The sequence below is a fragment of the Adiantum capillus-veneris genome, chromosome 13 (genome assembly GCF_014529385.1).
Source record: "Adiantum capillus-veneris isolate H3 chromosome 13, ASM1452938v2, whole genome shotgun sequence".
NCBI classification, from domain to species: domain Eukaryota; kingdom Viridiplantae; phylum Streptophyta; class Polypodiopsida; order Polypodiales; family Pteridaceae; genus Adiantum; species Adiantum capillus-veneris.
Window position 1 is genome coordinate 156958170 of NC_140943.1, and position 144179 is coordinate 157102348.

General features: G+C 44.4%; 2 protein-coding genes across 2 annotated transcripts; one reads left to right on the top strand and one right to left on the bottom strand.

Annotated features, from left to right (window-relative positions):
• Positions 1 to 37274: 37274 nt before the first annotated feature.
• LOC147445150 (MUS308 and mammalian DNA polymerase-like protein) lies at positions 37275 to 94904 on the bottom strand. Its single transcript, XM_086527607.1, has 24 exons — positions 94756 to 94904; positions 93813 to 94249; positions 92436 to 93726; positions 92279 to 92343; positions 92094 to 92199; positions 70200 to 70400; positions 69941 to 70123; positions 69701 to 69862; positions 69375 to 69614; positions 69073 to 69285; positions 68232 to 68582; positions 41596 to 41748; positions 41263 to 41499; positions 40917 to 41135; positions 40698 to 40815; positions 39688 to 40625; positions 39403 to 39600; positions 39009 to 39268; positions 38721 to 38937; positions 38454 to 38567; positions 38026 to 38378; positions 37849 to 37957; positions 37534 to 37677; positions 37275 to 37448 (listed from the first exon to the last, which is right to left on the bottom strand). The coding sequence occupies exons 1-24, from the start codon at positions 94786 to 94788 to the stop codon at positions 37275 to 37277; spliced, it is 6516 nt and encodes a 2171-aa protein (XP_086383733.1). The 5' UTR covers positions 94789 to 94904.
• Positions 94905 to 121017: 26113 nt separating this feature from the next.
• LOC147445151 (tagatose-6-phosphate ketose/aldose isomerase, putative (Mog1/PsbP/DUF1795-like photosystem II reaction center PsbP family protein)) lies at positions 121018 to 140489 on the top strand. The gene is made up of 7 exons (XM_086527608.1): positions 121018 to 121391; positions 139042 to 139118; positions 139195 to 139255; positions 139354 to 139411; positions 139533 to 139590; positions 139739 to 139811; positions 139919 to 140489. Exons 1-7 carry the CDS (start codon positions 121077 to 121079, stop codon positions 140009 to 140011), a joined length of 735 nt encoding a protein of 244 aa, XP_086383734.1. The 5' UTR covers positions 121018 to 121076; the 3' UTR covers positions 140012 to 140489.
• Positions 140490 to 144179: the final 3690 nt, after the last annotated feature.

The following is a 144179-nucleotide window of genomic DNA, read 5'->3' on the forward strand; positions in this document are numbered from 1 at the left end:
GGGTAGGGAATGGCAAAACCCCGCATGACTCATCAGTTCCTAAATGGAATCTGACTTTTGCTCTAAACAGTGATCTCGGATCTTTGTAGGAAGACCCAAGGTAAACCGCTCAATCTGTTCTTTGAACGAGATCTTCTTAAATGAAGAGACGGGTAGAAAAGAGCTCCAGAATCTCTCGCAACATGCGTCCAATGTATCCTTCTTGGTCATCCGAAGATGGTTCCAAGCAGATCGTATGTCGCATTCATACTCTCGAGTCAGCCAAGAAGAAATAAAAAGCCTTTCGAATTTCAGACATTTAACTGGCACCGTCTTGTTTAATAGAAGCCTGGACCACCAAGTTTCAACATTTCCCTTAAAGTAAGAGGTAGCCCTCTGAATCTTGGAGTGCTCTGAGTAACGCCCTCCAGAGAAGCTATATCAAACTGTTGTATGAAAGACAAAGCCTTCGAAGCATCTCTATAACCAGAAAACGTGTCAAATTTAATTGATGGCCCACCTCCTTAAACTCTCGGACTTTCTTGCTTTTATCTTCCAGAAAGTCATACTGGTTGGCTTTATAAAAATTCTTCTTCTTTGCATAAAAGTTGTTGTCATCAGAGTCCAAACTATCCGAAGACGAGTCCTCTATAGAACTGTCAACAACTAGGCGAGATTTAGACTTCTTTGCCTTTTTCTTTCCCTTTTCGAAGCTTTGCTTTTGGCTTTGCTTCTTGCCCTTTCTGCCTACTTCGCTCGAGTCAGAGGAGCTAGAAGAACTCGAAGAAGAAGAAGAAGAACAAGAAGAACTGGGTACTCCTTTAAATCGAACACGCTTCTTCTGCTTTCTTGCCGACGCAAATGTAGACTGACGACCCAAATAACCCGGGAAGTCAATTCCTTTCTTCTGCTCTTTGTCGTGCTTTTCAGCTTTGTTCATGGCATCAAAAAGCTAAGCAATTCGTGCATCAACAACCTCTTCTAATTCTTGCTCTATATACATCCTTCGAGTAGGAGGTTTCTTCAGTGCCGGATTGAGGGGTGGTTCTGTGGTCTGCTGCCACTGTGAATGCACCTCGTCGAAGGAGGTCTGGCTCAAAAATTTTGCAAATTTCGGGTCCTTCGCAAAATTTAGCATCATCTTTGTTGCATCAGCGATCAATCGTCAACGCTCCATCTTTTCGAGCTCTGCCTGAGTACACCGAGATGGACCGTACTCCTCGTGTAAATCTCGTCGTGATCTCTTCCCGCATCTCCGGATGCAGAGGAAGTCAACTAATCTCTGCTTGAAGCCATAGCTGCAGCGTAAAAAGGATCGGATTTCCCGTAGAAGAGAAATCGGCCGTGCTCTGATACCACTGTAACAGACTTGGACACTCCAAGTCTAGATTCTACCACAACACCACAAGAATTCACTTCAAAACAATTCACAGTTCGCAATTGATTCGACACTGGCCCGGCGGAGTTCTCTGACTCTACGTCCAGATGCTTTGAGAAGTGAGCTGATACAATGAAGCTCTCTGACAGCCGAGGCATCATATACATATACATCAGTATCCGGGACGACTCCTATGTCGCGCCAGTATGGTATGGAAAATAGTGGGTAGGGGTGGGTGAAAGCTGATACAAAGGGAAGACAAAGGGTGAGCTGATACAATGGAGCTCTCTGACAATCGAGGCATCATATACATATACATCAGTATACGGGACGACTCCTATGTCGTGCCAGTATGGTATGGATCCTCTCTCGCAGTCTGCGTCGATATCGAGAGGGCCCTCTCATCCGTGGGCAACAAGACCGCCCCAACTCTATTGCCCGGTCAAGCAGTATGCCTCTGGTACCTCTGGTGTTGTTATGCTATGGGGGCTGCTCAAACTCCTCTATCTGTGACTGAAAGAAATCTGTGACCTTCCACTGGCGATGGATCTCTCTTATTGCGCCCCTCTATCAAATCAAAGCCTTGCAGAAAAGAACAAAAATTGAAAATAGAGAGCGCAAAATTCAGAAATTTACAAGGAATTTACAGAAAATTTGAAAATTGTAGAATTTACAAAAATTACAAAATTGGCAGTTGCAAAAAGCGGAACTTTGTTCTAATTTCCAAAAACTGCAAGAAATGCAAATGTATGCCATGTATGCTTAATGTGGGAGAACATGTATGCATAATGTGGTGCATGTAGGTTGGTCACCTACTACAATCGCAAATTTTCTCTCGTTTTTTGGCGGCAACCAAGCATGAGGAAACAGAATGATAAGACCGACCCCTTAGAGCATGCACTTCAAAAGTGCAAAGAAAAAAAGACCGAAAGCATTAACAAAATCAACCGCAACTTATTGGGCACAATAAAAATGCTCGACAACCGCGTGTTGGCCAAAGAAAGCAAGATAACTCCACTGAGAGATCGTGTGACGGCCCAAGACGAAGAGATTGTGTCGCTCAAGAGGAAGCTAGCTAAGGCACGATCACACTGTGCCATGTGTGACGGCTTGCCTGATACTTAGGGCCTGTTCCTAAATTGGCTTTATCTTACGAAAAAATAATTCTAAATGAAGTATTGGATTTATATTTGAGAGGGTTTTCTCGCTTGGAACACCAAGGAAAAAATAATTCTAAATGAATTATTGGAATTTTAAGTGAGAGGGTTTTTCTCATTGGAGACATCCGAGTACAGAGTATTCCTAGTGCGTCATTCAAAGTAATGACGGGAGCACTAAGAACGGGAATATCTGTAAGGCCACCAGGAACGGGTACTTCTGATGCGTCACATCGAATGGGTGACAGGGAGCATCGGAAAGAAGTATCCGACCATCCGGGAACGGACATCTCTGATGCATCATAGGATGGGTGCCATAGAGCATCGTGAAGGAGATTGTACCGTAAGTTCGGTAAGAAAGGACTAGGTGATGGGTATTCTTGATGCGTCACAAGGTGGGTGACGGGTGCATCGAAAAGGGAATATCCATAGGCAGGAGGAAATTCCGAACTGTGTTAGAATTGTGCACAAGGAAAAGCAAGCACTTGAATGAAGATGGGTTTAGAGGAAACTTTGAGGAAAAAAAGATGCTTTTTTGAGAAAGCAGGATTGCCTTTCGGGAAAGCAAATGCTTTTCTGCGAGGAAGTCTATGTCTGCATTGCAACTGTGCATGTGATTACATCCAGGGACGCCTGGGAAGTGCTGTGAAAGCACTGTTTTTAACTTATAAGGTTTTATTGAGCTTTTGGGTAGATTCGGACTATTTTTAAAATCATCGGCCGCCTACTTAATAAGTGGGCAGCCATCTGATAAATAAGGCAACAGATCAACCAGTGTTTTCTCTCTCTCTCTTTCTAGCAGAACAACGACAAAAAAAGAAACAAACAAAAACAAAAAAAAAAAAAAACGACCGCGATCTCTACGCGAGCAGCTATTCGTGCCCGTGGCTAGGAGCTATAAAAGCACAAATGCCCTCACTCAGAGGGGAGGATCAATTTTTGCAAGAAGGAGATGCTGCTGCAAAGTTCACCCGAAAAGAAGACGTTTGCCAATGATGCCCATTACTGTCCCAAGTGTACCCGATGTCGCCAAGACCCAGTGCGCGAGTTCCCTCGCAAAGAAGTGCCTAAGGAGCGTGTTTCCATCACGACAAGCTGCTGTTTTTCTCTGTTTTCAGCCCATAAACGTCGTAGACGGGGCTGATTTACGAGAAAGAACCCAAGAACACACCTCTTTTGTGTGTAGGATTGGAAGAGAGGATTTTCTATGAAGAGATCTCTTCCGGTGAATTGGTTTTGAGAACCTAGTTGCGTTTCGAGCGTCGAGACTTTGAAGGTAACCATTTTCATGTTATGATCTCTAAGTATTTGTTTGCAGGTGTACTTCCTCTTCGTGAGGGAGTAGGAGCAGAGGAAGGCATGAGCCTCTGCAGGATAAAAGCGCTCTGAGGAACTAGAGCCAGATCAGCCCAAGGGTTTCGTACTCGAGTTTGGGAAGTAGATCCACGGATCGGAGAGAGGTAGTCTCTCAAGTTTGTGATCCGGAAGTTTGGTTTCCCAAGTAAGAACTTCATGTCCGAGAAAGCAGAGTTGTTCTACGGGAAGAGGACTCTGGAAACAGAGTTGGAAAAGAGAGTTGCAGGGATGTCATGCCCTTAGTCTGGAAGGTGAGATCCAGAGGCGAGAACCTTGGTTCTCAAGGATTTGGAATAAGGAACGGAAGTTCCTTGCAATAGGGTTTTGCCCTAGGAATTGGAAGCTGAGGCTTCCGGGAACCATCAAGTCTTATTCTAGAATGAACGTGGTAATACGTTCAGTTCAAGTGCTTGTATAGACTTCTCCTCAGTAATAAAGATACTATTGCGGGGGGAGACCAACACATCTTCTGGTCCCCAGTACTGTGTCGATCTTCTCACTCTCTATCTCTCTGGTTATCTATTTCTCTCTATATCCTCTGACTTCAGTAATAAGTGATAAATCCTATTTATCCAAATGTATTTTATATTGTTATGCGCTCCCGTTTGTGACAGAGGTATCAGAGCATGGTCTCCTCTCTTTCTCTGTAAAGGAGGACGATTCTGGAAAGATACAAGAAGAAGCCATGACAAGCAAGGAGAGAAGTAAGCAAGCGGAACCCTAAGCCCTGCAGGAAAAGCTTGCAGAGTTGGGAAAATTTTTCTCTCTGGAAGAAGTCGACACAAGACTTGGGATTCTCTGTGAAGGCGACAAGACCGTGATGCTCAAGAACCTAGACAATCCAAGGAGCGGAATGCTCAAGATCCTTCAGAAATCCATGAACATCAATCCAGAACCATAGCCAAGAAATCCCATCATTTCGAGAAGGATAGGAAGAAGGTGTCTAGACCTAGGAACACTCCAGTCAAGTTTGATACTTTTGACGCAAGGGAAGATGTTCTGAAAGCTACAGCTTTCATTCGACAGTTTGAAGTTGCCTTTGCAAATGGCAATTTCTTAAAAGCGTAGAAGGTGAGGCATGTGACCAAACACCTCAAGGGGAATTGCAAGTACTTGGTGGTATACCAAAGCTTTGCAAGGAATTCAGAACAAGACTTAGATTCAATTCAAGGCTGAGTTTTTGGACAAATTTTTTTCCTCTACGCTTTGAGGAAGGATCCAAAGAAGATTGGGATCGGTTTGCCCGTAGGAGCACGAGCGAGTCATGGATTATGTAAATGAGTATTTGTTGACTCTTGCCAAGGTAGCTCCATTCTTGATCCTCTCTGAGGAAGGAAAAATGAAGAAATTTAACGAAGGACTTTTGCCCGAATTTTGTAAACCCATCTGCAAGATATTTTGCAGCAGATGATGGAGTCAGCAATAAAAGCTGAAATTGTACACCTTAGTGTACATAGAATACAATCCCCGCAGTGGGACGAGAACCATTGAACACAGAAACAACAAATTTTTGTTACCTCTCCTCAAAGCATACGTTGTTATCCGGAGAAAGTTTGGAGTGAGGTAGTTCAATCTAACTCCCAAGTTTTTTGAATAGAAGACCCTCAAACTTTAAGTGAGAGGGCAGGTCTTTGATCAAAGTTAAATCTTTGAGGAATTCATAAACTGTGTATTGCTTTTATGCACGAGATATGCATGTGTCTAACCAGAACAATCACTCTCGAGTGGTTATGAGAGTAGAATTGAGTTGAAACATTGCTTTATGCAATGGATTGGCCTGCTCAAATATCCGGAAGGTCAACTATTGATCTCGTATCATAAAAGCAGAACTGCGTATTGCTTTTATGCACGAGATATGCATGTGTTTAACCAGAACAATCACTCTCGAGTGTTTATGAGAGTAGAATTGAGTTGAAACATTGCTTTATGTGATGGATTGGTCTGCTCAAATATCCGGAAGGTCAACTATTGATCTTGTATCCGGTAGTTCGCCAACAAATTACCTGCCATTGCAGGTAGGACGGCAGAATGTCACGTGACACATCCCAACCCTATGTGTCCGTGGACAAGCTACACCACAGCAGGGTTCAATCCATTTAGTCAAGTCTAGATTAGCAGTGATCTGGCACTTTTGTGAGTCTATTCGTAGACCGTGCATGCCCAGTCACTTAGCATAGATACATATCCTCCGGTTGCACACAACATGATCATCGGAATTCCCATCAGAATCCATTAGCATCAGTTAGGGGAATTTTCCAGTGCATATAGCCTATTTCCCTATTTATTGGGATTTTCATTTATTATTTTTAAGTGACTTTCCAACAAAAGTAGGTAGGGTAATTTTGCTAAGTTAATATATAAGCAAGCGAAAGTTCAAACTTTCTGGCAGAAGAGGCAACAGGAGCTTCCCGCTCAAAAGGCAACTTCTCAGCAGTACCCCCCCCCCAACATGACCCCCCATCACCATACCTCCCACTCCTCTTGGCGTTTTTGTCCAGAATCAGCCATCGCCAAATCAGCCCATTACCGGGCATTTTTCTCCCCTTCCAGCATACCTCAGCCCAGCGTTTTTCATTGCAGAATCGCCATATCTTCAACAGCGTTTTCCTTCACAAAAACGCTAGCAGACTTCAGCCCCTTTCAGCGTTTTCTGTAGCAGTCACTAACGCTAGGGAAGGCCAGCAAAATCTAAGCATATTGCTAGCGTTTTTGCAGCAGGTCAGCGTTTTTGTTTCCAGCCTTCATCGACAGCACATCCACGCAGTTTTCAGCCTATGCACAGTAGAAGATTAGCCCCCAAGTTGGCTGCAGATGCTCCCCCATTTTCAACCATAAAAACGCAGCCAAAAGTCATTTTCAGCCACCGAATCAGTCCCCAAATTCAGCGATTAGAAGCCTACAGATTTCAGCCATCAAGTTGTCGTCGTCGGCATAGTCCCATTGCATACGCATTGTACAACCTTTGTGCAATCAAGTAGACGACTCTCGTCGACGAGAGTGGGGCCTTCGGAGGAGGGTTTTACAACCTCTCGGTGTCGTATCTCTTCTCTCTCCTTCTCTCAGTCTCATTCACTTGCACGCACAATCCACTCACTTTGTTCGTGACCACAGCACTCTCCATAAGACGGAAAGCTCTCTCTTTCCCTAAGAACTAAAAGGAACCTTGAGCAATAAAGATCACTAATCTTGAGAAAATACAACATTCATTCCGCTGCACCTTACACAGAAAGGAAGGAACCATTTCGAGATTTCAACCAAGAAAAGAATTCACTAAGCTTGAGTACCTTATGAACCAACAACCCCTACCCGGTCAGGGACGACATGTAGTGCTTTTCGCACAAGTGAATGAACACTCTCTTTACGAGGGAAGGAACAAGTGACGACTACAATCTGTGCTCGAGGAATCCAAGGATTGAAATCCGAGTTTATTTAATGAGCGGGTTTTGCTCTAAGATCGAGCCAAGGGAATCGTCAGGTTGAGCGTCTTCGCTCTAAGGATCTTACGAAGGGAAGGTAATTTCCCAGGTTCACCGAAACTCTAACACGGCTTAAGAATTATGTACACCTTTGAGTACATGGATAACACACGAAGATGCAGACCTATGCCAAGGAACTGGTTATACTCTCTTGAGCGCCTTTTTGCGCGCAAGGATATTCCAACACGAGAATCTCTATTTGAGATATGTTAGGTAGAAGGAATTTGAGTTTCTCTATGAGAAGAGGTTTTCTGATGGTCGTTGATCATTAAATACGCTATGTGCTTTTACCATTACAATAGCAACTTTTGGTTGCGGTATACGTTGCTCCATGAGCAGGTCAAGTAGCATTTACACACTGCTGGAATAAATTCGAACTATTATGTTCGCAAGAATGTAGTTCGCCAACCGTTTCAAAATGGTAAGAACTACATATGGGAGAACATCCCTGATAATCAAAGAGAGTTCACTCTATTCTGAACCGGGTTTGAACGTACGTTCAGAAAATGCTATGGCTAGAATCCTATCTGCCTGAGATTTTGCAAGGCGTCATTGATGCTCGCAAGGTGAATCGTTTTTTATGATTCTGTAAGGAAGAGACTCTAATGGGCGTCTGGAAAACACTGCTGGTGAGAATAACTGGGAAGGGGAAAAAAAAATTGGAAGAAAGTGCCGCCGTACACAAGGAATCTTCGGATTGGACCCGTCCGCCTACGTTGAGCGACGGCCCGACACAAGAACCTTCTTTAAGGTGATCGCAAATTGTGAAAGAAAGACGTCGAGCTTAATGCTCTATGACTTGGGCATTCCCTATGTGGGAGGACACGAGGTTTAATACCCTCTGGACTAACAACGCAGGATTATGCGCAAGGACAAATACCTAGATTGATTTCTAGGAAAATTACTCTTCTCGAATTTGAGAAGTCGGAATCAAGTTAACAGAGTCTCAGATAAGGAAACTTTGGATCATAACAATTGGTCTACCCAAAGCAAAGGCCCGGAATAAGAACTTACTTTGGTAAGATGACACACTTTGTCTGCCGCAGGAAGATTCACATGAGCTTAATGCTCTCAACATGCCCTATGCGGAAGGACACAAGAGGTTTAATATCCTCAGGACTAATAGTGCAAGGTTATGCGCAAGGACATAGACCTAGATTGATTTCTAGGAGGATTATTCTATTGAGAAGGTGGAATTGAGTTAACAGATTCTCGGATGAGGAAACTTCCAATCTGTTGGAAAGACGCGAATGACGAGTTCTTACATGGCTCGTAACTTTAATGAAAGGTGAAGGATATCCTCGAGGTACTAGAGGAAAGACATAAACAGTAAGGAAAGTATTGAATTATTGAATTTTTGAAATTTTGTTTAATTTACTTTAAGTTCTCTTTTGAGAAAGGACTGGCTCAACTCACGATTGAGCAAGATTTGGAATCTTTCCGGTTTCTCCCCGGCAGTTCAATTGGACCTCTACACTTGAGGACAATTGTTTATAAGTGAGAGGGATGTTGCTAAATTGGCTTTATCTTAAGGAAAAATAATTATAACTGAATTATGGATTTATAAGTGAGAGCGTTTTCTCGCTTGGAACACCATTGGAATTTTAAGTGAGGGTTTTTCTCACTGGAGACATCCGAGTACAGAGTATTCCTAGTGCGTCATTCAAAGTAATGACAGGAGCACTGAGAACGGGAATATATGTAAGGCCACTAGGAACGGGTACTTCTGATGCGTCACATCGGATGTGTCACGTGACACATCCCAACCCTATGTGTCCGTGGACAACCTACACCATAGCAGGGTTCAGTAAGTTCAGTCAACTTTAGATTAGCAGTGATCTGGCACTTTTGTGAGTCTATTCGTAGACCGTGCATGCCCAATCACTTAGCATAGATGCATATCCTCCGGTTGCACACAGCATGATCATCGGAATTCCCATCAGAATCCATTAGCATCAGTTAGGGGAATTTTCCAGTGCATTTAGCCTATTTCCTATTTATTGAGATTTTCACTTATTATTTTTAAGTGACTTACCAACAAAAGTAGGTAGGGCAATTTTGCTAAGTTTCTATATAAGCAAACCAAAGTTAGCACTAAATGGCAGAAGAGGCAGCAGGAGCACCTTGCTCAACAGGCAACTTCTCAGCAAGACCAACCCCCGCGACTACTCCGGCGTTTTCTCCACAAAAGAGCTAGCGTTTTTGCATCAGATCAGCCTTGGCGATTTGTGCACAGCAGATCAGCCCCGGCGTCATCACGACACAGCAAATCAGCCTAGCGTTTTTGCATTTGCAGAACCCCGGCGACAGAAGGACCAATTTCAGCCCCTGGCGTTTTTGGATTTCAGCAGCAAATTAAGACCGGCATTATTCACCTAAAGTGTAGCAGATTCAGCCCGTAAAGACCATCAGTTTTCAGCCAAGAAAACGCAGACAAAACAGTCATTTTCAACCACCGAAACAGTCCCGAAATTCAGCGATTAGAAGATCTCAGATTTCAACCATCCTTGTCATCGTCGTCGTCATCGTCGTCCTCATCGTCATCAGCCGTCGTCGTCGTCGTCGTCGTCGTCATCACCGTCGTCGTCATCGGCATAGACCAAGTTGCATAGTCCATTGCATACGCATTGCACACTTGTGCAATCAAAGTAGACCACTCTCGCCGACGAGAGTGGGGCCTTCGGAGGAGGGTTTTACAACCTCTCGGTGTCGTATCTCTTCTCTCTCCTTCTCTCAGTCTCATTCACTTGCACGCACAATCCACTCACTTTGTTCGTGATCATAGCACTCTCCATAAGACCGAAGACTCTCTTCTTCCCTAAGAACTAAAAGGAACCTTGAGCAATAAAGATCACAAATCTTGAGAAAATACAACATTCATTCCGCTGCACCTAACAGGATGGGTGACAGGGAGCATCGGAAAGAAGTATCCGACCATTCGGGAATGGACATCTCTGATGCATCATAGGATGGGTGACATAGAGCATCGTGAAGGAGATTGTAACGTAAGTTCAGTAGGAAAGGACTAGGTGATGGGTATTCTCGATGCGTCCAAGGTGGGTGACGAGTGCATCGGAAAGGGAATATCCATAGTCAAGAGGAAATTCCAAACTATGTTAGAATTGTGCACAAGGAAAAGCAAGCACTTGAATGAAGATGGGTTCAGACAAAACTTTGAGGAAAAATAGATGCTTTTTGAGAAAGCAGGATTGCCTTTCGGGAAAGCAGATACTTTTCAGCAAGGAACTCTATGTCTGCATTGCAACTGTGCATGTGATTGCATCTAGGGATGCCTGGGAAGTGTTGTGAAAGCATTGTTTTTAACTTATAAAGTTTTATTGAGTTTTGAGTAGATTCAGACTATTTTTAAAATCGTCGGCTACCCACTTATTAAGTGGGCAGCAAACTCATAAATAAGGCAACAGATCAGCCAACGTTTTCTCTCTCTCTTTTTCTAGCAAAACAACGACAAACAAAAACCAAAAAAAAAAAGGCCGCGATCTCTACGCGAGCAGCTATTCGTGCCCGTGGCTAGAAGCTATAAAAGCATCACATGCCCTCACTCAGAGGGGAGGATCAGTTTTTGCAAGAAGGAGATGTTGCTGAGACGTTTGCCAATGAAGCCCAGGACTGTCCCAAGTGTACCCGATGTCGCCAAGGCCCAGTGCGCGAGTTCCCTCGCAAAGAAGTGCCTAAGGAGCGTGTTTCCATCGCGGCAAGCTGCTGTTTTTCTCTGTTTTCAGGCCATAAATGTTGTAGGCGGGGCTGATTTACGAGAAAGAACCCAAGAACACACCTATTCTGTGTGTAGGATTGGAAGAGAGGATTTTCTATGTAGAGATCTCTTCCGGTGAATTGCTTTCGAGAACCGAGTTGCGTTTCGAGCGTCGAGACTTTGAAGGTAACGATTTTCATGTTATGATCTCTAAGTATTTGTTTGCAGGTGTACTTCCTCTTCGTGAGGGAGTAGGAGCAGAGGAAGGCATGAGCCTCTGCAGGATAAAAGCGCTCTGAGGAAGTAGAGCCAGATCAGCCGAAGGGTTTCGTACCCGAGTTTGGGAAGTAGATCCACAGATCGGAGAGAGGTAGCAGCACAGACTAGACGGACCAGAGCCCATGCAGCATTGGGTAGATTGGAGAGGATGTGTTTACATGTTCAGTTTCAGGAGCCTCGCACAAAGCTCTGGCTCTTTGACACTTTGGTGGCTTCTGTATTGCTCTATGGAGCTGAGATTTGGGGACCTTCATTGGACCATCACGAGAGGACAGGTCGCACTGATGGATGGGGGAACAAGGAGAAGCCACTAGTCTCTATGATCTCACGGCTCATTAGAGCCGAGGCTTCAGTACCACGTGCCATTATCCGGGCAGAGCTAGCTGCCCGCCCACTAGTGGTTGAGGCGCTCACCAGATCTCTCTCCTTCATACACCGCATGTGGGGTTTCCCAAAGACAAATATGCCCGCCTTGCACTTGAGTCCTCTCGACAGTTACCCATGCAGGGAGATACAGCATGCTGGGTATGGGGAGATGACATCATGGTTTCAGGCGCATGGGTTCAACATAGACAGATTGCCCCTCTTCCAGTACTCACTAGATGCACCCTCTTTGACTCCTACACAGTCCAAGATCACCATGCTCATCCGCCAAGACCTGACTCAGCTAGACACTAGGAGGACACGGATATAGCCAGCACAGGGGCTGGGCACAAAGATGGCTTTCTATAGAGAGCATCTTCTCCAGCTTACGATGGACAGTTTTGTGACGAGGCCCAGATACATGGACACCCACTTGTCTCATGGGATACGGTGTGATATTGGCCCCAGATACGCACATCTTCACACTAGCTGCGGATCAAGACTGGGAGATACAGCGGAGTACCAACACAGGCCAGTACATGCCCCCTATGTGACATGGAGCCTAAGACAGAGTTGCACTACACATGCCACTGACCCGTCTACTACGAGAAACGAGGCCGCTTCCACTGCTTGTTTAGAGAGGGCTTCGGGCCACTCTCCAGAGTCATGAGGTATGAGGATCAGAGATGCCTGGAGAGTCATGAGGTATGAGGATCAAAGATGCCTGGGTTTGTTTCTGCTCGAGCTGCGCAAACACAGAGAGAGCCTGATGAGAGGAGAGGCCAACCAGTCTCAGAGACACATCACAGACTTCTTTAGAGCAGACACTGGACACCAAGAGGAGCTACTACCACAGGAGAGCTCGTCGCCTCACACCAGAGGCACACTAATCGACAGAGCGACTGAGCTAGGGAGATCCAGACGCCCACGACTACGGAGGACTACACAACATCGACGGAGGCTGCATCAGAGGATTCGGGTCACTTTGGCCCGTCATGCACAACGCTATTGACCATGGAGGAGATTGATGAGACCCGCCAGCAACCGATGCTGGATCTTTTGTGATTTAGCTATCCCACCTAGCTGCTTAGCTCACACCTAGCAGTTTAGGATTCCAAAGTATTTTATTTTTCAATTTTTTTAACTCGGACTTTGTATCGGATCCACCACATTGTAACTTTCTGGTCTCATAGGTCACTTTGGCCTTTTGAAGACGTTAATATAACATTTCATCTCATCTCTCTCTATCTCTCTCTTTCTCTCTCTCTCTCTCTCTCTCTCTCTCTCTCTCTCTCTCAAGTGTGGTCGACTGGTTATGCCATTTCCCTCTTGAATAACAGGTCTTGAGTTCAACTCCTCATCGGCTAGATCTTTAAGGTCTCTTGGGATAGTTTCCTACGACGTTAAAACTCTCTTCTTCTTCTTCTTCTCTCTCTCAACACACACACACAACCCATCCCCCAAGAGCCTATAAATCCACACACTCCCCATAGGTACACACACATCCACATAATATACATAGAACACTTCTTCAACCATAACTCCAACATTTAGTATCGGAACAAACTTCGGCTTCCCGACAACGTCTCCAACACCTTCTGCTTCACCATCTCCAATTGCAATCGTTCTTGGTGAACGGTCGCAGGTCAACAAATACTTTGGGAGCCATCAAAGAGCTTGGTGTCGTGAGAATTTTAATTCAGGCTCACTTTGGCCTCCGTCTCCACTACCAGCACTGCGCAAGCAATTTAGTGCTTTTGTGAAGATTTTTTAGAGGTTTCTCTTCTGCAAAGGCGCTTATCAGTCTTCTACATGTTATGCTATATAGCACAAGTAAGTTCTTTGCAATTGTCCCCTCATACCAGCAGCTTTCTCTTTGGGTGCAATCAATAGCCATAGTTGACTACACTGATGTTCTTCCCATGTCTGTTCCTAATAACAAATTAGATGGAACCGTACACATTGTGGGCATATATGATGCGTCACGTATTGGTTGCAAAGGGATTGTGGAATATTGTGCAGGGAACTGAAGTATGTCCTATTGTGCTTGCTGTCACGAGAACGTGGCAGATGTTAACCATGTCACGAGGACATGGCAACTGCTAACCTTAGTTGATGGTTTCCTTTCAATGATTTTTGTTTTATTTTTGAGACCCTCTTTTTGAAGTAGCAAACGGTCGGGACATTGTATGGCCAATGTGAACGGTAGTTTCACCCGCAGACGAGAAGTGGTCGGCACTGGGATTCGTATAGTAAGAGTATGTCTAGGCTCATAGCAAGATCATGTAGGTCCCCCCGTCGCACTTAGCAAGTTGGTGAATACTAGGAGTGAATTTAATAAAGGCATAAAGTTAAGGTGGGACTATCAACAGAAAGTATCCGACAGTTGGACCACATTGCACTTTTGGGTGCGGTCCCAATGAGGATAGATGGCCAGATGACTAGTGGGAGCCCAACGGAATCATTTCCTAAAATTTAGGAAACTGCTATTTTGGGCCGTGAAATGTGTTCGCATCATTACCTCCGGTATGACTAGGGAAACATTTAACAACTCTGCTGCGAAGTCAACTGGGCAACCAGTTGGGAGATTTTTAAGCGGCAAACCCGAAACGGGAAAATGCTTGTAAATGCATCAAGTGGCAGATTTTCATGGACTCGCCTCTTACAGAAAAATGGGTGCTGAATTTTATGTTGGGAGAGGCCTCATTTTGGTTTTTGTCACACGTTAAGAGCTATTGAGTGCTTTCTTTCACTCTCATGTACAGTGTGGTGCTAGGAGTGATGCGCTGCACGCTACACACTGCTCTCTCTCTCCGCTACATGCAGTTATGTGATGCCCCACAAGAGGGCTCTTCATTTGACTGACGTACAGTTGTGTGGGTTCATGCTTTTGTGATGAGGCAAGAGACTCCTTAAGCAGGAACAGGGGTAGCTAGCTGCTACTCCAAAGCAGGCACCAGTGAGGGTCATAACCTCACCATACAGGTGCAAATTCAGCGCTGTGTATGCGCAGAAAATTGACTGTTTTTCAGCCATACGGATGCCAGAACCCTTGGGAATCGTGCCCCACTTACAGAGGACAGCTACGGGACTGTTGTGGGGCTGAAAACAGAGCCAAAACCAGTAAATACAGCGAGCTGAATTTACTGTTCTTGGGCTGGAATCAGAGGGTATACGCCAGTGGAAGTGAGTTCTAGCAGGGAAATTGGTTTCGCGCAAGTTTTGGGGCTGTTATGCTGCCGAAATTTGGCCAAATCAAGTAGTATCTAGAGGGATACAAGTGAAGGACTCCAAGGACTCTACTTTGTAATTTACCCTCTCAAAGAATAAAGAAATACCGAAAGGGACGCCAATTTTGGGGCCTACAAGTTGTCAGCGTTTGCTCGGGACAAAGGGTTTCCAAGCAATGAAAAAGGGGGAGCAAAAGAAAAATTCAGCGAAGAAGCCCTTTGCGAAATCAGCTCCTGAAGCGTCACAGGGGTCGAAAAAGGCCACCAAAGACAAGGATTCAGCCCGGACTTCTGGGGCGCGGGCAAAGAAACAGAAAAGGAAGCCTTTTGTGCACAAGTCACTCGAAGAAAAGAAGGTCCTAATGGCTGAGAACAAATGCTTTATATGCGAGCACCCTGGTCACTTTTCTATCAATTGTCCACAAAGGAAAAGGCCAGCTGACTCAGAGGATAAAGAAGACTAGAAAGGCAAGAAGCCAAAACCCACGGCAGGTTTAGTGCCAGACATGGTGGGTGACAGGCCCGGCACAGATGCCAGTGAGTTATGCAGGGCATGGGGTAAAGTTAGGGATCAGACGGCACTCATCTTCTTTGATCCAGGTGTCAAAGCCAACTTTATCTCACCAGAATTAGCTATGAAGCTGGGCATCAGAGATAAAGAGGTGGGGTACACAGCACAGACAGGGTTGGCATGTCCTGGCCACTAAGAGTGTGTTATTCCCATTATTGGAAAGCTGTGTCTGCATATTCAGTCGTATGTGGACACAGAACAGTTCTACATCATGCCGCTGGAAGGATGTGATGCCTTGTTGGGGATCACGTGGATGTTCCAAGTGCATGGAGTCTTTGATGCCTACAACAAAAAGATCACTGTACAGCATAGGGACAAAACTCACAACTTGGATGTAAAGCTAGCAGGAGAGTCAGTCCCTATTGTATCTGCTTCTGCTATCACTTCTGTAATAAAGAATCATCTTTCTGTGTACTTGATTTTTTGCACATGATGTCTCAGATAGTGATCAGTCAAATTTATCTGTGTTAGATAAAGAAAAATCAGCATTTTTGCAAAAGTTTAGTGACTGTTTTTTTGATTCATTACCGTCGCAATTGCCGCCATAGAGACCTGAGGACCATCGGATAAATTTTGGTGCCAGGGTGTAGCCCACCAAATAGACCTCCCTACAGGGTTAGCGCGGCACAGCAGAAAGAGATTATGGGCTAGGTTGAGGAGTTATTAGAGAAGGGGCTGATTCAGCCTAGTTCTTCACCCTTTTGCTCTCCAGTGCTCCTAGTGCAGAAGAAGGATGGCTCATGGCGCATGTGTATTGATTACCGTGCGTTGAATAAGAATACCATCAAGAATAGGTTTCTTATTCCTAGAATTGATAATATTCTCGATCGTTTAGAGGGTGCTGCAATTTTCAGCAAGATAGACCTTAAGAGTGCGTACCATCAAATTCGTATAAGGCCAGAGGATGTGCACAAGACTGCGTTTAGAACGACATTTTGTCTTTATGAGTTTCTAGTGATGCCGTTTGGGCTAACAAATGCTCCTGCCACATTCAACAAAATGATGGACCGGATTTTCCGCTTGCATCAACAATTTGTTGGGACGTTCTTCGATGACATGATAGTCTATTCGAAGAATGAAGAGGAGCATAGGCGTCACTTGACCATTGTGTTCGAAGAGCTACGCAGTCACAGGCTACTTGTCAATCCTAAGAAAAGTGAATTCTTCTTGGAAGAGATCCACTTTCTTGGCCACATAGTCTCAAAGGATGGTGTCAGAATGGATCCCGCAAAGGTCGAAGCTATTAAGACATGGCCAGACTTGAAGATTGTCCACGATGTCAGAAGCTTCTTTGGATTGTGTTCCTACTATAGAAGGTTTATCAGGAATTTTGCAGAGATAGCATCGCCTCTTCACGCTTTGCAAAAGAAAGAGGTCACTTTCAGATGGGCCCAAAAAGAGATTTCAGCTTTTAGTCTCTTTTAGGGTTTCGTCACTATTTCTTAGTGTTTTTTAGGGTTTCGAAACTGTTTTTTGCCATTTTTTACGGTTTTGCCACCTTTTTTGCTGGTTTTTAGGGTTTCAAATATGTGTTTTGCTGTTTTGGCCTAAAACTTAAAAGCCAGGCTATGTACGACAGAGCCCGGAAAACACGGAACCCTGCTGACGTGGCAGTGTACGGCCAATGCAGAAAACACGGGCTGGCAGTGTACGGCCAATGCAGAAAACACGGGCAGGTTGTTGATGTGGCACTTGTATAGACAACTCCCAAAACACGTAGGCTAGCTGCAAGGCTATCTTTTGGGGATTTTGCTTTCCAAGATGTATGCTTTTGAGGCCAAGGACCTTTATATACGGTCTTAGCGGGGACTCACTCTGGCATTCCAGTTATTGAAGCATAGAAAAAGCCCTCCCAACTATTATACCTTTGTGAAGCAATAAAGAAAATAGTACCGAAAGGAGCGCCAGACTTAAGGACCATTGCATTGGGAAGTGGAACTCCACTGCTTCGTGTCAACACTCTCTCTCTCTCTCTCTCTCTCTCTCTCTCTCTCTCTCTCTCTCTCTCTCTCTCTCTCTCTCTCTCTTGCCCTGCTGCTGCCTGCGCGCTGTTACACGCAGTCCCCCCTCAGCGCCGCTCTGCCGCCTCGCACCCCCTGCCCCACGCGCTACCCCCCCGCTCCCCCTCTCTATCGCGATAGGCCCCCCCGCCCCCCCTCTCTCTATCACGCTTCCCTACTCGTCTAAACTCTTTACCTTTTACATTTTTATTTTTTTTTACATTTTAACTCTATCGCCCCCCTTTTTAACTCTATCGCCTAAACTCTTTACTTTTGCATTTTCGGCATTGTAACTCTATCGCCTCTCCCCCCCCCCCCCCCCCCCCCGGCTTTCCCTTTTTAGTGCTGCTCTCTCTCTCTCTCTCTCTCTCTCTCTCTCTCTCTCTCTCTCTCTCTCTCTCTCTCTCTCTCTCTCTCTCTCTCTCTCTCTCTCTCTCTCTCTCTCTCTCTCTCTCTCTCTCTCTCTCTCTCTCTCTCTCTCTCTCTCTGTGCACTGGCTACCAGCACACCATGGCCACATGAATGACACTGTGAACCTGCAAATTTCCAGAAGCGGCCTCTCTGTCAGGTCCTCACCTACGCGCACCATGGGACCCAAACCAATACGGCAAACAACCCCCCTCGAAACCGGACATCATGGAAGGGAATACGCCACCATGCTCATTACGAGACATATGGGGACTCATCTCCTCGATGCACACCACCATCATGAAGAAGAGCGATGAAATCAAAGACCTAGCTCTAAAAAACCAAGAATTGGAACACAAGCTCCAAATGCAAGACCTACGAGTCCACCACCAAGAGGAGAAGATGCAGGAGCTCCAGGGTGCTCTTGATAAGCACGCAGCTACAATGCAAGACATGCTAGCCACACATGATGAAAAGATTGCGCAAATGAATGTATCTGAAAATGTGGGCTCTTGGAAAGATGCATTGATAAACACACCAATGCCTCAGACTTCCTCAATGAACAGAGACATGTATGCTAATGAGGATGACAAAGAATACACCGAACAAGAGAAAAGAAAAATGAACATCGTGATACAGGGCATCCCCGAATCCGACAACGAGAAGAACATTACCTTGAACACCAACATCACGGAAATGATCTCCGCTAACTTTGGACTGCATGATGTGGTGGTATATGGTGCACATCGAGTAGGCAAGAAGAAACCAGAAGCAAATCGGGCAATCATATGCACACTTCTGGATGCCCGCAAGACGGCTATTATCCTCGAAAACGCCCACATCTACTTAAAGGATAGCGCACTATACATCAGTGAAGATAGAACCCCGAACCAACAAAAGACCAAACGTGAAGCATACAAAGCTCGCATGAAAAAAAAAAAAAACAGCCCAAGCGGACACGAAAGGGGAAGCAAAAGAGGAAACAAAATGACAATGGGAGACCCATGGGTTCACGGAACTACACGTGACAAGTTGGAATTGCAGAGGCTTCCCGTGGCATAAAGGAGAAGGATTAACGGAAGTCCTACCACAAGCTGACATTCTCTTTTTATTGGAAACATGGGAACACGATGCATGTAGAATACCACACATTGAAGGATATGTCACACACTCCCTACGGATGCCATGTACAAAAATGAGGGGACAAGGAGTCGTCGTAGTGATATACCGAGAGGAACTCAGAAAAATGATCACAATTTGCAAGACAGATGCTCATAACCGGTACATATGGATCAAGTTTGACACAAAACCTAAACCTATGTTCATTGCCGGGTGCTACATCCCCCATAGAGAGTCACCGTTCTATGGTGCCTTCAATGTAGAGAAGAATTACCCTTTCCAAGATCTATATGCCGATATCCATGCCTATGCACAAGAAGGGATGATTATGCTTATTGGGGACATGAATGCTTGCATAGCACATGCGCAAATGCAAATGGTGGATCTCATGACACCTCCAATGCTTGAACATAAGGAGATACTAGATCCCACATGGGAGAGATGTTCGAAAGATCTCATTACAAACCCGCAAGGTATTGCATTGCTCAGTATGATGACATCCTTACAACTAATCGCCGTCAATGGAACAAGTTTGAAAAATCGGGAGAATGCACATGCTACACGGCCAACAAAGGCATGAGTGTTATTGATTATGTATTGATTGCATATGAGACATCCCATATTGTAAGTAATTTTACAATTGGGAAGAGGTCACCCAATTCGGACCACACCCCAATCCATGTATGGCTACAAGTTCCCACTCAAAAAGCACAAAAACAGCCCCATGCCCGATCATGGACATACAAAATGCAAGTGGACAAGAAAAGAATGTATGTAGAACATTTAGACAAAGCACTTGCTCATGTACCCATGCCATCACACATTGAACAAACATGGCCAATTTTCAAACAAGCTCTATGTGACGCCGTGGAACAAACAATGGGAAAAACGCATCGACGAGGAAATCATGTTAAAGGGCTACCGCATAACCCATGGTTTGATGAAGAGTGCAAGTATGCCAAAAAACAATTGCGGACACTGTCAACGACGAACACAGAATGGGAAACTCTATCAAAAGACTACACAAATCTCAAGAGGCGGAAAAGAAGAAACTATGAGCTACGCACGGAGACACAAGCCATAGCCAACTTCAAGAAACTTCAACTTCTTTTCCGCCTCTCTCTCTCTCAAGCCGAGTTGTAGCAGTTTCTCATGTGTGTTGCTATTGATTTCTCGCTTGAAGCGTCTAAGCTTGTTACATTGCTCGCATCTGTCGGTGCATGATCGTGTCGATGTCCTCCATTTGAGAAAGAGAGAAATGAAATGAAATGAAGTGTTATATTAACGTCTTCAAAAGGCCAAAATAACCTATGAGACCAATGAGAGAGAGAGAGAGAGAGAGAGAGAGAGAGAGATAAATTGAAATGTTATATTAACCTCTTCAAAAGGCCAAATGACCTATGAGACAAGAGCGTTACAATGTGGTGGATCTGATACAAAGTCAGAGTAACAAAATGACAAAATGACAAAATAAAAATACTATGGAAACCTAAACTGGTAGGTATGAACTAAGCAGCTAGCTGGGATAGCTAAATCACAAGTCACAAGAGATCCAGCATCGATCGCTGGCGGATCTCATCAATCTCCTCCATGGTAAGCAGTATGACCCGACGTAGTGCATGTCGGGCCAAAGTGATCCAAATCCTCTGATGTAGCCTTCGTCGATGCTGTGTAGTCCTCCGTAGTCGTGGGCGTCTGGATCTCCCCAGCTCAGTCGCTCGGTCGATCAGTGTGCCTTTGGTGTAAGGCGACAAGCTCTGCTGTGGTAGTAGCTCCTCCGGGTGTCCAGTGTCTGCTCTAAAGAAGTCTGTGATGTGTCTCTGAGACTGGCTGGCCCCTCCTCTCATCAGGCTCTCTCTGTGTTTGCGCAGCTCGAGCAGAAACAAACCCAGGCATCTCTGATCCTCGTACCTCATGACTCTGGAGAGTGGTCCAAAGCCCTCTCTGAACAAGCAGTGGAAGCGGTCTCGTTTCTTGTAGTAGACGGGACAGTGGCATGTGTAGTGCAACTCTGTCTCAAGCTCCATGTCACACAGGGGTCATGTACTGGCCTATGTTGGTACTCCGCTGTATCTCCCAGTCTCGATCCGTAGCTAGTGTGAAGATGTGCATATCTGGGGCCAATAGCACACTGTATCCCATGACACAAGTGGGTGTCCATGTATCTGGGCCTCGTCACAAAACCGTCCGTCGTAACCTGGAGAAGATGCTCTCTGTTGAAAGCCATCTTCGTGCCCAGCTCTTGTGCTGGCTATATCCATGTCCTCCTAGCTGAGTCAGGTCTTGGCGGATGAACCTGGTGATCTCGGACTGTGAGAGAGAGAGAGAGAGAGAGAGAGAGATTTTTTAACGTCTAGGAAGGCCCAAGTCAGCCTATGAGACAAATCAAGTATACATGTGGGTATGTCTTCCATCTATAAGCCTATGAGACAAAACAATTTAAACTGATACAAAGTAAAGAGAAAACCTTGGTGTATGATGGGACCTATGGCTGGGGGATGGAGCTCTAGTACTAGCGATGTGTGCATGTCTATATGTTCAAGTTAGTACAACCATGTACATGCGTCAAGCTAGCTAGCTCCATCATGTGCTAATAGGGGGGTTGTAGAATGCGGTACATGGGAGGATCGGGAGCAAGGGCTGCTCAGATGAATAGAGCTGGGTGAGCCATCATCTGGGCTCGTCTCTCCTCGGCAACTCGACGTTCGCAGGTCTAGATCTCCTTGATCTGTCTGTGGTGGAGTCGTGGGGCCGGCATCGGGTGACACACGGACGTCGTCTCAAACTGCTGGAGAGCCACTCCTCTCAGTGGATCCGGGAGTTTGGGAGGTGTGGTCCTCTGGAAAAAATTTGTAAGCTGTGACTGTCTCCCTGCCACCTGTGTCTCTGTATGTGGCTGCAAAAGAGTATCTCTAGCACGTAGTGCTTCAATTGTCTTCTTTGATCTCGAGAGTGCATGATCTGGCGAAGGATAGGCTACCCTCTGAATAATGGCTCGTATCTGCCTCTAATATCATCATAAGCTCTACATCCGCAAACAAAATGCTCCTCGCTCTCCACCACCTCTCTGCATACTCGACAGATTCTCTCCTCCCTAGTAATGTCATGAGCTCGCCCCACCTCTATCTCTAGCCTGTGTGATGACACTTTGAGCTAACCAATTGCCACCAGTGAGCTGTGTGGCATGTAGGTGTCCATATATCGTGGTCGCTGTATGAAACCGTTGTCTGATATATAGCCACCATAGATCTTGTCGGAGCATTGTGTCTCTCTCGCTATGTGAGAGATGAACATGGGTGAGTCGGAGTCATATTGAAACGATGGCAAGCTCTCAAGATCAAGGCTACGTGCTCCGAACCATGCTCTGACCTAAGTGTACCAAGCTTTGTCATATCCAAACTCTGCTATCTATTTGGCCGCCTCGAATGCTCGGCGCATGAGAGTGTCAGCTAGGAGCTCTCTCACTCTCTCGATAAAGTAGATCGTCTGAAAAGAGTGCTTTCACTACCATGGGGGGGTAGCAAGCTCTGCCTTGATGATGTCATGGGGCACTATGTGCTTGCCTCGAAACAAGCGAGAGATCATATGTACATGTGGTCTCTCGACTTGTGCCCATTGGCTATCTGTCAACATGGGTGCCCACATTGTTGTTGCATAGATTAGGCCTGGGGTGACTAATGTGTCGAAAAGCCACCTCTATGTGCGGGGCTCCTGAAAGTGTGCTTGATGACATCTCCGCTCTAACATGGCCAAAGTTGCATATCCACGGGTGAGTCTGTCAATGGCAACCTGAGCCATGGAGAAGGGGCAGTGTCTACTAGTGAAGGTGACTCCTAGATAGACATAGGAGATGACCACCTTGACTGTACCTCTTGCTGCTGTAAATGTGGCTGCTCGTTGGACTAACTTGGAGGTGTGGAAGATCCTAACCTTGGTCTTCCCAAGGTTCACGCCAGTCCATTGTGTGTAAAAAACTCATCCAAGACACTCAAAGAGACAGATGGCTCTGTAGACGCTCTCGTGACTCTGAAATCAAAACAATGTCATTAGCACATAGCATAATGTGGATTGGAGTACCTGCTAGGTCAGCTCCTGCCCCTCCCGCTCATAAGATGTAGTCGGGGATCTCGTCGATCTAGAAGCCAAAGAGGGTTGGGGAGAGGGGGCATGCTTGCTTAACACCAATGGTGCTAACAATGAACTTTGACAGGCCCCCTGGACAACTGACTCTCCTAGTCACTCTCTCATAGAGAGCATAACCATTAGTATTATTACTCAGTAGCTCAAGTGGCAGATTCAGGTCCAAAACCCTTCAAGGATGGTGGTGGTACGGTTAAATTTTTCACCTTCTCAAGCATCCAAGATTCCCACAACGCTCTCAAGTTCTTACAACAGTAACGTAAATTTTACAAAAGAGTCCAAGTTGCTGCGAGTCACCTCTTTTCTCAAAGATAGTGCTTGACATGGTGGGTTGCCCTTACCAAGAAACCGGACAGTCCGAAGACTTGGCATGACTTCAAGCTCGCTTTCTACTCAAGCTTCCTTGATGAGACATTTGAAGTAGACATAATTGCAACACGGTCTGGCCTCATGCTGTACCCCTCGTACACTTCCAATTTACAACTAAAGATTGTTGAGCGCGCGGCGGTATGTGCAAGTGAAAGAGCACGCGAGGAAGTGCAGTGTGTGTGCAGAGAGGGGTGGCGAAAGCCAGCAGGAGAGGAAGCGCTAGCAGAACGAAGAGGGAGAGAGAGAGGGCTCACGTTTTTGGGGAAAACACAATAAGTGAGTTTTGGATTTTCCCACTTTTATTATAAGTGACCTTTAAAAAATGTGTCCAGGTTCATATTGAACTTGGACAAAGTATAAAAATGTACAAAAAGGAGTTATTTAGCATAGTAAGAGGGAATGGCCGTTTTCAGGTCTCCGTTCCCCGTTCCCAATCCAAGTTTCCGTTCCGAATCCCCGTTCCGTGTTTCAAACGTGAGTACTCGTAACAGGGAATGGCATTTTGTTCCGCGTTCCTCTTCCGCGTTCCCGTCCCGGTTTCCCGTTCCTGGTAACTATGTTATTTAGACCTTTAACCCAACAACCTCCCACTTAAAGGCATAAATGACGCCTTTAAGTTAACCAACTCCCACCAGCTGTATGCAATGCTCATGTTGAGCCTTAGCAAGACTCTTGGTGAGAACATCTGCACGGTTATCCTGTGTATGGATCTTAGTCAAGCTGACTAGACCATCCTCCAATACCTGTCGTATGAAGTGGTATCGCACATCAATGTGCTTTATCCGTGCATGAAACATGGCATTCTTGGCCAAATAGACAGCACTTTGGCTATCACATCCCAAGACACGAGTACTAGCAAGCATACCAAGCTCTCTGACAAGTCTACCCAACCATATGGCCTCTTTAGAAGCCTCAGTGGCATCCTGAGGCTCTTTTTCAACATCAATAGGTGGCAAGAGAGGCTGAAATTTGACCGATTTCTTGTCAATTTCAGAAGATGTAGCATTTTTCAGCAATTTAGCTTCATTGAACACTACATCTCGGCTGCGTACTACCCTCTTAAACTGAGGCAATCATATCCTGTAGCCCATTACACCCTCTTCCCCATAACCTAGGAAGAGTCCTTGGATGGACTTGGCATCTAGCTTTGTCCTCAAGTCATTACGAACATGGACAAAAGCCTCGCAGCCAAACACTCTCAAATGATCATAAGAGGCAGGTTTGCCAGACCAAACCTCCTCTGGAATGTCATTTTTTAGCGTACTGTTAGGAGAGCGATTGCATACATGAACTGCAGTTTTCAAAGCCTCTCCCCAAAACCCATGAGGGAGATTAGCCGTGGACAACATGCAACGCACTCTCTCACATAAAGTACGGTTATACCTCTCAGCCACACCATTAGAAGATGGATTATAAGGGGCTGTCAACTCCCTTTTAATCCCATATTCTTCGCAATAACGTTGAAATTCAGCAAACGTGTACTCCCCCCCATTGTCAGATCTCAGACATTTAAGCTTACTACCCTTTTGCGTGCTCACAAAAGCATGAAACCTCTTAAATGCATTAAATGTCTCACTCTTATTCTTTAACAAATATGCCCAGCCTTTCCTAGTGCAATCATCTATGAATGTAACAAAGAATGATGCACCACCAAAAGACTTAACAGGCATTGAACATACATCGGAGTGAATTAAATCAAGAGCATTAGCTTTGCGCGAGACACCATAATAATAAGAAGACTTCTTTTGTTTACCATACAAACAGTCATTACAAAAATCTAACTTGGTGCCCTTTACATCAACCCTCTTCAAAGAGGAGAGCACATCAAGTCCCTTCTGGCTCATATGGCCAAGTCTTTTGTGCCACAACTCCAAATGAGAAGCAACTTCAGCCACTGCAAGAAACTTGCCAGGAAAAGCTTTGCCATGTAAATAGTACAATGTACCACTCTTGCATCCCTTGACAATGAGCATTGATCCCTTAAGCAACTTCCATGAACCCCCAGCAAAAATGGTTGTATAACCCTGTGCATCCATCTGGCCAACAGACAATAAACTCTTCTTGATGCCTAGTACATACCTTACATCTTTAAGCATAAACTCTTGGCCATTGTTTAATGCCAAGAGCACAGTGCCCATTCCTTCAATGTCACAAGCATGGTTATCCCCAAGGTAAACCTTGCCATACTTGCCTGCATGATAAGAAGCAAAACACTCCACAGATGGAGTCACATGAAATGAGGCACCCGAGTCTACTATCCAAGATTGTGTAAGGCCATCATTTGCACTTAGCAATGCATCAATGACATCTCTACGTGAGATAAGCATGTCTTCTGCATTTGCTACGACAAAATCTGAGGGACATGAAGCTGCAACCAAGATCTCCTCACTGTCGGATAACTCTATGATAACCACACTAGAGGATACATTGACAGTCTCCGAATCCTTGGAGAAGGTACCTGCTGATTTTTCCCCTTTCTTATCCTCTGTCTTCTTCTTCTCCTGTGATTCCTTCTTTCTTTCCTGCTCTTTCTTGAAATACCTGCAATCTGGCTTCTTATGGCCTTTTCTGCCACACTGGTAACAAGTCACATCCTTATCCCTAGACTTGCTTTTGCTCCTATTTTGAGTCTTGGTACCTGTATTTTGCTTCTGACTTCTGCCTCTCGCATTGTAAGCAGAACTGCCTCCTTCCCCACCACTAGACTTGCGTCTAACTTCCTCATTTAAGATGGAGCCTCGCACTCCATCATATGTGAGGTTGGGGCTATTACTCAAAGAAACCACAAGCGTTTCCCAAGAGTCTGGCAAAGTCATCAACAAAAATATGACTTTCAACTTGTCATCAAAAGGTTGAAGCCCAGTATCCTGTAGCTAACTCATAACACTCGTGAAAGCACTTAAGTGCTCAGAAGCCGACTTGGCTTCGTCAACATCATGTTCACCAGTTTGCGCATCAAATGCACCTGATTCACAGGGGTGGCATTCTCATAAGTGGCCTTCAACTTATGCCAAATTGCATGTGCAATGTCCAAGCCCTTTATGTCCACCAGAATGTCATCGGTCACAGCCATTTTGATATAGGCCTTTGCTCTCTTGTTGAGCTTGGCCCAATCCTCATCTGGCATATCCTCAAGCTTTACAGCCAAAAGGGCGTCCTCACAATCCTTGAGGAACAAAATCCCCTGCATCCTGTCCTACCATAGGTCGAAACCTGTACCGTCAAGTCGCTTGATTTCCATCAAGCTCTTGGCATCAGACGACGAGGAAGTAGAGGCCATTTGCACGAATAAAAATGCAGCAGAAAGTGTCTACATAAAATCTGAAAATTTCTAGTGATCACAATGTACCGCACGTTGCATACAATGTGCTGAAAATTTCAGCAATTAACAAGTATCTCCAATGCGTACTTGCATAAACCCACAAAAAGCGTACATAAACCTCAATTTGTGTACATAAAAACAGTCCAATTTTGGCGCGTCAATTTGCATCAAATGGACCTGTTTTGAGTGGAAAAAGCAAGGGGCATTCACGGGAATCGATTTAGAACACCTATGTTTTGCTGTTTTGACCTGTAATTTTTTGGTTTTTACCTGTTTTGACCTAATTTCAGCCTGTTTTAGGCTGTTTTGGGAACCCTAATCACCCTAGGTGACACCGGAAGCAAGGGGCTTCGCGATGAAATCGGAAATTTGACGCGAGAGAAGCCTTTTGCCTGCTGTCCAACCACCTGCGCAAAGCTTCTGAAACCCTAATCTGGCTCTGATACCAATTGTTGAGCGCGCGGCGATATGTGCAAGTGAAAGAGCACACGAGGAAGTGCAGTGTGTGTGCAGAGAGGGGTGGCGAAAGCCAGCAGGAGAGGAAGCGCTAGCAGAACGAAGAGGGAGAGAGAGAGGGCTCACGTTTTTGGGGAAAACACAATAGGTGAGTTTTGGATTTTCCCACTTTTATTATAAGTGACCTTTAAAAAATGTGTCCAGGTTCATAATATGAACCTGGACAAAGTATAAAAATATACAAAAAGGGGGTTATTTAGGCCTTTAACCCAACAAAGATTTTGGGACCCCTATTTGTCAGTTTCCATCTTTCGAGATATTACTTTTGCAGAATAGATTGAGAAGTACACTTTGGGTCTACCTTTTCCACTATGAGATTAGTGCATAGGAAATCCAATCCTCGATCCTCCACCCTAGATACCCAACAACCGCAAACAAGTACAGTTGCCAACACACTATTCGACAATTGACTCCTGAAGGAATGACATGATACCGATCAAAAGGAAGGTGTTACAAACGTGGCCTTCACGGCCATATTGTCCGAAAATCCCAAATAACAAAAGATAATCCACGTATGTTCCTATTGTCGATGCATCCAATGAACCATGTAACTATGGAAAAAGTTAAAGATCAAGATGCCCTCATCCTGTTTGATTGAGGCTTCATGCAAAATTTTATCTCACCAGAATTGACTGCAAGATTAAGTATAGAGGAATATGCCAAGGAGACACAAATTGAAGCACAAATGGCTAGTGGAACCTACACATCATCGACACCATTGATCGGATCACTTCAACTACAAGTTTAAACATTTATAGATCCAGTTGATGTCACGAGGACGTGGCAACTGCTAACCTGAGTTGTTGGTTTCTTTCCGATGATTTTTATTTAATTTTTGGGACCCCCTTTTTGAAGTCACAAATGGCCGGACATTGTGTGGCTTGTGTGAAACGGCCGATGGCCGAGAGTTTCACCCGTACACAGAAAGGCCTTGTCGCCACGAGATGGTTGGGACAATCGGCACTGGAATCCGAGCAAAAAAAGGGGTGTCTAGGCTCTGTTCAAAGTCATTTAGGCCCCCTCGCTACACTTTATAAGTCAGTGGGTACTAGGAATTAACTCAAAAGAGGCAAAGTGGACACTTGGCGGCATGTGAACCATTTTGTAAGCCACATCAGCTGGGGGCGCCCATTTTAAGAGAAAAGGCTGATTTGGGGCTGCCTCTTCTTCATCAAGTGACTACAGAGTGTGGGTGAGTAGTGGGTGCAGGTTTCACAACTTTAATAGAAAGCTTGCCTTCTCCCTTGTCTTATGTAGCGCGATGATTCCGCTCTCGTGCGTCTCTCCTCCCCCCCCTTTGAATACAGAAACGTGATGCCCGCTCGAGGGCTTTTCATCTGTATGTACAATTGTGTGGGTTCATGCGTCGATTGCCGAGGCAAGAGCCTCTTGCACAGGAACTGGATTAGCTAGTTGCTAGTCCCCCGCAGGCACATGTGAATTTGGAGAGATTTCACGCGAGAAATCACGTCCATTTCAAAGGGCAAGTAGCTCTACAAGTGCCGGAGCTCAAGGGCTTGCTATGGATGCGACCGACCCACGAAACAGAGCCCAAAACAGGGAGTTACAGCCTGCTTTGTAAATTTACACGTTTAGGGTTTTTGCCCTAATAGATCCCTAATACCCCCGGGAGGTTCGGGAAAGCGAGGGGATCGTTGTACATGCAATCTTGTGCATTTTCGGGGCAGAAAACAGAGAATTGAGCGTGCTGCAGATTCTTGCCAGGTTTGGGAAAGTGTCCGTATGCGCCGGGAAAGTCATCCAATGCGTGGGGATTTTGACTATGAAGTTTCCTAGTATGGTTATGCTGCCGAAATCGGGCTAGAACAGGTCTTTGTCAATCCGGATTATGAGGCACAGCTCGTAGGAAATCGCGGGTTCTATTCCCTCTTTGAATACAATAAAGAAATACCGAAAGGGGCGCCAGTCTTTGGGGCCAATAGGTTGTCGGCGTTGGCTTGGTAGCGCTCTAGCTTCCAAGCCGTGTGTGTTTGAAGTGTTAATTCCTGCAACAGTTTTTTATTTGCAAAGTTTCTTTGTGTCCTAAAGTCTAAAGTAAAGTTCCAGGCAGAAGCCAAAGTCTACCAACCTACGGGCCGGTTTCAATTGACTTCTACACTATGTATTTGAGAGGATGTGATGTTCTATAGGGCATGCCTTGGTTCTACAAGTATCATGCCCGTTTTGACGCAAGAGAACGAACCATCCAATTTAAGCACAAGCACGAAGAGTTGGTGTTGAACTTCGGCCACTCAAGAAGCGACGGCAGACTATGAAAAGAATCAAAGGAAATAACTATGAATAAAGATTGATGATGAACTGTGAATTCTTTTGTACGAATTTATGATTAATAAAGATTATGGTTATGATTATGATTAAGATTATGATCTTGGGTGTGTGCACGCACCACAAGTACCTTTAATATGCATTGGCTAAGTTCTTGGGTGTGTGATCGACATCCAAGCTAGATCCAATGACCTTTTATAGGCATTGACTAAGCACCCAAGATGTGTGCAGCTAGTTTCTATGTGTGCATGGCCATTATGACACAAGAATGCATGACTGAATAATTAATTATGAGATTTTAGGTTGCATGAATGTTAGAGGGGTGAACCTTTTTGTATCCTGCAATCGAGGACGTTTGCTTTGATTTAAGAAGGCGGCATGTGATGGGTTCTAGGGTTAGGGTTAACTATGTTGAGGTCATAGACACATTGAATCAATGCGTTCGTTTGGCCCGTCCCAGACTCACTTCCCCTAGAAAGGTGGTCCATGCCAATTTCTTGGTCAAAGTCGGAATCCTCTATGCTGTGATCAGTTTTCTCTAGAAAGTAGTTGCATCTAAACGTTATCAGCGTGATGGACCTTCCGGTCTAACACTAACTTATCTAAGTTTTGCATGACTGGCCAAGGGGCCTAAAACCTAGCAGGTGAGAAAGAAACTAAACTTTGGCCAACTTATAAAGCTTCGCCGAGGTGCCTAAAACTAGGCGCGCACACACACGCACGAAGAACCGCGTTAAAAAAAGTGATGGCGTGGCAGACTGTACGGACTTCTCCGTGATTTGCACTAACATGCCACATGGCAGCTGTACAGATTTCCGACAAATTGCGTTGGCTGTATTGGGCAGATTTTAGTGCCAGCTTTTGGTGCAGATGCTTTTGCCCAAAGGCCACTCCTCAAGGACATCTGTACATAGAGTCTCGGAGAGAGTCTGACACTCGAGAGTTGTAATTTATGAGCAATAATAGTAAAGAAATACCAAAAGGGGCGCCAGTCTTTTGGGCCACTATGTCTTGGCTTAGAACTACTCCGAGCCGTTTCGTCTCTCTTTGAGTTATTCAAGTGTTTTGAAGTATTAAAGTATTGTCAAGTGTGAAGTTTGTAGTTGACTCTGTGTTTCCGCCCAATCCCTCGCCAGAAGGGATTACAAGATCCATGTTGCTGAAACGATGATGTCATCTGTGCATACCAACAAGATGTGTCTCCCTGTGAGGCAAGTTGTCAAGAAGACTCCATAGCTGGTCGAGCATATTTATTTTTGGGGACATCCCAGATACTGTGTATAAAAGAGATGGGTATGGTAAGTGCATCTATGACCAACAGGGGAGCAACAAGCTTTGCACAAATAATCTTGTGCGGTATAGAGGCCTTGACCTTAATCATTCGGAAAATCATTGAGACCAGAGGCCTCTCCATACATCTCCATTCATTAGTACTGCCAGCTCGGCTATGATGGCCTACTGATGATCCCTATATCTGCACCCTATAAAGCATAGCTGAAGTAATCAATATCGCAAATAGCTAGAGCGAATCTGCAAACACATCCTCTCCATGCTCCCCAAAGCTACATATGCTCTCGTCAGTCTGATCTCTGATCCTTTCCTCTAGGAGAACTTTGGACCAATGAAGACCACTCCCGTGTGTGTGTGTGTGTGTGTGTGTGTGTGTGTGTGTACACACACACAAAAAGGTACAATTGGTGAATCTGATACCATGTCTGAGTACGGAAATTACAAAGTTACAAAGAACTAGCACTAAAACACTAAGGAGAAAGGAAATAGGGGGGGGGGGGGGGGGGGGGTGGGTTCAGATGAAATCTCTTATCGGTCGCTGTCGGATCTCATCGACCTCCTCCATGGTCAATACTCTGGTTGGCGTCTTGCATGTCGAGCTAGATTGATCTGTATCTTCTGTTGCAACCTTCGTCGGTAGTGGGAGACCCCCCGAGGTCATGGACATCTGGATCTGCCAAGCTCCGTGGCTCGATCAAGCAGTGTACCTCTACTATGAGTAGGCTCTGAGATCTGTTGTAATGACTGCTCCGTTGGCTCTCCTCTGGCTGGTGTAAAGAAATCTGTGATTCGTCTCTGAGACTGTCTTTCCTCTAATGTCCTCAGCAAGCTCTCCCTAAGTCTGCGTTGCTCTAGCAGGAACAATCCGAGACACCTCTAATCCTTGTATCTCATGACTCTAGAAAAAGGTCCGAACCCTTCTCTGAACAGGCAGTGGAAGCAGCCGCATATCTCATAGTATGCCGGGCAGTGACATGTGTAGTGCAGCTCTGTCTCTGGCTCTAAGTTACATAGGTGACATATCCTAGCTCCTGCCGGCACCCCTCGAAATCGGCCAGTCTCGATTTGGAGCTGATGTGAGGATGTGCGTATCTGTCCAATAGCCCATCTTATCCCATGAGAAAAGTGTGTGTCCATGTATGCAGGCCTAGTCACAAAGCCGTCCTCCGTGAGTTGGAGAAGATGCTCTCTGTAGAAGGCCATCTCCGTGCCTAACTCCTGTGTCGGCTGTATCCATGTGCTCCTGGTATTTAGCTGAATCAAATCCTGACGTATGAGTCTGGTGATCTCTGTCCGTGTGAGAGACAGGGAGGGTGCATCCAGGGAGTATTGAAGCGGAGGTAATCTATCCATGTTGAGACCATGCGACTGAAACCATGCTGTCATATGTCCATACCAACATGCTGTATCGCCTTGTAGAGCTAGTTGTTGAGAGGACTCCAGGGCAAGCCGAGCGTATCTGTCCTTGAGGAGATCCCATAGACCGTGCAAAAAGAAACTGATCTCGTCAATGCCTCCACCACGAGGGGGGGGGGGGGGGGGGGGCAGCTAGCTCGGCTCGGATAATTTCATGTGGTACTGAGGCCTTAGCCCGAATCATCCGAGCGATCATAGAGGCCAGAGGCCTCTCCATACATCTCCATCCATCTGTGTTGCCAGATCTCCCATGGTGGTCTAGTGAGGGTTCCCATACCTGAACTCCATAGAGCACAGCTGGAGTCACTAGAGTGTCAAGAGCCAAGGCTTTGTTCACGGTTCCTGAAATTGAACCTGCAAACACATCCTCTCCAGTCCTCCCAAGCTGCATATGCTCTCGTCAGTCTAGTCTCTGATGCTCTCCTTAGTGAAAACACTGGTCCACCGAAGGCTACCCCAAGATAAGTATATGCATCTGTGTACTCCACAGTCTCCTGGCCATACATAAATGTGGGTGCCGACCTCCTAACCCATTGTGGTGTGGTGTTGAACACCATAACCTTGGTTTTCCCCAAATTGACAGACAATCCACTGTCACGAGCAAATGTATGCAGAGCATCCAAATGACGTTGCATCCCCTCTGGAGAGTCAGAAATCAGCACAATACCATCAACATATAGTTACAGCAGAATCCATGTCCCTGCTAGCTGAGTCCTCCATGTCCCCCTGACGCTCTACATAGTCCGAAAACTCATCCTGGACATACATCCCAAAAAGAGTCGGGGATAGGGGGCATCTCTGCTTTACTCCAATAGTGGAGAGGACCATGTCAACCATTCCCTCAGTGGTGTGTATCCGCCCCATCACTGTCCTATATAGAGCCAGAATCCCCCAAATCGGCTCTGTAGGCACACCCATGTCTTGTAATATGCGTATAAGTCTGGCTCTCGGCACTATGTCAAAAGCTTTGCGGAAATCCACAAAGCTACAATAGATCCTCTTGCCATGGTATCTACCCTCCTCAATAATAGCTATGAGTGTCAGAATCTGGTCAAGAGTGGAGAAACCTCTCCTGAAACCTGCTTGCCCTGGTGCTCTTATGCCCTCTCGCTCTGCCCATCTACTCAGCTTCTATTCAAGAAAGGATGCATACAGCACAGCTAATGTGTGACCAACCATGATGGTGTGATAATTCTTGAGAATAATGGGATCTCCTTACTTGAAAATAGGCACAATCGTGGACATACTCCAAGTCTCGGGGAAGCCTTCATACATGGCTCGATTAAATATCATAGCCAGGAGCTCTGCAGGCATATTTTTGGCATGGATGAAGTGCTCTGCTACTAGACCATCATGATCGTGTGCTCTCCTTGTCTTCATCCTGTCAATAGCTTTCCTTACCCTCTCGGCAATAAAGAAAGAACGTGTCTCCGGGCATGTCTCTAGTGGGTCCAGTAGAGGTGGTTGTCCTGATATTGTCAAGAGAGATGTGGCATATTCCCCCCGTGTCTCAGTGGAGGTGACCGCTGGTGGTGGTGAATGTTCGTGGAATAGCCTCCATGCTTTGCCTGAGTCCTGACTTATAAATTACTGATACAGATCTTGCTCTAGCTGGGAAAAGAGAGAGAGAGAGAGAGAGAGAGAGAGAGAGAGAGAGAGAGAGAGAGAGAGAGAAATGAAATGAAATGTTATATTAACGTCTTCAAAAGGCCAAAATGACCTACGAGACCAAACTGTTACAAAATTGTGAATTTGATACCATGTCTAGGTACAAAAAGACTAGAACAAAAATACTACTAACACTAGAATCCATCCTTATCTGCACTCTAGATGTCAAGAGAATATGGCTTGAATCCTCTGTTGTAGTCTCCGTCGATGCTGTGTAGCTCCTCTCCTCAATCGTGGCCGTCTGGATTTCCATAGCTCCAGTGCTTGGTCGATGAGAGTGCCGGTAGTGGTCGAATGAGTGTGGGCCGAGCTTTGCAGTGATGGTTGCTCCTCTAGCTATCCCATATCTAGTGAAAAGAAATTTGTAATCTGTCTCTGGGACTATCTCTCTCTAGCTCTCCCCAATAAAGTGTCTCTATAACTGTGTAACTCAAGTAGATAAAGCCCAAGACATCTCTGATCCTCATAACTCATGACCCTAGAGAAAGGACCGAAACCCTCTTTGAATAAGAAGTGGAAACGTCCCTGAATCTCATGGTACACTCTGCAATGACATATGTAATGTAGCTTTGTCTCTGGCTCTAGCTGGCATAAGCGGCATATTTTATTGTCTGCTGGTATCCCTCTGAAACTACCAATCTCAATCTCCAGCTGATGTGAATGTGCGTATCTGATCAATGGCACACCGCAAACCATGAGACATATGTGTATCCATGTAGCTGGGTCGAATCACAAACCCATCTCTTGTGAGGTGGAGAAGATCCTCTCTATAGAAAGCCATCTTCGTGCCCAACTCCTGTAGCGGCTCTATCCATGTCCTCTTGGTATCCAGTTGGATCAGGTCCTGACGAATGAGTCTAGTAATCTCCACCCGTGTAAGAGACATCGAGGGTGTCTGAAGAGAGGACTGGAAAGGGGGCAGCCTGTCCATAGTGAAGCCATGCATCTGAAACCATGATGTCATATGTGCATACCAGCATGAAGTGTCCCCCTGAAGAGCTAACTGTCTGGAAGACTCAAGGGCTAGTCTAGCATATCTGTCTCTAGTAGTATCCCACAAGCTGTGCACAAAGGAGACTAATCTGGTAAGCGCCTCGATCTCCATGGGAGGGGCAGCTAGCTCTGCTCGAATGATAGCGTGGGGTACGGAGGCCTTGGCTCTGATCAGTCGAGAGATCATAGACACCAAGGGCCTCTCCATACGTCTCCAACCATCTTGGCCTACAGAAGGTCCCCATATCTGCACGGCATACAACATAGCTAAGGCTACTAAAGTATGAAAGAGCCATAACTTTGTCCGAGGTTCCTGCAAACACATCCTCTCCGAGCCTCCCAAGGCCGCATAAGCTCTAGACAATCTAGTCTCTGCTGCTCTCCACAAAGAAAACCTCGGCCTAGTGAAGACAACCCCAAGGTACGTGTATGCATCTGTATACTCTACAATCTCCTGATCATATGTGAAAATCGGTACTGATCTCTTGATCCATTGTGGTGTGGTATTAAACACCATAACCTTGGTTTTACCAAGGTTTACAGACAATCGACTATCCTCTGCAAAACTGTGTAATGCATCCAACTGTCGCTGCATACCCTCTAGCGAGTCAGATATCAACACAATATTATCAGCGTATAACAACAATGGGATCCACGTCCCTGCCAGCTGGGCACCTCTATCACCCTCTCTGTCAATGTAATCAGACACCTCATCAACGTACATACCAAATAGAGTAGGAGACAATGGGCAACCCTATTTCACCCCAATGGTGGAGTGAACTAAATCAAATATCCCCTCTGGAGTACGTACATGTCCCATCACTCATCTGTACAAAGCCATAATCCCCCAAATCAACACTATGGGCACCCCATCTCCTGCAGTCTGCGCATCAATCGTGCTCTCGGTACCATGTCAAATGCTTTGCGGAAATCCACAAAGCTACAATAAATCCATCTCCCACGTGACCTACACCCTCACCCTCTGCCCAATTACTCAACTGCTGCTCAAGAATGGATGCATACAACCGTGGCCAATGTGTGCCCAACCATAATAGTGCGGTAATTCCCACGCTCTGTAATATCACTTGCCTTGAAGATGGGCACAATAGTAGACAACCTCCAAGTCTCAGGTAACCCCTCACACATGGCACGATTGATCAACACTGCAAGAACCTCTACCAGCATATCTCTAGCATGTATAAAGTGCTCTGCTACTAGACCATCATGATCATATGCCCTGTTGGTCCTCATCCTGTCAATTGCTCTCTTTACCATCTCAGTGGTAAAGAAGGTGCTGGTAGGTGGGCATGGCTCTGTAGGATATGGAAGGGGGTCTTGTCCAGGAGCTGTATCTAACGATGTCGCGTACTGGCCCCACACATCAAGAGAAGTAATCACTCGTGGAGGGGAGTGCTCATGAAAGAATCGCCATGCATGATGCCTCTCCTGAGTCTCTACTCAAGAACAACTGATACAAGTCTCACTCCATCTGGGCCAAATAAGCTCGTTTCTTCCGTCACACAAGGCATCTGGAAGCAATCCGAGACTGTCTGAAAGTGATGACTCCTAAAAGAAGACCTCTCTAGAGTTGGGCTCTCATCTCTCTGCACTCCTCATCATACCAACTATTCTGGGGCATGCTCCCAGAATGTCACCTCCGACCCGGCTGAGTGTGTGGGTATGCCTCTGATGCTGCACCATGCAATGTCTCAGTCAGTAAAGTGGTGCACTCCTCCACTGAGAGACCAAGACTAGATGTGCATAGATGGCTATAGATCTCCTCTGTATAAACCGAGTCAGTCTTTGATGTAAATGTATAACGGGTATGTGACCTGCCTCCTGATGTCTAGGCTGTACTACATTGAAATGAAACGGACAATGTCAAAAGAGCGTGATCCACTGCTACATCCACTGGTCTGGCTCCCACTATGAAATCCTGAATACAAGGAATAAAGCTCGAATGTGCCATAATGGCTTACAGCGATTTCCTGGAGCAGTCTGTTTCACATGCTTTCCTCACAGACACGGGGCCAGTACAGTGGATTATGTTGGGCTCCCCTCTTGTGCAGCATGCACCGCACCAGACTCAACTTGCTGATTCATCGAGCACTTTCGGAATAGTCGGTGCTAAACCAAAAGCCTCAAGGTAAAGCTCTAGTCCCCTTACGGCAGTTGGAATAAATCCAAAGAGATCATACCCTATGGCAAGAACAGTTATAACAAACACTGCTTCTGTCTTGGAATTAATGTAAGTAAACGACATCATGATTCATAAGTATCAGCAAAAAGAGAACCATGATTTTGCAAACTAAGCGCACACCTTTTAGAGAGGCGGCACCTTCCATGCAAGAGCACAAAAAAGCTGCAACTTTTGGCAATGCAGACTTTTCAGTCTCGAGGACAAGCTCATCATGGATCTGAGAGAAACAAAACAAGACTAATAATCACACAAACAGCAACAATTCAAGTGCAGCCTATATCACAGTGCAAAATAATCCTTACCTGTAGGAGCAAACGAAATTTTCCTTGCAAGGGAGAGGAGCACATGGTCTTTTCATTCTGAACACAGCCTGGACTGGCTCTCCCCAAGCTTCCTACGGGGAACAGTTTGTTCATGGCAATTTTTATGAGATCTGCTGCTGAGCCCTGGATCCAACAAGCATATAAGTATTAACTTTCCTTTTAAGTCCAATTTTAACCGAGGTTTGAGTTCGAAATATGCAGGAAAGAGAGTTATCTATTGATCGCTGCACCAAGCAGTCAGAAGATGAAAATACATTAAATACAAAAACAAAAAGAAACTGCACATGAGACCACCTGGCAGATTGAGTTTACTGCTTGGCGTTCTGCTTTTGATCGTTCTGAGAGAGTGCCATACTTTATTTTGTCCAGGTAACGTCTTCTGCCTGCTAGAGTACTAATATACCTGCCAATGCTTTCCAGTAAGCTACCATGAACATTCAAATACATGTTTTAAGCTCTAAGAATGCTTACCCTTGTTCTCGACACCTGTTTACTGCTTCCTTAAGCCATTTTGCTACACCAGGAAACGCAGTCTTGAAGCGCTTATATTTCTCAGCTGCTTCTGATACACTGCATTCAAGCTGGTCTGCTAGGGCACTTATCCCCATACCATACAGTATTCCATAAACAAGTCTTTTTGTAAGATCTCTTTGCCTTTCTGTTACATTTGCCTCAGTCACCTCAGTCCATCGTGCTGTTATTAGTTTGAAAAGATCCCCAGTTGGCCTGCTTAGAAGCTCAATAAGGGCAGGATCTCCAGAAAAATGTGCCATGAGGCGTACCTCAATCTGGGAATAATCAGCAGACAACAGAATCCAGCCTTCCTGGAAAGCATTTAGAATATGGAATTGCAGCAATGAAACAACACTAATCAGAATGCAGAAGTACTAATGCTGCACCTGTGAAGGCAAGAAAAAATCACGTGCATTGATTGTGCATTCTACAGCACTTTGATCTTTCGAAGTATGTTCAGACTGCTGCATTATGGTAAACTTGAGAGGGTGCTCTACACACTGCAAGCACATGAAGGGTCCATCTCTTATTTGCTGAAGGAGAGCAGCCCTTTTATGCCCTTTCTCAAATTTACTTCTCAGCGGTATGTTTCCAACATATGAACGGACTTTTTAAATGCAAGGCGACTAAGCAATTTTATAAATGATTATCACCTGAAGATTGGGCTCCTCCATGGAAAGCCTGCCAGTTGCTGTGGACGTTTGCAGCCAACGACCTTTCACGCGATAGATGATAGATTTACTGGCCCCAGAATGACCCTCTCTAGTGATCATGGGCCTGGCTTTGAACAAAATAGAACCAAGGGTACTGTGAAGGACCTTTGCGAGAGTTCGGTGCTCCTTGATCACTTCAATAATTGGATGTTGACCTCTACAGAAAAAAATTCAATAAACAGAACATTGAAACAACACAACGCCGACAAACTTCCAACACGGTCTTACTTGAGGGCATCAAGTGCCTGCTTGTCCGTACTCGGATGTTGTTTCTTCCTATTGCATCCAGCAGGAATAGGAAGTTTAAGATGTGTGTACAGCACACTGGCAACCTCTGCAGGCACAGAAAGAGAGAAGAGCACTCCAGCAAGGTCATGGGCTCTACCCTCAAGTTCCTTAATCTTTGACTCTAGTTGTTGACGGGCTCGTTTGCACTCCTCCATATCCACTGTGATGCCAAAAGCCTCTAACTCTGCAAGTAATGGAACCTAACAAAAACAGTAAAACATCTTTACGTGGCCATTGCAAATGCAGTATACTCAACAAAGAGTTTGCATACAAGGATAAGAAGTAAAACGAGAGAACTCTCATTATGTCATTGACGATGTAACACAAATCCTACCAAAGGCATTTCTTGCTGTAGCAGTGGCTGATTCAGACCTTCAGCAACTACCAGCTTCCAAATAACCGAGTGAAGTGCACGAATTTGAGCAACACGTCGACAACAGCCATTATGAGCAACTCTTCCCATCTGGTTGATCCACCTCCCTTCTCTACTTGCCTTAGCGGCTAGATTCCCTGGAAGCCTCCTCTTTATCTCCTATCAAAGCACAAAGTCAAATTGGCTTCAGAAGTTACTCCCAACATTTCAAACCAACAAGCTACACACCAAGGGACCTGATGATACCTGTTCAAGGCTGAAACTTTGTGCACTCTCTTCATCTGGCCACAAAATCCAGGCTGCAATTTGTAAATCGACTGGACTACCTACCATACTAGCTTCAGGCAGATCAACAAACTTCTGGTTTGCAGTGACTAACTGCAAGTTTTCAGCAGCGATTTGGTCTGTCTGACCCACAGACAGTGAAGGATGATGAAATGCCAAAACTTGATCTTTCCAGTTCCATGTCACTTTCTGCACCGCATCTGCACGTAGGCTTGCAGTTAATCGTCTCCACCTCTCTTTCCCCCTTGCACATATTACGATTTCCCCATCTTTGACCTGCTCTGTGGTGCTTGTTTCACCAAGGCTAACATAATAGATCGGAGACCCCACCCAGCATACAGCTAAACCTTTTACATCATACACAGGATATCCTGTTTCTTTACCGGTCAAGTAGAAGTGCAAATCAAAAAAAAACTCCTCCTGCTTTTTCCATAAGGAATAAAACTCGTCAAAGCCCCCAAGCAAGCTATCTACATCTACAGGGCCATGATTTAAACTATCATTTCGACTCCCTAGATTTTGATTTATCAATTCCCCATGAGGCTTTGAAATTAAATCCATACATCCATGATCATCAGTGTGCAAAGAAAGCATACAAGCCTCTTCATTCAAATGAGGCTGCAGATTTTCTGCACCACCATGAACTTCTGGGAGGTCATTTTGTTCTTCGTGAGTTGTACAAATCTTTGGCCCTTCTATTTGTTCTTGAACCAAACCATTATTATCTGCCAGAGGCTTAGACAAGGCGGCCGGAACATCCACACCAAGTGCACGCAGTGCTGAGAATGCAGCAACTCTAGCTGCTTCTGCCCTTTCAAGAACTAGCTTCCTTGCCCCATTTTGTATCTTTCTTGCCATACCCATTTGTATTCGATGGCGCCCAATGTTTTTGGAACCATCTGTTGATATATCAGCTACATGTTACAATTTCTCGAAACAACAGTTTTTGACATCACAAAGTATAGACAAACCTTGAGACGCCCAGGAAGAGGAGTCAAAAAGGGCCTTTGCAAGCTCTGGCAAAGTAGCCTCAGCCACAGCCTGTGGAGTTCGCAATCCTGCCTTATACAGAGCTCGAGCTCTTGAAGCCTGTGAACATAACAAAACGTTGTTGCACTAGGTATGCTAAACTTTACACCCAAAAAAAAAAACACAAACGCACACATAGAATATGTTGTAAAAATGCGCACTTTCACATAAGGTATCTCTGCAAGTTCCACAATCTCTGCTCTGACTCCAAAGCACACTCGGCTCTGGAACTTTGAAATCAGACCCTCAAGATCATGCCAACCAAGCCTCTCACAGAAAGCAGACACCATAGAGGCAAATCTTCCAGAAATTTCCTGAAGAGCTTGAACCATACCTCTTGCTACCTTAAATGATTCGCAAACTTCCATTAATGGAACCTCCTGCAAAGTAGATTTTCCATTAGAAAGTGTAATCATTACCGACAGCTTCGCAATTAAGCTTTAGGGCTAAACTGCACACAGTTTTGAATGAAAAACCAAGCTCAAGAATAAGTTGATGCAACTGTACCTGTATAAGTTTTGCAAGCATCAAGGACACATAAAAGCGCTTGCAGACTCGAAATGTATGCTCTACCAAGGGACTCGTCGGACTGGTTCTTCCACCTTTACGCATCACAGGTGAGAGGAAGGCACGCTTCCTTCTAGGGCTTTTCCCTGTTGACTGACTCCGAGCCTCAACAATGGGAGCCCCATGTGCCATGCGCATTAAGAAAGGTTCCATTACACCAACCCTATTTCCAACTGCCTAAAGAAAGTAAATAAAATAAGTGTGCCTGAGGACTTATATTCTTAACCAAGACCATTAATGAATTAGTAAAGACAAGAAATGAATTCCACTCACTTGGTCCATTTGAGAAAGCTCCACAAACTTTTTGTAATACAGACTCCAGTCAGGTTCGAGCTCAACGTAGATAGGTGTGACTTGATATAAGAGATGAAGGTCTGAAGCAAGAACAAAACCTTCTCGAGCTTTGGCAAGATCTTCAAAAACTATCTACAGCAGTGTTGAAAAAATCAGAGACAGAAAATGTCGACATGGAAGAAACAGTGATGATGATAAAGAAAGCAACAAAGAGAGATGTGAAGGGCTACAAGTCAACAAACATGTCCTCTCTGCACAATACTCTTCACCAGTGCATGACTGTTCATCAAATTGTCCTATCTCTACACAAATGGTTGCAAATGCCACATACATCAACAAGGCACAATTGTGGAGAAGAGAGATCACTGAGGTAGAAAGAGATCAGGGAAGAGAGAAAGAGAGAGAGATTTTGGAAAGGCTCTCCGTGCTGATAACAAGTTGCTCATCCAAGTGACCAAGGGTGGTCCGACATAGATCTGACATGCCCAATCGATAGACTCAAGGTCCACACAATTGCGACTGCGACTGCCAACTGCTCCTGCACACGAGGGCACTGACACGGTCTCCACATGGGTACCATCTCAAACATGCTCTGAGAGCATAGATCTAGTGCACCTCCTCTTGGCTAGATCTAGATCTGGATCTGGATCTTAGATGAGAAACCCTGCCACTGCATGATCACAAGGCTTGTGTAAGGCCGCCCTGAGGAAATGTTGCACCGTAGAGACGTTCTGAGAGATTTGCATCTGCTGCCCAAAAAAAATGTTGGGGCTAATCTGCTCAGCGAAAACGCTGAGCTGATCTAAAGTAAAAACGTTGGCTGGTCTGCAACAAAACGTTGGCTGCCCTGCATCTGCTTCAAGCCCCCCTAAGGTACCCAAGGGAGGGTGCCCCCCCTCTGGGCTCTACTGCAGTGCTTTGAAGAGGTACCCCCCCCCCCCCATTTATATATAGGCCCAAAAGCTGGCTGCCCGACCCAGTCCTCCAACCCCCACAATCCTGAAAAAGGGGAAAAAATATGAGGAGCTCAGGAAAGGGCATTGGATACCCATAAGGCTCAAGGGAAAACTCCACCCAGCCTACAAGAGCACAGATGGCCATGGAACCAAGCCAACACCCGAGCTAAACATGGCTAGACACAACCCGCCATGAGAAAACAACCTCACACTGGCCGGGCACAGCCAAAAAACAACCCTCACTCCCTAACACCTCTCCCTAGGAGAAACTTGTCAGAGTGTGCAGCAGAAGGTGAGAGAGAGAAAGAGACAATGGCACGAGAGAGAGAGAGAGAGAGAGAGAGAGGAGACATGACAGGAGATAGATGGTGGAAAGGTTGGTAGCCCAATAACTCCAGATGGCTACATGGTGTGAGACAAGACAATGAGAAAGAGGGTGCCCGCCCTCCTATATATAGGAGAATAGGGGCTGGTCGGGCAATAATCCTCAATATAGCCCAATGACCTAAAAATATGACTCTCCAATATAAATGGGGGAATAAGTGACCAAAACAGGTCTAAAGTGGGAAATGTGCTGAACAACCCTAAGTGTGTCTAAGATCCTTGTCCAGCAGGTGTACGGGTGGCCAACCCACAACCAAGGGCCAGTGCACGTGATGTGTGTGAAGCCTGTAGACAGTGTGCGAAGCATCTGGAGATGAAGAATCTATAATCAAGGGTTGAAGTTGTCTTTGCATGGCCATCTCTATAGACTAATTTGGTAAAATGCATTTAATTTTACTGAATTGACACAATGGTAGACCATTTTTTTTTAACAGACTCAAAACTTTTTTGGAAAAACCCTCAATAGGGTAATGAGCCTATCACACTTCTATGTTGCTCACATAAAGACCAACAACATTTACTACTCGCCCAAGTTTAGTAAATTACAATTTCAGGCAAAAAAGACTCTTTTTAAAAAATTTAAAATTTTCATCCTTTTTTTTTTTTTGCAAAACTCACAATTGTGAGTGATTGTATAATAATGACACCAAAAGATATACAAATCTGCCTCAAGATCATGCCAAGCCTTGAGGGGCAGATGGTTACAACACCCTCCCTCAACAACAGATGCGGAGAAGCTGTCGAGGAGAATGCAACACGCCTGGCAAATCTGGAGAAGACGTAAATCCCAGGAGAAAAAAAGTATAAGGAGTGCTGGCCAAACAACACGACAATCCGTACAGCACCAATGTGATGATGACCAAGGGTGAGGAACCTCCGATCAAGTCGCACAAGGAAGCTGATGGAGTGGCAAGCTACGGAATAAGTCGTTGAAGAGGATTTATATGAGGAAGGAACCTAAGATGAACGTCCAATAGCCCATCGGTGATGATCACCACTAAGATGAAGGAACCCAGTGTAGCAGCAGGAGACAAGACATGGGGACCCCCCCCCCTAAAGAGGAACACTCTGACCACGAGGAGAGGAAATTGCCGAGGTGGAAAACCGGTAGCATATCCAAGTCAAAGAAGCTCGAGCAGAAGAGGGAGAAAGAGCAGGAAGAAGAGGCTCAATAGGGAAGGCATCGTCCACCATAGTAGACAAGATGACAAGATAAGCAATCCATCCATGTAGAGACCGTAGTATCTGCAATCTTCCAGGAGAAGAGTCGTCTTGAGGGTATATATAAGCTGCAATAAGATCTGTCGTTCCATGGCAGACACACAATATCGAACAAAAGAGTCAGAGGAGATCCTGGGAAAAGTCAACTTGTGGGAGCACATCCACCACCGGGTCTAGACAAAAAATCCAAGTGAAGACACACAACATAGGAGCACTCCCCCCCCCCCCCCCCCCCGGAAAGTAATGGAATGTGGTGAGGTAAAGGACGGCTAAGAGGATGCATCGGGAAGAATGACTGGTGTTGTAGAAGTCATAGCCTCGGAGTAGACCTGCAAAGCAAGGAACATCCATGAGGTCTTCACCGTGTAAGTAGTGCATAGGTACATCCAAACTGCAAGTGGAGGAGCCACAGGACCAAGCAGAAGCAAGGAAGAGGCTCTACCAAGTAGAGGCAAGCCAAAAGAGCCACCACGGAGCAGTGTGTCGGAAGAGACGATGCAGGCTTCCAGATGTTGAAGGATACTCACATATAGGAGAACATGTCCAAAAGAAGTGTCTGACGTGCCAAGAGGCATGGGTCTATCGTACAGAGAACCAATGAAGGAGGTGGATAGGGCAATCCCAAAAAGAGAGATAACAGTCAAGAGAGAGGGAGAGAGGGTTACTGAGGCAGAAGTAGCGGTGGAAAACACAAGCCACGTCCACATAAGTACCTATACCAATCTAATCCCCTGCATCTTCCCGAGGGCAAGAGAGCCTCAAGAAGGGAAGATCCGCAATGTCGAGGGAGATCCGTCCGTTCTGCCAGAACCTATATCTGAGTCCACGTCTCAATGTCGAAGAAGGAGCAAAGCTGAAATGCGATCGGAAAACACGCCGTGTAAGCGCCACACCGGTGCGGGTAGGGGGTAAAGACCTGTGAATCAAAAGGGAATCCGAGAAGTCACTGACAAGGCCAAGGTAAGGTGCTGTCCATGCCAAAAAACGCAGCAAAAGAGGCTGAAAAACGCTGCTGTAAACAGAATATTCAGCATTGCTCGATGTCAAAAGGCACCGGATGCCGGAGCTTGGGGCAAGAGGACGGGAGGGGCACCAAAAAACCAGCTGAAAATCAACAAAACAGTCCCAAATCTGAATGTAGAAGGTCCAACAGTTGGTACGGGCAGCAATGGAAGAAGCTTCTCGTGGCCGAGGAGATGTAGATCCGGCAGGGAAGAGGAGCATCCAGTCGCTGATGGGTACAAAAACTGAAAACGCAAGGTGTGTAGATCTCCCTTGTGCAAAACGTTGGGCAGCAAGCAAAAAATGCAAGCCTGTAGGTGCCCAAAAAACGCAAGGCAAAGAAGATCGATCCCTCTGTTGCAAAATGCAATGCCAGCAAAAATGCTAGGTTGCTGAAAACCGCAAGCAGAATAGAGGGTGGAGGAGAAAGTGCTATGAAGAGGAGAAGGATGGCGATGGAGAGAGAGTCGAAAAAACGCCAACAGTCACAAAAACGCAGCCCTTGCTGAAAAACGCAGGTAGGCTGAAAACGTTGGTGGCATGAAGGATTTCTTCGCGATGAAACTCTCCGAAATGGCCTCCTTGGTGATGCGATGGCAAATCTAGCACCCTTGTGTCTGATACCATGTCAGAGTGTGTAACGGAAGGTGAGAGAGAGAAAGAGACAATGGCACGAGAGAGAGAGAGAGAGAGAGAGAGAGAGAGAGAGAGAGAGAGAGAGAGAGAAGAGACATGATAGGAGACAGATGGTGGAAAGGCTGGCAACCCAATAACTCCAGATGGCTACATGGCTGAGACAAGACAATGAGAAAGAGTGTACCTCCCCTCCTATATATAGGAGAATAGGGGCTGGTCGGGCAATAATCCTCAATATAGACCAATGACCTAAAAATATGACCCTCCAATATAAATGGGGCAATATGTGACCAAAACAGGTCTAAAGTGGAAAATGTGATGAACAACCCTAAGTGTGCTTGAGATCCTTATCCAGCAGGTGTACGGGTGGCCAACCCACAACCAAGGGCCAGTGCACGTGATGTGTGTGAAGCCTGTAGACAGTGTGCGAAGCATCTAGAGATGAAGAATCTAACAAAATTGGGACCGACAGGACAAATCCAGAGAGATGCCTGAATTCTAACACCCCCTCTTAGCTCCTGGAAAGAAAGTCAGACCAGGAAGCTGGAGTAAGCAATCTGACACTGTAAAGAGAGGGTTTCATGGAGAAGGATATCTGCTACAGAACTCCGAGGTTGAACAATACACGGCTGTAGTATCATCCAACAATGTTGTCTACTGAAAATAAATCAAGCTCTAACAAGAATCTCCTCAAGGTAACCGACTCACAAGTCGCACAACCAGCATCTGCACAAGGTACTGCTGCTGACCACCCCAAAGAGAATGCATCAGAATTGAGGATAAAGGCATAAACTATTTGTATCCAGATCATTTCCCGCCTCTAAAGTGCTCCACCCTCGAGGAAAGAGTCGGAAACCTACACCTCTGGTCATATACCACATGCCACAATCTCCAAGCTGCTACAGGGAGTCCAAAGAATGGGACAACCAAAGCTACTGAAAATCAATTGTCCGATGACGAAGAACCAAAGAACTGCACCAAAAAACTATATACAATGATGAACTGCAAACTGTATCGCAAGGAACTTCATCAAAATTGAGAGTGAAACTACTATTGATCTTCCTCTGTCTGAAACACACCCGGAGAGAATATCGCCCCACTCTCAAAGTGAATCGGGAACAAACATCCAACAGAAAGGAACACACATCAATATTGAGACTGTAACTAATACGGCAAGACCAAGAGACCCTGCACCCAGGCTCTGCAAGAGAAGAGTGAGGTGCTATAGAAAGCCACCAAATAGATTGTCAATCTTGTTGTTGCACATGGACCACTCGTACTAAAACTTGAAAGGAACTAATCCGCGGAAACTAATTCCCAAGCTTGCTCCACATCCCCCTCTGAAGGGAGAACATCCTAAACATGGATAACTACCAAAACTCTCCAACAGTCTCTACCTGTGTAAATGGATTACCCGACGTAGGTGAATCCGAAGAAAACTATACCTATGGAATCTAGAACCATAACTGGAAGAACCAAGAAGAAACATCTCCCGAGCTCCAAAGAATGCCATGGCTAATTGTAACCGGTTCCTAGTCTGACGAGAGACACTATCCACCTGTACGAAATAACATGCTAGTCTAAGGATAAGGGAAGTGGGTGTGTCTTGAATGGTACAGTCTCCAAGAATCAATCTGGAAGACAAGGCATAGGACTACTCCTTAGAGGCCCTCGGAAGAGCAACCGCCACACCCCAAATCCGAGAGACGAAGAAATCACCGAAATGACTCAAGAAAAACATCCAAGAAGTACTAATTGCACTGCGGACTAAAGCACACCATCCAAAGCCCCAAGAAATGGGCAAGGAAACCAAGGACTAGAAGACATCATGCATGGTACTCCGTTGATTGGAGCACCAGAAGTCGACTGAAGATATTAACCTAGAAGACCCCTTTGACAGAGAAGAATCCTCAAAAGTACGCTCTGAGGTAACAATTGACTCAACCCCACATCGGAACAGAGCAAACACTGTCACTGAAAGTTCCAAAGCTAAAGCTGAGAGCTCCCCCCAAGATAGGAAGCCCCCTTCCCGCTCAATCCTAGGAAAAGACAATAAGTACCACCAAAAAGAAACCTCAGACAACTTGAAGTAAAACTGCATTCCTCTATAACTAAATAGCAAAACCTGAATCTCAAGGAACTCGAGACTCAAAGAGAATCACACCATCGGTAAACTCGAACTGCTAAGAATAGGAAGACCCAAAGGTCATCATGTCACAAAGTGATGACGTGGCACACCCGTCTAGCAGAGAAATGGCCAAGTGGACAAGAGAGACTCAACCAATCAACTTAAAGAACTTAAGAGCACCAGTCGAGGAGCCTAACCCTAAAAATCCCAAAGCTTGCACGCTACAGCTGATTTTCGTAAAACGCGCTTACATGCTGACGTGGCAAGCAATACGAAGGATGAAGTGTAGGATAGCACGGATTTTCTGCATTTACGCTGATGTTGCCACGTGGCAGGCTGTACAGATTTTCGCAAATTACACTAGCTGACTTGGCAACTTTCAACGCTAGCTTTTGGAAGCAGATGCTTTTGGAGTTTAGTGCTTTTGGGTGAAGATCTTTTGGGGCTTTACTTATAGGCATCCCTTGTACTATTTATAAGCGCCCCTGGGGCCTCACTCTGAAGAGCATCTAGATGCAAAGTTGGAGAGCAAAGGACCCTTGGGAGTGGTACTGTGGCGACTCGTAATAATAAAGAAATACCGGAAGGGGAGCCAGTCTTTGGGGCCAGCGCATTTGCGCATGGAACTCCGTTGTGTCGTGTCGCCTCTCTCTCTCTCTCTCTCTCTCTCTCTCTCTCTCTCTCTCTCTCTCTCTCTCTCTCTCTCTCTCTCTCTCTCTCTCTCTCTCGTCATGTTCACTGATTTAATTTCCAGTTCCGAATCCCAGTTCCGTGTTTCAGACGTGAGTATCTGAAACAGGAAATGGCATTTCATGCATGTTGTCGTTCCCTGTTCCCCATTCCGATTTGCCGTTCCGGGTAACTATGGTTTTTGCTCATGTGTTGCTATTGATTTCTCGCTTGGAGTATCCTAGCCGATAACATGTCACCTAAGGATTGTGTTTGCCAAAGAAGCCATCCATGATCCGGGTCCAAAAGAAGAACCTAGCTACTCAAGGGAACTCCTTGAAATCAAACCAAATGTCTGCCACTCCTCTGCATCTGCCAAGATCAAACCTATAGGTACAATCCAATACGATATGCCAAACCGCATACAGACTCGAAAGAGCACATATGCAACCACTGTTGTAACTTGCTTCCTTAGAATCTTCAACATAATTGTCTTTTCCACTTGTGCTAAATTGAATATACCCACAACTGAACTGTGAAATCAATATCCTATACACAACATGACACCAATACTCAAGAGAAGAGTAAAGAAACCGGCTCTGGGAACGAGCCCATGAAGAATGCAAGGCTGATTTGTAACATGCCAAAAAGTTGGGTTTCAAAACTGCAAGGGAAGAACTTGCTATACTTGCCGGCCGTGGCCAGATCGGCACACGAAGGAATGCCCCCAAGGTTGGAGTTCTCTAAAGGGAAGAAGCATCCAAATGTTGCTGACTACGGGAGTAGGAACTAGATGTCCCCACTAACTATCGGCACTACATGCAAACCTGTCATCCAAAGGATCTCGACAAATCTGTTGTCGAAAATCAAGAAACTGCTCACAAAAGGTTGCAAACTTGTCCCATAATTGGTGCTCACAAGCTCACAAGAGATCATAAACTTGTCCTACAATTGGTACTAACAAGCTCACAGGGCAAAGGAATGACCAAATCTGTAGGGCCACACTACCACCGGGAAAGGAGAGAACATGGAGAAAGGAGAAGTCCACACTCCATCAAAACCTCCTCGAACTGTTGTCATTGTCAGCTAAGCATCTGGCACCACATGCTCCACCTTTAAACCTCATCGAAGGAAGTCGGATGATCAAATAAGAAGTGGTTCAAGAAATAAAAGTATCCCCCTCTACCTGTCAACAACATAGGCACAAGAACATGCACTTGAACTCCTACATACCGGATGACCAAGAGTCAACTGAAGTCAGAATTGTAACTTCCATCCTTAGATGGACAATAAAAATTTGGGAGCATCCTATCCTTCAAGAAAGAAAGAGATCCCCCTCTGTCATCCATAATCCACAATCTCGTACAAAAGTGCAACCAAATCATCAACTTGCTACCCATCAGATAGGTAGCTCCGTCGACAATTCCAAGAAAGACGTGCATTTGAAAAAGGCACAACAAATCTACCAATCCATCTCCTTGAAGAAACACAGCCATAGAAACCTGCTCCAAAAGTGTTAGAGAAGACCATACTATTGACCAAACACTTCTCTCTGAAGAAGTAGGAAATGAATAGCTTCCCCTCTAGATCCAACAGCTGCATATGTGCTCCCCTTGCAGGAAGGCACGCTAACATGACTCCATCTGGGAAAATTAAAGCAATCCAGCACTGCTACACAGCTTGCAACCTCCATCCGGTTCCCCTCCGTAAAGAGAGGTCGGGATAAACCAGGGTAAAGACGGGGGAGTCGTAGATGAGGGTCCATAGCGGCGGCTAGCCTCCACATACCCAAATCTGCCCCATACTAGAGAAAACCAGGAAAAAACAACAAGCTTATTCTCTCTCAATCAAGGTTAAAACGGCACAGGATCTCTGGAAAATCCGAGCATCCAAGCTGGTCGTGATACCTAGGGCTCAAGCCTCAGATACCATGTCAAAGGTGGCAACGGAAGATGCAATGAAGACGCTCATAATCCGGAGGACACCTCCACTCCGAACTAGAACACCTGCAATGCCACATACATGAACAAGGCACAACTATGGAAAAGAGAGATCACTGAGCTAGAAAGAGATAGAACATCTGAGAAGAGAAATGAAATGAAATGAAATGTTATATTAACGTCTTCAAAAAGGCCAGAATGACCTATGAGACCAAACTGATACAAAAGTGGTGAATCTGTTACAAAGTCTGGGTACCTTAGTACTACAGTACTAAGTGTGAAAAGTGTGTGAGTGTGAAAATAAATGTGAAAAACTAAATACAAAGTATTAAATAAACTTCTTAGGAGCATTCTGGGTGTCTGGTTAGAATGCTTCTAATCCTTTGTTGTAGTCTCCTCCGGTGAAGTGTGCTTCTGCATCTCGGTCGTGGTCGTCTCGATTTCCTAAGCTCGATAGCCCTGTCAATGAGGGTGCCTTTGGTATGGATGTGGGTACTCCTTTGTGCTGGCTGCTGGTCTCTTGCTTCTCCTTCCCCTCCTGCTTCTCTCGATCCGAAGAAATCTGTGATCTGCCTCTGAGGCTGTAGTGCTCTTTGTCTTCTCATTAGATTATCCCTATGCCGATGTATTTCCAGTAGGTACAAGCCTAAGCATCTTTGATCTTGGTATTGCATGTGTCACCAGCGTGTGACTACTATCTATCCTTTTTGTTGATTTCTTTCTTATTATCTATTTACTTTCACTTTTTGGAAACACCCCTCGGGAAATCTAACTGCCCTGCATTGCATAGCTAGTGTGGAACTGTCCAGAGGGAGTCCAGGCCTGAGGGCAAGAGAGCACTAAGGTTGGACAAGGACTATGGTTAGCCAAGTGGGGTCATTGACTAGCCAAAGTGGAATCCTTTGCTACAGAGGCTACATTTCAGTTTTGGATGTGGCCGCAGTGTACAAAGAGGGTCGGATGACCTAGAAAGATACAATGGCAGCATCTCCTAAAATTTAGGGAACTGCTATTTTGGGACCTGAAAATGTCTTCGCGTCATTACGTGCAGTTTGACATGGGGATCATTTTGTTACTCTGTGGCCAAGTCAACAGAGGCTGCAGGTGAGATATTTTTAGACCCGAGGGTCTAAAGCGGGAAAATGCACAAATGAGTGACACTTGGCACTTTGAGGCCAGTTTACTACTTATAGAGAAGGCAAAAACGTGATTTATAGTTGGGAGGCTCATTTTGCAAGTCTCTGTCACAGGTTAAGAGCTATGGAGTGCTTGCTTTCCCTCTTATGCACAGTGCGGTGCCAGGAGTGATGCCCTGCACGCTACGCACTGCCCTCTCTCTCCCCTTTGGCAGTATGTTATGCCCCTCTAGTGGGCTTTTCATTTGACCAATGTACAGTTGTGTGGGTTCATGCGCGATTGCCGAGGCAAGAGCCTCTTGCACAGGTACTGGATTAGCTAGCGGCTAATCCCCCCGCAGGTACAGGTGAATTCGGAGAGGTTTCACGCCAGAAATCTCGTCCAATTCAAAGGGCAAGTAGCCCTACAGGTGCGGGAGCTCGAGGACTTGCTAGGGATGCGACCGGCACGCGAAACGGAGCCCGAAACAGTGAATTACAGCCTGCTGTGTATTTTTGCAGGTTTAGGGTTTTGGCCCTAAACGGACCCTAATACCCCCAGGAGGTTCGGGGACGCAAGGGGACCGCTGTACAGGCAATCTGGCGCATTTTCAGGGCTGAAAACAGAGAATTCAGCGTGCTGCAGATTCTCGCCAGGTTTTGCAAAGTGCCTGTATGCGTCGGGAAAGTTAGTCAATGCGTGGGAATACTGACCGTGAAGGGTTCTAGTACAGTTATGCTGCCAAAATCGGGCTGGAACAGTGGAAATTCAGCCGAGTTTGTGCGGGGCAGCTTGTAGGAACCACAGCGATTATTCCCTCTTTTGAACAATAAAGAAATACCGAAAGGGGCGCCTAAGTTAGGGGCCAATCTGGTGTCTGTCTACTCATACAGGTGCAATCTAGCAGCCTGTATCCCTCTCCCCTTTGATGTGTCTTGAAAGTACAGGTAAAATAGACGACTAATAATGGGTGAAAGCTAAATCAAGGTTTAAAGTAAAGTCTACCGCCCTTTTTGGATTGAACAGGCCGGTTTCATGGTTCCATCGACGGGATTAAATCACTTTTTCCCATAGAAGTGAGCCTTGGTCAGTTTTGGACTTGAAGACACAGGGGATCATAGACGAGACACAGGGAATTGTAATTATGGCTGACAGACCAGATGATGTGACTGAAGAGGTTTCGTCTTCACAGGGTCAACAGACACATGAAGTAGGTGAGTCCTCAAGACCACCACAGACTGATGACGATATATTCAGGACCCAGTTGGCTACTGTTGTGGCTATGTTCACACAAGTAATGCAGAATCCGAGGTTTTTAGCCTTTCTGCAACCTCCTGTTCCGTCTCAGCAAGTTGGGTCACTGGATCATATTCAAAAGCCTGTTAAGGCTCGAGCACAGGTGATTCATACCGCACAGTCAATGGAAACACCTATACACTTGACGGAGAACATGCAGTCTCCACAACCTATGCCTAAGGTGCAAGAACAGGTGGCTGAGATGCCAGTTTTTCAAGCTGTACCAGTTCAGCCCGCCACCTTTCAGCAGCCTATAGATGGTTCTAATGGGCAGGGAAGCAACCTACAGGCTATGCAACAGGTCTTCCCACCACCTTCAGTACACCCTGGCTATTTTGGAGGTGGATCCGTATTCCAAAGCATGGCTGGTCATGCACCTGGAAATCAGTTTTATACGCCAGGAACAGTGTTTGCGGGTGCTCAAACGATGATGCCTAACCCCATGTACAGTGTCATGGGTATGCAACCAGGGTTTCAAAGCACTCAGGGACAATTTGGGATGCCACAAGCAAATTTTGGTATGGCTGGAATTACAAATCAGCAGCCAAATATGGCATTTCCAGGTCAAGTTAATAGCGGCCAAGGAACACAGATGAACCTTAATAGTGTTCCCATGTTTCAGTCACTTCCATATGACAATTTAACGCCGCTGGAGAGGCCAACTCCGTACAAAGAAGGTGGCAAAGGTGTGTCATTCACGACCTTTACAGGGTTTGATGACAGGAAGAAGGCTCTTTCATTCCTCCAGCAGTTTGACAAGGCCTATGCAGGGGGAAACTTTACAGAGGCTTCAAAGGTCCGCAAGGCAGCCACTTTCTTGACAGGGAATGCGGGACAATGGTGGACAACTTTATTGCTTCAAGGGCAAGCTCCGTCCACATGGATTTACTTCAAGCAGATTTTTGCAGCAGCATGGTTATCTGATGATTTCGAAGCAGATGTCATGACAGAATGGCACCAGCTAAATGCTGCCACTTGCAGAAATCTGGATGATTACAATCGGAAGTTTTGGAAAGCTCTACTTCCAGTAACTTCCTATAGGTTTGTGCCATTGACAGAACAGATAGAAAAATACTGTTGTGGCCTACCCAAAGGATTGAGAAAATACTGCACAAAGACCAAAGTCACTACTTTGACGCAGCTCATCGAGGTAGCAAACACTGGCAATGGTTTGCTCAAGGGAGAAGATTGTGAATTTAACACTGGCGTCAAGGCAGGATCAGGCAAGAAAAATTCAGCCAAGAAGCACGTTCCCAATGAGGCTCCTAAAGGGACTCAGGAGTCGGCCAACACAGGGAAAGACAAAGCTACGGCTGAATCAGAAAAAGGACCAGCAAAGAAATGGAAAAGACGTTTTCCTCGCAAGTCAGAAGAGCAAAAGAAGGTCCTGAGGACAGAGAACAAATGCTTTATATGTGAGCAGCCTGGCCACATCGCTTACAACTGTCCTACAAAGAAAAGGCCAGCTGATTCTGAAGACAAGGAAGACAAGAAAGGAAAGAAGCCCATGGCTGGTCTAGTGCCAGATATGGTGGGCGACAAGCCAAATTCAGATGCAAGTGAGCTTTGCAGAGCATGGGGAAAGGTTAGGGATCAAACAGTGCTTATCTTCTTTGATCCAGGTGCCAAAGCCAACTTTATTTCCCCAGAATTGGCTTCAAAGTTGGGAATCAGACCTGAAGAGATGGGGTATACAGCAGAGGCAGGTTTGGCATGTCCTGGCCATACAGAGGCTGTGACACCCATCATTGGAAAGTTGCGTCTACATATCCAGTCCTATGTAGATGCTGAAGAATTTTACATCATGCCACTGGACGGATGTGATGTGTTGTTAGGTATTCCTTGGTTGTTTCGTGTACAGGGAATCATGGATGCCTACAACAAAAAGATCACTGTACAGAGCAGGGGAAAGACTCATATTCTGGATGTAAAGCTTAAAGGAGAGTCTATTCCTACTGTATCAGCTTCTGCTATTATTTCTGTAATGAAAAAGCATCTTTTTGCGTACTTGGTTTTTGCACGTGAAGTGTCAGATTGTGATGAATCAAATTTATCTGTGCTAGATAAAGAAAGGTCAATGTTTTTACAACAGTATAGTGACTGTTTTTCCGATTCATTACCGTCTCAATTACCGCCAGAGAGACCCGAGGACCATGCGATAGATTTGGTGCCAGGCAGTAGCCCACCAAATAAGCCTCCGTACAGGGTTAGTGCGGCTCAGCAGAAAGAGATAATGGGCCAAGTACAGGAGCTGTTAGAAAAGGGGCTGATTCAGCCCAGTTCATCTCCATTTTGTTCTCCAGTATTGTTGGTGCAAAAAAAGGATGGCTCATGGCGTATGTGCATCGACTACCGTGCACTGAACAAGAATACCATCAAGAATAGGTTCCCTATACCTAGAATTGATGATATTATGGACAAATTAGAAGGAGCAGCTATGTTTAGCAGGATAGATCTAAAGAGTGGGTATCATCAGATCCGCATTAGATCAGAGGATGTGCACAAGACTGCTTTTAGAACGACGTTTGGCCTTTACGAATTTTTAGTGATGCCCTTTGGTCTCACAAATGCTCCTGCTACGTTTAATAGGATGATGGACAGAATTTTCCGTCCACACCAGCAGTTTGTTGCTACGTTCTTTGATGACATGATAGTCTATTCAAAGAATGAAGAGGAGCATAGGCATCACTTGGCCATTGTGTTCAAAGAGCTACGCAGTCATAGGTTGCTCATCAATGCAAAGAAAAGTGAGTTTTTTCTGGAAGAGATTCACTTTCTGGGACACATTGTCTCAAAGGACGGTGTCAGAATGGATCCTGCAAAAGTCGAAGCGATCAAGTCATGGCCAAATTTGAAGACGGTGCATGATGTCCGAAGCTTTTTGGGACTATGCTCCTATTACAGAAGGTTTATTCGAAATTTCGCTGAGATTGCTTCACCTTTACATGCTCTTCAAAAGAAGGCAGTCACCTTCAGATGGACACAGAAAGAGATTTCAGCTTTTAATCTCTTAAAGGAAAAGATGACTTCAGATCCAGTCATTGTGTTGCCAGATCTTAGGAAGTCATTTGTGGTCCAGTGTGATGCATGCGGTAGTAGCATTGGTGCAGTGCTAATGCAAGATGGCAGGGTAGTAGCCTATGAGAGCAGAATTTTGCAAGGGCCAGAGATGACCATGCAGGTCTATGAGAAAGAGTTACTGGCTGTGATTCATGCGCTCTTAAGTTGGAAACACTACCTGCTAGGTGCAGATTTCGTTGTCCAAACGGACCATCAGACCTTGCGATACTTCTTGACACAGACAAAGTTATCTGAAAAGCATATGCGATGGGCAAATATCTTGTCCATGTTCCATTTTCAGATTGTGCATGTGGAAGGCAAGAAGAACGTTGTGGCTGATGCCTTGTCAAGGAAGCCACAAATTTCAGCTGTGTCGATTCCTTATCATCATGAACTTGATGATATGAGAGAACAGTATGCAAATGATGAAGATTTTGCAAGGGTCTTCGAGCAACTAATGGATGGACAACGTCATGAACACTATCTTCTTAAAGACGGGTTCATGATGATGCATGGCAGATTGTGTGTCACAAAGCCATTGCGACACAAAGTTATGGAAGAGAGTCATGTCCCACCGTATGCAGGGCATCGTGGTATCGATGCTACAGTGAAAGCGGTTGAGACATTCTTCTATTGGCCTACATTGAGAAGGGATGTGGATGCCTTTGTGCGAGAATGCCTAATATGCCAAAAGGTCAAGTTTGACAGGCAAAAGGCACCAGGGTTATTGCAACCACTACCTATTCCAGATAAACCATGGGAAAGTATTGCTATGGATTTTATCTTTGATCTTCCGAGAACGCAGACAGGAAACGATGGTATTTGGACCATTATTTGCAGATTCAGCAAACAGGCTCATTTTATTCCTGTCAGGAAGAAGATAAAGCCAGATCAGATGGCACGCTTGTTTATGAGCAATATTTTCAAGTATCATGGCATGCCACAGTCGATTATTAGCGACCGTGATCCACGCATGACTAGTTTGTTCTGGAAAGGCTTGTTTGAGAATATGGGTACCACGCTCAAATTCTCTTCGTCATTTCATCCTCAAACAGATGGGCAGTCAGAAGAGGCAAATTCTACTGTCCTAGATCTGCTGAAGTGCTATGTGTCAGAGCATAAAGGAAAGTGGGAGCAGTATTTGCCATTGGTGGAGTATGCATACAATAATACAGTGCATTCATCAACTGGCAAGGCACCTTTTGAGATAGTTGAAGGTGGCAAGAAAGTTCCTCCCATACTGCATACAAAGGACAAGATATTTGAAGCAGATAAGTATGTTCAAGACATGGATGAAATGTACAAGAAGGTCAAAGTGGCCTTAGAAAGGACTCAGGCAAAGCAAAAGAAAGCAGCTGATCGTCACCGTCGTGAAGTGGTATATTCACTTGGTGATTGGGTGCTTCTACGGTTTGAAAAGGCAAGGTTAAAGAAGATGAAGGGCAAGGAAAGACTCTTTCCAAAGCTCAGCATGCGTTACTATGGGCCTTTTCAAGTATGCGACATAATCAGTGATGTTGCATATAGGCTGAAATTGCCTGACAGTTGGAAGATTCACAATGCGTTTCATGTGAGTCTTCTCAGACCCTATGTGGGTGATGTGCCAGAAGATATGCCAGCTGAAGATCAGCCGGAAGTCGAGGAACTTGACGAGATCTTGCTCCCTGAACAGATTTTGGCACACAAAGAAAGGAAAGTGAAAGGCAAGGTTGCGAGGCGTTACTTGGTAAAGTTCAGAAACTATCCAACAATGGATGCTAAGTGGATGGAAGAAGGTGAACTTGCAGAGTCACCAACTGTGTTATCACTCTACCTGGAAGCCTTCGATTTGCAACCTACCTTGACCCCTTGAGTTTCAAAGCTACATGGATTGTCAGTGTGACAATGGCTTCTGAAACAAATGATGTACATGGTATTTAAAGTGAGCTCAAATGAAATACCTGTTACATGAATGTTAGAGCTGTACAGATTGTCAGTTTGGCAATTGCTCTTATGGAATGTCCAAAAGTTTGGTTAGTGCTATAGAAGTGAGTATTTCTTGTCAGTTTGTCAAGGATACAGTGATTGCTTCTATTGAAGAGTACATGTGTAACTGCATTCTTAAACTGTCGGTTTGGGTATGCTCGAAAGTGTTACGGGATCCAACGTGTACGATAAGACAGTGGCAAAATGTGCAGCTATCATTTTGTCATTGGAAAGTTAGTGACTCAAAGCAATGGCAGAGTGCGAAGCTACCACTATGTCATTGGGACAGGGTTCACACGCAGGCAATACATGAGTCGACGAGGTGTTGAATACACCAGGGTTGACAATGAGCATGTATGTGTCGTATATGTGTCGACAGGTGTTGAATACATCAGTGTTGACAGTAAGCATGTACGACATAGATGCAAACGAGGACGTTTGAGATTTCAAGAGGGGGGTATGTCACCAGCGTGTGACTACTATCTATCCTTTTTGTTGATTTCTTTCTTATTATCTATTTACTTTCACTTTTTGGAAACACCCCTCGGGAAATCTAACTGCCCTGCATTGCATAGCTAGTGTGGAACTGTCCAGAGGGAGTCCAGGCCTGAGGGCAAGAGAGCACTAAGGTTGGACAAGGACTATGGTTAGCCAAGTGGGGTCATTGACTAGCCAAAGTGGAATCCTTTGCTACAGAGGCTACATTTCAGTTTTGGATGTGGCCGCAGTGTACAAAGAGGGTCGGATGACCTAGAAAGATACAATGGCAGCATCTCCTAAAATTTAGGGAACTGCTATTTTGGGACCTGAAAATGTCTTCGCGTCATTACGTGCAGTTTGACATGGGGATCATTTTGTTACTCTGTGGCCAAGTCAACAGAGGCTGCAGGTGAGATATTTTTAGACCCGAGGGTCTAAAGCGGGAAAATGCACAAATGAGTGACACTTGGCACTTTGAGGCCAGTTTACTACTTATAGAGAAGGCAAAAACGTGATTTATAGTTGGGAGGCTCATTTTGCAAGTCTCTGTCACAGGTTAAGAGCTATGGAGTGCTTGCTTTCCCTCTTATGCACAGTGCGGTGCCAGGAGTGATGCCCTGCACGCTACGCACTGCCCTCTCTCTCCCCTTTGGCAGTATGTTATGCCCCTCTAGTGGGCTTTTCATTTGACCAATGTACAGTTGTGTGGGTTCATGCGCGATTGCCGAGGCAAGAGCCTCTTGCACAGGTACTGGATTAGCTAGCGGCTAATCCCCCCGCAGGTACAGGTGAATTCGGAGAGGTTTCACGCCAGAAATCTCGTCCAATTCAAAGGGCAAGTAGCCCTACAGGTGCGGGAGCTCGAGGACTTGCTAGGGATGCGACCGGCACGCGAAACGGAGCCCGAAACAGTGAATTACAGCCTGCTGTGTATTTTTGCAGGTTTAGGGTTTTGGCCCTAAACGGACCCTAATACCCCCAGGAGGTTCGGGGACGCAAGGGGACCGCTGTACAGGCAATCTGGCGCATTTTCAGGGCTGAAAACAGAGAATTCAGCGTGCTGCAGATTCTCGCCAGGTTTTGCAAAGTGCCTGTATGCGTCGGGAAAGTTAGTCAATGCGTGGGAATACTGACCGTGAAGGGTTCTAGTACAGTTATGCTGCCAAAATCGGGCTGGAACAGTGGAAATTCAGCCGAGTTTGTGCGGGGCAGCTTGTAGGAACCACAGCGATTATTCCCTCTTTTGAACAATAAAGAAATACCGAAAGGGGCGCCTAAGTTAGGGGCCAATCTGGTGTCTGTCTACTCATACAGGTGCAATCTAGCAGCCTGTATCCCTCTCCCCTTTGATGTGTCTTGAAAGTACAGGTAAAATAGACGACTAATAATGGGTGAAAGCTAAATCAAGGTTTAAAGTAAAGTCTACCGCCCTTTTTGGATTGAACAGGCCGGTTTCAGCATGACTCTATCTAGAGGTCCAAAGCCTTCTTTAAATAGGCAATGGAAACGCCCACGTATCTCATGGTATACGGTGCAATGGCATATGTAGTGTAATTCTGTCTCCGGCTCCATTCCGCATAAATTGCAAATTCTGCTCTCAGGTGGGATTCCCCTAAATCTACCAAATTCAATTTCCAACTGGTGTGAGGATGTACGAATCTAACCAATACCACATCTCAAACCATGAGACAGGTGGGTATCCATGTACCTCGGGCGAATCACAAGGCCATCTTCAGATAGCTGTAGGAAGTTTTCTTTGTAGTCGGCCATCTTCGTGCCCAATTCTTGTGTAGGGTCTACCCATGTCCTCTTAGTATCCAACTGTATAAGATCCTGATGGATGATTTTATTAATCTCCGTTCGTTAATTGCCAGTGATGGAGCCTCAAGAGAGTATTGGTAGGGGGGTAATCTTTCCTTACTGAACCCGTGTCTCTGAAACCACGAAGACAGTTGCGCATACCAGCATGATGTATCCCCTTTCATTGCTAACTGTCGAGAGGATTCGAGGACCAATCTAGTATAGCGGCAATTATTTGTATCCCACAAACCATGTATAAAGGACACTGATCTGGTAAGAGCTTCAATTTCTATCGGAGGGGCAGCTAGTTCCGCTTGGATAATCGCGTGTGGTACGAAGGCCTTGGCTCTAATCATTCGGGAAATCATAGATACCAAAGGTCTCTCCATTGGCTTCCAATTATCCTGATCCACAGATGGTCCCCAAATTTGGACCCCATAAAGCATAGCCGAAGCCACCACAGTATCAAAGAGCCAAAGTTTTGTTCGTGGTTCCTGAAATTGCACTTGTGAACACATCCTCTCCAACCCTCCCAAGGCCGCAGAGGCTCTGGACAATCTAGCCTCTGCTGCTTTCTTAAGAGTAAACTTCGGTCCTGCAAATACCACACCAAGGTATGCGTATGCATCTGTGTACTCTACTGTATCCTGGCCATATGCAAATGTAGGTGCCGATCTCCTAACCCACTGCGGTGTGGTGTTAAACACCATAACTTTGGTTTTACCCAAATTCACCGACAGTCCGCTGTCCTCCGCGAATTTATGTAATGCATCTAACTGCCTCTGCATTCCCTCTAGTGATTCTGCTATCGATACAATATCATGTGCATACAACAACAAAGGGATCCATGACCCTGCAAGTTGAGCACCTCTGGCACCCTCTCTATCAATGTAATCTGATACCTCATCTATATACATACCAAATAAAGTAGGGGACAATGGGCATCCCTGCTTTACTCCAACGGTGGAATGAACAATGTCAGAATCCCCTTCTGGAGTACGTACATAACCAGTTTCTGACCCGTACAAGGCCATGATCCCCCAGATAATCTCTTTGGGGACCCCTAACTCTTGCATTCTGCGTATCAATCTGGCCCTTGGTACTGTATCAAAAGCTTTCCGAAAATCCACAAAGCAACAATACATTCTTCTCCCGTTTGCTCTTCCTTCTTCAATAATGGCTCTGAGCGTAAGAATATGATCTAGAGTGGAATAACCCCTCCTGAATCCAGCTTGTCCTGTTGCCCTTATGCCCTGAACGGTAGTTCCCGGGTATCATAGGATCCCCTGACTTGAAAATAGGTACGATAGTAGATAATTTCCAAGATTCAGGTAATCCTTCACACATGACCCGATTAAACAGACGAGCAAGGACTTCTGAAAGTAGATCCCTTGCATGGATCAAATGTTCTGCTACTAGACCCTCATGATCATATGCTCTTCTTGTCTTCATCTTATCAATGGCTTTTTCCACCATTTCCATGGTAAAGAAAGTACTAGTAGCAGGGCATGGCTCTAGCGGATCTGGTAGTGGAGGCTGTCCAGATACCATATATAATGATGTTACATATTGACCCCAAATGTCAGGAGAAGTAATTGTCGAAGGCGATGAGTGCTATTGAAATAAACGCCAGGCCTCATGTGAGTCCTGACTCAAGAAGAGCTGATATAAATCCTTCTCCAATTTGGCTAAAAATGCCCTTTTCTTGCGATGTACTATACGCCGAAGAGCCAACTCTCAAGCAGTATTCTATCAAGTGTATAGTATCAAGACTATACACCCTGTCTCGGCTTTCATTCTCACCCACATATACCTTGCTTGTTCATCTTTCCTGATAATCTATAGTAGTGGTTTCAGCTCCTCTTTAAATAAGACTGCTACTCCTCCTGAACCCCGGCTACCTCGTAGAGATCTCTTGTCTGGTCGACCAGCTGTTTCCCATAAATACCCCTTCACATGTGGCATAAGCTGTCCCGGTATCTGGTGTGTCTCTGAGTAGAAAACTATGTCTATGTCCTTGAAGCTGTCTTCAAAGGCACCTACATCTAGCCTATATGATCCATTACAATTCCACGTCGCTATCCGGAGCGTCGCCCCATAGGTCTCGCAATGTCATGATGAGCGCTTTTCCAGAACCACTACTTCCCTCCTCTATAAAAGGCGATTTTCCCTTTTTCTCTTGCTGCCCTGATCTCTGGCATCAACTCTTGCATGTGTGCCACTTGTGCCAATGCAAGGTCATCTCCCAGGAAAATACCGGTTTTCTTAAGAGTTGGCCTCTTCTTCAGAAATTCTTTCCTTATTTCTATATTCGGGAAGCGGAGAATAAGTGCCCTATCCTTTACGTTTCCCTTCTCATCGACTCCTTTCTTGCCCACTCTCCATGCACTTGTGTGAGTAGGCTCTGTGATGCCCATGCGTTGTAGCAATTCCCTCACCTCTTCATCTACATTCTCTTTGTCCTTGACTCCTGTGACCCGCACATGCAAAGCCCGAGTCTTCCTTTTTTGCTCTTCCTCAATGGTCATATTAATAATGGTGGAAGTAGGTGTGGTCTCAGGCATCTGCGCCTTCCCTTTCTTCGCATCCTCAATCCATTTCTCTGCTTCATCAACCTTTTCTTGTGTCTTAACAAGACGTTCTGCCCACGAAGATGCCGTTTTCGATTTCTGTTCATCTCCTTCCCGTAAAGCTTTCATATGATCCTTCATGTCCTCGAGCTCCTTCAGCACCGAAGGTTTGGTCGTCTCCCTTTTCCTTAGTTGCAGATTTGCAAGCCGCAAGTTCTCCTTTTAGCTCCTCGATTATTGCATCTTTTTCCTCCATGTGCTTTTCCATATTTGTTCTCCATGTTTTAAAACTTGTTACTGCCTCATCGAGTTTCTTTTGCATAACGCATTCTGTTACATTTACTTCGGCCTTGATTAGGTTTCGTAATTCCGTTTTCACGATCTGAATTTCCTCATTCTGTATCCCCCGGATCTCTCTCCTTAGTTCTCTCATCATGTCTCCATACATGGAGTTCCTGTAGCTCTCGGCGTTCGCGTGCATTTCTTTCCTGATGTCATCCCTCATGTAGTTTAGCTCTGATTTGAGCATCACCTGGACCTTCTCCATCAGTAGCTCATCATGTATCCTGGAGGTTTTCCCAACGAGTAAGGATCCTGGTGATAGTACAGTATCTTTGTTTCTTCGTTTGAAAGTAGCCGTTGATTTTTTTGGGGTGGTGTAGCTATCTACACCCGGCCCTTCCCCTTTGGTAGGCAGGTCCATCGAACCCGAGCCCCAAATCTGGGATAGGGTACTAGGGTACCAAGGTGAGGGACTGAGAGTATGGCAAAATTATTTCAGTTTTACCTTAAGGCCTTAAATCACTTTAAACTTGGACGCAAAGAGAGGGCTTAAAATCTCTTTAGGCTTAAAATTTACCTTAGGGCTTAAAAATTGAAATAAGCTTAAACGTAGGGGATCTTGACTTCCTACGCGTAGAACAGCTGGGGCGACTGCTGGACTTGCCACGCGTAGAACAGCTTTGACGTGCTACGCGTAGGACTGCGTGGGACAAACGTGTAGCGTGAGCCTCAGGCAGTGTGATCGCGAGCCTCAGGGCAGTGTGGGCAGGGGCATCACCAGCCCGCCATGGTCTCCTTCTCACGCTCTGCCATACGTGACCTCCGCCTTGCTGCACAATAGCCCGAACTTAGCACAACAGCCTTGCGCGCGTCCTGCTACCCCTGGCCTCCGCGAAGCACGACTACTGCAACCGCATCCTGCTATCCCTGCTGCGCTGCGTGACTTCTGCAACCCAGCCACGCGCGCTCTACTGCCCTGCTCTACTGCTCGACGACGACCTGAGAGAGAGAGAGAGAGAGAGAGAGAGAGAGAGGCTCTCCATGCTGATAACAAGCTGCTCATACAAGTGACCAAGGGTATAGATTTGGCATGGCCCAATGGATAGACCCGAGGTACACGCAACTACAACTGTCACTCACATTGCCAATTGCTCCTGCATACGAGACCACTGACATGGTCTCCACATGGGTACAATCTCCAACATGCTCTGAGAGCATAGATCTAGTGCACCTCCTCCTGGCTAGATCTAGATCTAGATCTCGAATGAGAAACCTTGCCACTGCATGATCACAAGGCATGTATAAGGCTGCCCTAAGAAAACGTTGCACCGTAAAGCAATCTGCAAGCACTGCATCTGCTCCCTATGAAAAACGTTGGGGCAGATCTGTTGAGCAAAAGCATTGAGCTGATCTGCAGCAAAAACGCTAGCTGCTCTGCATCTGCTACAAGCCCCCCTAAGGTACCCAAGGAAGGGTGCCCCCCTCTTGGGGCTACTGCAGTGCTTTGAAAAGGTACCACCCCTACTCATATATAGGCCCAAAAGCTCGCTGCCAGACCCAGTCCTCCAGCCCGCACGACCCTGAAAAAGGGCAAAAAATATGAGGAGCTCAGAAGAGGGCACTGGATGCCCATAGGGTTCAGGGAAAAAATACTCCCACCCTGTAGGAGCACAGATGGCCATGGAACCAGGCCAAAATCTGAGCTAAACATGGCTAGACACAACCCGACATGAGAAAACAACCTCACACTGGCCGAGCACAGCCAGAAAACAGCCCTCACTCCCCAACACCTGTCCCTGAGAGAAACCGGGACTGACTAAACAAATCCAGAGAGATGCCTGAACTCTAACAGTAGCTCCCTCAATCTCAGGATGAAACAAAGTGTCTAAAAGAGAGCCTCCACTACATGGCCGGTGTGACCAGCTCCGCTCTCATGATGTCAAGAGGGACGGAGGGTTTGCTGCACATGATGTGTTATATCATCATGGCATGTGATCTCCCAGTCTAAGTCCACCATGAACCTGTAAGTCCAGGTGCCCAAACTGCTGCTACGCTTTGTACGGAGCTCCTCGCAATGCACCTAGAGATAGCGGCACTCTTACCTGTCTCTAGCTGCCCTCGCAATGGAGAAAAGGCCTATGGTGGCTCTAAAGGTAATCCTCCAAGTAGTGTAAATAAGGCTCTACTCCTAAACTATCTCGATGTATGACGGATCAAAAAGTTGGTCCTTCCGAGAAGTATACACTTCAAGATAGGAAACTTGTGGTTTAGGATCTATGAGGGAGTTGAAAGAGCCTGTGAAATCGCATAATGGACCAGAGGATGCAAAGCAGCCTTGCAAGGTTAAGATTCAAAGCCTGCATACATAGCCACTGAGAAATTCCCAAAAAGTATAGAGATGTATTCGCTTGGTCTTACAAAGACTTGCACGGAATAGAACCACAAATATGTCAGCACATGTGTCACAATTCCTATGAAAGATGATGCAAAACCATCAAGACAAGGACCGTATACAAATAATGAGACCTCTCTGCAAAGTGATCCAAAGCCTATAGATGGAGTTGGAGCCCCTCCTGCGACACTGATACCAAGACAATATCATCAATGTATAGCATAATATGAACTAAAGTACATGTTGAATCCATGCCCACACCTCCTGCACAACCATGGTACTCTAATATCCTGTTGACGTAAAGGCCAAACAGAGTTGGTGGGAGCAAACACCCTTGTTTCACACCAATAGCGCTAGCAAAGAGCTTTAAGGTGTCTCCAGTGCAGACTATGTCACAAGTTGGCATGCCCAACTTAAAGGATATGACAAAGAAGATGTAGCCAAGGGGCCTAGGGGGATTAGGGTTTTAAAAACCTAACCCCTACCATCTTGAAGAGTTCGGCCAAGGGGCCCAAAACCCTATAGGGCACAAAGGACTCCAAAAAAAATGTGTGGACTGACCTGGCTGACTGCCCCGCGAATTGCGGAATAAACTGTTGACGTGGCAGTTGTACGGCACGCTAGATTTCGCGTTGACAGGTTGGTGACATGGCAGATTTTGTACGGACAACAGTATGCAAATTTTACGCAAGGCTTTTAGGGTCATATGTTTTTAGGAACAAGCACTTTTGGGATGAGAGCTTTTGGGGTTCTGCTCTTGGGGATCCCTTATACTATTTATAAGTGTCCTGAGGGCCACTCTTCCAAAGAGTACGTGGACGCAGAGTCTCGAGAGCTGGACCCTCAAGGAGTTGTACCTTTGTGAAGCAATAATGAATAAATACTGAAATGGTGCCAATGCATCTAGGGATGCCAGTCTTTGGGGCCAGTGCATCTAGGGACGAAACTCCGCCTTTCCGTGTCGACTCTTCTCTTCTCTCTCTATTCAAGTTCAGTTATTTGCAGTTTCTCTTCGTGTGTTGCTCTTGATCTTTGGCTTGGGGTGTCTAAGTCTATTACAACGTACTCGGCCTGTCACTTGCTCGTAGAAATCCCCAAATAATGTCTAATGGAACACCAGATTTCTGGAGGCGCCAAGACTGTGTTGAGGGCTTTGCGGAAATCCATAAAGCCCTAGAGCAATTGCCTCTTTCGTGCCTTTGCTTCATCGATCAAGCAGCATAGAGTAGAGATGTGGTCGATGGTAGAGAAGGCTTGTCTCAAAACAGGCCTATTCAGTGGTTTGTAGGCCCTTAGCTCTCTGTGTATGAGCTCAACTCTACCTCCAATACTACTCTATAGAGCTTGGCCAATGTGTGGTCAATCATGATGGTCCAGTAGTTGCCCAGGTCAAGTTTCCCCAGACTTGTGGATAGGCACAATGGTTGTGCCTAGCCCACTCTATTGGTGAATGCCAGAGAGCGTAGTGATCAGTTGCGTTTGTAACCTAGACTCAAAAACCCTAACCCTCAAGCCTGTCGCAAGTTTCGGACTACTTTTTGCAAGAAATACTTCATTTTGTGAGCAAAATTTTTGGCTTAGACAACGGCTAGCTTTGTGGACTCTTTAACCGAAAAGAGTCCATAGGGCCTCACTTTACACGCAATTCTACAGAGTTCAAGAGTGTGCCAAGAACTTTATACTCATGCTCAAGAACACACTCTGGAGTTGTACCTAAGAACTTGATCAATAAACAGATACCCAAAAAAGGTGCTGATATTGGCAATTCAAATTTTACAAAGGCCACTTATTTTGCTTGTAGCACTAGTTTCAAGTGATAACAAGGCTATCATAGGCAAGCATTCTTGCAAAAGTTCAATCTAATTTGTACGTTACAGCAAAGAGAAGCAAATTTGTTCATCATTTTTTTACTTCCATTCAGGGGATACAAGATGGCAAAATCGAAGAATTCATGCAAAGAAATAGATGCTCTCGACACATACATGTTAGAAGATGAAAAAAAAAAATAGTAAGAGTGTTGTTTACTACTTTTAACAGGTTTGGCCAATGTTGATCGTGCATTGACAACCTTGATTGGTACAGACGCGTTGGGGAAAGCTTGTGCAAACACGGAGAATCATCTACAAAAAAATTATACGGCTCTAATGTCACCGTCTTTTTCAATATCGTGCCTCTCAAGGGTAGCATGTGATGCTACTGGTTCATGAGGGGGAAAAGAAGGGAATAAAGAGGAGCACAATATACACCTCCAATATGTAACGCAACTACAACGGAGACCTATTTTGGTTGATCTACCTCACAATCACACGACCCAAAACAAACAAGCACAATCCAAAATGGGAAACGGGTCTCCCAGGTCCCCTTTTGCCTCCAACATTCAATGTGGGCGTTCACTTCAGGTTCTCTTTTGGGAACACCCACAAGACATGCCTTTGTAACTAGACATTGAAGAAAAGAGTAATTTTGAAAACTTCAACCTTTCTCTGTGTCACTCATAGAAATCACCATCACTGCTATTTTACAACAAAACTTTACTCATTTTACCCCGTGGTCCCCGGTCCCCCATTCCATGCTCCCTAATCTTTTCTGTTCCCTCATCCCCTGTTCCCATTTCATGTATATTGGTCATAAAATTCCAAAAAATTAGTTCAAACTATGCTTCAAACTACCTAAACTTTTTAGCACTGAATAAAGAGAACAAGAAAGAAAAGCCCATACCAACGATTCTTCCGGACTTAATGAACTTCCAAATGCAGCCTTTCCTAAAGGCGTACAGTTGTAAAGTTTTGTATTTTGATCCCACTCCAAGAGCTTGTGGTGACAAAGCCAGCGAAGAGAATCCTGTGCAGACTTTACCACCTCTTGAAATGATTGAGTAGAATTTAAAAGAGTACACTTGACATATCGTTCAACATCAACTGCACTCTGAACTATCCCTCCTGCCACAACCTCTGAAATAGCTCGAGTCATCCCATTTTTATCGTCAGCAAGGCATGATAGCAAGGGCTGGCACTCCTCAATAAGCAATGAGCTCATTCTTTTCAGCTCTTCTGGTTTGCAAATCAATATCTGCAATATATAGTGCAAATGTATTCTCGGTTAACAAACAGGCACAGAAAATAATGAAGCATTGGCAGTGTTGCATATGAAAATCCAGATGACGCAGTCCTGGCAGCTAGATAGGTGTTTCTGTAAAAGAGAAACAGATATAATAGCATTTCAAAAACATCTATGAGAGTCCTCAAGGGGCAGAGGGCATGCATATATAGAAATTTCAACTTCCACAGCTAATGTAGCAGGCTGAGTTTTAAAGACCACTGTTTAAAATACAGATGTGAATAATTACGATCAATCAATACCTAGATGATTCCAAGAATGCTCAAATCACCCATAAACAAAAAGTACTAAATTTACGGGAGCAATCCCCAAACTAAAACCAGGGATCCGGAGAAAGGTCAGATTACCAGATATGCAGTTTCCCAAGCCTCATTTGTAGTGATACATAGGACAGGTCCATTTTCTTCATCTTAAACACCACACAAGAGCAATAAGTACTTACACTTTCTCCCCTTGTATCAATGCCAGCTCGTCCCGCTCGGCCAGCCATCTGCCTGTACCTTGTGCCATCAAGAAAATCTCTTCCTATCCTAGGTTGCCTGAATATAACCCGTCTGGCAGGAAGATTTACACCGGCAGCAAGGGTTGATGTGGCTGTGAGAACACGCACAATACCAGATCGATAACAAGCTTCTACCATCTCTCGTTCTTCAACCTGAAAAAGGTCGTGAAATTTCAATAACATGCATTTATGCACCACTACGCAATGTAAGATTACTATTGAACGGGCAACAAGTCATCTACCGTAAGACCTGCATGGTGATAAGCAACACCCTTCGGTATTGTTTCGGCCAAAACAGGATCCAATCCTGCAGGACATTTTTGAAGCTCCTCCAAAGCAATGGAGGCACTTTCTGGTCCAGAGGTAGTGCTACGCAACATTAGCTCGTGTGCAGGCAGAAATTTGGCAACATGCTTTGCAGATGTCTCACATGCTTTACGGCTTGAACAAAACAGCAGCACAGAATGCCCGTCTTGAACCACCTGCAAGAATACACAACAGACTCTACCATTGCTCTACAACAAATATATTGACTGTGAGACATAGCTCATCAGGGTCTGCTGCTTAACTCATGGCATAACTCCACGACATGGTCAGGATCCTTTCCTGCCAAATCAGCACTCTTCCGAATCATCCGCACAACTTCCATGTTCTTGTTGTAGATTGAGTTGGCCACTTTGATGTACTCATCCAATGGAACAGGTCTGAAATTTGTTTCATATAAAGCAGCCTGAAAAAGCAAAAAGATTAATGAATATAGCTGGTTCTTTAATAAAGCCACCAGATGTTAAAGAGAAAGAAATCTCACCTGCAGCCACTTAGCAACTGCCGCAGCATTTGGCATTGTTGCACTCATGCCTATAATCTGCAATTCAGACTCCTTTACACCATCTTCCGGTGTTTTATCAGTAGAATCTTTTCCCTCCCCAGCAGCATACCGCAGCTTTGTTAGCATAACCTCGAGCAGATAGCCCCGATCCTTGTCACCAACCTGATGTGGGTATATAGGCAAAATATCATTAAACCTAATTTTCTAGGCTGCTCCAATAGCTGAAAAATGCACAAACCATGTGAAGCTCATCGATGACCACCACAGCTAACTCTGGTAGGCGTCCCTCCTCCAGTAACTTGTTTATCAGTGAATTGGCCTTCTCGATGGTGCAAACTGCAATGGAAGAATCCTTTGGAAGAGAGGCACCTCCACGAGTTCCAAAGAAACTGCCAACTTTTTTGCCGAAGGGTTCCAACAGTAGATCCAAATGTTCTGCCTAAGCAGCAATAGTTTCCAAAATCGATTAAAAAGAATTCTCACACTAAAACAGCTGTAAACAATTAATTGACAAGCATTGAGCAAGAGCAAGTCTTAAGACGGGCATAGCCTTTAGTGCAGTGATAAAATTCCGGCAACTCACATCTGCTTACCAGTTCCGGGCTAGTGCCATCCTCTTACATAACCTTAAATGAAAGCACACAGTGAGAGAGAGGCACACCCTGGCAGGGCGGCCGCTGGTCATGGCATCTATTGGCGTCACTCATGCTGCGCACTGATGGTCCACGCTATCCTCATTGTCAGAGGCGGATATTATTTATTTTCATGCAAACTATTTTATCGAAAGCCATTCAATTGCTGATTGCTGATTTTTTTTTCCCCTTCTTGTAGGCGTATGTGTGGGAGAGAAATTTCAGATTTTTCGTCATGTGTTTTTGCTGATTTTTGAGAAAAATCAGAGAATTTGGGTGACTTTTGACAAAATTTACAGCAAATTAGCAAGTCCACGAGCTGTTGGAAAAAGGTCTAGTACGACCAAGCACTTCGCCTTACTGCACTCTAGTTCTACTAGTGCAGAAGAAAGACGGCACGTTTCGAATGTGCATAGACTACTGATCTCTAAACAAGACCACTATCAAGAATTGCTTTCCAATTCCTCGGATTGATGATATTCTCGATAAGTTGCAAGGTGCAAGCATCTTTAGTCGCATTGACTTAAAGAGCGGGTATCATCAACCCTTAAGGATGTCCATAAGACTGCCTTTCGCACAACCTTTCAACTTTATGAATTTTTGGTCATGCCTTTCAGCTTGACCAATGCTTTTGCCACGTTGAATCGAATGATGGATCGAATTTTCAGCCCACACCGAGCTTTTACAGGAGTATTCTTTGATGACTTACTCGCCTTCTCAAAGACCGAGCAGGAACATCAGAAGCACTTGGACATAGTGTGTCACGTGCGCACTGGACTTGCACTACGTTGACAAGCTTCTGCTACAGTCTAGCATCAGTCTTAGCTTAGGACCTAGCCTGGCACCCTTGTGAGCCTCTAGCACGACATGCATGTCCAGGCCGGTCATAGTTGCATACCCTCTCTTGCACAGTTAAGCACTTAAGCATATAGGCATATGAACAATCACTATATTCATTTATTGATAAGTGACTTTGACATGACATTTATTGAAAGTAAGTAGGGAAAATGGCACGTTTTCAAATAAACTAGCAGAACCAGCGTTTTCAATTTTCAACCATCGCCGTCCTGGGCGATAGCAAATCAGCCCACAGCCTCGTTGTCGTTGTCCGTCGCAGTACCAAGCATCTCCAACGGTACCCATTAGCACCGAAGTACAAGTGCCCCCTCGTCGTTGTCGTCGTCGTCGTCGTCATTGTTGTCTTCGTCGTCGTTGACGCAGTACCCCAACATCTAGTACCCCTTGCGTTTTGGCTTGGCTCCTGCCTAGCTCAACATAGGGATCATCAAGACCTCCGTGTCCTGAGTAGCCAAGTGCCTTCAGTACCCAAGTACCCGCAGTACCAAGCACCACCAGTACCAAGTACATGCAGTATCAAGCACCCAGTACCCGCAGTACCCAGCACTTAGCCTCTCAAGTACCAAGTACCCGCAGTATCAAGGCTGGTTTTTTGCGACAGTAGTAAGGCTACCTAGCAACTCGTATGGTCGGTGTTTACATCACAGCAATACCTACATCCGCAGTATCCACAAGTTTAGAGGAGTTTTCATCGGCTTATGCATCCACAAGCATCAGAAGCATTCAGCACCAGAAGTAAAGAAAGCATCAAAAGGTAGAAGTTCGGCAATTGTGCCTCACCTTTAACAGGAAGGGATGACACGTGCGCACTGCACTTGCGCTACATTGACAAGCTTCTGCTACAGTCTAGCGTCAATCTTAGCTTAGGACCTAGCTTGGCACCCTAGTGAGCCTCTAGCAAGACGTGCATCTCCACGCCGGTCATAGTTGCATACCCTCTCTTGCACAATTAAGTCACTTAAGCATATAGGCATATAAACAGTCACTTATTAATAAGTGACTTTGACATGACATTTATTGAAAGTAGATAGGGCAAATGGCTAAAAGACCTATAAAAGAAACCCTTTGGGTGCTAGAGAAGGCAGAAGAGGCAAAGGAATAAGCAGTACCCGCAGCAGCACCTCTTCTCAGCAATACCCAGCAGATTTTATGTTTTTCAGCCATCTGCCTCAGCATTTTCAGCCAACAGCCTCAACGTTTTCAGTATACCACCCTAGCCTCGTTGCAATCACAATCCTCTCCACAACATCACCAACGTTTTCAGTTTTCAGCCATCGTTGTCCTCGGCGATAGCAAATCAGCCCACAGCGTCGTCATCGTGGTACCAAGCACCTTACCAGCACCGCAGTACAAGTATCCCTCATCGTCATCGGCGGCGTCGTCGTCAACACAGTACCCCAGCCATTGTTACCCGGAACGGGAAATCGGAACGGGAACGGGGAACGGCAACATGCATGAAATGCCATTCCATGTTTCGAATACTCACGTCTGAAACACGGAACGGGAATCCGGAATGGGAAATTGGGATGGGAACGGGGAACGGAGACCTGAAAATGGCCATTCCCTGTTACTATGACCCCAGCATCTAGCACCCCTTGCGATTTGGCTTGGCTCTTGCCTAGCTCAGCGTAGGAATCATCAGGACCTCCGTGTCCTTAGCACCCAAGTACCTTCAGTACCCAAAATACCCCGCAGTACCAAGAACCAAGAATCCGCAGTACCAAGCACTAAGTACCCATAGTACCCTTCAGTATCTCAGTAGTACCACACATCTGCATCAAGTAACCATTAGCATCTCAACATTTAGCATCATTGTATCAGCATTTGTGCAAGTAATAAAGCAAGTACTTGCTCTAGCAACAGAGCAAGGGACCCTTGAGGGTGGTTGGGACCCAACATGCTCTCTCTCTCTCTCTCTCTCTCTCTCTCTCTCTCTCTCTCTCTCTCATTTTCTCTCTCTCTGCGTCTCTCTCATTCATTGTCTTCAATTTCAGTCTCTCTTTCAAGTGAAGTAAAGTAACCTTGTGTTTGTGTGGAGAACTAGATCCGAGCAAAATCCATAAACACTTTCGCTGCACTTGACATAGTGTTTCAGGAATTGCAAAAACATGAGTTCCATGCGAATGTAAAGAAAAGTGAGTTCTTTCTCACAGAGATACACTATCTCGGGCCAAATAGTCTCACACAACCAAGTGAGTATGGATCCCGCAAAGATCCAGGTTGTACAAGATTGGCAAATTCCAACTACAGTAAATGATGAACATAGCTTTTTAAGATTGTGTTCCTATTATCGAGTGGAGGTTTATCTGAGGATCGAGACAAGGAAAAAGATCCCTTTCAAATAGGGATCGAGACAACAAGGTGCCTCTCACAGGCTAAAGTATCTATTAAGCCATGGATAGTGCCAGACTTAAGCAAACCATTCAAGGTTCACTCCGATGCTTCAGGTGATTGCATTGGTGCATTGCTTAACCAAGAAGCCCATGCAGTGGCTTTTCAAAGTAGACGGCTGAAAGATACAAAATTGTATGCCTCGATCTACGAGAAGGAACTTATGGCTGTGATTCACACCTTGTCTACCTGGAAGCATTATCTATTAGGAGCCGATTTTGTGATCAAAACCGATCATCAAAATTTGCGGTATTTTCTTATGAAACGGAAATTATCTGAGAAGCAGATAAGATGGGTAAACTTTTTGTCTATGTTCTTCCAAATCCTTCATACACCTGGGAGTAAGAATGAGGCTGCGAACGCATTGTCTAGGCAGCTTAGGGTGAATGCAATTACTTCTGTATATCACCAAGAACTTGAATCACTTCCAGATTTGTATCTGAACGACCCGGACTTCTCCTCCATTTGGAGCAAGTTATAGAACGGAGAGAATGAATATCAATATTCCATTCAGAATGGTTAGCTCTACCACCACTAAGCAATTTGCGTGGCGGTACCATTGACGCACATGCTTCGCCTTACGTGGGTCATCGGGGTATCCTCCCTACAACTTTAGCATTGGGCTTTTGCAAGCCTTAAAGCAGTCATTGATCAATATGTCAAGAAATGTTTGGTTTGCCAAAAGGTAAAGTACGATCGGCAAAGCGCGATAGCAATTTCTCTCTCCCAAGAGATGAAGCACAACAAGGGAAAGCCTAAAGAGAACAAGTCCTCTCCAAGTACCACTCAGACTTCTCAGAACCCGCAGAGCGGTAAGAACAGTAAGAATGGTAAGAATGGTAACTCTTCTAATCAATCTTTCTCTAGTCTCTCATAAAAGAACTCTCCAAATGAACCTAAGGGTAAAGCTAACACAATTGCTAAACCTAAGCTCACTCCAAATGAAAAGACAGAAAAAGGAATTTTAGGAGGATACATCACATCGAAAGAGCAAAGCATTTATTCTAAGGAAGGTGGATGTTATCATTGTCACATCAAGGGTCACATAAAAAGAACATGTCCTAAGCTTGAATCTAATGAATCTAAAGAACCCACAGAACCCACTTCCTCTGTCAATGCAATAAATGAGAACACGAGTGTGACCCAAGTTTCTCATGATCCTCCCATTGATGAGTCTCTCATGTGAAGGATCAGCGTTTTGTCATATTGTTTGACCCAGGTAGTATGCATGATGTGATTAGTGACTCTCTTGTCGAAAGAGCCCGCTTGGAGGTTAGCAAGACATCTCCTTTCGAGGTGTCGGGCTTCGCTCCCGGTATGGACTCTCTCGTCACACAAGAGTGCTTTGATGTTTTGTTCAGTGTTCAACAATTGTCCTTCCGCAGGAAATTTGTAGTATCTCCTCTTTCAGGATGTGATATGCTTTTAGCCATTCGATGGTTTCGTGAATATAACCCTCTGATTGATTGAGCAGCTAATACGTTCACTTTCAATGCTAAAAGTGACTCTGTTAGTCTTTTCTTCTTCAAAGCACGACACGCATGATTTGCATCATCAAAATGTGATTATTCACGAGCATGATGATTTGCAGGATAAAGATGTGATTGTTAACATGCGTGATGGTTTAGTTGATACTTTGTCTAGTGAAGCTAACCTCATTGCAGATTCGATCAATCACAAAGAACCGATCTTGGCTCTCGAGTCGAGGTCCAGAGAACCTCCACAGGAAGTATTCTGTGTTCAAATGCTTAGTCAGCACGCATTGTTCGAGTGTTTCATTCGTGATGCTTTCCTGTATTTTAGTCACCGTCTTTATGTGATCCCTTTTCATAGGCATGACATGTTGTACGATGAGCACGATTTACTCATGAATGAGTACGGATGTATGGGGATTACTCATGAAAAGCTGAAATGTTTGCACCCAAGGAATTCACATTCCATGTCTCTTCCTTAGCATGACACAGTATCCGAAAGAGCACAAGAAGGATTGAGCATCAAGCATCGGCATTTCCATTATGATTTTCCATAGTTGATTGATTTAGATCAGAAAGACAAGTTTCGAATTCATTGTTTACGTGTGTTTGATGAACGGTTTAGCACTCCGTCTATTTGTTCATCTACATTGCATGCACAGTCTTTCAAGAAGACTATAATTTTTTCAGTCACTTTACATGGAATGGGTATGTTCATGTTTTTGTGTTGGAAGTGGTTTCAGGAATTTTTATCCTCGAAGATTCTTGAAGAAGGTAGACGCATGACTATCGACGAAGTTGAAGCATTGAAGGAGCCATAGATAACTTTGTCGCTTTTGGCGCAGCCCAAAGAAGCAAGCGTTGCAGACCTTTATGAAGTTCAAGTATCACATGACCCACGCTTCAGAGTGGCCCTTGTCACAAAGTGATGACGTGGTTGTCCGAGAGGAAACCTTGACTGCTGCTGAAAACCCTAAATCTGCAAACCCTAACCCTAACCCTAACCCTAAAAGGCAGCAGGGCTGAAAACCCATGAAATGCGCAACATGCTGACGTGGCACCTTACGGCAATCCGGCAGCTTTCCAGCTTTTGCGGCAACTTGCTTTTCTCTACGCAAGTATGAGAAAGAGAGAGAGAAAGAGAAGTCTTTTGCTTTACTTGAAAACTCAAAGAGAGCTTGAGAGAGGAAAGAGCCTTTGCTTTTATTTAGGCTTTTGATTTGAAGCTTTTCGCGGCTCTTCTTTTGGCATCCCTTGTAATCATTAAATAAGTGGTTTGGGCTCCCACTCTACAGAGCATCTGGACGCAGAGTCTGAGAGTGAGACCCGAACCACTCTTGTACTTTGAACGTTGATTAATACATAAAGAAATACCGAAAGGGGCGCCAGTCTTTGGGGCCAATATCTCTAGGCACGGAACTCCGCCAGGCCAGTGCAAAACTATTATGAACTGTGAATTGTTTTGAAGTGGTTATTTGGTGCTGTCGTGATTGATTCTTGACTTGGAGTGTCCAAGTATGTTATTGTGGTATCAGAGCACGGGCGATTTCTCTTCTACGGGAAATCCGATCCCAATTTTTTTTTTCCGGCACCTATGGCTTCACGCAAGGATCAGTCGACTCCCTCTGCATCCGGAGATGTGGGCAAGAATCACAACGAAGATTCCGACAGAGAGTATGGTCCGCCTCGGCCTACTCAGGCAGAGCAACGAGAGATGAAGCGTCGTCAATTCATCGGCGATGCAACAAAGATGATGCTCAGTTTTGCAAAGGACCCGAAATTGGCAAAATATATGAGCGAGACTTCTTTCAGGAAGTGCACGAGCAGTGGCAGAAAACCACAATACCACCCCCGAAACCCGCTCTCAAGAAACCTTGTGCTCACAAGAAATATTCAGAGAAGAAATTAGAAGAGGTGGTTGATGCACGGATTGCTCAGCTTTTTGACGCGTAGAAAAAAGCCAAAAAGCAAAGCAAAAAGCAAAAGAAAGGCACTGACTTTCCGGGTTATTTGGGTCGTCGGTCGACATTTGACAAAGCAAAGAAACAGAAGAAGCGTGTTCGGTTTGAAGGAGTACCCAGTTCTTCTTCTTCTGACAGTTCTTCTAGCTCTTCAAATTCGAGCGAAGAAGACAGAAAAGGCAAAAAGCGAAGCAAGAAACAACGCTTCGGAAAGGGCAAGAAAAAAGCAAAGAAGTCTAAATCTCGCCCAATGAGTGACAATTCTACACAGGACTCGTTTACGGACAATTCAGACTCTGATGACGGCAACTTTTATGCAAACAAGAAGAATTTTTATAAAGCCAACCAGTATGACTTTCTGGAAGATAAAAGCAAGAAAGTCCGAGAGTTTAAGGAAGATGGACAATCGATCAAATTTGACACTTTTTCAGGTTTCAAAGATGCTTCAAAGGCTTTGTATTTTATACAGCAGTTTGACATCGCTTTCGCGGGAAGACGCTACTCAGAGCACTCCAAGATTCGGAGAGCTGCCTCTTATTTTAAGGGGAATGCTCGAACTTGGTGGTCCACGCTTCTTCTAAACAAGACTGCGCCAGTTAAATGGCTGAAATTTAAGAAGCTTTTTATTTCTTCTTGGCTGACTCAAGAGTATGAACGCGATATACGAGCTACTTGGAACCATCTTCGAATGACCAAGAGAGATACAATGGATGCTTATTGCGAGAGATTCTGGAGCTCTTTTCTACCCGCCTCTTCATTCAAGAAGATCTCATTCAGAGAACAGATTGAGCGGTTTACCTTGGGTCTACCTACAGAGATCGAGATCACTGCTTGGAATAGAAGTCAGGTTCTATTCGGGTGTTGATGAGTCATGCGAAGCGGGGCTTTGCCATTCACTATGGCAGTTTGACCTACCCCACCGATGAGATCATGACACAACAAGCCAAACAGACTTCAGCGAATGGAAATAGAAAGAGAAAGAGCAACCCAGAAAAGAAGGATGCACGACCCAAGCTTACTCTTCAGGAGAGAGCTCGCTTCATCAGGGAGGGGAAGTGCTTTGGATGTGGGGAACATGGACATATCTCCGCGAAGTGCCCTAAAAAGGCACAGAAAGAACAGAATGACAAGGATGACGACAAGCCTGAGAGTTTGAGAGCAGCTGAGGAACGTGGAAGAAAAGGCAAGATAAAAACAGGACTGGTTCCAGATTGTGTGGGTATCGATCCCAACACCATGGACGAGAGTATAGAACTTTGCCGAGCTTGTGGCAAAGTGAAAGACCAAGAGGCCCTGATCTTCTTTGATGGAGGAGCTAAGGCCAACTTCATTTCACCGGAATTGGCGGCACGGCTCGAGATCACTCCCGATCGGATGGGACCACTTGCGAAGGCTGTTCTAGCGGCACCTGGCAGGGACATAGCCATTACGCTTGTCATTGGCAAACTTCGATTGCATTGTAAGGGGTATTTGGGACATGAGGACTTTTACATAATGCCTTTGGAAGGTTGTGATGTTCTTTTAGGGATTCCCTGGTACCACAAGAACAACGCCGTGGTCGATTATCGGGCGAGGAAAGCGACATTGACTACAGAGATGGGCAGAACCATTGTACTTGATATTAAACTGAAGGGCGAGTCTGTCCCTATTGTATCGGCTTCGGCCATTTCTAAATTAATGAAATCCAGTCTGTTTGTTTACTCGATCTTTATGAAAGAATTGAGTGATAACGATAGGATAAATATATCTAAACTTGATAAAGAACGCCAAAATTTTCTCCACTCTCACGCCGATTGCTTCTCAGAGGGCCTACCAAGCGAGTTACCACCTGCTCGTCTTGAAGATCATACCATTGATCTGGTACCGGGAAGCACACCACCGAATCGGCCACCTTACCGTGTGAGCCGAGCACAGAATGAAGAGATTATGAACCAAGTGAAAGACCTCTTGGAAAAGGGTCTTGTCCAGCCTAGTACTTCACCGTATTGCTCTCCAGTTGTCACGTGACACATCCAACCCTATGTATCCATGGACAAGCTACAGCACGACAAGGGTTCAGTCAGTCCAATCAGTCTAGATTTAGAAGTGTTCTAGCACTTTTTGTGAGTCTGTTCGCAGACCGTGCATGCCCAGGCACTTAGTGTAGATGCATATCCTCTGGTTGCACACAGCATGATCATAAGCATTCCCATCAGAATCCTTCAGGGGAATTTTCCAGTGCATTTAGCGTATTTTCCCTATTTTTGACATTTTTCACTTATTATTTTTGAGTGACTTTTGTTGGAAAGTAGGTAGGGCAAATTGAGTAAGTTTGTATATAAGCAAACCTAGACTAGCACTAATCGAGAGAAGAGGCAACAGGAGCACCTTGCTAAACAGGCAACTTCTCAACAAGAACCCCCCCCCCCCCCCCCCCCCCCCCGCCAGGAGACTTAGCGTTTTCAGCCAAGGACAGCCAGCGTTTTTCTCTATTGTAGATCGGCCCCAGCTTTTTGCATTGCAAACCAACCCGGCGACAACAAGACACAGCAAAAGCCTAGCATTTTTTATTTGCAGACCAACCTCGACGTTTTGTAGATTACCGCGAGGAACCTCAAGCAACACCAACGTTTTCAGTTTTCAGCCTTTAGACATCACAGAAGAACCCCCAAACCTCGCAGATCTCACCTTCCCGCAACAGTTCCTTGCTGCACGGTCAGTTTCCGCAAGGTTTACAGTTTCAGCCCGGAAAACGCAGATTTCAGCATCTGCGTTTTCAGCGCGTCATCGTCATACCGTCGTCATCGACATCCTCACCCACATAGAGTCAAAATTCAGCAAATAGAAGATTTGCAGATTTCAGCCCGTCTCGTCATCGTCCTCATCGTCGGCAAGTCCAAGCATTGTAGAGATTTGCGCAATCATAAGTAGACCGCTCTCGCCATAGAGAGTGGGGCCTTCGGAGGAGGGTTTTACAACATCTCTAGTGTCGTATTCTCTTCTCTATCTCTCAGACTCATGCACTTCCATTCACTGTGTCCATTGCACTCTCTCATTAAGAACGGAAGGCTCTCCCTTCCATAAGAATGAAAAGGAACCTTGAGCACAGTTCAGAGCACTCATCTTGAACAAAGTTCAAACATTCATTCCGCTGCACCTTACATTGGTATCAGAGCTTTGGCAATGTTCTGTATCACTCAAGGAAAGAATCACAAGAATTTTTTTTGCTTGTTGAGGTCGCACGAACCCAAGTTCGCTTGGGCGTGTCGATATCTAATCGTGTTTTTCAGAATGACAGGAAACCCAAGAAAGAAGGGCTTGTCCAACCTCCCCTTGTGCCTCTTTTCACTCATTGAGAGCGGACCGTGCACTTAGCAGCCGGCCAATCGACGTGAGGTGGGAAAAAGCAACCTTCGTGTGAGCACAAGGCCGCCAAGGGGTGCACCCGTGGAAAAGAGCAGAACTCGAGTGAAGAGAAGATCCTTCTCTAACACAGATTGCAAGCGAAAGAAGAACCTCAAGCACTCAAGAACCTCAAGAACCAAGACCCCCAAGAACCCAAGTTCCTTGTAAACTTAAGAACCCAAGATCGCAAGAACCAACAAGAACCCACAACTTCAGTGGATGGTCATCACTCCAAGCGGAATGGATACTTCGCTTAGAGGTGATGAGTATGAGAGAGGCGAAGAAGAATTTTCCCCACCAGGAGGTTTTTCCGACCCTCCCCCTTCCCCATCTACGCCAAGGATTGCACTGACTCCTACGGAGTCCTACGGAGGAGTTGACGCAGTTGTTTATGGACATCAAGTTCGAACGCGAAGCAAAGAGAAGCAAACAGAAAGGCCTACGAAGAAGAAATGGCAGACATAGATCGTGAATACGAAGAAAGCATGGCAACCATAGAGCGTAAGTACGACTCGGAAGACAAAGAAAGACAAGCCAAATTGGATCGCGAAAACAAAGAAAGTCAAGCAGAATTTGATCAGGAGTACAAAGCCATAAAAGAAAAGAGCGACCAACACATGAAATAATTCTTGCGACTCTTTTCTCAAGTTCAAGCACAGATACAAGAGATTCAAGAAAAGGAGACTCTCTCAGTCTCTTCTTCTCCCAAGCATAGCACACATGATTTGCATGATGATTTGGATGCCAATGACACACATGATTTGCATGATGATCAAGATGTGATTTCTCACAAGCATGATGATTTGCATGAAGATGATATGATTGTTCACAAGGATGATGTGTTAGTTGATGCTTTTTCTAGCGAAGCTAACCCAGTTGCAGATTCAATCAATCACGAAGGATCGATCTTGGCTCTCGAGCCTAGGTCCAAAGAACCCCCTCAGGAAGAACCGATCTTGGCTCTCGAGACTAGGTCCAAAGAACCCTCATAGGAAGTATTATGTGTTCGCATGATTAGTCAACACACATTGTTTGAGTATTTCATTCGTGATCGTTTCTTGTATTTTCGGATTGTTCACGAAAAGCTGAAATGTATGCATTCAAGGAAGTTACATTCCATGTCTCTTCCTTGGCACGACACGGTTGTAGAAAGAGCACATGAAAGTGTGAGCACCAAGCATGGGCATTTCCGTTGTGAATTGCCACAGTTGATTGCTTTAGATCAGAAGAGAAAGATTCGATCTCATTGTTTGCGTGTGTGTGGTGAATGGTTTGGCACTCTATCTCTTTGTCCATCTACATTGCATGCACAGTCTATTAGGAAGACAATTTTTTCCACTCACTTTACATGGAATAGGTATGTTCATGGTTTTGTGTTGGCAATGGTTTCAAGAATTTTCAGCCATGGAGATTCTTGAAGAAGAAAGAAGCATGACTCTCAACGAAGTTGAAGCGTTGAAAGAGCCACAGAAGACTTTGTGTTGCTTTCGGCGCGGCCCATAGAACCAAGCGTTGCAGACCTTTATGAAGTTCAAGTACCGCACGACCCACACATCAGAGTGGGCCGACGAAGAGTCCCTTCCAGGATTCCGGATGCTATTGGCGATCTCCCTCGACGCCATACAGTTCGGTACCAGTACCTCACTCTGAAAAGGAGGGGATGTCACGTGACACATCCAACCCTGTGTCCATGGACAAGCTACAGCACGACAAGGGTTCGGTAAGTCTAGATTTAGAAGTGTTCTGGCACTTTTTGTGAGTTTGTTCGCAGACCGTGCATGCCCAAGCACTTAGTGTAGATGCATATCCTCTAGTTGCACACAGCATGATCATGAGCATTCCCATCAAAATCCTTCAGGGGAATTTTCCAGTGCATTTAGCCTATTTTCCCTATTTTTGACATTTTTCACTTATTATTTTTAAGTGACTTTTGTTAGAAAGTAGGTAGGGCAAATTGAGTAAGTTTGTATGTAAGCAAACCTAGACTAGCACTAATTGGCAGAAGAGGCAGCAGGAGCACCTTGCTCAACAGGCAACTTCTCAGCAAGACCCCCCCCCCCCCCCCCCCCCACGCAGGAGACTTAGCGTTTTCAGCCAAGGACAGCCAGCGTTTTTCTCCATTGCAGGTGGGCCCCAGTGTTTTGCATTGCAGACCAACCCGGCGACAGCAAGACACAGCAGAAGCCTAGCGTTTTTGCAGAAGCACAGAATTCAGCCCCTAGCGTTTTTTATTTGCAGACCAACCTCGGCGTTTTGCAGATTACCACGACGAAACCTCAAGCAACACCAGCGTTTTCAGTTTTCAGCCTTTAGACATCACAGAAGAACCCCCAAACCTCGCAGACCTCACCTTCCCGCAATAGTTCCTCGCCGCACGGTCAGTTTCCGCAAGGTTTACAATTTCAGCCTGGAAAACGCAGATTTCAGCATCTGCGTTTTCAGCGCGTCATCCTCGTACCGTCATCACCGACATCGTCACCGACATAGAGTCAGAATTCAGCAGATAGAAGATTTGCAGATTTCAGCCCTGAGCAGTTTCAGATTTCAGCCCGTCTCGACGTCGTCCTCATCGTCGTAGACATCATCGGCAAGTCCAAGCATTGTAGAGATTTGTGCAATCATAAGTAGACCGCTCTCGCCGTAGAGAGTGGGGCCTTCGGAGGAGGGTTTTACGTCTCTGATGTCGTATTCTCTTCTCTATCTCTGAGACTCATGCACTTCCATTCACTGTGTCCATTCACTTGTTTGTGTCCATTGCATTCTCTCATTAAGAACGGAAGGTTCTCCCTTCCATAAGAATGAAAAGGAACCTTGAGCACAGTTCGAAGCACTCATCTTGAGCAAAGTTCAAACATTCATTCCGCTGCACCTAACACAAGTGTTGTTGGTTTTGAAGAAAGACGGATCTTGGAGAATGTGCATCGATTAAATCACCATCAAGAATAGATTTTCGATTCCTAGGATCGATGATATACTCGACAGATTACAAGGATCCTCGTGCTTTAGCAGGATTGATTTGAAGAGTGGATATCATCATATCAGAATCGCGCGGGGAGACGTCTACAAGACAGCTTTTCAGACGACTTTTGGGTTATTTGAGTTTTTGGTGATGCCTTTTGGCTTAATCAATGCTCCTGCGACATTTAACCGGATGATGGACACGATTTTTCGAGAGTACAGACTATTTGTTGGCACTTTCTTTGACGATATCATTGTTTTCTCCAAGAATAAGGCAGAACACAGAGATCATCTGCTTCAGGTCTTTCAGGCATTACGAGATCACAAGTTAGTGATTAATGCAAAGAAAAGTGAATTTTTCCTACCAGAGATACACTTTTTGGGACACATTGTCTCTGCAACAGAAGTGCAAATGGATCCAGCCAAGATAGAGACTTTACGTGATTGGCCCGATTTGAAGAATGTCCATGAAGTTAGAAGCTTCTTGGGACTGTGTTCGTACTACAGGCGGTTCATTCGAAAGTTTGCAGAGGTTGCTTCCCCTCTGCATATCTTGAGACAGATAGGAGTCCTTTTCTCGTGGGGACCCACAGAGGTGACTGCCTTTCAGACATTGAAAGAGAAATTGACTACGGGACCAGTTTTGACCTTGCCGGACTTGCAGAAGTCATTTGAAGTATATTGTGATGCTTGTGGTCGTAGTCTGGTTGCGTCTTAATGCAAGAAGGCCATGTCATTGCTTACGAGAGCCGATTGTTCTCAAGGCCGGAGATGACAGCACAGATTTATGAGAAAGAGCTTTTGGCGGTTATCCATGCTCTTACTCAATGGCGGCATTACCTACTCGGAGCGGATTTTACTGTCTTTACAGACCATCAAAGTTTGCGCTACTTCTTGTCACATAAGCAACTTTTGGAAAAGCAGATGCGGTGGGCGAACATCTTGTCACAGTTTCACTTCCAGATTGTCCATGTGCAAGGACAAAAGAAAGTGGTGACAGATGCTTTGGCTCGAAAGCCGTTGATTCTGGCTATTTCCACGATACATCATAGGAGCTTCGAGGATATGGTCGACCAGTATGCCACAGATACAGATTTTGCACACATTTTCACACAGATACGAGATGGGGAGACAGTAGCGGGATATTCCATTCGGGATGGCTACTTGATGTTGTGCGCTACACAGCCGTTGAGGGAAAAGGTTATGACTGAATGACATTGTCCACCTTTTACGAGTCACCGCGGCATTGCTACCACCATGAAAGGGATAGAGAGATACTTCTTTTGGCCGAGACTCAACAAGGATGTGGAAGAGTTTGTGTGCAGTTGCTTGGTATGCCAGAAGGTCAAGTTGAACAGGCATAAAGCATAGGGATTGTTACAGCCTTTACCCATACCCACCCACCCCTGGGAAGTATTGCAATGGATTTCATTTTTGATCTCCCAAGAACACAGAGTGGTCACGATGGTATTTGGACTATTATTGACAGATTTAACAAGCAGGCTCATTTCATTCCAGTGAAGAAAACAGTCAAGCCGGATCACTTAGCGAGACTGTTTGTGGCCTAGATCTTCAGATTACATGGCATGCCTAAGACGATTGTCTCCGACAGGGACCCCAGATTTACGAGTTTGTTTTGGAAGGCAATTTGGGAGAACATTGACAGCGGTTGCAGTTCTCGTCATCGTTCCACCCGCAGACTGACGAGCAATCTGAGATTGCCAATTCAGTGGTTCTAGATTTATTGAAGTCTTATATCTCATATCAGAAGACTCAATGGGAAAAGTATCTACCTTTAGTGGAATTTGCCTACAATAACACGATACACTCTTTGACTGGGAAGGCGCCATTTGAGATTGTTGAAGGTGCTGCGAAGGTTCCACCCTTCCTAAGCACGAAAGATAAGATTTTTGAAGCGGATGAATATACGCGAGACTTAGCTACGGCTTTTACAAAGGTTCGCGAGACTTTGCAGAAATCTCAAGAACGACAGAAAAAGGCAACGGATCGCCATTGTCGCGACTTGAAATTGAAGGAGGATGATTGGGTGCTCTTACGTTTTGAGAAGGCACACTTGAGAAAGAAAAAGGGAAAGGAAAGCTTTTTCCAAAGGTTAGTATGCAATACTACGGACCTTTCCAGATCACTAAAAAGATAAATGATGTCTCCTTCCTACTGAAACTGCCTAATACTTGGAGGATTCACAGTGCATTTCATGTGAGTCTCTTGAAACCTTTCTTGAAACCTTTCAAAGGTGATGTGCCTGATGATGGGGAGCCTAATGAGCAACCCGAAGTGGAAGAAAACGAGGAGATCCTTGTTCCTGAACAGATTTTGGCACATAAAGATACGAAGAATAAAGGTAAAGTCCGAAGGCGGTTCTTGGTTAAGTTCAAGAACTATCCTGCATTGGATGCGAAGTGGATGGAGGAGGAGGACTTGGCAGATACTCCTCAGATTGTGAAACTTTACCTCAAGGCTTTTGGTTTAGCATAGTCTACTCCAAATGGAACTCAAGTCTCAGAATCCAGCTTGGCCGGAGATCTGGTGCAATGGGATGCACAAGAGGGGAGTCACTCCCCTCCTTTGTCAACAGATGCCTTGATTTAGATACTAGAGTCACTGATGTCTCTTCGAGCTTCAGGGATACTGAAAGCTTCTACTGTATGACTTTATGAAATGGAATTCCTAATTATGATACTGATTTGTTCTTGACTTCTTTTAAGTGCAGGAACTGATAGACGAAATGACTACAGCATTTTGGTCTGATTGATCTCGAATAGACATGGTTGCAATAGGGGTTAGTCAATCGGACATCGATGAGGTCCGATTGGATCTAGATGCGATTTCTAGCTACATTGCCGATAAATCCTGATCTAAGATCCAAATGAATGTTCGATGTCATGTGATGTCCTGTGATGTCTAGTGATGTCCTGTGATGTCGTGTGATGTGACTGTCGATTGGTACATGTGCTAGATGTGTGTTCCTAGTACGTAGGTACTAATAGTCAGTGTCTTAGCTTATGGCCTCTGTCTGTTTTGCAAGCGTAATCGAGGGCGATTACAATGCTTTCAAGAGGGGGGGTATGTCACAAAGTGATGACGTGGTTGCCCGAGAGGAAACCTTGACTGCTGCTGAAAACCCTAAATCTGCAAACCCTAACCCTAAATTCTGACCTAACCCTAAAAGGCAACAGGGCTGAAAACCCGTGAAATGCACAACATGAGTCCGGCAGCTTTCCAGCTTTTGCGGCAACTTGCTTTTCTCTACGCAAGTATGAGAAAGAGAGAGAAAAAGAAGTCTTTTGCTTTATTTGAAAACTTAAGAGAGCTTGAGAGAGGAAAGAGCCTTTGCTTTTATTTAGGCTTTTGATTTGAAGCTTTTCGCGGCTCTGCTTTTGGCATCCCTTGTAATCATTAAATAAGTGGTTTGGGCTCCATCTCTACAGAGCATCTGGAGGCGAAGACTGAGAGTGAGACCCGAACCACTCTTGTACTTTGAACACTGATTAATACATAAAGAAATACCGAAAGGGGCGCCAGTCTTTGGGGCCAATATCTCTAGGCACGGAACTCCGCTAGGCCAGTGCAAATCTATTGTGAACTGTGAATTGGTTTGAAGTGGTTATTTGGTGCTGTCGTGATTGATTCTTGACTTGGAGTGTCCAAGTCTGTTTACAGCCGACGAAGAGTCCTTTCCAGGATTCCGGACGTTGTTGGCGATCTCCCTCGACGCCATACAGTTCGGTACCAGTACATAACTTTGAAAAGGAGGGGATGTCACGTGCACATCTAACCCTGTGTACGTGGACAAGCTACTTCATGTCTAGGGTTCAGTTGGGTTCAGTTAGCCTAGCTTAGGAAGTGTTCTGGCACTTTTGTGAGTCTGTTCGCAGACCGTGCATGTCCAAGCACTTAGAGTAGATGCATATCCTCTGGTTGCACACAGCATGATCATCAGCATTACCATCACATTTTACATTGAAGAAAACCTATTTTTCCTATTTTAGCCATTTTTCACTTATTATTTTTAAGTGACTTTGTTGGGAAACTGGGCAGGGCAATTTGACTCAGCAAGTATATAAGAAAACCCAGCGCTAGCACTTTCTAGCAAAAGAGGCAGGAGACCACCATCAAAGTGCACCTTCTCAGCAAGACCGGCAAGAAGACTCAACGTTTTCAAGCTACCAAGATCAGCCAGCTTTTTCATTTGCATTGCAGATCAGCCAACGTTTTGCATTTGCAGATCCAACCTGGCGACAACAGGACACAGAAGGAGCCTAGCGTTTTTGCTGCAGATTGAAGGGGATCGGGGAGCACCACAGACGAAGAGTGAGAGAGAGAGGAGACACACACGATGTGGGTGGGGAGACTGTGAAGTGGCAACTCCCCCTATACAGTATACTCACTATAAGTATAGGGTAACAGTGGGCGGGCGCCCATGACCTGGGCGACCGGTCAAGGCACATAGGCCTTAACCCCAACAACCTCCCACTTAAAGGCCAATGTGCCTTTAAGCAAGATCTACTAGTGTACAACTAATAGAAGGTGAGATATTCTCTCAACCTATGCCCACTGACTTTCGATGAGCTAGTGCATCCGGCTCTACTGATAGACAAATATCTCGCTGTGGAAGCCACACAGAGCTAGCTCCAAGCTCTGCAAAGAGTCTACAAGAGCTCATGCACTCCTGCAAGTATCGGTCCAATACCTGCAAACCTCCCCTATGCTCTATGCCGAGATCAGTCATCGCACAACTAAGCAACCCTGCTGCAAATGCTCCCAGTGCAGCTGTTATGTCGGGCCTCGAGATCAGCATCTCGTACATGAGGACACCGAACATTGATGCAACCCTGGCAACCTCTGCCACCTCCAACTCAGAACTCAACTCATGGCAATCCTGTCCCCTATCATAGAGACCATGGCACTCTGACTCCGAGCTCTGGAGTGACTCCTCGTGCCCACCACATATCACATGTGTACCAAGAGTATCCATCTGTCCTAAATCTACATCAAGCTCTGGCATAAGCATATCAAGAAATGACTCCACAATAGTCGACATCTCAACATTCATGTGAGTCATCTCTGTCATCACCTCTGATGAATCATCCTGCTGTGACTCACTAGAGCTGTCCCGCTCTACCTGTGCATCCGTAGACGCAACTTGCACAACAAGGTCACTGCTCTGCACTCCATGCAAAGCATCCTACAACCCACAAGCAAAGAGACTCTCCTGCTCTCTCGCTCTCTACCTGGCTGCATGATCACAGAGACAACACCGTCTCTCCTGTGATGCACATGCAATGGGTAACTTGTACCACTCCTGGCACCTCTCGCAATCACTAGCGAACCCAAATGCATCACAAAATCTAGCTTTCGTAGCGAAATCTGACATCCACAATCTGTAAGCTGACCAATCGAGATCAAACTCACTGTCAAATCTGGTACATAGCGCACGTCGTAACAAGTAAGATGCACCACTCGGTAATGACAGTCTCACATCTCCTGCACCTGCTATCGCATGCACCGATCCATCGGTCAAACGTACACTGCCAAGCATCCCGCTAGAATAGCTACAAAACCATTCATGATGCAGCGTGACATGAAACATAGCATCTGCGTCTAGCAACCACTGCGAAGGGAGTGTACTATCCACATGTATAGCATCTCGTGCATAGCTCGAGATAAAAGTGACATCCCAGTCACTAGTGTACTCCGACACTACATCTGCCTCAACTGTCAAAGCAACTGAGTCCATGGCATCACTACATATATCTCTGAGACTGCCATGTCTCCTACGATGTCGCATACGACGAAAACAGCGCCGTCTAACGTGTCCAGAATGACCACAATACCAACATGTCACCTGTCGGCGTGCTTGTGAATGTACATGTCTCACACGAGTCCGTGATGACTCATATCTATCATACATTTCATGTAATCTGCGCCAAAGTGCTCTCGAAGTAGCCTCATACATAACAAGAGCATATACAGATTCCACAAGGTGCAAAGAGAATGTAGATAGTGACATCTCCTCTAGCTCCTTCCACTAATCGTCAGACATGTTTGAAGGTCTACCTGCATCACCACTCAATGGTCGATGCAACCCTCGCTGTGTCAATGCATCAAGCATACACTCTCTCCATGCTGCAAAGTCTGACCCATCAAACATGCACATTTCGGAGAGATCATAATCTGAGCGATCACCTGTCTCTGCCATGAGCACAATGTAGCAAACTAGAAAGCAAAACCACCTCACCAACAACACCTGAAAACTGTCTACAAATATGGCCAGAAACACAATGTAAAACCTGTGAGACACACTACAAAATAGAGCTCCCGCAATGTCAATACAAGCCTCGCCTGCTCTAGTATCACACTGCAATCAAACGCACTACTTACAAGACGCATTCATGACGACCATAACCTTGTGCATAATCTTCACCGAATCAGCCCTGAAATTCAACCCAAAATTACAAAATTCTCAGCTCTCTTGCATGGCCAAAAACAGTCCGTAATTCAATCCCACACTACCAACCGTAGCGCATAAAAAATCAGCCCAAAACTTCTCCAAGAAGTTATGACTTGTTCGGTCTGAAGATCACCTGCACACACGCCGTCATAGAGCATACATCTGTGAGCTAATCACCAAGCCCACACTGTGCGGTATCGATGCATACACGCACAAATCTCCCACCTGCAGAGAACACCGCACGCAAATGCCGAGTGCAACCCGTAATCTCTACCTAGATCGCATAAATGATACGCATAAAACTCCTGGGAAAATTTTGCCAGAGTTTTGTCAGTAAATGGCCACAAAATCAGTAACCAAACTGACTACACACTCAAAACCATGAGCAACCAAAGCGCATCAAACCGCACTCCAAATGCATGCACCAATCTCCACACTTTGCATACATCATTGCAAACACCTGCAAATCTAGTACACAAATATCTTCTCTACCTGTGACTGCCAAAAAAACATGCTCGAGGCATACATTGCCGAGCTTAAAATGCAATCACATTAGTCTCCCTGGTATCAAACCACATAAGGCATACATCGTATCCTCCCACCTGTGAGGAAACTTGCAGCAAATATCACTCTCACATCTGAGAGCAAACCATGTGTGGAATCCTCGACACACAATAAACAACTGCTGCTGCAGAAAATTCAGCGTTCAGAATTTTAAAATTCTGATATGACGAGCGCGTCCGGAGCGTGCCAAAACCCCAAGGTAAACTCCTGGATCACATGTATCTGAGTCTGGGTGTGAAAGCTATGCCAAAAAACCTCCGTTTCGACCCAAAAACGCAGCATAAACTGCCAAAAGAGGGCTGAAAAATGCAGCTCCTCAACCGTAACTCGAATGAGGTTTTTGATGGCTCGAATGGCTTCGAAAGGGGGATAAAATGGCAGGATACCTGCAGGAAACACTCTCGGAAAGCTGAATTTTCCGATGCCGAAGTCGAAACCCTGTTTGCACTCTTAAAAGTGCGCGCGCGGACGCGATTTCGGAAATGAAATTGGCTCTCCGCTGTCGTCGTGACTGTGCACACACGCGCTCCCTCCGCACCTACGCTCTGATACCAATTGAAGGGGATCGGGGAGCACCACAGACGGAGAGTGAGAGAGAGAGAAGGAGACACACACGATGTGGGTGGGGAGACTGTGAAGTGGCAGCTCCCCCTATACAGTATACTCACTATAAGTATAGGGTAACAGTGGGCGGGCGCCCATGACCTGGGCAACCGGTCAAGGCACATAGGCCTTAACCCCAACACAGACCTCAGAACTGGCCTAGCGTTTTTGGACCAGATTTTCAGCCTAGTGTTTTTGCAGATTTCCGGCGTGAAGACCTTCTCTGCATCAGCGTTTTCAGTTTTCAGCGTCTAGACTCCGCACTGCAAGTTCCAAACCTCGCAAATCTCACCTTCCCGCAGCAGATACTCGCCGAACGGTTAGATCAGACAGAGTTTGCAAATTCAGCCTGGAAAACGCAGCATCTGCGTTTTCAGCGCGTGGCACAACAATCTTATGGGACACAAATTATTTTCTACAGACAAATGGGGAAATCATAGTAATTGTGGATCCATCCAAAACGATGTGTATACATATTCTGCAATGATCTAGCTTGGCCCTCGTATATATATATACCCACTACAGTGATGTGGGTGTCATGAAAATGGAAATAAGACAAGGTATAAGGCTCCCAAATATTAATATGTAAGACCCAGTCAATAGGGCACTCTTTGAAAGTAAAAGGTGACTATATTTGTTGTCTGCAGGGGGTAGTATTTAAACCAGTCATTTAATTTGCTAGCAATATACAATAGGATTATAATGAGTTATCCTGCTGACTTTAGTACAGAGTTTGGTTTTGCAAGGTGACTTGATAGTCATCCATGGTTCTTCTTGATGAAATGACATCAGCTAGCTGCTATTTCATGAAACTTAAGACTAATCGATACTTTATACCTTCTCAGAGCAGATTGATACATATGGCAAAACAAGTAGAGCCTTTTTTCCCGTTGAGATAACCTTCCTCAGCATGAGAATCTCTGCAACAAGGCTCTTGCCAGCACTATCAAAAAAGCGAGAAGGCTGAGAGACTGTCAACAGTCTTAGAGCCCAAAATCCAGATGGTTCTTCTAAAAGCGTACCTGGTTGATGCACAATAAATCAAATTCTTGCCTTCTAGCACTCCGTTGAGTTGTAGGCAGTCCACCTGAAACAAAAGCATGTAGGTACTTGGACAATAGAAATGCACCCTATAAACATAGAAGCAATTCAAGTACCCGTGACTTATAAGGTCATAACCTGCCAAGGGTAAAGCTTCATTAACCCCTTTTTTGCATAAACAGAGGATATCGGTCCCGGCAGCCAATCACTTAAGTTACTTTTAGATTCTGGTGTGACAGAGATTGGCAAAGAGACTGCAGGTGCAGCACCTTCGATAGTGGGTTTGGATTTCTCCATGGTGCCAACAAATTGGTAAATGATTGAGCCGGTTTCGACCTTGTCCTGCATTTTTGACTTCTCACCATGTCCTTTTGTAGCTGTCTTTTCAAGTTTCCCTGCAAGCTCCTCTGCAACAGACCCACCACTGTCTTTTGGAGACAACTCAGCTTTCATAGGCATTGAGCTAGTCAAAGCTACTCCATTGACATTCTCAACTGGCAGACCAGACGGATTCTTATCAGTTAGGAGATTCTTAACATCGTCCACTTTATCTGGAGAATTGCTGAAGTCAAACCGCCGCACAGGTAAAGGGGATACTTCTGAACCATCTTGCAAATTGTAGGAGACCCTTCCATAGGTGTTGTTTACAACCAAAGGATCTGAGGCATGAGGCAAGGGAGTGTCCCTACATTCAGGGTTGAGAACAGTCTCTTCGTGAACCTTTTTATCACTACAGTTCACAATCATGCCCTTCTCCCTCTGTAACACGTTTCCTTTTGCTGCATCAGGCAGCTTATAGGAGGGCATTGCATGGCAAGTACCAACATTAGGTGAAAAATTGCTTTGTCTCCCATCCACAACAGTAACAGAGCTATTTGAAGCACCATCCACCTTGTTAGAGACGAGTCCATCCACCAGGCTAATTGCCTCATCCCAGAATTCATCACCTGGGGAGAATAGTGATGTTCCAGCGCTCCATCCAGCGGGGCGCTTTAACCGGGAAGCGCTTTTTGTCCGAGGTGTGCTGACATTTTTTCTCTTCACACCACTCAAAGAAGCACGCCCTCTTCGATTGCTCACTGCAGGAGACTCAAAAGTGAGGTCAGAAGCTGTCGACTTGATCAAGACTGCATGTGGCTTAATGCTACTAGAAACAGCAGTCTCACTGCATACAGCCACATTCTGACTGAATGGTCCATCTCTGAGATCATCTGGAACATCAAGGACATCAACTTTATAGTTGCTGCTAGAGGTGCCTACAGATTGCTTCAATGTAGGAGCGTTATCAAGTTGCTCATTTCCTGCGATCCCTGTATTCATCACTTTGTCTTTTGACTTGTCAATACTATTCTCATTGTCCCCTTTTTTCACTGTAATTTGGGCATGAGTAGAGAGCTTGCTAGGTGACGTTACAGATGAAACGATATCACTGCTTTCATAAAACAGTACATTGAATGGCTAGCCCTCAACAAAAACAGCAAGTATGCTTCTCAACATGTTGGAGGAAAATAGTACCTGCAACAAATTGAGAGGAAATCGTTTGCAAATTGGGCAAGCTCATTATTGTGTTTACCCATCTCAGCAGCAACAGCTCCGTCATTTTTGCTTTTATCACCTTCATCTTTTTTGATAGCCACCTGTAAATCTTCATTGCCTGAACTGATAATAGAGCTCAAAGAGCAACGCCGAAGAAGAAACGATGCTGGCTGCTCCTGATCCTTATTCAGAACTTGTTTGCATAGTTTCCGATCCTTCTTCTCTAAATCTTCTCTCTGTCTTGAAGCATAAGCATCGAGAGCTTCAGACACTTCTGAATAAGATCTGTCATTCTCAGTAGCGACCAGATAATTGTCGAGGGTGTTCTTCTTGCTTGGTGACTGTAGCACTTTATCCAATCTTGAAGATGGTAAATCATTAGAGCTGGAGGACCGTCTCTTCTTTGCACGGAAGAACTGCAAGGGTTACAATAAGAAACTCAAAATATAATATTTTGGAGTAGTCAATAAGATAATTGTATTGGATTTGGCAGAGAACAAATAGAAAACAGCCTATCAAGGTTAACCATCATGCAGTCAGAGTCTGATGGGAAAAATTTCAAGATAAGCTCTCTGCATTTGTTTGCAAGAAATATTATCCCCACTCTTGGAGTCTTGGCCTTGCTGCACACATTCAAACCCAATCCAGCTCCACCCAAATTGGAAAAGAACACCACCATCTCATCACGTGCAAGCCACTATACCAACACTGATTCTCAGACAGGTGCTCTGTGTGTGTGTGTGTGTGTGTGTGTGTGTGTGTGTGTGTGTGTGTGCGTGTGCGCGCGGGCGCACGTGCATGTGCCCGAACATCAGGCTTGGCTGTAGCAAATTTCAATCCCCACAGAACTTTGAAGCTCAACGTATAAGAAGCTGCAAAACCACCTCCGTCTGCAACAGTTCTGTTTAGAGGCAGCACTTACCTCGTCCACCCTGCTCACACGATCTCCATCCATCCCCAAGATTGCCGAAGAGTTCACCTCTTCATCTTCATCTTCATCGGTAATGAAGGCTGCTTCCTTCCAGTTCAAAGAGAATTGGCGGGCACGCTAGAGAGAGAGAGAGAGAGAGAGAGAGAAGAAGAAGAGAGAGAACGTGTCGTAAAAAGGCCAAAATGACCTTTGAGACCAAAAGTTACAACCGGCCCAATTTTGTTTAATGTTTTATTAATGGGAATCGCGGACGTCCTGCTCGTAATTTTTATTAATGTTTTAGTATAGGAATCGGGGAAGATTCGCTCGCAAGCAGGTGGCGATTGATGGGGGAGGCAAGGCGAGGCACCCTCCATGGGGCACAAGGCTTCGGACGACATGCGAGGAGGGACGCAAGCTTCAGATGACGAGCAAGGAGGGTCGCCAATTGTCCAGAATGGCCACCTGCAGGGGTTCTGGCTGCTGGTGGCGCAAGTTCAGTCTTTTTTTGAAGTGTGGTTTGCGACCTGAAGCAGCAGTAGCCGGGTGTTGGCCCGGTTATGCTAGCCAGTCTCAAAGACGGATCACAGACTTCTTCAAAGCAGACACTGGACAGCCGCAAGAGCCACTCCCACAGCAGAGCTCCCCCTCGTCTCACACCAGAGGCACACTGATTGACCGAGCGATTGAACTAGGGAAATCCAGGCGCCCGCGACTGCGAAGAACTACACAGCATCGACGGAGGCTATGACAGAAAATTCGGAGCACGCTGGCCAAGCATGCACGATGCCCGGTCAGACTACTAACCATGGAGGAAATTGATGAGATTTGCCAACGACCGATGCTAGATCTCTTGTGATTCACCTATCCCAACAAGCCGCCCATTTTTTTGCTTAGTCTTTTGCTTGGTTCACATCGATCAACTTAGGACCCCATAGTATATATCTTTGTTTTGTACAAAGTCACAGTAACAAAATAACCTAACAACAATATCAGATCCACCACTTTGTAACTTTCGGGTCTCATAGGTCATTATGGCCTTTTGAAGACGTTAATATAACATTTCATTTCATTTCTCTCTCTCTCTCTCTCTCTCTCTCTCTCTCTCTCTCTCTCTCTCTCTCTCTCTCTCTCTCTCTCTTTTGTGCAGAGCTCCCCCTCGTCTCACACCAGAGGCACACTGATCGACCGAGCGACTGAACTGGGAAAATCCAGGCGCCCACGACTGCGGAGGACTACACAGCATCAACGGAGGCTACGTCAGAAGATTCGGAGCACTCTGGCCAGGCATACACGACGCCCGGTCATACTACTAACCATGGAGGAGATTGATGAGATCCGCCAACGACCAATGCTAGATCTCCTGTGATTCAGTTATCCCAACAAGCCGCCCATTTTTGCTTAGTTCACATCGACCAGTCTAGGATCCCATAGTATATATCTTTGTTTTGTACTGTTGTTATTTTGTTACTCTGACTTTGTATCAGATCCACCACCTTGTAACTTTCTGGTCTCATAGGTCACTGTGGCCTTTTGAAGACGTTAATATAACATTTCATTTCATTTCATCTCTCTCTCTCTCTCTCTCTCTCTCTCTCTCTCTCAAAATGTGCCCAAGGAGGAGGCAAGTCCCTCGAGCGAATAGGAATGTGCAACCTATGAGGCCAAGTTAAAATTGAAAATATGCTTTTGAAATTGCAATGGATACCCATAAAATGCGGGCGTTGGCATTGATGAACTAACAAGCAAAGCTGATGTTGCACTTCTTGTTGAGACTTGGGAGCATGATCCACAAAGGATTAATGGATTGGAGGATTACAATGTACATTCATTGATGTGGACGACGAATCTCAAGCAAAAAAGAGGGCAAGGAGGGGTAGCATGTATGGTTAAGAAAGAATTGGAAGATTTTGTATTAGTTGTGAAAGATGACAAGTACAAACATTATGTATGGCTAAAAATTATGACACTAAAAAGAGCACTCTTTTTTGTAGCCGGAACTATGACACTAAAAAGAGCACCCATTTTTGTAGCCGGTTGCTACATTTCTCATCATGGTTCCCCCTTTTATGCTTGCATGGGTAGAGATCGTCCATTTTTTTATTCAGGAGAGGACATTGCTTATTTCAAAAGCGAAGGTGATGCTATTGTCTTTGGGGATATGAATGCTCGCACAAAAACATTGCAGCGTGATACTCAACAATTTGATATGCCATACATTTCAAGGGAGTTGGAGGAAGTTCACTTGTATGATTGTACTTCAATGAATGAGAAAGAGTTGGATCGCTTTGAAAAGCTACTTTTACACATGTGTAATAGCACAGGTATGCTCATTGGCAATGGTGTATCTTTGTGGAGTGGAACCAATGGATTTACATGTAGAAAACATAATGGGGATAGTGTGATTGACTATATGCAACTCTCTGAAGCCATCATGTATTGCATAAGGAGTTTTACGTTTGGCCAATGGACCCCGAAATCAGACCATCGGACCTTATGTGTTGACCTTGCATGTGGAGAAGCAACTAAGCATGATAATCTCAGCCAAAGGGAAGAGAAGTTATCACTATGTAAGGATTTCAAACGGGCACCAATGTACATTGAAATGGTTGAGCAAAAGTTATGGATGACAAAGCTTCAATATGACGCACCATTGGAAACTAAATGGCCCAGCTTTCGAGAAAGTTATTTGTTCTTGTGCCGAAGAATGCTTTGCAATAAAACATGTTCATGGTATCAACAAAGATAGATCACACAAAAGGTGGTTTGATAAAGAATGTCAAGATGCTCATAAGTTTTTTATAAATCTTGTTGCAAGTTGGACAAGGACAACTATCAAAGTCATTTGCATACATATAAGGCATTGATTCAAAAGAAGAGAAGAAGATGGGAAGTAAAGCAACAAATTTTTCAAGTCCATGAAAAGGCACCTATATGTGGAAGATTTTGGAGAAACTTGAGGGGCAAGCGGGTTGAGAATTTTGGTAACTTGTGTCTCGTGGATATGTACAGTCATTGTTAGGCAACTATATGAGCAACCAAATGCTCGAAAAATACCATTGTATGGTTCACTCCCATGTATGCCCTCTTTTTTCACTATTGAGGACGTTTGCTGTGGCAAAGCGCAAGATCTTCAAGGTATCAAGCCGGAGATGATTAAATGGACGGGAGATTTTACATGAGTGGATGTGTGATATGTTCAATGTTGCATTTCAATATGGTATACCTTATGATTGGAGTACTAATTGGGTCAAGCCTTCGCATAAAGGAGGGGATGTAAAGAATGTAAACAACTACTGGACTATAATGATTGGGTCTCGTATGGAAAAGTTGTTTGGGTGTATAATGGAGGTGAAATTGAGTGATTGGGCTGAAGAAAATGACAAACATGCAAAAGGACAAGCGGGATTCTGTCGACACCATAGCACCATTGATCATCTTGTCACTCTTTGTGTTCTCATGGAGGAAAGTCGGTTGAAAGGCAAGCGATCATATCGTTGTTTTGTGGACTTTAAGAAAGCCTTTGATATGATTCCATGTAACAACTTGTGGAGAAGGATGGAAGAACTCCAAGAGCCAAGTGAGTTTGTGATTGCGGTTTCTCGAATCTATGAGAAGGTGATATGTCAATTGCGCATGGGAAGAGGAATTTCAAAAAAAATTGCAAGCAGGTTAACACAAGGATGTCCATTGTCACCGACTCACTTTGGTCTATGCATCGATCAATTGGAACAAATGGTACTCGGCTTTGTGCAAGAAGAAGGCATTGAAGAGGTCACTATTTGCAATGTGGTAAGCATGCTTTTGTTGTATGCAGATGATGTAGTGCTTCTAACACACATTTTAGAAGATGCACAAAAGCTTATGGTTGTCCTTGAGAACTTTTACTTGCATAGTGGCCTTCTTGTGAATGAATCCAAAACAAAGGTTATGCTTGTGAAAACCAACCATAAGGAGAAGCCATACATTGTGTACAACAATGAGACACTTGAAGTTGTTGAGAGCTTTACGTACCTTGGCCTTGAGGTTCTGGCCAATCACAAGTGGCATGAATGTGTTATGCATCGTTTAAAAGCGAAAAAGAGAGCTTACTATGCATTTGAGAACATATGTAATGCGGGAAACATCAAGTGTTGGGTTCTCAAGAAGTACCTTTTTGACACATTGGTGACACCGGTTCTTCTTTATGGAGTTGAAGTGTGGGGTGGGAACATCTCAAAGTCTACTTGGAAAGAGTTTGAGAATGTCCAAAAGCGTTTTCTTACAAGCTTTCTCCAAGTTAAGACACAAACACCATATATGCTCCTACTTCTTGAGTCGCGATCTCTTCCAATTGAGGTTATGAGCATAGAAAGGGTTGCAGAGTACATGATAAAGATGCATCAAAACCCCTCACATAGACTTCCTACAATTGCATGGGAAGCAAACAAAAAAGTTCAAAAGACGCATAAAAGCAAGATTTTGAACACGGGATGGAACCAAGACATAAAGAAGTGGTTTGGGAGATGGGATGCATTACACTTGCTACATGATGTCTCAATTGACTCGCAAATGAATGAAGATTTTCCACAATGCCAATGTATTACGGCTTGGGAGGAATCCGGTGGGTCACGCTTCATACATTACACCACCCATATTGCCCCCAACTACAAAACCATGTTCTTCGATGAAAGAGGAAACTGTACTCACACTTACATGCTTGAGCCTATCCCCTTGTCAGCGATACGCACTATCGTAGCCATTCAGCTTAGATCCCACTCCCTTTTATGTGAGGCAGGGCGTTGGGGCAATGGAGAAGAGTCAAATCAATCGTGCACATTATGCTCACTACAAGTTCGAGAGTCTGAATACCACACACTACTAAAGTGCTTATCTTTTGGTCACATCCAAACTTGCTCCCCTCACATTCTTAGCCATGACTTAGACCTACACACTATCCTCTCCCAACCACAATGTGGGGTCTCCATTGCCAGCATCGAGAGTCACTCATCAGCCACACAGATACTACATCACATGTAACTTTGGTCCCATACGTCATATTTGACCTCCGAGGGCGATAATAAAATTTGTGTGTGTGTGCGTGTGTGTGTGTGTTGCTACCAAAATGTGGAAGGAAATGCTTCTCTCTCTCTCTCTCTCTCTCTCTCTCTCTCTCTCTCTCTCTCTCTCTCTCTCTCTCTCTCTCTCTCTCTCTCAGCGGGTGGAGGAAGAGTCGATGGTCTAAGTGCAACTATAAAGGCTGTGGTAGGGGGCCTAGGCACATCATGCAACATTTTGTGTGGAAGCAGCAAACGAAGGCTCTCACCTCTCTCTCTCTCTCTCTCTCTCTCTCTCACACACACACACACACACACACACACACACACACAAACACACACACACACACACACTTGAGGCATGAGGTAGGGGATGTTGTTGGCGAGGGAATAGTAGAAGGATTCTCATGAGGGAGGGGGTTGCAATGGCGAAGGCAGTGCAGAGTAGTGAGGTGGAGGAGGAAATATTCGCAAATAATAGATTTATTTAGTTTGAGCCAGTAGGGTACGTCGCTCCCACTTGGGAAAAATAAAAAAAGAAGCCTCTTGTACATATTCATCATGGGGCCCAAGTGTTGGGTTGATAAGCCTCGTCGTCACGCATGTTGGAATTATGGTTGCAGAGAAACACACATAGCTTAGAGAAGACGAAGGAAGCTCAAGGCACACAATGGAGAGTGTATTACTTGGTGTGCAATGGAAATATGGATAGCCCTAGAGTGATGGGTGTATATACAATGCATGGGGGGGAAAACCTCCTAAAGAGGAAAAAAATGCCCCGGCGGTCCTAGTGTGTTCACACACATCACTACCACATGTATATGGTAACAAATCCCCCCTGGAGTGATGCAGTGAACGAGAGCTGGCACATGATTAAAAGGAAGTGCCATGCCCTAAGGACATGATCAGTCCACAAAGGGGAGTAAGCCCAAAGATTTGCAAAAAGCTTCTCACTTCTCACGAGACAATGCCTTTGTGAAAAGATCTGCAAGGTTGTCCTGTGTTGGCACATAAGCCAAGCTGATCTCTCCTGCTGAGAGCCTCTCCCTGACATAGTGGTAATGCACCTCAATGTGCTTTGTGAGAGCATGAAAAATTGGGTTCCTCGCAACTGCCAATGCGCTCTGACTGTCGGTGTAGATAGTGTTGGCAATGTCCTGTCCAACACCCAAATCAGCCATAAGGCGTCTGAGTCATATACACTCAACCATAGCTGTGAAACTGCCCTGTACTCAGCCTCACAACTTGAAGTGGCCACAATAGGTTGCTTCTTGCTCAACCATGATATATATGAACTGCCAAGCATGAAACAAAAACCACTTGTGGACACTTGCGTGTCAAAACAACCAACCCAATATGAGTTCGAAAAAGCATGAAAGTCTGGAGGCAATGATCCCCCCTTGGGAAAGATGTAAAGTGCCACTAAGGTAGCGGAAAATTCTCTTGACAGCCTGCCAATGCTTAGACCCTGGGCTATGCATAAATTTGTTGACCTGTGAGACTACAAACTAAATATCCGGCCTCATGTTGCATACATAAATGAGGCATCCAATAGCAGTTTGGTAAAGGGTGACATCAGCAGGATCACCAGCGTCATGAAGAATCAATTTCAAACCTGTTTCCATGGAAGTGGCAATAGGTTTGCAATCCTCAAGTCCAAACTTACATAGCAATGTCTCTATGTAACTTTTCTTACAACTTGAAGTGGCCACAATAGGTTGCTTCTTGCTCAACCATGATATATATGAACTGCCAAGCATGAAACAAATACCACTTCTGGACACTCGTGTGTCAAAACAACCAGCCCAATCTCAGTTCAAAAAAGCATGTAAGTCTTGCGGCAATGATCCCCCCTTGGGATAAAACAAGCCAAGATGTAAAGACCCACTAAGGTAGCGGAAAATCCTCTTGATTGCCCAATGCTTAGACCCCGGGCTATGCATAAATCTACTGACCTGTGAGACTGCAAACTAAATATCCGGCCTCGTGTTGAATACATAAATGAGGCATCCAACAACAGTTTGATAAAGGGTGACATTAGCAGGATCACCAGCGTCATGAAGACTCAATTTCAATCATGTTTCCATGGTAGTGGCAATAGGTTTGCAATCCTCAAGTCCAAACTTACATAGCAATGTCTCTATGTAACTTTTATGAAGCAAAGTAATATCACCATCACACTGCTTAAATTGTATACCCAAGTAATGGTGCAACAGCCCCAAATCTTTCATCTTGAAAGTAGCATTCAATTCAGCCTTAAATTTAGCAATATGTCTCTCATTTAGTCCAGTGCTCAACAAATCATCTACATAAAGAACAACAATGAGAAGTACATCACCCTCACGCTTTATATACAATGTGTGGACTGTTACGAAAGCCTCGTTTGACCAAATGAGTGTCAGCCTTCTCATACCAAACACAAGGAGATTGCTTCAACCCATACTAAGCCTTCTCACATCTGCACACTTTGTCCTCTTGTCCTTTCTTGACAAAACCACGAGGTTGTAAACTTCCTCAAATATGTCACCATTCAAGAAAGCAGTAACAATGTCTGATTGATGTACATCCCAACCAAAATGAGCTACCAATGCACATAGAAAACGCAAAATAGTCATACAATAAGTGGGAGTAAAAGTCTCTTCATAATCTATGCCTTTTTGCTGTGCATAACCCTTTGCACCAAGTCAAGCCTTATGGCAATCAATCTCACCATCCGGCTTGAATTTCAACTTGTAAACCCACTTCGTTGGCCTTTTTGCCAGGAGGCAAATCACATAAGTCCACATGTCATTTTCTATAAGGGCATCATATTCTAATTGCATGGCAGCCATCCAATTTTTTGAATTATGTGCTTCATCAAAAGATAGAGGTACCTCAACATCATGTAAGCTAGACACAGCCAAAGCATAACAATGTGATGCATACGATGCATGGCCAGAGCCTGAACGAGTACGACTAGACAAAGGTGCATCCAATTTACTGTCATGCAATGTATGCACCAATCATTTTGGCATAGCTCTAGCCTGCTCATTTTCAGCCCTTTCCTCATCAAGTATATCATGTACATCTGCATCAGTAATAGGTTGATCTATAACATTTTTGGAAACCCCCATAGGCTGTACATTTGCCTCATTGGAATTTACATTCGAACTTCCACCACTGAAAAGAGGCAACAAAGTGTCATAAATGTCATGTGAGCTTACATTACTGTCTCTAGTACATGACAGCAAGGGCTGAACAGAATCTTCCACAAACACTACATCCCGTGAAACCAGAATATACTTTGTTTGCGGATGATACAACCTGTAACCTTTGCTTTCAACACTATAACCAACAAAAATACATTTGACAGCCTTATCATCCAATTTTCTGCGCTGTGTTTGTGGCACCAAAGTATATGCCAAACAGCCAAAAACACGCATGTGCTCAATAGAAGGCTTTCTATCATGCCATGCTTCATATGGAGTAATAGACTGCAAAGCTTTCGTAGGACACCTGTTAAGTACATAAGTGACACACATGATGGCCTCAAGCCAAAACGAATGCGGCAAAGCTTGACTTTTGACCATACATTGTGTCATTTTCGTAAGTGACCTATTTTTCCTCTCAACAACACCATTTTGTTAAGGTGTATAAGGCACTGTACATTGGTGTTTTATCCCACGACTAGCCAGAAATGCATTAAATTCATGAGACATATAGTCCCCCCCTCGATCGGAACGAAGGGTGCCCATATTGTACATTTCGAGACATTTTTAGCCATAGCCAGAAATTGTTTGAAACACATAAAAACTTCGGACTTTGCTTTAAGCGAAAATACCCATGCATGCCTAGAGTAATCATCAATGAAAGTCACAAAGTACAGGTAATTGCCCAAGGACGGAGTTTGCATGGGCCCACAAACATCACTATGCACAAGTTGCAACCTGCATGTGTCCCTAATTGAACCATCCTTTGGAAACTTAGAGAACTGCATTTTACCCAAAATACAGCTTTCACAAACATGTTTGACAGGTGCTTCAAGATACGGCAAAGAAGTAACCATATCAGATTTCTGCAAACACAGCAAACTGCAAAATTCAAATGCCCAAAACGTGCATGCCACTGTTTTGCATCTGAAACAACCCTTGAATCTGCAACTGCATTGCGAAATTTTGTCCACACTTGTCATACAAAGTGAGCTTATACAATCCACGGCACAAAGAGTCAGATGCAACAACTTCATCACCAAAATTGAGATCGTGAACTGTACATTTGTCATCCACAAATTTGACTATACAAGTCCAAGTCTAGCAAGTGCAGATACAGACAAAAGATTCTTCTTGATCCCAGGTACATAAAGTGCACCAACAAGTGTGAAAGAACTACCATTTGCAGCAATAAGCACAATCTTTTCAACTCCCTGAACTAGATAAGAGGCATTGTTGGCACAAGTGACTGAATTCCCATGAGGGACAGACTCGAGAGAGGTGAACAATTCACGATGTGAGGTAATGTGCTTTGTAAGCACCATTGTCAAAATAACACACATGTGAATCTACAACAAGTGACATGCATGCATCATGGACAACATGATTGTAAGTGCACTCTGCACTAAAAGCCCATTCTGCATCAACGTCAGCATCACAGTTTCCTTTCATAAAAGACTCAATAATGGCTGCATTTGTAGTGGAACCACCCTCTTTCTTCTTAGCCTCTTTAGCCTTCAACTTAGGACACTGATTGATCAGAGCTTTACAATAATGGCAACACATCTTCTTTTTGCCCTTATCACCAGAATTGCCAGACGAAGTGCTGCCTACAGAAGCATTGGGAACATAAGTTTTGCCACTTGCAGCAGAACCATAAGAAGTGGCTGCATTGATGTTACCACCCTTTCTTTGAGAAGAAATAAAAGCCTGTTCAACTGCACGCTGCCTAGTCCTATTTTTTTTGGAAAGTGACTCTTGCAACAACAATGGGCATAATGCATCAAACTTGACAACTTCAGGATTTCCTTGGGTCATAAGTCTCCAAGTACTAGCAAAAGTTTGGTAAGAATCTGGTAAGGTATCTAGGACAGTCTGCACAAGGAAACTGTTTGAAATGACCACCTGTAGAAAAAAGTTGTTGATTGATATCCTTGACACTAACAAGGAAAGTGTCCATATCATCTTCCTCATGCATAATCTTCGATTCCATCTCTTTACGCAACACAACAATTTTAGCCTCATCGTGGCTTGCATAAAGACCTGCTAGAATATCCCAAGCCTGTTTTGCAGATTTCGCTAAACGAATGTGAGGAGTAATGGTGCACTTCACAGACAACACAATCAACGCATGAGCCTGCGCCTCCTTTACATCCCAACGAGCTTGTTCTGCCGTAGGCAAAACAACTCTAATAGCAGTAATCCTTGCAACAAGACCTGCAACATCTTCAACATTGCCTACATCCTCAGAATAAGGAGGTACATCAATGCCTTGCACAATATTCCAGACGCCCTTTGACACAAGAACATGTTGCATCATGTAAACCCACATAGGGTAATTGTCCCCATCCCAATCTGTACTTAGCAACAAAAATCTTGAACACATCTGTGTTGTTGTGTTAGCCATGGAAAATGCATGCACCTGATGTGAAAAATGCTCGAACTGAGGAGAAACTGAGTGAGACAAGCACGTGCTATACACCGCAACCTGCACTAGACTGTATGGGAAATGTTGTCTCCATGTTTAGGTGCATGCAGCCTCTTTAAGTTTAGCACCATTGTAAGGGCTAATAGTCAATTGTTGAGGCAGAAATGCTCAAACATAGACAACAAAAATCAGAGCAGTACGTAAAGACATCTCTCTCTCTCTCTATATATATGTGTGTGTGTTTATGTTTATGTTTATGTTTGAAATTCCCTTCACATTGAACCCTACACAAATTTAGAAATATAAATTAGTACTTACATTTGATATAAGGGCTTACATTGCAAATGACATCGTGTTTAGAGAAATCTAAACAATAAGAAACCAAGAATTAGAGAGAGGCGATATACATTTTTACTAAACTTTTGAATTTGTTTGAAGACTACATTCCATATTTTATTACAATCGCAAATTCCTCACTACATAGATTCCCCTAAATTTAATGAAGATGAGATAAGGCACCTGCTACCATCCACAAAAACGAGATTGTTAGACCATTCACCATTTAATGTGGGAAGAAAGGTACATGACTGCCTCACCACGTGTTATGGATGCCGCATCAAACATAGACATCCCTAACCTACGAGTGATGATTTGTGACTATGGTTTTTCTCTTTACAGAGGAGACAAATTCTTGTGTGAGCTTGTTCATAGATGGCTAGGTTGGTCCTAGTGAAGGTTAGTTTTTGGTTAATATAATTGATCTTAGCTCATTTGATTAACATTTTGGCAGTCAGCTTTGTAGCAACTTGCTTGTCCTGCGAGTGTCAGGTTGATAATCCTCATCGTCACACAATTGTTTCAACCCATGCAAACGGAAGTGTGTGCGGCCCTACATCCAAGTCATCGGGCATGACAAGCACTTTAAGCTTGGGCCGGGTTCCCATCTCAAACACAGCCCTAGCTTACCTAAGGTCAAAAGGACTTTTAACACTAACTATTGGAGGTCTTCAATGAAGCTAACCCTAAGGTCTTTATGCTCCATTGGTTAGCCTTGCTCTTTGATAGACAATATCTCATTTGTTCCCCATTACCATTGGCCTTGTGTTGAGATAGACCTATAAGCACATGTCTATATCCTAACCCTTGTTCCCTTTTATTCTCCCACATTAAATGATCAGTTTAATATGAGAAAATCATTTGGGTTGGTTAGATATTAGATTTTATGACACAACCCATGCAAACGGAAGTGTGTGCGGCCCACTTTTGTTGTGTCCCCTTCCTCTCGAGTCTCGCTACCAAAATCGCTAGTTCTGTTCTCACCTAGCGCAAATGAGATTGCACCTTGATGGGTCGTGGCCTTACGCAAGACATTTGCATGGGAGAGAGAATTTGTGACAAGATTGGTAGTCAACACTATTGGAGAAAGGCCAATTGTGGATGCAAGGGAGGGGAGGGGAAGGGAGCATGCCCTGAGCCCCTCCTGAGGAGGCGGCCTGGCGGAGGATGGGGCAAGATTTCTAGTAAGGTCTTGTTGCAAGAAATTGTTGTGAGGGAGAGAAAAGGAGGGGGAATCTCGGAAATTAATAGACTTTTACTAGAGATGGGCCAGTATGATATTGGTACACATCTTAGGGGCAAAAATGGCATACCAATTTACATAAAATTCAATAAACAAATGATTCCATATATCATTCATTAAAAAATAAAAAATTTTACATGCAGTGACATGGAGTTTGCATGAGTGCTAAGCATTGTGGGCTGCATGATCCGTCTATCATTGTGAGTTGCACTTTGCATGATAGGTTTTGGGGCGCATGTTGTGTGTCTCCATGTTTAGGTGCATGCAACCTCTTGAAGTCTAGCACCATTGTAAGGTCTAATAGTCAATTGTTGAGGCAACAACGCTCAAACATAGACAACAACAATCAGAACAACCCGTAAAAGATCTCTCCCTCTCTCTCTCTCTCTCTCTCTATATATATATATATATATATATATATATATATATATATATATGTGTGTGTGTGTGTGTGTGTGTGTGTGTGTGTGTGTGTGTTTATGTTTATGTTTGAAATTCCCTTCACATTGAACCCTACACAAATTTAGAAATATAAATCAGTACTTATAATTTGATGTAAGGGCTTACATTGCAAATGACATCGTGTTTAAAGAAATCTAAACAATAAAATACCAAGAATTAGAGAGAGGCGATAAACATTTTGACAAGACTTTTGAGATTGTTTGAAGACTACATTCCATATTTTATTGCAATCACAAATGCCTCACTGCATAGATTCGAGGCTCCTAGAATTTGATGAAGATGAGATAAGGTACGTTCTACCATCCACAAAAACGAGATTGTTAGACCATTGGGAAGAAAGGTACATGACTGCCTCACCACGTGTTATGGCTGTCGCATCAAACACAGACATCCCTAACCTACGAGTGATGAATTGTGACGATGGTTTTTGTCTTTACAGAGGAGATAAATTCTAGTGTGAGCTTGTTTATAGATGGCTAGGTTGGTCCTAGTGAAGTTTAGTTTTTGGTTAATATAATCCATCTTAGCTTGGCTCATTTTGATTGACATTTTGGCAGTCAGCTTTTTAGCAACTTGCTTGTCCTGCGAGTGTCGGGTTGATAATCCTCATTGTGATACAATTGTTTCAACCCATGCGAACGGAAGTGTATGCGGCCCTACATCCAAGTCATCGGGCATGACAAGCACCTTAAGCTTGGGCCGGGTTCCCACCTCAAGCACAGCCCTAGCTTACCTAAGGTCAAAGGACTTTTAACACTAACTATTGGAGGTCTTAAATGAAGCTAACCCTAAGGTCTTTATGCTCCATTGGTTAGCCTTGCTCTTTGATAGACAATATCTCATTTGTTCCCCATTACCATTGGCCTTGTGTTGAGATAGACCTATAAGCACATGTCTATATCCTAACCCTTGTTCCCTTTTATTCTCCCACATTAAATGTCAGTTTAATATGAGAAAATCATTTGGGTTGGTTAGATATTAAATTTTATGACATAGCCCATGCAAACGGAAGTGTGTGCAGCCCTACTCTCTCTCTCTCTCTCTCTCTCTCTCTATATATATATATATATATATATATATATATATATATATATATATATATATATATATATATATATGTGTGTGTGTGTGTGTGTGTGTGTGTGTGTGTGCGTGTTTATGTTTATGTTTGAAATTCCCTTCACATTGAACCCTACGCAAATTTAGAAATATAAATCAGTAATTATAATTTGACATAAGGGCTTACATTGCAAATGACATCGTGTTTAGAAAAATCTAAACAATAAGAAACCAATAATTAGAGAGAGGTGATAGACATTTTGACAAAACTTTTGAAATTGTTTGAAGACTACATTCCATCTTTTATTACAATCACAAATGCCTCACTGCATAGATTCGAGGCTCCTAGAATTTGATGAAGATGAGATAAGGTACTTGCTACCATCCAAAAAAACGAGATTGTTAGACCATTCACAATTTAATGTGGGAAGAAAGGTACATGACTGCCTCACCACGTGTTATGGATGTCGCATCAAACACAGACATCCCTAACCTAGAGTGATGATTTGTGACTATGTTTTTTGGCTTTACAGAGGAGACAAATTCTAGTGTGAGCTTGTTTATAGATTGGCTAGGTTGGTCCTAGTGAAGGTTAGTTTTTGGTTAATATAATCGATCTTAGCTTGGCTTATTTTGATTGACATCCTGGCAGTCATATTTGTAGCAGCTTGCTTGTCCTGCAAGTGTCGTGTTGATAATCCTCGTTGTCACACAATTGTTTCAACCCATGTGAACAGAAGTGTGTGGGGCCCTACTTTCGTTGTGTCCCCTTTGTTACCATATACATGTGGTAGTGATGTGTGTGAACACACTAGGACCGCTAGGGCATTTTTTCCCTCTTTAGGAGGTTTTTTCCCCCGTGCATTGTATATACGCCCATCACTCTAGGGCTATCAATCCTTCCATTGCACACTAAGTAACACACTCTCTATTGTGTGCCTTAAGCTTCCTTCGTCTTCTCCAAGCTGTGTGTGTTTCTCTGCAACCCTAATTCCAACAATTGGTATCAGAGCAAGTCACGTCCTCTCGGGCTTAGTCGCCAGCTGCTCCAGCACACGCCTGCTCACTTTCTCCGATTTCATTGAGCTTTGGCGAGCGTTCGCAGGTCGATAAAAATTTTGGGTAAGCTCGAAGAGCTTGGTCAGCTCAGAATTTTGATTTGGGCTCATTTCGGCCTCCGTTTCCACTACAAGCAGTACTGCACAGGCTATTTCGTCATTTTGTGCAGAATTTTTGTTAGTGCCGTTTTCTGCATAACAGGTGCCTTATAGTCTTCTACGGTTTGTGCTATATAGCACATGTTGTTCCCGCTCTGTTTCTCCTATTTTCGGCCAGTTTTCACATCAGGTGCATCATTTACCATGGCTGACACAACAACACAGATGTGTTCAAGATGTTTGCTGCTGAGGACAGGTTGGATTGGGACAATTACCCTATGTGGGCTTACATGATGCAACATGTTCTTGTGTCAAAGGGCATCTGGAATTTTGTGCAGGGCATTGATGTACGTCCTGGTTCTGAGGATGCAGGCGATGTTGAGGATGTTGCAGGTCTTGCTGCAAGGATTGCTGTTATTAGAGTTGTTTTGCCTACGACAGAACAAGCTCGTTGGGATGTAAAGGATGCGTAGGCTCATGCATTGATTGCGTTGTCTGTGAAGCGCACCATTGTTCCTCACATCCGTTCAGCAAAATCTGAAAAACAGGCTTGGGATATTCTAGCAGGTCTTTATGCAAGCCGCAATGAGGCTAAAATTGCTTTGCTGCGTAAAGAGCTGGAGTCGAAATTATGCATGAGGAAGATGATATGGACACTTTCCTTGCTAGTGTCAAGGATATCAATGAGCAGCTTATTTCTTCAAGTGAAGTCATTTCAGACAGTTCCCTTGTGCAGACTGTTCTTGATGCCTTACTAGATTCCTACCAGACTTTTGCTAGTTCTTGGAGACTTATGACCCAAGGAAATCCTGAAGTTGTCAAGTTTGATGCATTATGCACATTGCTGTTGCAAGAGTCACTTTCCAGGAAAAACAGGACTAGGCAGCGTGCAGTTGAACAGGCTTTCATTGCTTCTCAAAGAAAGGGTGGTAACAGTAATGCAGCCACTTCTTATGGTTCTGCTGCGAGTGGCAAAAATGCTGTTCCTAATGCTTCTTCTGGCAGCACTTCGTCTGGCAATTCTGGTGATAAGGGCAAAAAGTGGCAATTCTGGTGATAAGGGCAAAAAGAAGATGCGTTGCCATTATTGTAAAGCCAATGATCACTTGATCAAGTCGTGTCCTAAGTTGAAGGCCAAAGAGGCTAAGAAGAAAGAGGGTGGTTCCACTGCAAATGCTGGTTCCACTACAAATGCAACCATTGTTGAGTCTTTTGTGAAAGGAGACTGTAATGCTGATGTTGATGTAGAATGGGCTTTTAGCGCAGAGTGCACTTACAATCCTGTTGTCCATGATGCATGCTTGTCAGTTGCTGCAGATTCACAAGTGTGGTATTTTGACAGTGGTGCTACAAAGCACATTACCTCACATCGTGAATTGTTTACCTCTCTTGAGTCTGTCCCTCATGGGAATTCAGTCACTTGTGCCAACAACGCCTCTTATCCAGTTCAGGGAGTTGGAAAGATTGTGCTCACTGCTGCTAATGGCAGTTCCTTCACACTTGTTGATGCACTTTATGTACTTGGGATCAAGAAGAATCTCTTGTCTGTATCCGCACTTGCTAGACTTGGACTTGTAGTCAAATTTGTGGATGACAGATGTACAGTTCATGATCTCAGTTTTGGTGATGAAATTGTTGCATCTGGGCTTCTGTGTCGTGGGCTGTATAAGCTCACTTTGTATGACAAGTGTGGACAAAATTTTGCAAATGCTGTTGCAGATTCAAGGGCTATTTCAAATGCAAAACTTTGGCATGCACGCTTTGGTCATATTAATTTTGCTAGTTTGCTGCGTTTGCAGAAATCTGATATGGTTGCTTCTTTGCCGCCTCTTGAAGCACGTGTCAAACATGTTTGTGAAGGCTGTATTTTGGGTAAGATGCAGCGTTCTAAATTTCCAAAGGATGGTTCAGTTCGGGCCACATGCAGGCTGCAGCTTGTGCATAGTGACGTATGTGGGCCCATGCAAACTCCGTCCTTAGGCAATTACCTGTACTTCGTGACTTTCATTGATGACTACTCCAGGCATGCATGGGTATTTCCGCTTAAAGCGAAGTCCGAAGTTTTTATGTGCCTTAAACAATTTCTGGCTATGGCTGAAAATGTCTCGAAATGTACTATGGGCACCCTCCGTTCCGATCGAGGGGGGGAGTATATGTCTCATGAATTTAATGCATTTCTGTCTAGTCGTGGGATAAAACACCAATGTACAGTGCCTTATACACCTCAGCAAAATGGTGTTGCTGAGAGGAAAAACAGGTCACTGACGGAAATGATATGATGTATGGTCAAAAGTCAAGCTTTGTCGCATTCTTTTTGACTTGAGGCCATTATGTGTGCCACTTATGTACTTAACAAGCGTCCTACGAAAGCTTTGCAGTCTATTACTCCATATGAAGCATGGCATGATAGAAAACCTTCTATTGAGCACATGCGTGTTTTTGGCTGTTTGGCATATGCTTTGGTGCCACAAGTGCAGCGCAGAAAATTGGATGATAAGGCTGTCAAATGTATTTTTGTTGGTTATAGTGCTGAAAGCAAAGGATACAGGACAAAACGTATTCTGGTTTCTCGGGATGTAGTGTTTGTGGAAGATTCTGCTCAACTCTTTCTTTCATGTACTAGAGACAGTAATGTAAGCTCACAGGACATTTATGACATTTCTGAAAATGTTTTAGATCAGCCTATTACTGATGCAGATGTACATGATGTACTTGATGAGGAAAGGGCTGAAAATGAGCAGGCTAGAGGTATGCCAAAATGGCTGGTGCACACTTTGCGTGATAGTAAATTGGATGCACCTTTGTCTAGTCGTACTCGTTCAGGTTCTCGCCATGCATCTTATGCATCAAATTGTTATGCTTTGGTTGTGTCTAGTTTACATGATGTTGAGGAGCCCTTGTCTTTTGATGAAGCACAGAATTCAAAAAATTGGATGGCTGCCATGCAATCACAATATGATGCACTTATAGAAAATGACACATGGACTTTATGTGATTTGCCTCCTGGGAAAAAGGCCATTGGTACAAAGTGGGTTTACAAGTTGAAACGCAAGCCGGATGGTGAGATCGATCGCCATAAGGCTCGACTTGTTGCAAAAGGTTATGCACAACAAAAAGGCATAGACTATGAAGAGACTTTTTCTCCCACTTGTCGTATGACTACTGTGCGTTTTCTATGTGCATTGGCAGCTCATTTTGGTTGGGATGTACATCAATCAGACATTGTTACTACTTTCTTGAATGGTGACATATTTGAGGAAGTTTATGTAATGCAGCCTCGCTGTTTTGTCATAAAAGGACAAGAGGACAAAGTGTGCAAATGTAACAAGGCTTTGTATGGGTTGAAGCAATCTCCTCATGCTTGGTATGAGAAAGCTGACACTCATTTGGTCAAACAAGGCTTTCGTAACAGTCCAACAGGAAGCACATTGTATGTAAAGCGTGAGGGTGATGTACTTCTCATTGTGGTTCTTTATGTTGATGATTTGCTGATCACTGGACCAAATGAGAGACATATTGTTGAATTTAAGGCTGATTTGAATGCTACTTTCAAGATGAAAGATTTGGGGTTGTTGCATCATTATTTGGGTATACAGTTTAAGCAGTGTGATGGTGGTATTGCCTTGTGTCAGAAGTTACATAGAGACATTGCTATGTAAGTTTGGACTTGAGGATTGCAAACCTATTGCCACTCCCATGGAAACAGGTTTGAAGTTGAGTCTACATGATGCTGGTGATCCTGCTAATGTCACTCTTTACCAAACTGTTGTTGGCTGCCTCATTTATGTATGCAACACGAGGCCGGATATTCAGTTTGCAGTCTCACAGGTCAGCAGATTTATGCATAGCCCAGGGTCTAAGCATTGGCAGGCTGTCAAGAGGATTTTCCGCTAGCTTAGTGGCGCTTTACATCTTGGCTTGTGTTATCCCAAGGGGGGATCATTGCCGCCAGACTTACATGCTTTTTCGGACTCAGATTGGGCTGGTTGTTTTGACACGCGAGTGTCCACAAGTGGTTTTTGTTTCATGCTTGGCAGTTCATGTATATCATGGTTGAGCAAGAAGCAACCTACTGTGGCCACTTCGAGTTGTGAGGCTGAGTATAGGGCAGTCTTCACAGCTATGGTTGAGTGTGTATGGCTCAGATGCCTTATGGCTAATTTGGGTGTTGGACAGGACACTGCCAACACTTTCTACACTGACAGTCAGAGCGCATTGGCAGTTGCGAGGAACCCAGTTTTTCATGCTCGCACAAAGCACATTGAGGTGCATTACAACTATGTCAGGGAGAGGCTCTCAGCAGGAGAGATCAGCTTGGCTTATGTGCCAACACAGGTCAACCTTGCAGATCTTTTCACAAAGGCATAGTCTCGTGAGAAGCTTGAAGCTTTCCGCGAAGCTTTGGGCTTACTCCCCTTTGTGGACTGATCCTGTCCTCAGGGCATGGCACTTTCCTTTACTCATGTGCCAGCTCTCGTTCACCGCATCACTCCAGAGGGGATTTGTTACCATATACATGTGGTAGTGATGTGTGTGAACACACTAGGACCGCCGGGGCATTTTTTCCCTCTTTAGGAGGTTTTTTCCCCCGTGCATTGTATATACGCCCATCACTCTAGGGCTATTAATCTTTCCATTGCACACTAAGTAACACACTCTCTATTGTGTGCCTTGAGCTTCCTTCGTCTTCTCCAAGCTGTGTGTGTTTCTCTGCAACCCTAATTCCAACACCCTTCCTCTCAAGTCTCGCTACCAAAATTTCTAGTTTTGTTCTCACCTTGCGCAAATGAGATTGCTCCTTGGTGGGAAGCGGCCTTACGCCATATGTTCGCATTGAGGGGACGAGATTGCTAGTCAATGTTGTTGGAGAAAGGCCAATTGTGGATGCAAGGGAGGGGAGGGGAAGGGAGCATGACCTGAGGAGGCAGCCTAGCAGAGGATGGGGCAAGATTGTTAGTAAGGGCTTGTTGCAAGAAATTTCCATGAGGGAGAGAAAAAGAGGGGGAATCTAGGGAATTAATATATTTTTACTTTGGATGGGCCAGTATGATACCAGTACACATCTTAGGGGTAAGAAGGGCATACCAATTTACAAAAAATTTCAATAAACAAACATTCCATATATCATTCATTTTTTAAAAAAGGCATGCAGTGACATGGACTTTGCAGTAGTGCCAAGTTTGTGGATTGCATTCTCCATCTATCACTGTGAGTTTCAGTTTGCATGATCGCTTTGGGGAGCATGTTGTGTATCTCCATGTTGTGGTGTATGCAACCTCTTTAAGTTTAGCACCATTGTTAGGTCAACAGCTCATTGTTGAGGCAACAACGCTCAAAGATAGACAACAACGATTAGAGTAACAGGTAAAAGAGCTCTCTCTCTCTGTTTGAAATTTTGTTCACATTGAACCCTACGCAAATTTAGAAATATAAATGAGTACTTATAAGTTGATATTAGGGCTTAGAATTGCAAATGACATCGTGTTACGAGCAATTTACACAATAAGAAACCAAGAATTAGAGAGAGACAATAGACATTTTAAAAAAACTTTTGAAATTACTTGAAGAATACATTCCATGATTTTATACAACCACAAATGCCTGACTGCATAGATGTTCGAGGCTCCTAGAGTTTGATGAAGATGAGATAAGGTACCTTCCACCATCCATAAAAAGGAGATTGTTAAGACCTATGGGAAGACACGTACACGACTTCCTCACCACGTGTTATTGATGTTGCATCAAAGAGAGACATCCCTAGCCCATAAGTGATGATTTGTGACTATGGTTTTTGGCTTTACAAAGGAGAAAGATTCTAGTGTGAGCTTGTTTTAAGATGGCTACGTTGGTCCTATCTAAGGTTAGTTTTTGGTTAATATAATTGATATTAGCTTGGCTAATATTGGTTCACATTCTGGCAGTCAGCTTTGTCGCAGCTTGCTTGTCTTGCAAATGTAAGGTTGATAATCCTCGTCGTCATGCAGTTGTTTCAACTGATGTGAACGGAAGTGTGTGCGGCCCTACTATTGTTATGTCTCTGTTCTCACCTTGCGCAAGTGAGATTACACCTTGATGGGTTGCGGCCTTACACAAACGTTCACATGGGAGAGAGAATTTGTGACAAGATTTCTACTCAACGCTGTTGAAGAAAGGCCAGTTGTGGATGCAAGGGAAGGGGGGGGGGAGCATGCCCTGAGGAGGCGGCTTGGCGGAGGATGGGGCAAGATTGCTAGTAAGGGCTTTTTGCAAGAAATTGTCATGAGGGAGTGAAAAGGAGGGGGAATCTTGGAAATTAATAGACTTTTACTTTAGATACGCCATTATGATATTGCTACACATCTTAGGGGTAAGAAGGGTGTACCAATTTACATAATTCAATAAACAAACGATTCCATATATCATTCATTAAAAAATAAAAATTGACATGCCCTGACATGGAGTTTGCATGAGTGCTGAGCGTTGTGGGTTGCATGCTCTGTTCACTGTGAGTTGCACTTTGGATGACTGCTTTAGGGCGCATGTTGTGTGTCTCCATGTTGTGATGCATGCAACCTCTTTAAGTTTAGCACCATTGTAAGGGCCAACAGTGTTAAGTATGGAGCCTGATTTACCCCTTGTAATCTTCTGTGGTAAAAGCGCACATTTGTAAGGCCCCCATTATGAGGAGAAGCCATCGTGCGTGAAGGAAAATCACTCACCGGAAACAATAATTTTCACGGCCAAAATTCAGGGGCAATTTTACCCTCGCCGGAATATTATGGTCCGACGGCGGCCAGAAAGTGGTCGAAAAACGACCGTCGGTTGGCTGGTAGTCAATGGCCAGTGGTCGGAAGTCAATGGCCGGTGGCCGAATTCAAAAGCGGATTTGTCTACATAAGGGCGGCCACACCTTGGCTTATTGGAGGGTCCGATTTGGACTTATTCACACAAGGACGGCTACACATGGCTGCCTCTCATGAGAGAGGGCAACCCTTTTGGCCTAGAAAAGGAGGCCATTTCATAGTGTGAAGTTGATGCAACGAGGTGAGTGTGAGGTGGTGAGAGTGAAGCAAGGCGGGAGCTCCATTAAGGGTATAATCCCTTTGTAAACTACTTCTTGTTGTGAAGTACTAAAGCCATTGAGTGGTTGCTTTACCATGGACTTAGCCCACATTGGGTGAACCACGTATATCGTGTGTACTCTCTCTCTCTCTACTCTATAATCTCGTGTATGTAAATATGTCTCTCTCCATTAAGTAATCTACTCAATTATCTATTTAGCTATGTCTTATTTCCTAACAACTGGTATCAGAGTAAGGTTTGCTCGTAGCTAAATGATCTCAAGGAAAGGATTCCTTGAATTGAGTGGGAGTTATGGCGGAGGAAGGGAAGCTCAAGATTGAGAAGTTCAATGGCAAAAACTACCAACATTGGAAGATGCAGATTGAAGACTATCTCTACCAGAAGGACCTCTATTTGCCACTAGGCGGTCTTGCAAAGAAGCCCGCAAGGATGGCAGATGAAGCATGGATTGTCCTTGATCGAAAGGCCTTGGGAACAATCCGGTTAAGCTTGGCGTCAACGGTGGCCTTCAATGTTTCGGAGATGAAGACCACGGAGGACTTGATGAAGTCACTTGACGACTTCTACGAGAAACCATCGGCATCCAATAAGGTATTTCTTATGAAGCACTTGTTCAATCTAAAGATGACAGAGAATGGTTCAGTTGCAGAACACCTAAATGACTTTAACACAAACATAAGTCAACTTCGATCGATGAAAATCAATTTTGATGATGAAGTGCGAGCTCTCCTTATACTATCATCTCTACCGGATAGTTGGGACAGCCTTGTGATGGTTGTAAGTAATTCTATTTCTGGCACAAATACTCTTAAGTTTGATGATGTTGTGGGTGTTCTCCTAAGCGAGGAAATACGAAGGAGAAGCATAGGAGAATCATCCAGTGTTGCATTGTCAGTGGAAACAAGAGGAAGGCCTAAGGAGAGGTTCAAAAGCCAAAAGGGTCGTGATCGCTCAAGACGGAGCAAGTCACGCACAAAGTCAGTTCTTGAATGTTGGAATTGTGGCAAGAAGGGCCACATCAAGAAGGATTGTTGGTCCAAGAAGAAGAAGGAGACTGAGTCTCAATATAACAAGCCAACATCGGAGGCCAATGTGGTAGGTAAAGTAGAGCAAGATGCTCTAATTCTCTCATTAGACAATGTGTCTAATTCCTGGATAGTAGATTCCGGAGCTTCATTCCATGCGACACCACACAAGCAACATTTCCAAGACTACACCAAAGGTAATTTTGGGTATGTATCTTGGGAGATGATGAAGCTTGTGAGATTGTCGGCAAAGGTACAATTTCTGTCAAAACTGCTAACGGAAATGAATGGAAGCTTAAAGATGTTAGGCATGTTCCTTCTCTTCGCAAAAATTTGATCTCTACAGGACAATTGGACAATAAAGGTCACAACATTGCATTCGGAAACAAACGGTGGAAGATCTCAAAGGGATCTTTGGTGGTTGCCAAGGGAGAAAAAGTCGGTACACTTTACTTGTGTACTGTTAGCACACAACCTTCAGCTTGTGCAACAACTACAGAAGTTGACAGTGTGGTGTGGCACTACCGGCTTGGGCATATGAGTGCCAAAGGAATGCAAATCCTTCAAACAAAGAAGCTTCTACCATGTTTGAAAGAAGTGGACTTAGAGTTCTGTGAAGATTGTGTTTATGGTAAACAAAAGAGGGTAAAATTTCAAAAATCAGGAAATGAAAGAAAAAAAAAAAACTTGAGTTGGTTCATTCTGATGTTTGGGGTCCTGCAAGTACACCATCACTTGGTGGCTCATTGTACTATGTAACATTCATAGACGATGCGACTAGAAAAACATGGGTTTATGTTATGAAGAATAAATCCGATGTATTTTCCATATTTCAAAGGTGGAAAGCCTTTGTGGAGAATGAAACAGGTACTAAGGTTAAATGCCTCAGATCCGACAATGGAGGCGAATATTGCAGCCAACCTTTTGAAAGCTTTTGTGCTAGCAATGGCATTCGGAGGCAAAGGACAACCCCAAGGACACCTCAACAAAATGGGATTTCGGAAAGGATGAACAGGACAATCATGGAGCGAGCACGAAGCATGCGGCTACATGCAGGCCTACCGCTTGAGCTTTGGGCGGAAGCTGTAAGTATGTCTGTGTACTTAATCAATTGGTCACCCTCAACGGCATTGGATGGGGGAGTTCCAAAAGAGGCATGAATAGGTAAACCGGTGAATTATGCATTTCTCAAAGTGTTTGGGTGTGAGGCTTTTATGCACATAGATAGAAGCCTAAGATCAAAGCTAGATGCAAAGTCCAAAAAGTGTTTCTTCATTGGCTATGGAGAATGTGACTTTGGGTATCGCCTATGGAATCCTGAAGATGGTAAAATCTTAAGGAGTAGGGATGTAATTTTTAACGAACAAAATATGTACAAAGATTACTTGGAAAGAAAACAAACAAAAGAAACAGGTGATGAGTACATGGAGCTTGAGGACGGTGAAGACTCAAGGACTGCAAACGGTGACAATGGGCGACAACGTCAACCAAATGATGAGCCTCAACCTATTCCCCGAAGATCTACAAGAGCAAGTAGACCTCTAGAAAGGTTTGTTCCTTCCTTCAACCATCTCTTGATCTCAGATTCTGGAGAGCCAGAATCATACGAAGAAGCTATGCAACATGAATCCAAAGAAAAATGGACGAAGAGCATGCAAGTGGAGATGGATTCACTACATCGCAACCAAACATGGGAGTTGGTTGAGTTGCCTAAAGGTAAGCGGGCACTTCAAAACAAATGGGTGTACAAGCTGAAGGAAGAAGAAGGTGGGAAGAAAAGGTACAAGTCTAGGCTTGTGGTAAAAGGGTTTTCTCAAAAGAAAGGTATTGACTTCAATGAAATATTTTCTCCTGTTGTAAAAATGAACTCAATTAGGTTTGTCTTAAGCCTTGTGGCTGCTCATGATCTAAATCTCGAGCAAATGGATGTAAATATGGCATTCCCTCACGGTGACTTAGAGGAGGAAATCTACATGCTTCAACCAAAGGGGTATGAAGTAAAAGGTAAGGAGAAAATGGTTTGCAGATTAAAGAAGAGCTTGTATGGTTTAAAGCAAGCATAAAGACAATGGTACTTGAAGTTTGATCGATGGATGTTGGATCATGGATTCACAAGATGCAACTCGGATCACTGCGTCTACACGAAGAATTTCGGAGATAGGAAATTCATCATCCTAATGTTGTATGTTGATGACATGTTGATTAGAGATAACCTATAACTTATGCATTGGTTTGAAACTGCTTTGTCTACAAACAAGGCTGGTGTAGCCATAAGGGGAATACTAACCTAGGAATGTCTGCGATAGTATCAGAGGTTATAAGGATCCCATGCACTTCATCATATCTAGGAGCAAAAACCTTTCATTGTTGTGTTGCATCTTCAAGGTCCATACATGCCTGTCAATTTGTTCAAAATGACTCTAAACACCAAATAATGTAACATGTTAGCTAATAAAGTTGAAGCAAGACCCAAAATTTACTAATGGCCAATCTGTTGGTGGTGTCGACTACTGTAAGACGTAGTGTATCACAGTGAGGAAAGCTTATTGCAATAGTGACTAGTGTGTGTGTGTGTGTGTGTGTGTGGCCTTCCCCAACCTGTGAAAAGGTCCAATTGGTGGGGGATAGGCCACCAAGTGGACCTAACCCCCTTCCAATGATTCAATTATTGATTTGACATTATATTTGATTCCAGGGAAATTGTTTTCAATCAATAATTTCTTAGTAATCTTAACGAGTATCTTCCTAGTAAATCCATTATGCTCAAATAGACTAATGAGTTTGCCGATATCCATTAGTGCATATGTAGCATGGGAGACATTGTATAAGATGGGCAATATTCGTGACAAGTATACCTTGGTAGCCATTTTTAGTGGTCTATTACTTTGGTCTTGAATAAAAGTTATGTTAATGCAAGGTAATTTCTCTTTCTTCCATGCCAGGGAGGACTGGTATTCCCAATAAATGGCCAGTAGAATGTTGTTGAGATGTCTTTTTAAGCTTCAAAATGTTAAGGGGATATATAGAAAAGGGGTCCTCTGAGGACAAGGGATTGTGGTGAAATAAGCATCCATTCACAAACTTATTATTTACAAACATTAGGTCATCTATATATCGATACGAGTGAAAGAATGCATTAATCATATCCAATCTCCCTAACCGAGATATGTCAAGCACTTAAAAACGGATCTCAATTGTCAGAATGGAATAATGATTAGAAAATCTTGAACAATCCAACCAAAATAGATAAAGGGTATTTTGGGAATTTCCACAAATTAGAGGGGCATTTTGGTAATGGAGGGTGCATGATTGCAGAGTAGCCAAGTGATAGGGAGCTATGGCACTTCGCATTGCAACGTCCGTGAACATTGTCGCAAGTATCGTGGTTTGCCGAGGGTCTAGAGAAACGTTTGTTCCTTCCTCGTCTTCCTTATCTTCATCAACTCCCACACCACCCATATCCTCTTCAGGGGAGCCCATCATGACCATGAGACGCAGAAAACTTGTCCATAGCACCTTGGCCTCTCTGCTGTTGATGGGAGCTTCCCCTGCCCGTGCTGTAGAAAGTGATTTTGAGGACTGGTACCGGTACGAAGGTGCAGGCTTTGCACTTAGTGTTCCTCCGGATTTTGAGGACATCAGAGATCCAGAGGTCTCATGCTTCTCCTCATTTTTCTACAGCCTTTGAGTCTATTAGTTTGTTTTCAGTTGCAAGCTCCGAATTGTCTGCGTACTTGTCGGTAGAATGTGTTATGCGTGTGAAGTTCGTTTTTCACATCTTTAATTTGCTGGAGAGGTATATCAGTTATCTGGCTGTATTAAAACTGCCTATGTATAAGCATTCCTACATTGGCCCTTCCATGTTAGAGCCTTTGAGTTGCCTGATTAATAATCAGACTTGCCAGCTATGGCTGTTAAAGTTGATGGCAGTAAGTGCGAATGGGCGCCTTCATTGAAATGAATATAACTTTTTTAGTCAGAAGGGATGTAGTAATCATAGCATATTGTTTTACATTGTTAAGCAGATGCACATATAATTTTGATTGGCATGCCTAGATGCCATAAGAATTCAAAAGAAGCCCATGTTTTCTTGACATGATCAAGGCAGGTTGGGGCCAAGCTACAAGTGCTTGCCATATAGTAGCTTGCGTTAATAGGAACTGGTAGATGAAGCTAGATGCGGCGATCGTGAGCTGCTTGACATGCAAAACGAGTGGAATCAAGTTGGGTTGCTCTTGTTTTGGCTCAAGCAACCAAGAGTGTGAAAGCTGTTTTGCACAAACATAATTTTGGCATTGTAGTGCTAGTTTAGAAAGAACAAATAATTGTAGCCTTTGACGATGGCTTTGCTAACTCTTTTCTTATGCTACTGAATTCGTTAAATGAAAGATGCTATAATGGTTTGCTTCGCATGATTGTTAACGAAGCTCGGATGAGTAAGAAAGTGACAAAAGAAATGGGTGTAGCTATGGGGCTTGGTGGCATCCATTAGTGTACCTAACCTCTTTTTCCAATATTGTACATACCATATGTATTCTATCAATTGGTTCGTCTCACACATTACATTCTTTAAGATTAGAAAAGGAGTCACGGTAAAGTCATATTTTACACTTTTTCTTCGGCGCCAACTTCACAGTCTCCAAGATTAGAAAAGTAGTCTCTTTTCTAAAGGGGAATTCATAGTAGTGTTGGTCTACTTTATTGCTACATGAACAGACACCAAGGACATGGTTGGGGTTCAAAGAGCTGTTTCCTTTCCTATGGTTGACATCTGCTTTTGAGGCACAGATTTTGACGGCTTGGAACCACTATACCTTGCTTGTAGGGTCCTTGACATTTGAGGACGAGGATTCTGAAAAGAAGTTGTAGGAAAAGAAGTGCAAGAAGAAGATGAAGAGGTTTGTCAAAAGAAAGCTAGGATAGAGATCTAGCGACATTCAATTGTTAGCTGAGTAGAACTTGGAATGGTTCAAGCAAAGAGAGCGCCACACAAGCGGGGAAGAGGGCCACATTTGGTTAAGTGTCGATGACAAAGGAGGAAAACAAAGTAAATAATCATGAGATATCTGAAGCAGCTCAGGATCCGAAGGCAAAGAGAGTGAAGACGGCACCGCGTGTCAATAGAAAAGAATAGACTAAACAGACATTTAGCACTTCAATAACAAGTGAACTGAGAGAGAGAGAGAGACGACGCGCGACACGGAGTGGCGGAATTCCACCCCAGAGAGTATTGGCCCTACACCTTGGTGCCCCTTTCTGTATTTCTTTATATTGCATCAACACAATACAAGCCGGAACTCCACGCTTTGCACCTTCTCCTAGAAGAGTGCCAGAGAACGAGCCCTAGTGTAACAATGTTAGACTTTGTAAATAATTAATTTTACAAGAAAATAGTTATCTAATTAGTTGTGTGCACATTAGCATAGAACTAACAGTTCTAGGGCCTCAGGTGCGCCCAAACTTGGGCCAGAGCACCTCAGGGAGACCCTAGCAGAAAATACCTTGAAGCCCTAGTGATTGGGAAGGAACTCCAATGCTTTCTTGCGATCTTTCATCTTGGAAAAAGTTAAAAATTTGATTGTTGTGTCGCCATCCTTGAAATCTTTGGGTTAGTTAGGCGCGTATCCCGGGTACGGATAATAAAGGTATCCATATGGGCTCCAACCATTGTAGCGCGGTGGCGGTGGCAAAGGCGGTTACATTGGATCAGGGTCAGATGGTTGCACCGTATTCTTGAAGACTCCCCCGATCGGAATAGACGGCTGAGAAGGCTGCCGGTTGGAAGCTCCGAAGAAGACGGGAGCGCGCCCGATCCACGATGAAGTAAGGGTGGGAGTGGCTAATGAGCCTGGGGTTGTGGTCCGGGATCGGGACCCGAAGGTACTTCAAATAAAATTCCAGAGCGATGAAGACGGGAGCGCGCTCGATGCGCGATGAAGTAAGGGTGGGAGTGGCTAATGAGCCCGGGGTTGCGGTCCGGGGTCGGGACCCGAAGGTACTTCAAATAAAATTTCAGTAGTCTCTGGCTTGCTCTGTCTGCTCTTTTGTAGGACCGGTATGCTTTCAGAAAAGCACACGCATGATACTCTGATACCATTGTCTCAAGACGGGCACCACGTGCCAATAGAAAAGAATAGACTGAACATACTTTTAGCACTTCAATAACAACTGAATTGAGAGAGACGTCACGCAACACGGAGTGGTAGAATTCCACCTCAGAGAGTATTGGCCCCAAACCTTGGCGCCTCTTTCGGTATTTCTTTATATTGCATCAACACAGTACAAGCAGGAACTCCACACTCTGCACCTTCTCCGAGAAGAGTGCCAGAGAATGAGTCCTAGCCTCATATTTAAAGGCCCTTGGCCATTAAAAGCAGTTACAATGAAAAGCTTTAAACTCAAAAGCAACTGGCCGAAAAGCTGACACTGAAAATCAACCAGCGCAAATCACGAAAATCTTTACAGGTTGTCAGCGGGAAACGCGGAAATCCATACAGGCTGCCATGTCAGCAGTCAACGCAAAATCCGGGCTGTCCGTACAACTGCCACGTCATCAATTTTTGCACGTCTTTGTGTGTGTGTGTGTGGGTCTTGCTTTATTTTATTCTCTTGTGTCACTTGGGCCCCATCGGTCGGGGTCCCATAAGTTGGTAGGAACTTCTTCTTCTTCGTCTGCTTATTCTTAGGGTTTAGGCCGCTCGGTCAGGATCTGCAAGTCAGCTCCGTTCTTTTGTGGCTTGACACGTGAGCAATTTGTGACAGTAAAGATATATGCAGGACTTGTGTTGGATCTTTTGGGAATGCACCAAAGATGACGGCAAAGGTGGAAGTTAAGCCGGAAGAGATGGGCCCACATACGGATGCGATGTTAATGGCATTGAGGACGGGTGGGCTTTCATATCGGCAAGCTCCGCTTATATGTTCAAGCCCTTGGCACCACAAGCTTAGTGTCTTAGTGGATTGTCGGGTGAGGTAATTGGAGTTGTAGAAGCGAGACTAGGATCGTGTCCTTGGTGTAAAAGCTCCATGGGAAATATGTTCCTCTTGTATCAATGTCTGCCTTTTCTAGATTAATGAAATCATAGAGTTTTGCATATATGAACTTTTTCAAAGAGAGATTCATCTGAATGTTTTTCTAATTTGTGCGAGTTAAGACTTGAATTTTTTCAAGTCTCATCAAGATTATTTTTGGAAAGCCTTTCCTGCAAGAAGACCACACGTTTGATTTGATTCCAGGGAGTTCACCTCCCACAAACCTCGTACAGAGTTAGCCCATCATAGCAGGAAGAAATCACGAGCAAAGTGAATGAGCGTCTTGCTCAAGGGTTTGATTCAAATGAGTTCATCTCCCTTTGTTTACCAATGCTTCTTATTCAGAAGAAGGACAAATATGTACGACGTTTAGGAATTCTTTTGGATTGTATGAGTTTTTGGTGATGCTCTAGCAGCTTACCAATGCTCTTGCAACATTCAACAGGATGATGGACCAGATATTTGGAGAGCACAGGCAATATGTAGGCACATTCTTTGATGACATCATTGTTTTCTCCAAGTTCGAGGTTGAGCATCGAGACTATCTGGCATGGGTGGTTAGAGCATTGCGTGAGCACATGATTGTCATATATGGAAAGAAAAGCGAGTTCTTTATTCGAAAGACATACTTCTTGGGACATTGTGTCTCCTTAGGTGTTTATGGATTTGGCCAAGGTAGAGGCTATTCACAGTTTGCCAGTGTTGAAAAATGTGCATGAAGTAAGGAGCTTCTTTGGCTGATTTTTCATCCACTTTGACAGGTCAGAGTAGAGCGCTATTCACACTAGCTGGAGGGCAAGTTGAGGTGTAGACTCATATGTATACCTTGGGATTCCTTTCACAGTCACCATAGGAAGCTCCTCCCTAGCAAGCGCATCCAGAGACAAACTCACTAGATGGTATGCCAAATTAGCGATGCTAGAGTGCGGCTGCCACCAGGTACACTTTTAGGAGCCACGCACAAAGGGGTGGCTTTTTAACACCATAGTTACCCCTGCAAGGATGTATGCTGGAGCAGTTGGGACACTTGGACTAACAGCTTCATGGTGGACACAGATCAAAAGACCACAGACCACAGGTCATGTCAGGTGCAGCGGAAGTGAATGTTGAACTTTGCTCAAGATGAGTGCTCCGAACTGTGCTCAAGGTTCCTTTTACTTACGGAAGGGAGAGACTTCCGTTCCTTTAATGAGAGAGTGCAGGTGATCACAAACAAGTGGATAAACACTGTGAATGAAAGTGCTGAGACTGAGAGATAGAGAGAGAAGAGAATACCACACCAGAGATGTTGTCAAACCCTCCTCCAAGGGCCCCACTCTCGATGGCGAGAGTGGTCTACTATTAATTGCACAATCTGGTACAAGATGTTGATGCAAATCTAAGTGGTGCTATGTCGAGGCCGAGGGTGGTGCCGACGATGACGAGACTATGGCTGAAACTGAATGCTTCGAAGACGATGGTGATGACGACGATGAACTTCTATTTGTTGTTGTGGCTTTGAATGCTGAAAACGTTGCTTCTTCTTGCTGTCAAAAACGCTGGCTTGCTGATGGAAAACATTGGTTTTCTATGGCTGAAAAACGCAGGTCTGCTGTCTAGGAAAACACTGGGTGCTGGTGTCCATAACGCTGATCTATGGCTGTTCAAAAACGATGGTCATGGGGCTGAATTCACTGCGGTAGCAGGGCTGAAAAACGCTGTTACCATGGCTGCAAAAACGCTGTCTAAGGGGGCTGAAATCGCTGAAGTGGGGGGCCTTCAAACGCTGGGCTTATTGCCAGAAAACACCAGGCTTGATCGTTCTTGCTTGAGAAGTTGCCTGTTGAGCAATGCTCCTGTTGCCTCTTCTGCCAGAAAGTGCTAGCTCTGGTTTCCTTGTATATTATCTTATGCAAATTGCCCTACCCAGTTCCCAACAAAAGTCACTTAAAAATAACAAGTGAAAAATGTCAAAAATAGGGGAAATAGGTTTTTTGCTCTGTAAAAATGCTCCTGATGGGTTTTGATGAAAATCTGATGATTATGCTATGTGCAACCAGAGGATATGCATCTATTCTAAGTGTCTGGACATGCACGGTCTGCGAACAGATTCACAAAAGTGCCAGATCACTTCCTAAGCTAGACTGACTGGACTGAACTGAACCCTTGTCATGAAGTAGCTTGTCCACGTGCACATAGGGTTAGATGTGTCACGTGACATCCCCTCCTTTTCAAAGTGAGGTACTGGAACTGAATTGTATGGGGTCGAGGAAGATCGCCAATAACGTTCAGAATCCTGGAAAGGACTCTTCACTGGCCCACTCTGAAGTGTGGGTCATGCGATACTTGAACTTCATAAAGGTCTGCAACGCTTGCTTCTTTGGGCCGCGTCGAAAGCGACACAAAGTCTTTTGTGGCTCCTTCAATGCTTGAACTTCGTCCATAGTCATGCGTCTACCTTCTTCAAGAATCTCCGAGGCTGAAAATTCCTGAAACCACTTCCAACACAAAAAACATGAACATACCTATTCCATGTAAAGTGACTGGAAAAATTCTAGTCTGCTTTAAAGACTGTGCATGCAATGTAGATGAACATAGAGATGGAGTGCCAAACCGTTCATCAAACACACGCAAACAATGGAATCGAATCTTAACTTTCTGATCTAAATCAAACAATTGTGGCAAATTACTATGGAAATGCCGATGCTTGATGCTCAATCCTTCTTGTGCTCTTTCGGATACTGTGTCTTGTTCTCGCGATCCAACTTTGCTTCTCGTGCTTTGGCTTCCAAGCGTGCTTGCTCGTGTGTTACCATATACATGTGGTAGTGATGTGTGTGAAAACACTAGGACCGCCGGGGCATTTTTTCCCTCTTTAGGAGGTTTTTTTCCCCGAGCATTGTATATACGCCCATCACTCTAGGGCTATCTATCTTTCCATTGCACACTAAGTAACATATTCTCTATTGTGTGCCTTGAGCTTCCTTCGTCTTCTCCAAGCTGTGTGTGTTTCTTTGCAACCCTAATTCCAACAATTGGTATTAGAGCAGGTTACGTCCTTTCGGGCTTAGTCGCCAGCTGCTCCAGCTCACGCTTGCTCACTTTCTCCGATTTCAATGAACTTTGGCAAGCATTCGCAGCTCAGATTTTTGATTCTGGCTCATTTCGGCCTCCGTTTCCACTACAGGCAGGTCTGCACAGGCAATTTCGTCATTTTGTGCAGAATTTTTGTTAGTGCCGTTTTCTTAACATATGCCTTATAGTCTTCTACGGTTTGTGCTATATAGCACGTGTTGTTTCCACTCCGTTTCTCCTATTTTCGGGCAGTTTTCACATTAGGTGTAACATTTATTATGGCTAACAACAACGGAGATGTGTTCAAGATGTTTGCTGCTGAGGACAGGTTGGATTGGGACAATTACCCTATGTGGGCTTACATGATGCAACATGTTCTTGTGTCAAAGGGCATCTGGAATTTTGTGCAGGGCATTGATGTACGTCCTGGTTCTGAGGATGCAGGCGATGTTGAGGATGTTGCAGGTCTTGCTGCAAGGATTGCTACTATTAGAGTTGTTTTGCCTACGGCAGAACAAGCTCGTTGGGATGTAAAGGATGCGTAGGCTCATGCATTGATTGCGTTGTCTGTGAAGCGCACCATTGTTCCTCACATCCGTTCAACAAAATCTGCAAAACAGGCTTGTGATATTCTAGCAGGTCTTTATGCAAGTCGCAATGAGGCTAAAATTGCTTTGCTGCGTAAAGAGCTGGAGCCGAAGATTATGCATGAGGAAGATGATATGGACACTTTCCTTGCTAGTGTCAAGGATATCAATGAGCAGCTTATTTCTGCAGATGAAGTCATTTCAGACAGTTCCCTTGTGCAGACTGTTCTTGATGCCTTACCAGATTCTTATGAGACTTTTGCTAGTACTTGGAGACTTATGACCCAAGGAAATCCAAAAGTTGTCAAGTTTGATGCATTATGCACATTGCTATTGCAAGAGTGACTTTCCAGAAAAAACAGGACTAGACAGTGTGTAGTTGAACAGGCTTTTATTGCTTCTCAAAGAAAGGGTGGTAACAACAATGCAGCCACTTCTTATGGTTCTGCTGGGAGTGGCAAAACTTCTGTTCCCAATGCTTCTGCTGGCAGCACTTCGTCTGGCAATTCTGGTGATAAGGGCAAGAAGAAGATGCGTTGCCATTATTATAAAGCTAATGATCCCTTGATCAACTTGTGTCCTAAGTTGAAGGCCAAAGAGGCTAAGAAGAAAGAGGGTGGTTCCACTGCAAATGCTGGTTCCACTACAAATGCAGCCATTGTTGAGTCTTCTGTGAAAGGAGATCGTGTTGCTGATGGTGATGCAGAATGGGCTTTTAGCGCAGAGTGCACTTACAATCCTGCTGTCCATGATGTATGCTTGTCAGTTGCTGCAGAGTCACGTGTGTTGTATTTTGACGGTGGTGCTACAAAGCACATTACCTCACATCGTGAATTGTTTACCTCTCTCGAGTCTGTCACTCGTGGGAATTCAGTCACTTGTGCCAACAATGCCTCTTATCCGGTTCAGGGAGTTGGAAAGATTGTGCTTACTGTTGCAAATGGCAGTTCCTTCACACTTGTTGATGCACTTTATGTACCTGGGATAAAGAAGAATCTCTTGTCTGTATCCGCACTTGCTAGACTTGGACTTGTAGTCAAATTTGTGGATGACAGATGTACAGTTCATGATCTCAGTTTTGGTGATGAAATTGTTGTATCTGGGCTTTTGTGCCGTGGGCTGTATAAGCTCACTTTGTATGACAAGTGTGGACAAAATTTTGCAAATACTGTTGTAGATTCAAGGGCTACTTCAGATGCAAAACTTTGGCATGCATGTTTTGGTCATCTGAATTTTGCCAGTTTGCTGCGTTTGCAGAAATCTGATATGGTTGCTTCTTTGCCGCCTCTTGAAGCACGTGTCAAACATGTTTGTGAAGGCTGTATTTTGGGTAAGATGCAGCGTTCTAAGTTTCTAAAGGATGGTTCAGTTCGGGCCACATGCAGGTTGCAGCTTGTGCATAGTGATGTTTGTGGGCCCATGCAAACTCTGTCCTTGGGCAATTACCTGTACTTCATGACTTTCATTGATGATTACTCCAGGCATGCATTGGTATTTCCGCTTAAAGCGAAGTCCGAAGTTTTTATGTGCTTCAAACAATTTCTGGCTATGGTTGAAATTGTCTCGAAATGTACTATGGGCACCCTCTGTTCCGATCGAGGGGGGGAGTATATGTCTCATGAATTCAATGCATTTCTGGCTAGTCGTGGGATAAAACACCAATGTACAGTGCCTTATACACCTCAGCAAAATGGTGTTGCTGAGAGGAAAAACAGGTCTCTGACAGAAATGGCACGATGTATGGTCAAAAGTCAAGCTTTGCCGCATTCTTTTTGGCTTGAGGCCATCATGTGTGCCACTTATGTACTTAACAAGTGTCCTACGAAAGCTTTGCAGTCTATTACTCCATATGAAGCATAGCATGATAGAAAGCCTTCTATTGAGCACATGCGTGTTTTGCATATGCTTTGGTGCCACGAACACAACGCAGAAAATTTTATGATAAGGTTGTCAAATGTATTTTTGTTGGTTATAGTGCTGAAAGCAAAGGTTATAGGTTATATCATCCGCAAACAAAGCGTATTCTGGTTTCACGGGATGTAGTGTTTGTGGAAGATTCTGTTCAGCCCTTGCTGTCATGTACTAGAGACAGTAATGTAAGCTCATAGGACATTTATGACACTTCGTTGCCTCTTTTCAGTGGTGGAAATACGAATGCAATTTCCAATGAGGCAAATGTACAGCCTATGGGGGTTTCTGAAAATGTTAAAGATTAGCCCTATTACTGATGCAGATGTATATGATGTACTTGATGAGGAAAGGGCTGAAAATGAGCAGGCTAGAGGTATGCCAAAATGGCTGGTGCACACTTTGCATGACAGTAAATTGGATGCACCTTTGTCTTGTCGTACTCGTTCAGGCTCTCGCCATGCATCTTATGCATCAGATTGTTATGCTTTGGCTGTGTCTAGCTTACATGATGTTGAGGAGTCTCTGTCTTTTGATGAAGCACAAAATTCAGAAAATTGGATGACTGCCATGCAATCAGAATATGATGCACTTATAGAAAATGACACATGGACTTTATATGATTTGCCTCCTGGCAAAAAGGCGATTGGTACGAAGTGGGTTTACAAGTTGAAACGCAAGCCGGATGGTGAGATTGATTGCCATAAGGCTGGACTTGTTGCAAAAGGTTATGCACAGCAAAAAGGCATAGATTATGAAGAGACTTTTGCTTCCACTTGTCGTATGACTACTGTGCGTTTTCTATGTGCATTGACAGCTCATTTTGGTTGGGATGTACATCAATCAGACATTGGTACTGGTTTCTTGAATGGTGACATATTTGAGGAAGTTTATGTAACGCAGCCTCGCGGTTTTGTCACAAAAGGACAAGGGGACAAAGTGTGCAGATGTAAGAAGGTTCTGTATGGGTTGAAGCAACCTCCTCGTGCTTGGTATGAGAAAGCTGACACTCATTTGGTTAAACGAGGCTGTCGTAAAAGTCCAACAGAAAGCACATTGTATGTAAAGTGTGAGGGTGATGTACTTCTCATTGTGGTTCTTTATGTCGATGATTTGCTGATCACTGGACCAAATGAGAGACATATTGCTGAATTTAAGGCTGATTTGCATGCTACTTTCAAGATGAAAGATTTGGGGCTGTTGCATCATTACTTGGGTATACAGTTTAAGCAGTGTGATGGTGGTATTGCATTGTGTCAAAAAAGTTACATAGAGACATTGCTATGTAAGTTTGGACTTGAGGATTGCAAACCTATTGCCACTCCCATGGAAACAGGTTTGAAGTTGAGTCTACATGATGCTGGTGATCCCGCTGATGTCACTCTTTACCAAACTGCTATTGGTTGCCTCATTTATGTATGCAACACGAGGCCAGATATTCAGTTTGCAGTCTCGCAGGTCTGCAGATTTATGCATAGCCTAGGGTCTAAGCATTGGCAGGCCGTCAAGAGGATTTTTCGGTACCTTAGTAGCACTTTACATCTTGGCTTGTTTTATCCCAAGGGGGGATCATTGCCGCTAGACTTACATGCTTTTTCGGTCTCAGATTGTGCTGGTTGTTTTGACACGCGAGTGTCCACAAGTGGTTTTTGTTTCATGCTTGGCAATTCATGTATATCATGGTTGAGCAAGAAGCAACCTAGTGTGGCCTCTTCGAGTTGTGAGGCTGAGTACAGGGCAATCTTCATAGCTACGGTTGAGTGTGTATGGCTCAGACGCCTTATGGCTGATTTGGGTGTTGGATAGGACACTGCCAACACTATCTACACTGACAGTCATAGCGCATTGGCAGTTGCGAGGAACCCAGTTTCTCATTCTCGCACAAAGCACATTGAGGTGCATTGCCACTATGTCAAGGAGAGGCTCTCAACAAGAGAGATCATCTTGGCTTATGTGCCAACACAGGACAACCTTGCAGATCTTTTCACAAAGGCATTGTCTCATGAAAAGCTTGAAGCTTTCCGCAAAGCTTTGGCCTTACCCCCCTTTGTGGACTGATCATGTCCTCAGGGCATGGCACTTCCCTTTACTCATGTGCAAGCTCTTGTTCACCACATCACTCCAGGGGGGATTTGTTACCGTGTACATGTGGTAGTGATGTGTGTGAACACACTAGGACTGCCGGGGCAATTTTTACCTCTTTAGGAGGTTTTTTTCCCTGAGCATTGTATATACGCTATCTATCTTTCCATTGCACACTAAGTAACATACTCTCTATTGTGTGCCTTGAGCTTCCTTCGTCTTCTCCAAGCTGTGTGTGTTTCTCTGCAACCCTAATTCCAACATCGCGCTCACGTTGTATGGCTGCCATTCTCTGCGGCCTTCAAGGTGGTTGCTTGCGCTCACGCTCATGCTCAAAGTCGGCCACTCTTTCTGCTTTTCTTGCTTCGCGTTCTAACTTCCTTTCCATAAACAACTGCTTCAACTCCTCCATAGGAGTTAGTGCAATCCTTGGTGTAGATGGGGAAGGGTCGGAAAAACCTCTTGGTGAGGAAAACTCTTCTTTGCCACTCCCATGCTCACCACCTCCATGCGAAGTATCCATTCCGCTTCGGGTGATGACCATCCACTGAACTCTTGGGTTCTTAAGTTCACGAGGAACTTGGGTTCTTGTGGGTCTTGGGTTCTTGAGGGTATTGAGGTTCTTGAGTTCTTGAGGTTCTTCTTCCGCTTGCAATCTGTGTTAGAGAAGGATCTTCTCTTACTCGAGCTATACTCTTCCCTGTAGGCACACCCCTTGGTGGCCTTGCGCTCGCACCAAGGTTGCTTTTTTCCACCTCACGTTGATTGGCCAGCCGCTAAGTGCACAATCCGCTCTAATGAGTGAAAAGAGCCACAAGGGGAGGTTGGACAAGCCCTTCTTTCTTGGGTTTCCTGTCACTCTTCAAAAACACGATTAGGAATCGAACACACCCAAGTAGACTTGGGTTACGTGCAACCTCAACAAGCAAAAAGTATTATGTGGTTCTTGTGGTTCTTTCCTTTAGTGATACGGAACACTGTCAAAGCTCTGATACCAATGTCAAGTGCAGCGGAAGTGAATGTTGAACTTTGCTCAAGATGAGTACTCCGAACTGTGCTCAAGGTTCCTTTTACTTACGGAAGGGAGAGCCTTCCATTCCTTTAATGAGAGTGCAGGTGATCACAAACAAGTGGATAAACATTGTGAATGAAGGTGCTGAGACTGAGAGAGAGAAATGAAATGATATGAAATGTTATATTAACGTCTTCAAAAGGCCAGAGTGACCTATGAGACCAAACTGATACAAAAGTGGTGAGTCTGTTACAATGTCTGAAAAGTGTGAAAATGTGAAAATAAATGCGAAAAACTAAATACAAAGTATTAGATAAACTTCTTAGGAGCATTCTGGGTGTCTGGCTAGAATGCTTCTAATCCTTTGTTGTAGTCTCCTCCGGTGAAGTGTGCTTCTGCATCGCGGTCGTGGTCGTCTCGATTTCCTAAGCTCAATCGCCCTGTCAAAGAGGGTGCCTTTGGTATGAATGTGGGTACTCCTTTGTGCTCGCTGCTGGCCTCTCGCTTCTCCTTCCATTCCTGCTTCTCTCGATCCGAAGAAATGTGTGATCTGCCTCTGAGGCTGTAGTGCTCTTTGTCTTCTCATTAGATTATCCTTGTGCCGATGTAGTTCCAGTAGGTACAGGCCTAAGCACCTTTGATCTTGGTATTGCATGACTCTATCTAGAGGTCCAAAGCCTTCTTTAAATAGGCAATGGAAACGCCCACGTATCTCATAGTATACGGCGCAGTGGCATATGTAGTGTAATTTTGTCTCCGGCTCCATTCCGCATAACTTGCAAATTCTGCTCTCAGGTGGGATTCCCCTAAATCTGCCAAATTCAATTTCCAACTGGTGTGAGGATGTACGAATCTGACCAATAGCACATCTCAAACCATGAGACAGGTGGGTATCCATGTAGCTCGGGCAAATCACAAGGCCATCTTCAGATAGCTGTAGGAAGTTTTCTTTGTAGTCGGCCATCTGTGTGCCCAATTCTTGTGTAGGGTCTACCCATGTCCTCTTAGTGTCCAACTGTATAAGATCCTGGCGGATGATTTTATTAATCTCCGTTCGTGTGATTGCCAGTGATGGAGCCTCAAGAGAGTATTGGAAGGGGGGTAATCTTTCCATACTGAACCCGTGTCTCTAAAACCACGAGGACAGTTGCGCATACCAGCATGATGTATCTCCTTTCATTCCTAACTGTCGAGAGGATTCGAGGGCCAATCTAGTATATCGGCAATTATTTGTATCCCATAAACCATGTATAAAGGACACTGATCTGGTAAGAGCTTCAATTTCTATTGGAGGGGCAGCTAGTTCCGCTCGGGTAATTGCGTGTGGTACGGAGGCCTTGGCTCTAATCATTTGGGAAATCGTAGATACCAAAGGTCTCTCCATTGACTTCCAATTATCCTGATCCACAGATGGTCCCCAAATCTGGACCCCATAAAGCATAGTCGAAGCCAGCACAGTATCAAAGAGCCAAAGTTTTGTTCGTGGTTCCTGAAACTGCACTTGTGAACACATCCTCTCCAACCCTCCCAAGGCCGTAGAGGCTGTGGACAATCTAGCATCCGCTGCTTTCTTAAGAGTAAACTTCGGTCGTGTAAATACCACACCAAGGTATGTGTATGCATCTGTGTACTCTACTGTATCCTGGCCATATGCAAATGTAGGTGCCGATCTCCTAACCCACTGCGGTGTGGTGTTAAACACCATAACTTTGGTTTTACCCAAATTTACCGACAGTCCGCTGTCCTCCGCGAATTTATGTAATGCATCTAATTGCCTCTGCATTCCATCTGGTGATTCTGCTATCAATACAATATCATCTGCATACAACAACAAAGGGATCCATGACCCTGCAAGTTGAGCACCTTTGTCACCCTCTCTATCAATGTAATCTGATACCTCATCTATATACATACCAAATAAAGTAGGGGACAGTGGGCATCCCTGCTTTACTCCAATGGTGGAATGAACAATGTCGGAATCCCCTTCTGGAGTACGTACATAACCAGTTTCTGACCCGTACAAGGCCATGATCCCCCAGATAATCTCTTTGGGGACCCCTAACTCTTGCATTCTGTGCAGCAATCTGCCCCTTGGTACTGTATCAAAAGCTTTCCGAAAATCCACAAAGCAACAATACATCCTTCTCCCGCTTGCTCTTCCTTCCTCAATAATGGCTTTGAGCGTAAGAATGTGATCTAAAGTGGAATAACCCCTCCTGAATCCAGCTTGTCCTGTTGCCCTTATCAGAGAGAGAAGAGAATACGACACAAGAGATGTTGTCAAACCCTCCTCCAAGGGCCCCACTCTCGCTGGCGAGAGTGGTCTACTATTGATTGCACAATCTGGTACAAGATGCTGATGCAAATCTAAGTGGTGCTATGTCGAGGCTGACGGTGGTGCCGATGATGACGAGACTATGGCTGAAACTGAATGCTTCGAAGACGACGATGACGACGAACTTCTGTCTGTTGCTGTGGGTTTGAATGCTGAAAACTGCTTTTTTTTTGCTGTCAAAAACGCTGGCTTGCTGATGGAAAACGCTGGTTTTCTATGGCTGAAAAACGCAGGTCTGTTGTCTAGGAAAACACTGGCTGCTGGTGTCCATAACGCTGATCTATGGCTGTTCAAAAACCCTGGTCATGGGGCTGAATTCGCTGCGGTAGCAAGGCTGAAAAACGCTGTTACCTTGGCTGCAAAAACGCTGTCTAAGGGGGCTGAAATCGCCAGGCTGATGGGCTGAAATCGCTGAAGTGGGGGGCCTTCAAACGCTGGGCTTATTGCCAGAAAACACCAGGCCTGATGGTTCTTGCTTGAGAAGTTGCCTGTTGAGCAATGCTCCTGCTGCCTCTTCTGCCAGAAAGTGCTAGCTGTGGTTTCCTTATATATTATCTTATGCAAATTGCCCTACCCAATTCCCAACAAAAGTCACTTAAAAATAACAAGTGAAAAATTTCAAAAATAGGGAAAATAGGTTTTTTGCTCTGTAAAAATGCTCTTGATGGGTTTTGATGAAAATCTGATGATTATGCTATGTGCAACCAGAGGATATGCATCTATTCTAAGTGTCTGGACATGCACTGTATGCGAACAGACTCACAAAAGTGCGAGATCACTGCCTAAGTTAGATCGATTGGACTGAACTGAACCCTTGTCATGAAGTAGCTTGTCCACGTGCACATAGGGTTAGATGTGTCACGTGACAGGTCATGATCTCTTACATCATACACAACAAACTCTCTGTCCCACACATGATATTATCGGAGGGGAGCTGGCCACACCGCCTGTGGTAGTGGAGCTTTCTTTTCATTCAGATATAGAGGGAGCTATTGGATGACAGACTTTCACAGAGCTCTTGAGGCATCTAGGCAATTGGCAAAGGAACTTGGAAAGTGAGAGTAGATCATGGTATGCACATATGACACAGTGGTTCAGCACACATGGTCTTGACATAGAGCGGGCGCTCCCACTTTTGTAGTACGACCCAGACTCACCATTTATATGTCTCTCACATAGTGAGAGAAACCGCATCTTTAGACAGGATTTTTGGCAATTATACGAAAGACATTGATTAGAGGTAGACAGCCTCTTCTCTTGAAGATGCTGTATTACAGGGGGCACTTCATGACTATTCTAGAGGATGGCGTCATCCAACGGCCATGATATGTGCACACATATATGCCACTTAGTGCTAGAGTGCTCAGGGTCTCATCTGACAGACTAGCAATGGAGGCTGGGTGGCAGCATCGATTGAGAGACTGGAGGATATGCAGAGCATGTGAAGTTGGAGTGGTATACCAGGAGCACTATGTCTACAGATGTCTAGCATATGAGAGCATACGGGGCCGCTATACAACCACCCTTTTCACAGAACAGTCTACACTTAGGAGTGCTATTGGAGTTGAGAGATCAGAGACAGTTGGGTTTTCTTCATACTAGAGACTCAGAGACATACGGAGACTCTCCTCCAGTCACCCACACACAGGAGTGAGGGGGCGATACTAGATAGTCACAACTCGCAGACTTCTTTGAGAGAGCTGCTCTGGTACCACCCAAGAGAGAGGGGTCTCACTATTGCAGGTAGAGATTGTGAACATCCCTGAGTACCAGGATTCCAGGCCCAAGGAGTACATCATAGAGCCCACGACATCAGTAGACCAGACAGAGGGAGATGCAACATGCTCTAGTTTTATGCTGTGGGGACTCTTCACTCCTCGTCTACGTATGCATGCCATACTACGACCCTAGTTTGGTACTAGAATGGAGCAAGCTAGTCTTTTGCATCTCATGGTTGTACTCCGTGGGCATATAATTTCACATACATTAGAATTAGAGCTCCATCCCTCTCAATCCTCCTACACATGTGTACATACCCACATCAGTCTATTTCATTTTGTAGCATGTTTATTTCAGCACTTTTTTTATATTTTTTCTGGATACTTACGAGGACACACGCATGTACACCGTTTTGTCTTGTAGGCCAACTTTGGCCTTTAGAAGATGTTAATAAAGCTTTCTTTCTCTCTCTCTCTCTCTCTCTCTCTCTCTCTCTCTCTCTCTCTCTCTCTCTCTCTCTCTCTCTCTCTCTCTCTCTCTCTCTCTCTCTCTCTCTCTCTCTCTCTCTCAGTTCCCTCTGTAGTAACAGGTCTTGGGTTGAAGACTCGTCAGATAGATCTTTGAGGTCTCTTGGGATTGTTCCTATGACCTTTAGATTTCTCCTCATGGGTGTGTATGTGCGGGCACTTGTGCGTGTGTGAATAGGAATAAGAAAGTGCAATAATCTTTCTATCATCCAAGTGTGGCAGATTGGTTTCCTCAGTCCCCTCTGCAGTAACAGGTCTTGAGTTCAAGACTTGTCGAATTCATCTTTTAGGGCTCTTGGATTGTTTCTACGACGTTAAAATTTCTCGTCTCATGGGTGTGCACGCACGTGCTCGCGTGTGTGAATAAGAAGAGGGAACTGGAATAACCTTTCTATCACCCAACAGTGGTAGATTGGTTATCTTAGTTCCTTCTGGAGTAACAGGTCTTTAGTTCAAGACCTTCGGATAGATCTTTGAGGTCTCTTTGGATTGTTCCAACGACGTTAAAATTTCTTTTCTTCTCTGTGTCTCTCCCTCTCATTACAATTGTCCTATCTCCCATCTCTGATCATCCTTTGCGATAACTCCTGCTGCTTTTGTCAATTAAGTTAGCTTAGCAGGCTAACGTGAGATATGCACCTTATTGACCTTATGGAGGTTGAAGGTAAACTTCAAATGCTGTCTTCTGTCGTGTTTCACTGTTGTCAGACTTCAAAGCCTTGGGAAAGATGAATTAACATAAACTTCTTCATTGTGGCCAGATTTTGGCTTATATTTCTCTCTGAAACTACAGTTTTTTGTGCCCCTTTGATGCAATTCTTGTCTGACTAGGAGGGCCTTTTCTTTGCATTTCAAATTAAAAGCTTTTAACTTGAAAAGGGAAATTTCTGAGATTTTTGTTTGTTGTTTTGTTTGGACTTTATTCGAGCCTTACAGTCTTTGAAGAATAATTAGATTTTTGCTATGGCCACAATCTCTTACTATAAATGATGTAATGATGTGCAAGTGTTACAGTTGCGCTGATAGAGTCTCTTGTTGTTGTTCAGGAGTTTGTTGATGGGTCTCTGTATGGGAACAAGGCCAAGCCAAAGATGTTTGAAGCGCGCTTTGCTTCTCCTGACAGGTTGTTACATTGGTAGAAGCTCAGCTGCCTCCTCCAATTTAAATAACTAAAGGTGTTTTTGGTAGCATGGTTTCAGGTCAGAGGTGCTTAGTGTTGTAGTGCGACAGTCTGCACAGCTGAAGCTCACTTTTCTTGCAGTTAGTATGAGGATTCTCCTTCATTCTCTTTCTCTAAACATGTGGTTGGGGAGGATGTTTGGAAAATGTTAGTGTAACTGTGGGCCCACTTCTCACAGGTTAAGGATGTGACTGATCTTGGTTCGTTAAGAGATTCTGCTAAAATTTTTGTCCCAGGTAATATGTTCCTCCAGATATGGAAAGGCTTTTAGGTGATGTCAATGAACCTTCAAATTTAGGCTTTGAAGGCATGCCACATCAAATTAGGTGTTTGAAGTGGGCTTTCCTGTCTTTACAGCCGGGGCCAAGCTGTTCGCTGCTCGTACCATAAAGTCTACTGATGAAAATCCAAACAGGTATTCTGTTTTGTGTGCCCTTATTCGGGTGCTATGGGGCCAAATTTAGTAAAATACTCAGTTTTTTTTGTATGTTTTCATTCCAAAATTTCATATTTCCCACTCTTGTGTCATATGAATTATACTTTCTTGTTGTGATCCTCGCCAGGACGTATTATTATTATGAGTTTGCATCAGGAGGCAATTACGTTGCTTTAGAAGCTGGTGCTTCAGGTGGCCAGGTGAGTTGAGAGACCCCTGGCCTATTACAACCCACATGAAAGGTTTTCTGAATGCCTTCGGCGGATGGTTTTACAATAGCCACATTGAATTTTAATGGCCTTGGCAGGTTTATGTTCTGGGAGTCACGGCACCGAAAGATAAGTGGAAGGATGATTATAGAAAGCTAAGACTCATGGTATCGTCGTTTTCTGTCTTATAACACTCGGCTCGCTTTTATCTGCGAGTTTTTCTGAAAGTGAAGGAGTCTGGCTATGGCTGGCGGCATCATCATTTTGTCCTATTACACACACTTCGCTTTTATCTGCGAATGGGAAGGAGTCTGGCTATGACAGGGCTTTGCTATGGCTGAATAAAGAGTTTTATGTGAAGCTTTTGGCCAAGAGTTGGGCGTGGGTGCATTCACCACAATGGCAAATAGCTTGATAGATTTGCAGCTCCCAATACTCCTATGCAGACATCTCTAGCTGCTACCCTCAGAAGGATTGCATGTCAGGAGCATTACATCGGTTATTACTTGGATCTTGTGTAAGGCTCCCATAGGCAAACCAAGCTCTGTCTTCAAGATTGGAGAGAGAGAGAGAGAGAGCAATGAATCCAGCATATCCTCTTACACCTTGTTCTCTGATGATACTACTTTGTATGATATCATCCATTTATGATGGTCTTTGTTTGTGGAAGAGCTGCATTGCGTGAAAAGTGTGCTAATGTACTCTCAGAGACTGTGCTTGTGAGAATGTCACTTGATGTAAACACAAGACAAAAACATCATGAAAGAGCTGGGGGCTGTGATTCTTGCTTTTCTAGGTTTGGAAGCGTTAGAATCTGTCAGGACTACCACATATAGATTGCATGAACATCTTATAGATGAGTTTTATTTTCAAGTGTAGTAGGTTTAGTGGCAATATTTAGCACAACATGCAACTGCTCTAAAGGGTTGTGACATATATGTATGCCCCCACTTATATCACCATCTTGTGTGGACTCTATAAGTTGGTGATAAAGAGAGCTATCTTACTTGCAAAGAGAGCTCTAGAGCTCTTGGGTAGGCACTGTGCTTTAGTTCAATTCTCCTTTCATTCATTCATTCATGATAAGATAACTTTGCATTGGTAGCTTGATGTTATCGAGCGCCAACAAAGAAGATGTTGATTCATTCTGAATGATTTCCCTTAATGCGAATGATGAGTGGTTGTGTGCAGCTGATAGCAACTCTGCCATTGATGGCCCCAACTTGAAGGTTATGCTGCTTGTCAATTTGTTGAATGCGGGAGTGTCCAACCTGCAAGGCAAGGCAGAGGACCTTACTAAAGATCCAAGAGAGATGTATGGCCAGCTGGTGGTGTATTTGGTATTGTTGGTTTGAACAGAATGGATAACAAATAGATCCTTGGAAATTTAGAAAGGCTTCTATATGATTCTCTTAAATGAAAAGCCCATGATTCCAAGGCTCTATCATGATCCATCGACCATCATTCTACCAAAGCTTGCTAAGGACAAGTCTCAACCTAAATGTGGCATTCATTTGTGTAGAAAAGCACCTTCACAAAAAATGTTTCCGGAGTGCTCACAAGTAAGGAAAAGATGTATTCAGAAACATGAACAGCACTAAGTAGAAGTTCAACATCAACAAATTACCAAAGGTCTTCCATGAAGCTTGATAAGGTAGCACTCATGGACCTTCACAATATAGGTGAGGCGATCTTCTTCCCTCCCACTACCGCCTCAAAGTAGAGAAGAGCCAACAAAGGAGAGCATACTTTGGTAGCAGTCCACAACACCCAAAGGTCTGCTCCAAACATTTCACTGACTCCAAGAGGTTTTACAACAAGAGACTCTCTGTAAGAGTATCTAATACTTTAATGCAATCACTACGGAATTAATTTATGAAAGGAAAGTTTTCCATTAAGAGGATTCTTTAGAGAAAAATCGTAAATAGTGTAGGGTGTTTCCATAGTATCCTTTACACATTAAAACACCAAATCATGAACATAATATGAAGAGAAAAAAATATTAAGATTGACAATTTGTTGAGGACTAGATTTTTTTTGGAGGCGATCCCTCCTCAACAAGACTTTTGTATAGTAATTCTCTCAATGAGGGCCCAAATTATAATACAAGATTGTGCTCTTGCAAAACTTCCTTGAACCAATGAATTCTTGATTTGCCTAACCACACATGGTACAATCCTTATTTCCAAGCCTTAAACACCCCAATGGGTAGAAAGAACCGCGGGGATGGAGGTAGATGAGGAGGAAGATAAATATTTTTCAAGCAAGGAAGTAGTATTTCCTATATGTTTACTTCATAAACAAGCTCTTAGCATGGCTATAATAGTAGAGAAGAAGAGGAGGAAGGAGAGCTTTAAATTATCTACTTGCTTGGATTTGCATCCATAGCCAAGTGTTTGAGCATCTCTTGAGCTCCCATGCGAGAGGGAGAGAGAGAATACTTACTTGGCCACTTTGTGTGCTTGAGAAATAATCACGAGTCTCCTCTTTTGCCCTTTCCCCCACTTGCTAAAATCTCCATAAGGAATGTTAGGTATATGAACCGATTACAAGTGAATACTTAAAGTGCAACTTGATGTTTATTCTAAACCCTGCCACCCCCCCCCCCCCCCCCCCCCCCCCCCCCCCCCCCCTCTTTTGCAATTTTTTTTGACTCAAGGCAAGATAAGTTTATCTCGAGCAACCTTGATCAAAGGTACAAGACAAAGGGGGCTAATTAGAGCAACTATAGGAGTCTAAAAATAGAAATTAGTCATGTAAATTTTAAATAATTAATTTAAAATCCAAGCAGGAATTCTAAGAAGCCTTAAGGTAAAATTAAAACTTACCAAAGTCAATCTAAATTTAGTAAGTTTCGGGATCAACTTCGAGGTACCTCCACAGCACTCTGCTAAGGTTTTGCATAGGAGATGAAGCTCTAAAGACCAAGGGTGAGTTTAACGTTTACCAAAGTTTGTCCTATAGCAGATTTTAAATTAGCATGTAGGCTCTAATCTAGGTAAAGCCTCCAAAGGATAGTGCAAAGGTCTTACTCATGAGCTAAGTAGACGAAAGGTAAGACTATGACTTTTAATTAATGCAAAGAGAAATTCAAAGGTTTAAGGTTAGATCAGCCCCACCATTTTCACAAAGTTGACTCTAGTTTTTTACCAAGTTTGGATAGGCTACATGTCCAAAGTAGCTTGCATATGCTTAATGGATTAGAGGCAAGTGTGTGCATATGTTCCCTGGTCCAAAAGCGGGGGGGGGGGGTTCTTTCAAGAATAGCCAAGAAGGATAGTAGACAAGTGTTAGTATATGCATAGAGTTGCTCTTTAAGCCTTCACTTCTGATTGGCACATGTAATGAGCATTCCCTTTTGAGGTTTTTGGCAAATGAGGGCATGGTTAAAAGAGAGGGCTCGTTGAGCATTTTGCACACTTTCCCTCTCATTTTCTCTCATTCCCAAGAGCTCAAGGTGGCTAAGCAAGTGTTCTCATACTCCCTCTCACATAGGAGCTCAAGAGTAGGTTTCCTTGTACAAGAACTTGGCTATTGATGCAAATCCGAGCAAGCGATTGCATGAAAGTCCTTCTTCTTCTTCTTCTCTACTATTCTAGCTATGTTAAGAGCTTACCCATAGAAAAATCATGTACAAATTACTACTTATGTGCTTAAGAAATACTTCTTTTTACCCTCATCTGTCTCTTACCCCACAATTCTTTCTCCCCGTTGGCCCGTTGGGGTGTTTAGGGCTTGGGAAGGAGAGTTACACCATGTCATCAGGAAGTTTATCATCTTCTTGGTATTGAGGAAATCTTTGCAAGAGCACAAGCTTGTAGTCTAATCAAAGCTCTCATTGAGATACAAAGTCCTTTTGAAGGGGGGACCGTCTACAAGCAAATGTGGGCCTCAACAAGTTGTCAATCTTAATTGCGTTGTTTTTTTTCAGATTATATCCATGATCTAATGTTCTAATTTGTGTATATGGTGCAATAAAATCAGCCCGACACAATTTATGGTTCTCCCCTAAAGAATTTTCTTATAGGAAAACTCCTCTTTCCTAATCTATTTCTGCTTTAACTTTACCCTAAGGCTTCATGCTTGGATTTTAATCAGTAAATTTGATTACTTAGAATTTACACAATTAAGTTCTATCTTTAAACTCCTATAATTGCTCTAATTAACCCCCTTTGTCTTGTACCTTGGATCAAAGTTGCTTGGGATAGGTTCCCAAACCTTTGACCAAAAAAGTCTATAAGCACTTTAATTAGCTTTACTTGTTCTCTTTTATTTTCCCTAGCCTTATATGGCCAACTTAAGATGGAAAATACTTTTAGGAGGTTAGAGATTGTTTTTCATGAATCTCACAGAATACGG

Coding starts and splice junctions, on each gene's coding strand:
- LOC147445150 (XM_086527607.1), bottom strand. CDS start 94,788: ATGGATGGAGATCGTGTGAGCAGGGTGGACGAG. Junction 39,269..39,402: donor TACAGCAAGAAATGCCTTTG/GTAGGATTTGTG, acceptor TGTTTTTGTTAG/GTTCCATTACTTGCAGAGTT. Junction 38,568..38,720: donor TGGAGGAGCCCAATCTTCAG/GTGATAATCATT, acceptor ATGTGCTTGCAG/TGTGTAGAGCACCCTCTCAA.
- LOC147445151 (XM_086527608.1), top strand. CDS start 121,077: ATGGCACTTCGCATTGCAACGTCCGTGAACATTGTCGCAAGTATCGTG. Junction 139,119..139,194: donor CGCTTTGCTTCTCCTGACAG/GTTGTTACATTG, acceptor GCATGGTTTCAG/GTCAGAGGTGCTTAGTGTTG. Junction 139,256..139,353: donor TGAAGCTCACTTTTCTTGCA/GTTAGTATGAGG, acceptor CACTTCTCACAG/GTTAAGGATGTGACTGATCT.